The sequence below is a fragment of the Podarcis vaucheri genome (assembly GCF_965113315.1).
Source record: "Podarcis vaucheri genome assembly, chromosome: 5".
Lineage (NCBI taxonomy): Eukaryota > Metazoa > Chordata > Lepidosauria > Squamata > Lacertidae > Podarcis > Podarcis vaucheri.
This window is the reverse complement of record NC_138763.1, coordinates 76658288-76792754: the sequence shown is the minus strand read 5'-3', so window position 1 is coordinate 76792754 and position 134467 is coordinate 76658288. Positions and strand designations below refer to the sequence as shown.

The window sequence follows — 134467 nt, the reverse complement described above, 5'->3', positions numbered from 1 at the left end:
ACTCATGTAAAAACACCAGGCAGGCCCCACAAGCAACCCAGAGATGCATTTTAAATAAAAGGACACATTCTACTCATGTAAACACACGCTGATTCCCGGACCGCCCACAGGCCGGGTTTAGAAGGCAATTGGGCTGCATCCAGCCCATGGGCCTTAGGTTGCCTACCCCTGTCCTAGATGGTACCCCCTGGACATGTGCCTGAAATGTGGCAACGACCTTTCCTAGTGATGCTGTGCCATTCAAGCAACACAGGGGGACAGATGTGGTCCGCTGGAATTGTACATGATGTTGTGCTGATGCCATCAGCTCTCTATCCACTGTCACAGATGAGCATGTTTCCGGGGCAACTTACTCAAAACCTTTGCATCTGAAAACATGGACTGCCTGAACGTTTCCTAGTTTGCTGTGGTGCCTTTTGTTGCGTCCTCACTTGCGCAATGAAGAAACACACCCCAAGGGACTGCGTTGGTTCGGCCTATCCCTGCAAAATCTACATACTGTTCTTATTTGCAGCATGGCATCTCTGTTCTTTGCTTCTGTGTGAGAGAGAGAAAGAGAGAGAGAGAGAGATGTGGGCGGAGATGAAAACAGCCAAGTGTGTGGCCAAACTTCTGAGCTGGATGCTCACTGAACCTAAAAACAGCAACGTGGTGTATAGCTTCAGTCTGTAGCATTTTGAGATGCTGGTCCTTGAAGAGAGACCATTTTATGAACAGTTAAGTGTAGTATCCTGTAGGTTTGGGGAAAATCTTCACCATGTGAGGAAACCTTGCAGTGGGGCTGCCCTAACATAGGAAGCCAGGAAAGCTTCAGTAGTATTTGCGAATGGTAGAAAATCAACTCAGGATCGCAGCTAGGACACAGGCAAGATGAAGGTTCCCACTGAGATATGGGAAGGGAGGGGAAGGGAGCTTTTGTTATAGACTAGGCATGTCCCTTAAAGGGACATGGGTGGCACTGTGGTCTAAACCACTGAGCCTAGGGCTTGGCGATCAGAAGGTCGGCAGTTTGAATCCCTGCAACAGGGTGAGCTCCCGTTGCTTGGTCCCAGTTCCTGCCAACCTAGCAGTTTGAAAGCACGTCAAAGTGCAAGTAGATAAATAGGTACCGCTCTGGCATGAAGGTAAATGGCGTTTCTGTGCACTGCTCTGGTTTCGCCAGAAGCTGCTTAGTCATGCTCACCGCATGACCCGGAAAAACTGTCTGCGGACAAACATCGGCTCCCTCGGCCAGTAAAGCGAGATGAGCTCCGCAACCCCAGAGTCATTTGTGACTGGACTTAACTGTCAGGGGTCCTTCACCATTTTAGGCATGTCCCTTACAAAGACAGGCCACACTAACTACAGGGAGGGAACCTGTGCCCTCAAAGTATGCTCATGGCCATCCACTTGTTTGGCTATAAAATAGTTTCTAGACAAATTAATGGTTAATAAGGCTGTCAATGACTAGAGCCACAATAGATATGTACTTCCTCCGGTGTGGGAGGAAATATGTCTCTGCATATCAGTTGCTGGGAACAAAAAAGTGGGTGGGAGCTGTTGCGCTCAAGGGGGCACTGCTTGTGGGCCTCCTATAGGCGTTTGGTTGGCTCCTGTGAGAACCTGCACTAGATGGGCCAATGGCCTGATCCAGCAGAGCTCCTCTTGCATCCCTGAATTTTGTTTAGTCGTTTAGTCGTGTCCAACTCTTCGTGACCCCATGGACCAGAGCACACCAGGCACTCCTGTCTTCCACTGCCTCCCGCAGTTTGGTCAGACTCATGTTTGTAGCTTCGAGAACACTGTCCAACCATCTCGTCCTCTGTCGTCCCCTTCTCCTTGTGCCCTCCATCTTTCCCAACATCAGGGTCTTTTCCAGGGAGTCTTCTCTTCTCATGAGGTGGCCAAAGTATTGGAGCCTCAGCTTCACGATCTGTCCTTCCAATGAGCACTCAGGGCTGATGTCTCTGCTTTTTAAGATGCTGTCAAGGTTTGCCATCGCCTTTCTCCCAAGGAGCAGGTGTCAGCCAAATACCTCTGTCCATTCCTTCAAGCCCCTCCCCTCAAAGCCCACCTTTTCCAGGTTGCCTCTGGAGCATCTCCCTGGCCCCCCACTACCATACTGTAAGCTAAATTGTGTGTATTGAAATAACTGCATATCCTTCCCATTTAGCCAGCCTCTGTATGTCTAGATTGCAAGCTCCTCAAGGGGCAGGGATCTGCCAGTCTTGTTCTTTGCAAAGTGCCATGCACGTAGGATTGTGTTATATAAATAAAGGGATAGCTGAATAAATAAATGCTTTGAATTTGCATAATTTATACACATCAGAGAACCTGTGTTTTTATTAGCACAGAGCACCCACAGCTCTAACAACGAGCTCGTCATGTACTGCATCCTCCCAGTTAACATCTCCATATGGAGACAGCGCGTGTGCAGGATTAAGCACGGTGTTGCCGTCATCAGGTAATATCGACATACAGTGCAGCGCAGAATAATTGTATCTGTTTAAACAGGTTCAGGTTTCCAGGTTACAGCTACACCAAGCAGGGCTGAGTTACACGCAGATAAGAGAAAATAGAAAATAAAAAAGTAGCAAAGATCATTCAGCTCTGTTTCAAGAATTACTGCTAAATGCCCTATGTAATTATAACAGTCTACAAATGATATCAGTGACTAATTTAGAGTTGCTTCATTTGGCTAGCTTCCATCCTTTTATCTCCTTTTACTTTTCAACCATTAACAATAAATTGTTCCATCTCTCTCTCTCCCCCCACCTCCTTCTCTGTCCCGGTATTACTTGGCTACTTGTCAAAATGCAGCACACAATACACAAAAAGCAGTTATGTGACACCTGGAACTGTTCCACCAGAATCTCTAATTTAGTGACTGGAGTTAAATTAAGAACCATTCTATTTAACTGGCTGTTCAGATGCAGAGGGATTTCCCACCTCCCCCCAGAATAGCTTCCAAGTCTAGGGGCTCCCCTTTTTATGTATAACAGCCGCCACCTCCACTTGCTTGGATTCCAAGGTAAGGTCACTTCAACCTCCTGAAAAACAGAAATAGAGAGATCCACATTGCACATTTAAAGCACACTCAACAAACATTTAAACCACATGACTTCTCACAATAATCCCAGAAACTGTAGTTTGCCCCTCACAGAGCTACAATTCCAAGTACCTTGAACAAACGCAGTTCCCAGGATTCTTTTTTTGGGGGGCGGGGGGTGCTATGCACTTTAAATGTGCATTGAATGTGCTTTAAATGTGTGGTATAGATCGGGTTGGCGAGTGACCCCTTTCTCTCTCTGGTTTGTTCGATTTGCTGAGTGGATACTTGAATGCTAAGCACATCCGCAAATCTCACATTCCAGGTGGTCACCTGGATCTCCTGCCGCTACACCTGGCCCTGGCCAATGGTCTGGACAAAGTTATTGTGCGGAGCCAATTTTTCTGGCCACCCAGCCCTCGCTCAGCTCAAAGGATGGTGGTCCCTGTTAAAAATAAGTAGCCAGTTATACTTAGAACAGGCATGGGCAAACTCGGCCCTCCAGATGTTTTGGGACTACAATTCCCATCATCCCTGACCACTGGGTCCTGTTTTAGGGATGATGGGAGTTGTAGTCCCAAAACATGTGGAGGGCCGAGTTTGCCTATGACTGACTTAGAAGAATGCACTGACTGGGGTGAGTTATATGCAGAGCATGAGGGAAAATGTTAGACTGGAACTATGTTTAAGTAATGTACTATTTCTTTAGTGTATTGTAGTGCTCCTATCAGAGGAGGGGGAAATGGCCTGCCTAGCTATGTAGCAATGGAAATAAGAGTTATGGGTTTCCTCATTTATGCAATTATATATTTCCATTATGACACAGTAACTCCTTCAACTTTTAATTTTCAAGATGCAATTTTTGAAGATCCCAAGCATTAGAGTTGCCAGTTCTTTAAAACCATAAAAAGAAAAGTACCTCTTGAGGAGCGCCCTCTAAGTGCAGAGACCATGAGGATTTTTGCTTTTGGCTGGTTTGGAGGGAGAGCCCACTGGTTTGGGGTGGGTTCAATGGAGAGATTTGGGGCAGAGCAAAGCTATATATTCATATACCGGTAGTTAACTCGGGTGTCTGGCACTTTTTTAAAATAACTAAAGGTGATGTGCAAAAACCAGCACACATTTTTTTCAGGCAGATGTCCAGAAAGCGAACTAAACAAATAAACGTGTAGCCAGGCTACACCCCAATCCATTGGCAATCTTACTAGAAATTGTTTCCGTGTCCTCTGCTGTATGAACTATAATGAACACATAGTTCTGATTTAAATCACCTAATTCATATTCTCAGATGAGTGAGCTTTGGTTTAGCTTCATCATTATGTAAAGGACAGAATATACTTTCTATGTTCTATTACAGAGATGCCATTGCTGCAGGGGAATATAATATGAATTTTAAAGACAAGACTACATTGACTCTTGCAGCTGCCTACTGGTCAGAAAATAAAACACACTTGTTATGGCTACACTGATGGATTCTTATCCATGATACAAGGCCTACACTATAATGGGGCAGGGGGACAGTCCGACTAGAGACAAACATGCATGCTACAGCATTGTAGCCATTCAGAGGAATGCAGTAACAAGGGGACTAGAAAGCAAATCCTACCAGAAAAGGAGGTACCACCAGGATGTGTTTGGCCTAGAGAAAAGACCACCAAGGAGCATGTCTACATGAAATATTTAAACAAGTTTTAAACACATTTGGCTACAACCAAGAAATCCTAAGTATCGTACTTTTGCAAAGCCATTAAAAATTGCCAAGATTCCTCAGCATTCTCTCAAATCTACAATTCCCAGGTTTCTTTGGGTGGGGTGGTAGGAGCCACGACAATCCTGTGTCAATTTACATTATTTATTTAAGTTCAGTAACAAACATGGCACGAAAAGCGGGGGGAATGGGGAGGGAAAAGGAAAACACGCGCCCGCTTTTAGAGTTGCAAAGTTCTTAAAATGACCAGCTTTAACGGAAAGTTGCTCAGGGAAAGAGGAGGAACCACATGGAGCTGGTATCCCAGCAGAACTAATAAAGTATCTGTGTGCTTCCCATCTCTGCTCAATCAGATGGAGCCTGTCTTCACACGCAAAAGAACTCCCTAACTCACCAAGGGTTTGAGACTCATCAGCTACACTCACCTGGTTTATGTGGCACGTAGAAGCTGTTCCCGGGGATGTGGCCGCTGTCACATGCCAACAACTTCTAGAAGCCACAGGTGAGAGCTGAGTGCAGGGAAGAGACCAAAGGTGGACAAACTACCCTCTGCAAGAAGGGCTGAGCCTAGAACTCTATGCATATCAAGTCTGTGCTCTTCCACCTTGCTGCAGGCTGTCCATCTGAAAAACAAAAGTGAAATATACTCAGACTCCTGAAGTGATTTCATGCTCTTTATTGCAGCTTGTAAAACAGTGATTGAATTGCCCCCCAAACCTCAGGCTTTTATATACATTATTTACACAATGAGTCCCGTCTGATTGGCTGATTCTGCTTCCGGTGCCAGTGTGGTGTAGTGGTTAAGAGCGGTAGTCTCGTAATCTGGTGAACTGGGTTCACTTCCCCTCTCCTCCACATGCAGCTGCTGGGTGACCTTGGGCTAGTCACAATTCTCTGAAGTCTCTCAGCCCCACTCACCTCACAGAGTGTTTGTTGTGGGGGAGGAAGAGAAAGGAGAATTTTAGCCGCTTTGAGACTCCTTAGGGTAGTGATAAAGCGGGATATCAAATCCAAACTCTTATTCTGCTGCTGCTTCCCTCCTGGAGCCTGATTGGTCTTTTCCTGCAGGCCAATCAGTTGCTGCATTCTAGGATCCTACTTGCCTATTGCTCTCGATCCATTCCAGTCCGGCTTCCGCGCTGGTCATGGGACCGAGACGGCTCTGGTCGCCCTAACAGATGATCTCCGCAGGCAGCTGGATCGAGGCGGGTCGGGGCTGCTGATTCTTCTAGACCTGTCAGCAGCCTTTGACATGGTCGATCACGAACTCCTGGACCGCCGCCTTGCCGACGTGGGGATCCAGGGCACAGTCTTTCAATGGCTGCGCTCGTTTCTCTCCGGTCGGGGACAGAGGGTGGCGCTTGGGGGGGGGGAATTGTCATCCCGCCACTCCTTGGTGTGTGGAGTGCCTCAGGGTGCGATTCTCTCCCCGATGCTTTTTAACATCTTTATGCGCCCCCTCGCCCAGCTTGTCCGGAGTTTTGGGCTGGGTTGCCATCAGTATGCTGATGACACCCAACTCTATCTGTTGATGGATGGCCATCCTGACTCGGCCCCAGACACACTGACCAGATGTTTGGAAGCTGTGGCTGGATGGTTACGTGGGAGCCGGTTGAAGTTAAATCCTTCGAAGACAGAGGTCCTCTGGCTGGGACGGAGCGATATGGGATCGAGGGGGCAACTCCCGTCTCTTGCGGGGGTGCAATTAGTGCCAGCATCGTCCGTGAAGAGTTTGGGTGTAATCTTCGATACCTCCCTCTCTATGGAGGCGCAGATTACAGCTATAACAAAGGCGGCATTTTTTCATCTCCGCCAAGCTAAGCAGTTGGCTCCTTATCTCTCTCGCCCTGACCTAGCCACTGTGATCCATGCGACGGTCACCTCCAGACTGGACTATTGTAACTCGCTCTACGTGGGGCTGCCCTTGAGACTGACCCAGAAACTCCAGCGGGTGCAGAATGCTGCGGCAAGACTCCTTATGGGGTCTTCGCTGCGAGATCATATCCATCCGGTGCTGTACCAGCTGCACTGGCTCCCGGTGGAGTACAGGATCAGGTTTAAGGTGCTGGTCTTAACCTTTAAAGCCCTATACGGCCTAGGACCCTCGTACCTACGGGACCGCCTCTCCTGGTATGTCCCACAGAGAAACTTACGGTCTGCAAATAAAAACACCCTAAAGATCCTAGGCCTCAGAGAGGTTAGGCTGGCCTCAACTAGAGCCAGGGCCTTCTCGGCCGTGGCTCCAATCTGGTGGAACGCTCTGTCACAAGAGACTAGGGCCCTGCAGGACCTGACATCCTTCCGCAGGGCCTGCAAGACAGAGCTGTTCCACCAGGCCTTTTGTCAGGGCGCAGCCTGACCCCCTCCTCTGGCAATCTGCACAAAATTTTGCTTGATGGTTGCCATTAATTTGATTTTAATTTGATTTAATTAATTTTATAATGAATGTTTTAGAATGTTGAACTATTTTGATTGTTGTTAGCCGCCCTGAGCCCAGCTTCGGCTGGGGAGGGCGGGATATAAATAAAATTTATTATTATTATTATTGTTCTAGGATCCAAGCTTAGTACACAACAAAAACAAAGACTGCCTTTTACTTGGATTGCTAAACTAGAGAGATCTTTGCATCCTCTTACACCCAAAGTAGGACCCATGCCTCTAAGATCAGGGGTGGGGGAACCTGGGGTTCTGCAAGTGTTATTGGAAACTAACTTGCATAGCCAACATAGCCAATGATTAGAAACAATGGGAGCTGTAGCCCAACAACCTCTGAGAGGCCACACATTCTCCATTCTTGCTCTAACCAGTGTTTCCCAAACTTGTGTCTCCAGCTGTTTTTGGACCACAGATCCCATCATCCCTGACCACTGGTCCTGCTAGATCATAAAATCCAAAAGCAGCTGGAAACACAAGTTTGGGAAACACTGTTCTAGAAAAAGACGTTTTTCAGAAGTCTTTCCAGCTGACTGCCTTTCTAAAACAAACTGTATGGAGTTATTGCCTCTGTGTAGTCATGCTTTATTTAAGGAACATAAGCTATATATCTACACATCCATCCATTTGTCAGCTCTGCCCTCTAATGGGCAACTGTCAGAATAGCCACTAATAACATTCCACCCCTGCCAACTTTCCTCAAGTCTATTACAGATGAAATCCAACGAAGCTGTGATTTCGTCAACTGTTCGCTACCTTAAAAGAGCATTTCTGTGATTCCAGCATTATTAAAGTACGTTTAAGTACTTTAGGTTTCAATTTTATCTCCATTTCACTCAAAGTAAGCCCTGCTGTACAAAATGGGATTCTGAACAGGCCTATATAGGATTGCAGGATTAAACTGTTTTAACATGTACAAACTTGTAGGCAGGGCCGGCTCTGTCATTAGGCAAACTAAGGCAACTGCCTCAGGTGGTAGAAGCCCCCCAAATGACAGCTCTACAGGTACCCCACCACTGGTGCAGGTTTGTTGCTGGTATCGGCCAAAATTGCATCCAAAATCACACCCAAATTGGGCAAGATCTCACCAAAAGTTGCAGAAGCAGCAGGGTGGGCAGAGAAGCAGTGCCAGCAGCAATAGGTATGACAGCAGCAGGGGGAATGGCAGCATTTTCTGTTTTGCCTGAAGCCATGAAACGGGATGTGTGGCCCCTGCTTACAGTGCAACTGAAAATAATAAAATGAACAAATTAATTATTAAATTTGCAGAGCTGACAAATGGATGGATGTGCAGATATATAGCCTATGTTCCTTAAATAAAGTGAAACTACACAGAGGCAATAACTCCATGCAGTTCATTTTAGAAAGACAGTCAGCAGGACAGACTTCTGGAAAATGTCTTTTTCTAGAACAGTGTTTCCCAAACTTCTGTCTCCAGCTGCTTTTGGACTTTATGATCTAGCAGGACCAGTGGTCAGGGATGATGGGAACTGTTGTCCAAAAAGGCCTGGGCAGGCCATCAGCTTGTGGATCTGTGCTTTGTAACCACGTTTTTGAGCGATTGAGGCCCCATGAAACAGTGGATGTGGTTTGTGTTTTTTTTGGTGCAGGCTGTAGCTGAGGACATGCTATATGATCTGATGGTGAATTTGGGGTGACCCAATGCAAAAATCCTGAGGATCCATGTGCTTTTACCTCCCCCATCCCAGGCAACCTCCTTTATCTCTAGAGTCCCTTATCTCCCTCCCGATCCCTTGCCGATCAGCTGCTCAGCGGCTTTGTTTCAACACCCCTTCCCTCTTGTTTGCCTTAGTGTCTTGAAGCAGTTTTTTGCTCCTCCTTTTCTTCTAATTTCTCCTCATTACTTTAATCTTCCTGTCTCCTCTCCTTTCAAGTTCGCTGTCTTTACCTCCCTGCTCCCAGGCAGCCTCCTTTATCGCTAGAGTCCCTTATCACAGACATTTCCCCTTACTTTTTAGGAGGAAAAAAGTGCATCTTATGGAGCAAAAAATATGGGATATCATTTATCAGAATGCTTTTAGAACCTTACAGGTCCACCACATATGATAGAAGGTACCTTCCTTTTGCTTACATTTCCAGCAGATATTTGCACTTGTCTTACACATTTTTGCAAGTTTACTAGGAGTCAAATACCATCGGTACATCATTTTCATATAATTTTCTTTCAGAGTACAGCATGCTGAGAATTTCACCACCACCCAAGCCTCCCTGGCCTGCCCAGGCCGGGTCTTCCTGTTCTAAAGGTAAACAACTATTTCCTTAAAAAAAGGCAACAACTTTGGGGTCCCCCCCCAAAAAAGGTTGACAACTCTGGGCAACCTAGCAGCACCGGCTGGATTGTGCAGTGATGCCTGGCAGCAACAATGGCAGATTTTGGTGAGATCTTGTGAGATCTCACTGAGCTCTTGCAAGATCTTACAGAGCTCATGAGATCTTGTGAGATTTCAGGAAGACCTCACAAGAGCTTGCTAGCCTAATACTGCTATTAAACCAATTAGATTTAGTAAGATTATGCATAGGCTTTCCATGTTGGGTTGCAGCTAGCACATGTAAGGTCCTGGCACTTACATGACCTCCCACTACTGACATTGCTGGTGCTGGCAGGGTTGAGTAAGGTTGGCACAGTGCAAACACACTGGTGCAGCCAAACTGGTGCTCATGCCAGTGTGTTCACACTGCATCAACCTCACCTCCTTCCTCCTCTACTTTCTTGTAAGCCACAGTGACATGCTAAGTGACTCCCCCCACCAAATGCTACTGGTTGTGGGTGGCCTATGATTTTAAAAGATTCCACCTTCTGCCCAAGTAGTGTTTTCAAGCGGCCATTGTAGCTGTGCTTTTAACAGCAGCTCGACATGTAGACATAGGGTGGTATTCAATTAAATAATTGCATGAGTGGACCACAATAGGACTTTCCTCCCTCTCTTCCACCTGTGATCCCCCTAAAGCCTTTGTATGGGTTCCCCCAAACCCAGATTCGGGGACGGTGCAGGGTTGGAAGAGAGGAATGAATGTCCCATTGCAAAAGTGGAAGTTGCTCTGCTCATGAACTTATTCTGCCAAATACTGCCTATAATCCTGATCTCAAAGGTTGCCCAGAACAGGCCAAGCAGTCTTGTTGACTTTTTCCAGACCAATTGGCAGCAAGATGCTGCTGCCAAAATAGATCCTCCTTCACAGCCTGGGCAGACCATCCAACCCCCTGCAATGCTTGAACCCATAACCTTGAGATTAGGAGTCTCATGTGCTAGTGTCTGAGGCACTCTGAACAAGTGTGGGGATGGACCCTGAGGAATTAAGAATGCATTTTTCAGAACAGCACTAGTTCTCAGTGTTATGTAGAGCTGACACCTTTCTTTGTTGTTTGTGAAGATATATGGTAGGTGTGAGACTGTGCAGCAAACGACCAAAGAGAGGTTTTGGACAGTAAGAAAAGCCAGTGTGGTGTGGTGATGAAGTTTGCTGGAGAACTTTGGTCCAAGAAGGCAAAATGCGTTAACCCCATTTAGGCTGCCACGAGCTTCTTGGAGGAACCGTACAGTGCCAACGTGATAAATTAGACCACGGGCCCTGAGAAGGAGTGGGGCTCATCTGCAGAACAAGTTGCGACTTACTAGAGTAGTGGACAGGGGAGAATTCATATGACCCAAGATCAAACCTACCTGTGAAGAGAGCCAGATGCCCGTGACACGTGGCCAAGCAGCATGTGACCTGATTGCACCATCGCATAGCCATACTGTTTTTGGCCCCAGAAGGTGGTTAACAGCTTCACCTGCACACTTCCCCAGAGGCTCAAAATCAAAGGCAAAGTCTCATCAGCTTCATGTCGAGCCACTCATCATTTGACCCAAGCGGACTTCACTCTTATAACCACTTGCAAGGTGTGTTACAAAGACATCCATATTCAGCGAAAGGATTTGACTTGAAAGTTTATGAGCCATGGGGCTTGACCTTGATTTCAGAGAACAGAATGTTTTTTTTTAACATGCATCCACTACGCTCCGTATCTCATGTCATCCATAAAGGGGAGTAAAACTGGCAGATGTTAATTTTCAGTCACAGCACGCCTAACCCTGCAACTGCAGACTCAGAAAAAACGTAAAGGAAAAAGAACAGCCTGCCCATCTGCTGAATCAGCTGTAGGTAAGTCTCTGCCACCCTCATCACTGTGTGTTATGCTGCTTAAAGCCAGTTTTGTCCTCAGAGGGGTGAGATAGCGTGCATCCTTCTTGCCTGTCCCTCACAGGGATCCAAAATGTTCAATTTTCTTGTGCAGAATAACCACACTACTGTATTTTCCTTCGCTGGGGATGTTATTTGCAGGCAGGGCTGTTTTGCCTAATGCAATAGCTCTTTTGGATTCTGTGGCAGATCCCATTCGGGAGATTTAGTTGCCTTAGAACCTATAGTGGCTATATGCTGGCTGGCCTGAGATTTAAATTCCTCCCACCTGGAGGTCAATATACCTGGACCGCCATTGTTAATTAATCCTGCAGGTGCACTACTGCTGGCAGGCACTCAGCCTTCAACTGGTCCACAACTGGATCTTCCCACATCCTGCTGATACTTACCCCTGAAGCACAATCAGTAAATCAATATTTATTTATTTTTAAAAATCCTGATGTGTCAAAAAGGAAGAATCGTACAAACCAATTGACCTTGATATACAAAATTATTCTGCAACAGGTTTCCCCTTCAGGGAGGAAGAATATTAATCTGCCCGCCCTGCAGTATTTGCATGAGACAATGGACCAATACGAGACACCCAGCGTATCTGTCTCCCATTGGCTGTTAATTTTGTTGGATAGCACTGGAACCGTCATATTCAGAGGCAGTGTACTTCTGGGTAGGGCAGCTACTTACAAGTTGCCTAAAAGAGGACACAGATTTGCATAGCATTTGCTTATGCTTATATGTAGAAATTCAAATGCAGAAATAGAGAGAGGGCAGACCCTCCAAGTCTCCCTATTTTCCAGGGACATCCCTGATTTAGAGAAATCATGCCGGTTTCTGATTTGATCCCAGAATGTCCCACTTTTCCTTAGGGTGTCCCTATTTTCACTGGATAAATGTTGGAGGGTATGGAGTTATGACTCCTGAGCCATCTGAAGGCAATCCTGTACAGGAAAGTTTTTTTAAAAAAATGTTTATTATATTTTTATATATGTTGGAAGCTGCCCAGAGTGGCTAGGGAACCCAGTAAGGTGTGTAGGCTACAAATAGTAACATAATAGTAACTAGAGCCAGGGCTTTTTCGGCTGTGGCTCCGATCTGGTAGAATGCTCTGTCACAAGAGACTAGGGCCCTGCGGGGCTTGATATCCTTCCGCAGGACCTGCAAGACAGAGCTGTTCCACCAGGCTTTTGGCCAGGGCACAGCCTGACTCCCTCCTTCGGCAATCTTCGCGGAGCTCTGGCCCAATGGTTGCCATTGGTTTGATTTGAATTAATTTTATAATGAATGATTTTAGAGTGTTGTGTTGTACTGTTTTATTGTTGTTAGCCGCCCTGAGCCCGCTTCGGCTGGGGAGGGCGGGATATAAATAAAATTTATTATTATTATGGAATGGGACTTCCCTATTTTCATTGGAGAAATGTTGGGAGGGTATGAGGGGACTGGGATAGCTCCGCTGGTAGAACATTAATCTCAGGATTGTGGGTTCAAGCCCTACACTGAGCAAAAAATACCTACATTGCAGGGGCTTGGACTAGATGATCCTCATGGTCCCTTCCAACTCTACAGTTCTACGATTCTATAACTGAAATAGAGATACAGGCCTAACTGGAATAGCATGCTAAGAACAAGAACTAACCTTGGCTGGAGCTTGTGGCTAGGGATGAGAGCTCAACCAAGGAGTCCCAGTTGGCTTACTTAGCACAGTGTGTAGCAAAGATGACTGGGGAGCAGCAGGGCAGCTGCAAACTTCTCTCCTGGAGCCCACACTTTCATATGGCCTCACTGACCCAAGGCTTGTCTTAAGAGCAGGGTTTCCAAAACTTGGGTCTCCAGCTGTTTTGGGACTACAATTCCCACCATCCCTGACCACTGGTCCAGCAAGCTAGGGATCATGGGAGTTGTAGGCCAAAAACATCTGGAGGGCCGAGGTTGAGGAAGCCTGGACTAGATGACCCTCAGAATCCCTTCCAACTCTACAATTCTATGCATCCATGTGGCTTTAAAGTTGCGCAGGCAGAAATTCAGCAGGTGAAGCTTTCCCAAGCAACAGGAGAACTTCACCGATGAATTTGCGCCTGTCGTGGAGCGCAGTTGAAGGTGCATCGGGGAGACCCGTTTAAGAGGGGAGGAGCAGGCGGACTCCTGAATTGCGGAAGAAGTCCTCTGCAAAAACAAAAACACCGCTTGTTCCAGAAAGGCTCTTCCAGCCGAAAAGCGAGAATGCAAACCTAAAACGCCAAACACCAATTACACCCGCCCACGTTCGAATTCCTTGGCAATAACAGGCGGCGGCGGGTGGAGAAAAGCACGCTCCGCAGAACCCTTCTGCTCTGGTTGCTGCGCCCGCCCGCTGCGTGGCAACGGGGCCGCTCTTCTGCCCGGCTTTGGCGCCTGCCCTCCGATTGGCCCTTTTGAAAGCAGCGGCGCGGCCCCATTGGCGCGTTGGGAGTCGGCTCAGCGCGGTCGATTTGAATCCGACTGCGCTCGGCCTCTCTTAAGCAGGCGCTGCTAAGCCGCCGCCTCCGCTTCCTCCGCCGGTTCTTCGGAAGGTGCGTCCTTGTTTTCGCAGGGAGGCGAGGGGAACGGCTGGAAGCAGTGGGGCTGGCCCGGGCGGAGAGGGTAAGGGGGCTGCAAGGGGGACGTGGGGGCGGGAGATAGAGACCCGTGGCTGGGATAAACCAGGGCAGGAGGCTGCCGGGAGGATAAAGGGCAGGAGTAGGGGGAGCGCATTAAGCCCCACTTTTTAAAATAAATGTGCAACTCTTGTGTTCTTGTGCATTCTCCCTTCACTTTTGCCTGGATGAGTTGGAGAACTTTTTTTAAAAAAGCCACAGAATAAATGTTGCGTTTTCCCCAAACTGCATCCCTTAACTCACTTCCTCTTTTTTTTTAAAAAATAAGTTTTTTATTCTGAAGGCTGCAAACTTACCACCCACTGGGGATTACTTTTGAGCAACCCCTGTAGGGGGGGCGGGTGGGGGGGGAAGGCTAGCCAGAGTATTTCTGAACTCTTCTTTCTCTCTGATCTGGGTATAGCGTGTTAAAAATCTAGTCTATCTGGTGGATTGGAGGGGAGACAGCTAGAGGTTTGTTCTTATCTCTCCCCCATGTGCTTACCTAATCCCCAAGATCTCTTTCTCCTTGGCCTTTGTAAATCTGCACTTGACTCTCCTGGCCTTAGCATGTGGCCTCCTGTATGAGCAAGCAGACATGCAGTGAGTGCAGCACTTGTGAGCTGGACTGTGGCCTTTTCAGACTGCAGCTTCTGTTGCCTTGACTATTCTCAGGATCATAGGCACGGAAAGGAGTTTTCTGGAATGCATTTAAGCAGATGTCACTTTACGGCTTGTGCAATAACTTAAAAAAGCTGCTAGATGGGTCTCTCCCGCTTGGCAAACACCTAGCAAATAAATGCAATATTAAGAAGTGCAAACTACTGTCTTTCATTCTTTCTATATGTATCTGCCAACCTAAAACTATATAAACTCCCAATATGGACATGTAATGATTGCCCTGGTGAATAACTTTTGTCTGGGACTGGAAAGTGGAAGTGCAACACCCCCCCCCAAAAAAAAAAAAAAAAAAATTCCCTTAGGATTTCTCAGTGTCCTTTGATACCATTAATCATGGCATCCTTGACTGGCTTTTGTTTAGGGAGGTGGGGACACAATACTACAATGGTTCTCTTCTTCTGAGATGGTCAGTATCTTTGGTAGCACTAGGTGATTTCTGTTGGCTTATGAGGATTCCCTCTTATCCCCAATGTGTCATTCATAGGCAGATGACATGCAGCTCTATCTCTTTCCCACTCGAGAAAGGGGTCCTGGCTGACTCCAGCTGCAAAAGCTGAGGCTGCCGAATAGGCCACAGACCACTTTGGCTGAGAGTCCTGCCTTGCAGGCCTTTCTCCACTTGGCCTGAGAAGGCGGGGCCCTGGCTGACTCCAGCTACAAAAGCTGAGGCTGCCGATCAGATTCCTGGATCAGGGTGTCACTTGGGTTCTTGTTGCTGTTCATTGATATTTGGTTGTGCTCTTTTAAAAGTTTTATTTTTCTTTCTTGTTTGGGACTACTTTTGTAATTATATAAATCTTCTCATGTTATAAGCTGCTTTGAGAAGTTTTAACTATGGAAAGGTGACATACAGTGGTACCTCGCGTTACATACGCTTCAGGTTACATATGCTTCAGGTTACACACTCCGCTAACCCAGAAATAGTGCTTCAGGTTAAGAACTTTCCTTCAGGATAAGAACAGAAATTGGGCTCTGGTGGCACAGCAGCAGCAGGAGGCCTCTTTAGCTAAAGTGGTGCTTCAGGTTAAAAACAGACCTCTGGAACGAATTAAGTACTTAACCTGAGGTACCACTGTACAAATAAAATGATGATGATGATTTGCAACCAGCCCTGGATGTGGTAGAACTCCACCTGAGGAACCAGATGTGCAGCTTGGAGGGTCTCCTGGATTTGTCACGGTCAGACACAGGTAGCTGTAGTGGCCAGGAGTCTTTTCACAAGCTCCAGCTTGTATCTCACATGCAGCCCCTGTTTAGATCAATGATCAGACCTGGCCTTGGTTATCTGGTGACCTGCAAACTAGACTGCTGTATTTTATGAGGAACTGCATCTGGAAGCTGCAGCTGATACAGAATGTTGGAGCCCAAATGTTGGTAGGAGCCAGAAGATCTGCATAACTCAAGTTTTCCACTGGTTGGAGTAGCTACCTGTTTGCTTCCAGACTCAGTTCAATGTGCTGGTCTTAATCTTTAAAACGCTAAATTGCTTGGGACTTGGTTATCTTCTATCCTACCTGAGTGCTCTTCTTCAGTGCCTGTTTTTAATATGTTAGGCTGGCATGCACAAGAGACGGGGCTTTCTTAATGGTGGCACTAAAACTAGAGCTTGCTTTCAATGACTTCTGCCTTGCCCCTTTGATTCTGACACTTATGCGGGCCCCCTCTATGGCTGCTTGTGTCTCCAGGGCAGCTTTTGGTTAAACCTTTACTTGCCCTTTCTCTGCAAATTCTAAGCCTTTTCAACCCAGACTTGAACTGCTATAGGTCAAATTAACTGGAACAAGAGGGAAGGATGCCTTCTAGTTGACTTCTTTTGCAGGATGGCAGTAATAGGGCAAAATACCTTTGCTTTAGCTTAATTACAGCTGGCTGAATTACTGCAGGAAGGAAAAGATCTACGTGCCCTTGAAAACACACCAAAGCGGCTTTGGAAACCCTTCTCTTTGAAAAAATAAATAATTGTAGGGATGCCCCTGTCACTACAACTGCTTGACTCTCCTTGTTCTGTTTCAGGCCTTTTCATATTGAGGAATAATGGACGACTACACGAAAATAGAAAAGATTGGTGAAGGTAGGTAACATTTGATCTATTACATAATCTTTCTTTGTCTTGCAAAGAAGGCATCTATATACTTGGAAGCAAGTCTCATTGAGTCAGAGTCATTGATGGCACTTACATGGGTCACGAGAGTCCCCCACTCACTAATAAAATGTAGCACCCCAAAGAACTGCATGGTGTGCTAACCCACATACCTGCCTAGGGATGATCACTGAAAAGCTTGCATTGTGATTCCGAAACTGCTTCCTTAATATTGTATTTGCAATTGGCACCTCTTCATTACTACTAGTGAATTTATGAAATGGGAAATTTTGTGTGGAGAAATAAAGCCCTGGAAAATTATCAGCCCCACCTCACTGGGCAACCTGCCACTTTCCCTTGGTTGTTGCACATGCACTTGTAAACTGAATGCCCAAATAGGACATAGATGCTTGCTCAGGGCAACATGCTTCCATCTTTGGGCTGAAAGGTTTTGTATCATGTTAAACCTATGCCCATGCCCTGGTTGTCACAACATGGTGATCTTAGTGGGGCAGTGTGGGCTCCTGGAGAGGAGCTTTGCTCCTTTACTCCCATGGCATGCTGAGCGAAGCCAGGCTTCAGCTAAGGGCATCACCTAAACCTTGTCCTTGACCTCTCCTTGGAAACCACAAGTCATAGCTAGTAATAAAACTTGGCTACAGTGTGGTTGTTGAAGAGAGAGCTCAACCACTAGCCCAGATTCAGAAGACCAGAATCAGCAAGGCACACTTTTTGACTGGTGTGGGTCCAACTGCAATCACGTGGAGACCTGGATGCCAGGTTGGCGGCTGGGGGAAGCAAAACGTCACTTGGAGAAAGATCAGAAATATTTTCCTTGAAGTTTGAATTGATTTTATTCTGGATTGTTTTATTTGATGTTTTAATGTCTTGTAAACCAGTTTGAGATTTGTTCTTTAAAATCTAAAGTGTTATAAAAAAGAAATGAATTAAATAATAATACATTCCTTTGTGGCGACCATAACCCAGGTTTAAGGTGCCATTTGGCAATTAGATTACATACCTGAGTTTCTAACACTGCAGAAGACACTGCTAGCTCGTTGGGAGTTCACACAATTGGGTTGGCTTAATGCAGGGGTCAGCAAGCTTTTTGGGGGGTGGGCCGGTTGACCGCACCACAAACCTCCTGGTGGGCCGTAGTGCATGTGTGTGTGCACGCATGGACACATGGCAGAGGGGGTTTCTCTTTCCCCCAGCCCCTCCTGTCCTCCGTACCTAGGGTGCTGCCAAGAGGCAGAGGCTGGTGACGGCAGCGTCAGAGGAGGAACGAGCAGCCCGAAAGGGCTGCTTTCGGGCTGCTCGTTCCTCCACCGACAGCCTCTGCCGCTTGCAAGGGCAGGCACAGGAACTGCGCTTGGCAGAGTGGCGGCACCAAACAGCTTGCTCTGACGAGGGGCTGCTGGAAATGCGCTTAGTCAGCTCAGCCCAGCCCCCTTCCTCCTCTTGGCCATGCGCAGCAGCCGCTTGCCCATTGGCCAGGGCCTCAAACCTTAGCGGGTGATTGGCTGGTGATTTGCTACACTGAGAGGAGGGAGGAAGTTCCACCACGGTGGAGGGGGGGGGAGATGTCGGTGGGAAAAAATGGCGCCCGCTCCACGAAAAACCCCCCACAGGTTCTCCTCACCTATCCATGGAACCGGCCATGGGCCAGTTCTGGGAGGCCCATGGGCCTTAGGTTGCCAGCCTCTGGTTTAACGTATTGTGCAAACCTGGTGTCTGTGTCCAGAGGATTAAACTGGAGCTTTCCCCCCATTAGGCACTTATGGTGTTGTGTATAAAGGCAAACACAAAGCTACAGGCCAAGTGGTGGCCATGAAGAAAATCCGGTTAGAGAACGACGAAGAAGGTGTTCCCAGCACTGCAATCAGAGAGATTTCCTTATTAAAAGAGCTACGTCATCCCAACATAGTCTGGTATGTCTGCACCTGTATAACCTGGGTTTCAGCTATAAAATGGGGTTTTCGTCCCTTTTTTCGGCACTCAATGAGTCTGCTGAATTACACCTAAAAATGTGAGGGCGTCTTTCATGTGTGATGGTGAGGGAATTGGAGTTGAAAGGTACCCTGAAGGGTCCGGTTGGTGATGAGTTAAGCAGCAGCTGATGGCATGATTGGGCTATGATGCTCACCTGACCTTTCTGGCTGTGTTGCTGCATGTTAGAGTGGGCCAGCCTGGTTGTAAACACACCGGCAGAAGTGTTGGCTATACAGCAGTGACCACTGGAGGGAGGTCAGTTTGAGCAGAGCAGCTTGCTGTCCACTATTGGGCTTTAAGACACATAAGGGCTGGTCCTTTCCAGCATTTCTCATGTCATCATCCCCTGCCCAACAGACAGACACAAAGTAAGCACTGCGTTTAAGGTTGTGTCCTTTGCAAAAGTGGCTGATGGTAAGCCCCACTTGAACAAACCTGGAATTAAGTTCCCCAGCAAAAGTGCTTAGATGGGTCCTGCGCTTGTTCTTTTTCTACATACATATGATTCGTGTTTCTTTAGGTAGGCTGGATACTTAGTTGCCCTCTATAGACACTTAATGTAATTAGAGTTTACAAACAACCTTATGCATGTGGAGAGGAAGAGCACCCCAGTTTGCATATATTCTGCAGCGTTTCTTGTAGCATGCAAGGCGGCATGTGTGGTACCAAAAGGAAACGCTTACTAAACAATCAAACGTGAAGCGTTTCCAAGTCCTTGTCTTTCAGTGGGAGAGTTCAGCATATGCTTAAATGCCTTTAAGATCAGTGGGACTGAAAGATGCTTAACTGTGGCTGGACCATGTTCATTTTTTTACATCCTTGGTTATTTCAGCATACTTTTAATAACAGACTCAGACTTTCTCAAGGAAGGCTCCATGCTGCTTCAGAGGGCCTAGTTATTTTGACTTAACTTGGTAGAGCTTCTCTGTTGAACCACCACCAGGAATTAAGGTAGTTTAATTATGAGAAGGTAACTTGAGTGGGTGTTCCGTCTAAAGCCTAACCTGGAGATCTGCCCAAAATTTTGGTTAAATTTAATGCGTATCTGGCTTGAATATGATTAAATTTGTTGCTCAGAAAATCATACACTTAGTTTAAATCCAAAGCTCTTCTGAATTCAACATTTCTAGACTCATCTACCCATGTAGACGCGGGTGGCGCTGTGGGTTAAACCACAGAGCCTAGGGCTTTCCGACCAGATGGTTGGTGGTTCGAATCCCCGCGACGGGCTGGGCCCCTGCTCCTGCCAACCTAGCAGTTCAAAAGCACATCAAAGTGCAAGTAGATAAATAGGTACTGCTCTGACGGGAAGGTAAACGGTGTTTTCATGCGCTGCTCTGGTTCACCAGAAGTGGCTTAGTCATGCTGGCCACATGACCGGGAAGCTGTCCGCCGGCTCCCTCGGCTAATAAAGTGAGATGAGCGCTGCAACCCCAGAGTCGGCCACGACTGGACCTAATGGTCAGGGGTCCCTTTATCTTTACCTTACTCGTGTACTACCTGAAACCAAAGCAGAACATTGGCTGCCAGATGCGAAATATATTGGCATTTTTCTCAGCTCTCCCACCCCACTACAGAAACAAGTGCTGATAGTACTAAGCAGAACACTATACTGGGTTGAGTGCCTAAATGTTCACCTTTGAAACAACTATATGCACCCTGGTGAACATATGCTTAAATAACTAAGTGTATTAAGCTAGTTTCATTTAGGCCTCTCTGTTTCACATTAATTTATAATTCTCAGTCATCCGTCATCTTCATAAGATTTATAGCTGTAAGCTTAATGGATCAGGCAGCATGTGTAATTACCAGCTTTCACATAGGCATGTATATGCAGTGAACCTGCAGAAACCTTAGCTCGGCATGTTACGATGGCTGATTAGATAGAAGTATAATAAACTATGGGATGTTCGTCCAGTTACATGAAGGGGCCTTAGTGCTCCATATAACAAACCCACATTGTATGCTTGGTGAAAAGATTTGAACTGTTTTGACTTTCTTAAATAAAAGAAAATTCTTTTCAGTCTTCAGGATGTTCTTATGCAAGACTCAAGACTTTACCTGATATTTGAATTTCTTTCTATGGATCTCAAGAAATACTTGGACTCCATCCCATCTGGGCAGTACCTAGATCGTATGCTTGTTAAGGTAAGGAAACGATACTGCAGATGGGTAGCTTTTGCCCTACCTGCCCACGGAACCCCGTCTACGTTGATCTGTCTGCCAGAGACTCTTGGGGTGAATTGGTAAGAGTAGGCAAGTTGTGTTTGGCCAATGCTTCTCCATCATCACAGTCCTTGCCATCCAGGATCCTTTTGTAAGATCCCAATGCGCGGTGAGGATATCTAGAAACAAAGTTTGAAAATGACTGCTGTGAATTGTTCTGCAGCAAACAGCTGCAACAGAATTGGTGGCCCACATGGCAGCCAACAGGCAATTTTGAAGCCTGTGTTGAGGATCACAGGTATTTCAGGGCTTTTGTGTTCTCCTGTGTCACATCTTAAAGGTTATTCCCCTTGTGCTAATTCAGTGTTCTAGATGCAAAACAGGGCAGCACAGTGGTAGCTTGGTTCTCTAATGGCTTGGCTCCCTAACAAATCGGCTCTCAAACGCCGCAAACCCAGAAGTGTTTTGGTTTGCAAACGTTTTTTGAAAGCCAAACGTCCGGCACGACTTTCGACTGAGTGCAGGAAGCTCCTGCAGCCAATCCGTAGCCGTGCCTTGGTTTTCGAACAGTTTTGGGAGTCGAACGGACTCCCGGAACGGATTAAGTTCGAGAACCAAGGTACCACTGGAATGGTTTTTTAGGGGGTTTACTGAAATTTGAAGCTGACTCTTTGTAAGAAGCAGCTTCTCTAGCCATTTTATCTATAAAATCACCCTAGTAAATGACGTGGAGGTGCCACTGCGACATCATATTGAAGTTAAACGCGTGTGGATCTGCTTGTCACCATTCATTTGTCTTTTGTTTTAGTTAGTGCCATCAGTGCATGATGCATGATGTTTCGGTTTCACAGAATTGTAGAGTTGGGAGGGACCCCAAGGGTCATCTAGTCCAACCCCCTGCAATGCAGGAATCTCAACAAAAGCATCTATGACAGATGGCCACCCAGCCTCTGCTTAAAAACCTCCAAGGAGAAGGAGAGTCCAACGCTCCTTGTGGGAGTCTGTTCCACTGTCGAACAGCTCCTGCTGTCAGGAAAGGTCTACCTGTTGTTTTGTTGGAGTCCTCCTTTCTTGTAACATCAGCAAAGATAGGTCCAGAGCCCCGAAAAGCTTGCAAGCTAAAGCTTGATAGTGGACAAGGGGAGCGAGGGATGCATTTCAGCAAATGAGGTGTATGTGATTGGACTCACGTAGCCTGGATTGCAGACCGCTAGGAACCTAGTGTAAGCGGCTCCATTCTTCTAAAGCAGCCTTTCTCAACCTGTGGGTCGCCAGATGTTGTTGAACTACAACTCCCATCACCCCTAGCTAGCAAGGCCAGAGCTCAGGGATGATGGGAATTGTAGTCCAACAACATCTGGGGACCCACAGGGTGGGAACCGCTGTAAGGGATAGAAGGTTTTGTAATACCTATTTTTACCACACCCTTCTCCTTTGGGCACACAAGAGGTGAAGTGCATGCCCTTCTGAACACACCGTCTTCCAATGCCAACTCTGTTTTAATATTCTTTCAGAGTTACTTGTACCAAATCTTGCAAGGCATTGTGTTCTGTCACTCGAGGAGAATTCTGCACAGAGACCTGAAGCCTCAGAACTTGTTGATTGATGACAACGGAGTAATTAAACTGGCCGACTTTGGCCTGGCTCGAGCTTTCGGCATCCCCGTGCGGGTCTACACCCATGAGGTAAGGGACTGTGGATCTCTCTGCGCTAAATCCTACACTAAAAGAGATAAGCTGTGGATTGTTGAAAGAACCAATGATTTGGGGTTTAGGCAATAAAAGCATTTGTGTTAAAAGTAGCTAATAAAAAGCAGTAAAAAAACAACACCAGGAAAGATGGGGTTGGAATGTCAAGAAGAAGAAACTATAAAGGTAACCCCTGACCATTAGGTCCAGTCGTGGCCGACTCTGGGGTTGCGGCGCTCATCTCGCTTTATTGGCCGAGGAAGCTGGCGTACAGCTTCCGGGTCATGTGGTCAGCATGACTAAGCCGCTTCTGGTGAACCAGAGCAGCGCATGGAAACGCCGTTTACCTTTCTTACCTATTTATCTACTTGCACTTTGACATGCTTTCGAACTGCTAGGTTGGCAGGAGCAGGGACTGAGCAATGGGAGCTCACCCCGCCGCGGGGATTTGAACCACTGACCTTCTGATTGGCAAGTCCGAGGCTCTGTGGTCTAACCCACAGCGCCAAACACGTCCCATGAAGAAACTATATACAATGATAAATGCCTTGAAATACCTTTGGATAATTTATTTTAAAAATATATGGAAAAAATAATTCCTACACTGAGGCTAGCAAGTTTTTTTCCCATTTAATGTTGCTTATTAAGGAGGTTGCTGCATGCTATTAAGAAGAGCCCTGTTGAATCAGACCCCGGTCTGTCTAGGGCTGGGTGACGTCTGGTGTTCGATATCACAATATATCACCAACTAAACATGATATCTCGATATATCATGCTATGTATCTGCAGTGGCAGAGGGCCTCCCAGGAATCCCTGTGGTGGTGGCGGGCCTCACTGCACCTATTCACGGTGGCGGTTGACCTTGCCAGGCCTCCCTGCGGCAGCAGAGGACCCCACTGCGCCTCCCTGTGGAAGCGGAGGGCTCTGTGGGTATCCTCGCAGCAGACCTCACCACACCTTCCCACAGTCGTGGGGGGGCCTTGCTGCGCCTCCCCATGGCAGTTGGGGGCTTTTAAGATGTAAGGAAGTAGTGGACTTAATAAAAAAACCAGGGAGCTCATGGAGGAGCTTTGAGCCAGATGCTGTTGCTCTGTGTGATCTCCTTTTACATGATAGCTATGCAGATGAAATGAGGTTGAGCGTGGAAGAAAGGACTGAGACGATCGGGGCAAGAATTCACCTCAAACAATTAATACGCGAACTTCCTTGAGTATATTCGCTTACAAAATAGGAACTAGAAAACTCGGCGGCTTTTTTTCTTTTTCTTTGAAAAACGACTTCAGAAACTGGCATGCTGATTCCAGAAATGTCGTATGCTAGACAGTGTGGTTGAGTGCAGTAATTCATGCATAATTGTTCCAAAGCACGCTAAATCCTTCCCCCCCCCCCCAGCTGGTGGGGTTTTTTAAATTTAAAAAAGCCTTCTAATGCCCACTGTTCTTGTGCTAGGTAGTAACTCTGTGGTACAGAGCTCCAGAAGTGCTGCTAGGTTCTGCACGTTACTCCACACCTGTCGATATATGGAGCATAGCGACGATATTTGCTGAAATGGCAACCAAGCAAGCACTCTTCCGTGGAGATTCAGAAATTGATCAGTTGTTCAGGATCTTCAGGTATCTAACTTAAAATGAGAAAAGTTTGCGGTCTTGTTTTCCTTCTGCGGAAATGTTGTATCCCATTGGTCTGATAATTGTGTGAATTTTTTTTTTTAAAAAAAATTATTATGGTGCAATTGAGGCCTGTGGTTTTCCGGTGTCATAGCGGCAAACTGCTAAACAAATTGTTCTAATTTGAAACAAAATACAGTCCTCCCTATATTTGCTTTGAAGCACGTCCCACTTCAAGGAGACTGGATTATTATTGGTAAATATACTCGGGAGTGCAACCTTGATAGCCTGATCCTATGAACAATGTGTATAGGATATCATAAATAGACTGGGAGGTGTTCAGATGTTGTTGTCAGGTGAGGGCATTGCAGCACTGTCTTGTCAACTATTTCTCTGGCAATTGCTGTTATTTTCTCTTGCATAGCCTTCTTTGTGGTTCAAAAACACAGTGCAGATATCTCTCTTTTGGCAGTACAGTCTTATTGGCGCACATATATTTAAAAGCCGAGAGTTCCAACACAAAGCTGCATAACTTGTGTCTCGGTTATGTTGGAATCTGAAGCATCACTGCAGGAATCTTTCAGTAGGTAACACTCAAAGAAGTGTTTGACTGAATCCATTCGAGCAGATTTGCCAAGGCTGCTTAATCCACCCCCTTTTGACTGTTTTCCTTGTAGAGCTTTGGGGACGCCCAACAATGACGTGTGGCCGGAAGTAGAATCCTTGCAGGATTACAAGAACACATTCCCCAAGTGGAAACCGAGCAGCCTGGCCTCTCTGGTGAAAAACCTGAATGAGGATGGACTAGACCTGCTTTTGGTAAGCGAACCTGTTTCACTCTCATAAAACTTGTGTATCATTTTTTTAAAAAAATCATTCTGATGCAACATAGACAGTGTTGTACCTTACTGAAATCATTTTGTAAGCCTGCACAGGGTTTAATCTGTCCAGATGTATGCAGATAAGCTGTTTAATATTCTTGGGGTTTTGTACAGCTATAAAAAGGCAAGACAGAGAGGCCTGCTGCCTTGGGGCAAAGGCTGACACAGTCCAGCGTTGTACTTGCCACTGGTGCCCACCTGCACACCTTTGGAAGCAGGGCGCAAAGGCAAAAGCCCTCCCCAGCTGTTGCTTCTCCAGCTGCTATTTCTAGGTGTGCTGCCTCTGAACATGGAGGTTCTACTCTACCACCATGGCTGTTCGCTACTGATGATAAAAACAAGCTCATGGAGGAGATGTCTAATCTCCCCCCGAAAAGCCATCTGAAACTGTGACCATGGCTGCAATCGTACAGGATGTGAATGCCGTAAATATAATTGCGTGGAGAAGAAGCACTTGGGGGTCTTTTTGTTCATCTGTCCTGAAACAACTGCCGCATCAGTTTCATAGGGTGACCCAGAATTCTTGCGCAGTGACAGAGGAGTCTTTCGCTCTCTTGTCTACATATCTACACTGGGTTTTATAAAAGTCCCCTCTCCACCCCATCCTCACTCCTGGTTTGTACCAGTTACCAAATTGTCACAGGACGATTCCATTCTCACTGGAGAACCTGCGGAAGTTTACTGGGCAAAGTTAACAGGCTGTGGTGGGTTACATTACACGTTGCATCACTCCGTCGCTTTCATAAGGCGTGGGTGCCCAATTCACGCCATCTCTCCTCCTTCAGAAAAGGAAGAGTGGAGAAGCGTTGGGTGGGTTGGACCTGAGCACATTTGAGTGTCTATTTCATAGGTTAGGTCACCTGTGTAGCAGATAGAAGAGGCTTGTGAAGAGTGTGCCATAGAATAATAATATATGAACTGGGGCTCAAGTCAGCAGCCCCAAGTGTTGACGTTGGGAAGGAAGTGATGGTATTAAGCTAGGGGCAGGTGAGGACACATCCTTTCCCACCCTAAAGGTCTTGGCCTAGTGTCTAATACTTCTAAAAGAATAGAAACTTGAATGCTGTACATCTTGGTCTGAGATACACCATGGAAAGTCCGGTTCTGAGGACTCTGATCTCTCTAGGCTCCCCTGCACAGCAAGAGGCCAGTGTGTAACCTTCCTTTGTTTCCACTTGCAGAAAATGTTGACCTATGATCCAGCAAAAAGGATTTCTGGCCGCGTGGCTCTGAATCATCCTTACTTTGATGACTTGGACAAATCCAAACTACCAGCCAATCGGATCAAGAAATGCTAACTGCCCCTGAAACAACCTGAATGTGGTTGAAGCAGAAATACTGAAACTCATGGTATTCCCCCCCCCCCACTGTCGAAGTTTATTGATATCCCCGTTTTTATATGTGTCTGTCTTGTCCTATTCTAAAACTGTAGCCCTGTCTATAGAGTGCTTTGGTTTGAATCTTCCTTTAATTGTAAATATTAACCTATTCACTTTCAATAAAGCTGTACACTGCTCAGTGAAGCTCACCATTATATATAAATAATAATAATTAATAATAATAATAATAATAAAACTTTAAATCTGGCATGGGAGCAGAGGAGGTCCCAGTTCTTCAGCATCAACCTCCCAACATAACTAAAGGAAACAAATTTGCACGGCAGTTGCCAAAAAAAGGAATTACGTATTTGAGTTTTGATATGGATTTTGTGAAAAGGATTGCGGCTATTTTAACAGATTCATCTCTCTCCCCCTCTCTTCCCACCCCCAGCACTACTCCCCACACCGAAGGCTTCCTCAATACTCTGAAGATCTGGGGAAGGGGCAATAAGGCTGCTGTCACACTGATGGGAGCCTTCACTAGATTAGCAGATGGGGCGGGTACCATTGGATACAATCTGATAGATAAAAGAAACTGCTAACTAGACAGGGACAGGCTTGATCTTCCTCCCCCCCCCCCCCGATGGTTGGAGAGAACTTAAATGGTTGCCCCTACCCCACCTAGCTGTGAAATCCAACAATTTGCTTACATGGGTTGGAAGCAGGTGTTGTGTAATGGGGGGGTGCGCAATCGCCCTGTGGGTGTAGCCTGCTGCTCACTGATAGGCATAGCAAATGCGGTATGCATGGAGCACATAGATGCAGCCCATCACACGTCCTCTCTGTCATAATGGTGAGCATTTTGTTAGTAATTAGTGCTGTTTTTCTATAGAAAGAGGTGCAGGAACTCACCACAAATTCCTCCCTTGTAATGGCAATGATGAACACCTGGGAGGTGCCAGAACTGAGTTCCGGCTGGGGAGGAAAAAAGACCTGCTAGTAGTGTATGCTTTTCATCTCTTGTGTGTGATGAAATTATCTGGAGCTCAAGCGCTGCTGTTAGAGATGTACCGTATTTTTCGCTCTATAACACGCAGATTTTTTCTCCTAAAAAGGAAGGGGAAATGTCTGTGCGTGTTATGCAGCGAATGTGTGGTCCCTGGAGCCGAAAAATGAGGCAAAAATCAAACCGCGCTTCAGGGAGAAGGGAGCTCCGTGAGACAGGAAGTTGCTGCTTTCCTGCATTCTGCCTCAGGGTCTTACTGCCCGCCCTCTCTGTTTCGTTGCTGTGTTTGCTCAAACGGAACAAAGAGCAGGGAAAGCCCCTCCCCTCCAGGCAAGAAGAGAGGAAAGCAGAGGGTCCTTCGTTCTATCCTCTCCCTGCTCCGGAGGGAACAATGTTTGTGAAGGGAAGAGAGATTACAGGTTCAGCTTAAAATTCTGATTTGACTTCCTGCTTTTTGGTTTTGGGGACACACAGCATTCAAATATGCTTTCTTCAATTTAAAAGGATGAAATCCTTAAACAGTGTTTTGCCTGTAAATTCATGCGATCTGGAAAATTACAGTGTCTGTACCTCTTAAGGGATGGCAAAGCTTAGGTTTCGCTGCTAAATAGTTCTTAATGCAGTTAAAATGCTTTCTTCTGTCATGCTGGTGGGAGGGAGAGAGAGAGAGAGAGAGAGAGCACGCTGGCTGGCTTGTGTGGGTGGGTGGGGGGAAACTTTTGCCTTCCTTTCCTCACGTTATAGCCCTCTCCTGCATTCTTAGCCTTCTGTGTTTTTCCTTCCCTCCCCACTTAAAATGTGGTTACAAAGCATGGATCCACATGGATCCTCAGGATCTTTGCATTGGGTCACCCCAAATTCACCATCAGAGCACACAGCATGTCCATGGCTACAGCCTGCCCCCCCAAAATCACACACCCATTGTTGCCTGGGGCTGCAATGGTGCAAAAACGTGGTTACAAAGCATGGATCCACATGGATCCTCAGGATCTTTGCATTGGGTCAGCCAAAATTCACCATCAGAGCACATAGCATGTCCATGGCTACAGCCTGCCCCCCCCCCAAAAAAAAAATCACGCACCCACTGTTGCCTGGAGCTGCAATGGTGCAAAAACGTGGTTACAAAGCATGGATCCACAGGGATTCTCAGGATTTTTGCATTGGGTCACCCCAAATTCACCATCAGATCACATGTCTGTGGCCACAGCATGAAGCACAAAAATGATACGTCCACTGTTTCATTCAGAATATTTTTTCCCTTGTTTTCCTCCTCTAAAAACGATGTGCGTGTTATGGTCAGGTGCATGTTATAGAGCGAAAAATACGGTAAGATGGCAGCCAAACTACTTACCCAGGATTATGAATTGGTAGACCTGGTTTGGTTTAGCCATTGGTCAGTTTGACTCAAGCATAGCAGGGGTTTCTTCTCTTCCCAGTCTCTTCTCTGATCTCCCCCCCCCCCCAGCAACTTCCCATTTATTATGTGGATTAGTTAATTTCTCACATGCTCTACAGAGGAACTCCCAATTTCTTTTTTTAAAACGGTGAACCAACGTCTCTTCCTGCCGCCAGGAGGCAGCTTTACCACGGATGATGGTTACAGGTATGGCTGTTCCTATTTAGATTCTTGCAGAACAAAGAGTGCCAAAACTGAAGGCTTATGGGTCTTGGCAGATGGCCTTCGTGTGTGAGTGGTGTTTGGGGTATTCAAGCGCTGGGACTTGGGGAACTGAGATCACTCTTGGTACATTTGATGCTCCAGTCTCTTGATCAGGCATAGGCAAACTTGGCTCTCCCGATGTTTTGGGACTACAACTCCCATCATCCCTAACCACTACTCCTGTTAGCTAGGGATGGTGGGAGTTGTAGTCCCAAAACATCGGGAGAGCCAAGTTTGCCTATGCCTGCTCTTAATCACTGGAGGAGTAGCATTCTACATTGCTGCAAGGCAAAGCAGCCTCTGGTGAACACCAGCCTGCCGCGTTGCTCTCAACTACGGAAGAGAGAAGGTGGTAACCTTACATGCAACTGGTGCATTTAAACAGTTACAAATGGAGAATTATATGTTGCGGTTCAACAAATGAGTTAGAATTGTAAAGCATAACTATTTTTGGTTGGGGTGTCATATTGTCTTTGACCACAAGATGCCACTGCAGTATCTAAACATTGATTCTGGCAGGGGGTGGGGGAATATCTGTACAACGGCGATCAGTTTTTCCATACAAAACGGGTAGTTTAATAGCATGTACGCCTAAATGGCAAACATGAGCTGGCTTTGTCTCAGATTAGGTGTTGTTTTAATGTCTGAATTTCTGGAACTTGTAATTTGGTAAGGCTGCTGGCTCAGTTTATACGTCTACTTGGAATTGTACCAGGAGAGTTTGGTGCCTAAGGCAGAGTAGACCCAACCTGGTGAATTGTGTAGGGAGCTCACCCCCAAGGAACTGGAAGTAGCAGTTTGCTGTGTGCTCTTGGCTAGCAAGAAGACATAAACTTTCGTTTAGAGTTGCTGCCTCAGTCCTGGTTAAAACTATGCTTGCTGAAGTAACTTTTGGTTGGGAACTAAGTGTTTTTGTGCTACTAATTTCACGCATGACTATATGGCAGTAACAAACCCTGGTAACATTTATGTTTAAGAAGGGCGGGTCACCTCCAACAGGTCTATTTAGGCCTAGCAAAGGTCCTGATTTGACCTGTTTCCCACAAGCCAAGCCCCTTTGCTGTCTTCAGGTGCAGGTAAATGCTTGGTTGCCATGGATTTGAAGTCTGTTTGCATTGGAAACCACTTTCAGTGGGACGTCAAAATGACAACTCGTGGCTCTGAGTGGAATCATATTGCAAAGGCAATGTGTCTCAGCAACCACCAAGTGATCGGCGCTGGTACATTGCCTTTAAAAGTCACTTCGCAAGCGTGTTTTGATGAGACTTGTTCCTTATCTTGTGTGACCCTGAGGGTCAGAGAAAAAGAGTTTGATTCTTTCTTCCTTTTTTAAAAACCAAATCCATAAAACATGGTGTGGTAATTAAAATATATCTGTTTAATTGTAAGGGGGCGGCGGTCTACATTGCTGAAGCAGTCCTGGCAGGGCCTGGCCAAAGCGGTGCACTTTCTCCTTCCTTGACACTTGAATAAGGACAGAGGCACCAGTTTGCCCCCAAGATGGGGCAGTACATGTCTCGCATGTGTGTCATCACACACACAATGTCACACATGTCTCCCCATACCATGCAGGCCAGTGCGGCCTTCCCTGATGGGCCCCCTCAACATTGGTGGGGCTGGGACACCTTCAAGCAAATATTGAGGGGTCCTAAGACATCTCTGCCCCCTAGAGTTGGTGCACCTGGTTAAGGATAGGATAGTGGCCAGCTTTGTGATGTGAACAGAGGTGACCATTTTAAGGCCTGTAAATGTTGGAGCAGACAGTCTTATTTAAGCTCAGAAGGGATCTGTAGCTGGTCGTGACCAAACACTTTTTAAACTTCCTGACATTTTCTTCCTGATAGTGCGTGCATGCATACATACATATATATGTATGTAATTGCTCTTTAACATGGAACATCACCACAAGAGAATAATCATGGAAGCCATCGAGATAGAGAAACACCCTCACAACATGAACAAGCGTGACGACACGTCCCGCCTGCCAGACATCTGGAAATTAGCCCTCCCCACAAAAACCGACACCAGAACCAGAGGCACACAGAACGTCGTCACCAATCAACCACACCAGACCCAAACCCAGACCCTCTCCACAGACATATTACAGACTCCATCCAGTAGCCAAACTATAGTGGCACCTCCGGATGCTGCACCCCCCTGCAATCCCTACACAGATCTGGCTGGCACAAGGCACAAAACCACAGCTCGCCCCTATACACGAAGCCAAGCCAGAGCACAACTAAATGCAGCACAGCCATCTTCTCAGAAAAACTCTTCACAAGCTCAAGAGGTCAAGACACGAAAGCTTTAGCAACTAATCTACACTTAATGACCCACCCAGTGGTATTCAGAATATCACTCATGTAATCACCCAAGATATCCCTCAAGTAATTAAGAAACAAAAGAAGAAAAGGCACACTAATCTAGGAACTTCCTCTCTGCCCAGAACGTTGGAGGCTATACACCACACCCCTCAACAGTATTTATAGGAACTCAAACACCAGACTCTGCTCTGTTCCAGTAACAAGAAGCCGAAAGCACCAGCCTGAAGATGACGAGTGAGACCTCGTCGAAACGTCGCACAGACACCCCGACTCTTACACGGGAAGACACCCGAAGACACCAAAACCTGCATTCCTGTACCCGTGAAAATCTACGAAAGCAAATATATATATATATATATATATATATATATATATATATATATGCATGCACTGAATTTCTCCCAGATCAGCACATTTGAGGCAATAAGCTCCCCCCCCCCCAGCTTGGAGGGGCCTACTTAGGCAGAGGAACAAGAGTAATAAGTGTCGCTCTGTATAATCCTCATTAGCTGTTGCAGCTTAGAGAAGGAAATCCTCAGAGGGAATTCAGGATTTCACTTTAAAAAAGAAAGAGGGGAAAGATTTGCTTATGCAATAAAATCCGGCTTGTGCATAATATGACATACACAGAGTTGTGGTTTTTTTCTTCCTTTAAAAAGGAGAGGAGCTGCAAGAGTTAATCCTCACAAAACAATGCTCAACCTAATAAAACAAAAAGCCTAACCCAAACCATTGGTTGGTGTGTGTGTGTTTTACTTTTGACATGGTGCAAAGGAGGTCAAGGACACCAATATCTCTGCAGCAGGCATAAAACTCAGCAGATGCTGCTCGTCTCACTGCAGGTTTACAGGTGTGCAATCTAGGTCAGTTGCTCTGTTTGCTTTTTTTGTGTACACACACACACACACACACACACTCCTGGCTGGATTAGGACATGGCTAGTGCCTTGGTACTGATATGCCACTTCTACTGTGCATGCAAAGGCTTTAACCCTTCCCTTCTTACAGCTCAAAACCTTACAGCTATTCATTTCAGTCTCAAGTGTGTCTTTTGTTGCTCAGTTTTATAGAGTGTGTTAGTAAAGCTTGGTGCCGCAGAGCATGCAGCAAGTACTCCATGTTTACTTGTGGCAAATAATATGTATGTGCGGCAATGTTTTACAAAGCATGTCTACCGATTAGAAAAAGGGACAAAACCACCCAGTCAGTAAAATGTTGACAGAGAACACGCTAGGTACCCACCCACTGCCAGTGTTCGTAGCTTTGGCTATATACCATAGTGCAAACAATGATACTCCTTAGTATCTGAACCTGGATAAATATGGTTCCGAACAACCAGCTTATCCTGTTGCTTCAACAGCTCCAGTGGAAAGGCTGGAGGGTGTATGGTGACATAGCTCCCTAGAGAGAGAGCAGCTTTGAAGACCTTGGGGGCACGTGACTGAATCCAAGCCAAGGTAAAAGCAGGAAGAGCCATAAGCAAGAGCTGTAGGTCAGTTCCCAAAATGCAGTAGATGTACTGTCTATGCAATGAATATGCCAAATGACACTAGAGTTGGGGCTGCCCCAAGACAAAGGACAACATTCATCTTCCCATCCTTCCATGTACTGAATCCAACCAGGCTGGTGGCTGACTAGATAGCATTCAGCACATATGAGAGCAGTAGTTTAGGGGAAGGCAAAGCAAGCCTCCCAACACCTTTCTGATATCCCCACCCACCCAAATCTTTACTGCTGCTTCATTCTGCTGTAGTCACATGGTGACAACAGCACAACCACACTTTTGCAAAAGCAAAAAAATATATTAATAAATTAGCTAACTGGTTTTATTTTTTGTGTGGGGGTGATATATAAGATAGAAGATATACTTGTTTTGTTTTTAGTAGTATGATGCTATTGCACCCAGAATAAAAGCCTTTATGCACTCACTGCAATATGCTTCCTTCACCTTGTTCCCTATCTGCTTTGGTGAAATTCATCCCTTTGTCTTTTGTGCTTCATGTTGGACCATTTAACTGGAGCATCGCCGACAAGTTTGCCAAGGAATTTGATACTGGTTACCTCACTGTTCAGAAAACAAAATAAATTGTTCTCGTTGCTCAAGGTCCTTAGCAGATCAATGCTTTAATAATCAAAGACATCATGGTGCCCTAGTGCTGGGTGGTGGCAAGAGTGGCTAAGAGCTTGCAGAAACCCATCAGCACTAGGCAGACACCCAGCAGAAGCACATCATCATGATAAAACACCTAACTCGGGCGGCATTTGTATGTTCATTCACTTGTTAAAGTGATTGAGAGCTTGGCAGCACTTCCAAAGAGGAGTGGGAGCTTGCTTGTCCTCCATGGTGAAGGAAATTGCAAACACTTCTGTTGCTGAGACACTTAAAAAGAAACCCATTCAATTAGTATTGGACAAGTTTCTATGTGTTCATAAAATAATGGCTGCTAGAAAGAAGCGAGCGAATTCACCTTTTTCTCCCCAAAAAGGCATTTTTAAACACATCTTTTGGCGACTTCCTTTATGGCTTGAAATGTAAGGAAGGTTAACTTTGGCAATTTAGAAGCCCAGCTATAAAAATAGGAAAATTGCTGCTATATGGCTGCTATTTTTTAATGGGAGTTCCTGCATGATGTTTGAAGAATGTCAGTAAACAAACAAACAAACACTTTAGAGACAAATACATAGTAAGCTATAAAACTGCAACAAACCTGTCTGCTACTAGGAGTGAAATCTGTCCGCTTATCCAAAATGGAGGATGTTTCTTGTTGCTTGTTCCACTTTGTATCTGCCCATGCATGTATACACACAGTCTATAAAAACCACACGCAGCTGTTTTAAAATCAGAGGGAGGATGGAAAGCCATGGGTTTGCATTTTTATACCAAGAAAAGCTGCCAACTCCTTTTCTCCATCAATATGCATAATCTTGCAATGTTCTGCATCATGCTGCGGTGCAATTCTGCCGCATCACAGTCAAGCAGAGTTTGTGTGTGTCAAGTTGTTAACGTGGACAAAATTTTGTACCGCTTTTCTTCATTTTGTGCACAGAGCAAAGAGAAAGAGGATTGCTCTTACCACTCCCCCTGCTTGTTTCCATGCATGTGGTCAAATGTGAAACCAGTAGATAGAACCTCATCTCACCTAAAAGTAGATTTAAAGCAGGCTAGTGTGGTCTTGCTCCTCTGCCTGCTCACCAAATGTAGAATATGTAGGGAACAAGAGGGATCCTACCATTGCCATGTAAAGGTGAAATTGTTAGGTCCTGGAATGATGACAGTGAAGAGGTGGGCATAACCATTCTAGCAAAGTACAGGGGTAAAAAACAACAACCCCACAATGTTGTGAAAGCCAAGCTGGGAGACTGTAGAACTCTACAGTCGGAGCAAAACATCAGGCTGAGTCTGTCTTCTCTCAATAAAGCTTCAAGGACTCACAAGGTTCCCTGAACACAAAGGGACTGGTGTCGGTGGGGAGAAAATTTATATAGGGAACAGCAATGGAACAGTTAATTTCACCGGTTCTGAATGAAAAGAACTATGTGCAAACTCCTAGAACTAGCTTGTTGGTGTTCTTCCCTGACCTGTTGAGAATAAGCCCGCCCTGAAATATTCAACATGCAATACTTTCTGGCTACATATTTTGGAGAAAAGCATCTTAAAGGTAAAAGATTCATTGTAACGATTTGAAACTAGACCCAATAATCAGGAAACATTTATAGCTAAACAAATTTTTTTATTGAGGTTGTTTTTTTGTTTGTTTTTTGCAAAATAAAACAAAAAGAACCCCCCACCAAGATTAAAGGCCAAAGGCAGAATTAAACCAAATGAACCAGCCACTTGGTTACAGTAGCTGATAACTAATACAGCTGGTTATTATTGCATATACCCCTGGTTCATTTATGCACGTCCATGTCAGTTTGGCAAGATTACAATCATAGAGAAGCTTTGGTTTTGTAAAACTTTAGTAATAGTAATACTTATCAAAACATATAACCTGCTAATATAATTCAGGCTCAATCTACATGGAATGGCACAGACCCATTTGTCTAAATCATGATCTGCCCCCAACTCATATAGCAAGTATCAACTGCTTCACAGGTAAAGGGAGCTAAGCGCTCTCACCTTGTACCTCCTGTGTACTTTGTCCCTTCTCTCTTTCCATAGGACCTCCCCCCCCATCACTACCTAATATTGGATACAACTGGTTGCAGTTAGGGTACTCCTTTTGCTTTACAAAGGAGGCCCTCACGGACCCAAGCTTAAAATAACAGGTCTGCTCCTTTCACATGAAATTTGAGCCTCAGCAACAGTGGTTTTGCTAATGATGAACACTCTACTGCTGACCATCAGTTTATACCATCCAGCTTGCAGTTATTTTTTGCTTCATAGCCCTTTATCAGAGTGCAACAATATTCCTTTTGGGTAAATGGAGCTGGTCTTTTAATTTCTACACTGAAACCTATTTCTTACTGTCCTCGCCAGAGGTTCTGGCTTCATCTATCACCCAGAACCTGAATTATTTTGGAAAGTCGGGTGGGCTTTGCCACTTTTCCTGTCCTTAGCAACCTGGTTTGGACTCAAGGTTGGGTTAGTAGGAACAGAAAATGGGATAGCTCTTCCAAAGGGCATGTTGAGGCATCTGCAGGAGAGAACAAAGGAAACCAACAAAATGCAGTTGATAAGCTTGACTGGAGAACTATACATAAAGCAGGAATAGGCGACTCTTTGTTTTTCCTCTAAAGCTTCTGCCACTGCTCCCACCCCACCCCTGGCCTAAGCACAATGCTCATAGCTCTAACCACAACTACCTTCTGTGGCAAAGTTCAGGGCATGCTAAGATGCCACCTCTGTCCACTCTGCCAGCTCATAGTGTTCATTCGCCTCCAGTCTGCAATACTCGCCTCCTAAATATTTATTTCCCTCCCTAATTCTCCATATTAATTGGTGGCCAATGTGGGGGTTAGGAAACTCCCAGCATGCTGCTCTTCCACATGGTTGGAAACGGCTGGGGCACCAAAGTAACGTCTAGGCTAGGTCTCAAACACTTCACACACAAAATGAAATGCCACCACATAATATTGCATAATAGTGCATTTACTACTGAACATTAGCTTCACTGCCAGTGGGGCTATTGCCAAAGATAAGGGAAGGAAAGCGATGGGACGCTTCAAACCAAAACTGGTGTGAGTGGAAAACAATTTGAGGAGTCCACCATTTAGTGCATAAACCTAGGCTGGGGGTGGTGGTGGTGATCAGTTGCTGGCTGTGAATGTTCCCCTGCTTGAAAGGCAGTCTTTAAAAGCTCTCTTATGCTATCCTTCCCCCAAGTAGCTCAGAGGACAGAGATCATAGAATCATGGGATTGTTTAGTTGAAAGGGACCCTGAGGATCATGTAGTCCAACCCCCTGCAACGCAGGAACATGCAGCTGTCCTGTACGGGGATCAAACCTGCAACCTTGGCGTTATCAGCACCACACTCTAACCAACTGAGCTATCCAGTTGCTATGCATCCAAATGGAGCACATGTTGCATTTTATCCCTGCAGCAACTCTGTAAGCTAGGTTAGGCTGAGAGAGAGAGAGCGATGGCTGCAAGGTCATAGAAGTAAGCTTCACAGCTGAACAGGGATTTGACCTCAAGCCTCCTAAGTCCAGCACATCACCCATTATACTACACTGGCTCTTTTGGAAAGGAATTATCTAGTTTACTGATAAAATATTAAGACTCGATGCAGAAAAGCCTCAAAGTGTTGTAAGCTTGGTGTGGGGCTGTGCATGCATTATTAAAACAAAAAACTTTTTTGTCGTTTCTCTTTTCCCTCTCTCTCTTTTTACTTCATTAGTTCTAGATATAATTTTATTGTATTGTGAAAACTTTTAATAAAAAATTCTGGGGGAAAGGGAGCTTTCCCTGGGATATCTTTTGCAGCATATTTAAAAAGGCAAGACATACTTGTACACCTTACTGACATGACAGCAGCCATGGGTAATGGGCTTCTCCATATAAGCCTGACTGGTGGTGCCTGCAAAAACCCTTCTTTTGTTACAGGTGGCACAGTTGTGGTGTATCCACCAAAGACCTCTGGGGTGCGCACTCTACACCAGGATGGACCAGCTCAAAGCACATTGATGCCTGATGATGCACATGGAGCATCTTACAGAGGCAAGCAGTTTGCCCACGTTGCCATCACGTCTGTTTCGGTGCTCGTAGATTATTTGGGCCAGAATACCATTGATCGTGAATAGGTGGGTGGGTCGCTCCTATATGAATATAACGGAAGGGGTCAACTTATCTCCACAGCCCTTACTTAACATGTGGCTATTCAACAAGCAAGCAAACAGTTTTAAATATACAGATATTTCTTTAAAAGGCGTAGACAACTATAAAGAAACAAACCAAGTAATTAACTAAAAGTCTTACTGCCTTTAGGTTTAGGTCCCTAGGAAATCTGCAGTGGATAAAGACATAAGCGTAATGAGGTCTTCTAATTATTTTAAAATGGTCCTTTTGAAAATAAAGACATTGAAAGCCATGGAACACATAAAAGAGGAAGTATTAAATTTCACACGGCTGTTGCATTCTTCCCTTGCATGGCAAATACTGGAAATACATCGGGTGCAGCTGAAAAGGTAAATTACACTTCATATTCTTTAGCTGGGGAAAAAAGATATAAATTCTGTATAACTTTGTTGTCACTGGATCATGTTACATCCCATTACTTCAGAAAGAATAAGGATCTAATTGTTGTGAATACATAGTGTTTGGAAAGAAGTGGGGGGGGGGCAGTTGCCTAGCAAGAGTTGGTTTGTTGCTAGGATGGCAATTTAAGCCAGGGAGGTTTGTCAAAGATGTTCATCATATTTCATTGTACTTGCAAGAGGAGAAACAAAAGAAACATAGTCTAAATCAAAGAGTTCCACAATAACTGTGGTCTGTGAAAGAACAATGCTGAAATAAAGACCTTCACATACATACACAACTGTATAAAAATACTGTCCACTTTGGAGATTGAAATATTAATTGCTGGGATTTGTTGTCGGTTTGTATAAAAAAAAGAAAGAAAAAGAAAACCAATACTGATTTTACACAGTATTTTAGCTTATAAACAAACAAACAAAAATACAAACGTTTGACATTTTAAGGAGCAGTTTCACACCCACTTCAGGGGAGCTTGTGCTTGTTGACCTTAGAGATGATAAATGCACACAGGTGGAATAAAAACAAGTGCCCCAAACATCTTCTGCACAACCCACCAGAAACTTCTGTGGAAGCACCATTGAAATGAACTCCCATTTACTTCAATGGCATCTGGTACAAGAATGGTTCTCAGTGGACTGAGGTGCTCTCTCTTTCACGATAAGACTTCCTAGTCTAAAGAAATGTTCTCCAAGCCACTCTATTGATAGGTTTGCCTCTCCTTTTCTCAGACAACAACTGTGGAGGAATTCCAGAAACACCACTTTCGTTTTGAATGATGTTTATTCAGTGCAATGTCTTCCTTTTCTCTTTCCTTTTTAACACGCTGGAAATGATCTTCCTCCTTAAGGTACCACACAGGAGGCCAGCGGTGCCTCTCGAAATATTCCTGATTATCTGTATTAAAACAAACAAACAAAGAAGTCCCCAAATAACTAATGAATTATGTAACTAGGACAACGTTTTAATTCTGCTAATAGTTAGTTAAGAAAAGTTACTTAGAGCTATGTTGGATACAACCCAGTATATCCAGGACTGTTGCTTCCACATACCAGGATCTTGTGCAAAAATCCAGGAAAATCTCAGGCGTCATTTTTCAAATAAATATGTCATTTTTCTAGTTCTCATGGTACATGACTGGTAATATGTGTAATTCCAAATCTGTGATGGAGAACTAAGCTCTCCTCTCTCTAGTTTTGCATTTTCAGATAATAGGGAAAGTGAAAAAAGGAGGTATTTGCAAACTTTATTTACGATACAACATAAAATGCTAGAATACAATAGCTTAAAAATAGAAATTTGAACTCTGCAACAATAAGAGATGCTGCAGAAATAAAATAAGTACACACACAACAGCAATATATAATAGCCCTGTCTGATGTCAAACAAATTGTGAGACAAGTCTGATTTTTTAAAAAAATAAATGGTGAATTTTAGCAGCGCAGCAAAAAATAAAAATCCTCTTACGAGGTGATACATGGGCTAAGGAACCCATGATACAAGTGACATGTGTGAAGAATCTAATGTCAACCTGTCATCCATAACCCCAGATATTAGCGATAAATATAAGGGATTATTGAGCCTATGCATGCATATACTGCTTTGATGTTATATCCAGTAAGTGGAAGTGAGATGGTTCCAGAGGCAGCCACCCCTCAGGGAATGATGGCCAGGTATGATTCTGCTGCCACACTGAATAAGCTTCTAGGCAGGTTGCCTGATGTTTAAACAGTACTATCAATATTTATAATGCAAAGTATTAACAATCAAATAAAAAAGAGGAAGTTCAAAACAAATCCAGTGCATATCAATATTCCCCCCCCTAGCTAATGGAGCAAAACCAATTCCTTTCAAATCCATAGGCTAGGCTAAGTAGAAAGCAATATTATTCTCATGTAACTACTACTACATGGGGAGGAGAGCAATGCTATCAATGAAATTCACATGCATCTCAATCTCTAGTAAATGGATAGGCAAACTAAGGCCCTGGGGCCAGATACAGCCCAATCACCTTCTAAATCCGGCCCACGGGCGGTCCGAGAATCAGCGTGTTTTTACATGAGTAGAATGTGTGCTTTTATTTAAAATGCATCTCTGGGTTATTTGTGGGGCATAGGAATTCGTTCATTCCCCCCCCCAAAAAAAAAACCCTCACAAGGTCTGAGAGACAGTGGACCGGCTCCCTGCTGAAAAAGTTTGCTGACCCCTGAGAAGTAGGGTTGTCTTCTGAAGCCGTATCCATAATGTCTTTTGTGAAAGCCACAAAGACCATCAAGTAACAAACATTTGGGATTTCAGGCCACAGTTTAACTAATTGTAAACACCCCCCCCCAAATTAATATACCGTATTTTTCGCTCCATAGGATGCACTTTTTCCCTCCTAAAAAGTAAGGGGAAAAGTCTGTGCGTCTTATGGAGCGAATGTGTGTTCCCTGGAGCCAAATCGCTGTTGTCTTGTGCCCCTGGGCTGCTCTTTGGGGGTGGGGGGAGGAGCCACGGTGCTCTGCCGGCAACCTCCGCTTTCCCCTGAAGCCCCGGCAATGTTTACAAGCAGCGGGAAGGCTGTGCGCTCCCGGGCTGCTCTTTGGGGGTGGGGGGAGGAGCCACGCGGCTCTGCCGGCAGCCTTTGCTTTCCCCTGAAGCCCGGACAAGGTTTGCAAGGTTTGCAAGCAGAGGGAAGATTGTGTGCTGCTGGGGTACTTTTTGGGGGTGGGGTGGGGAGCTACACTGCTCTGCCTGCAGACTTTGCTTTCCCCTGAAGTCCCGACAAGGTTTGCAAGCAGACGGAAGATTGTGTGCTGCTGGGGTACTTTTTGGGGGTGGGGTGGGGAGCTACACTGCTCTGCCTGCAGACTTTGCTTTCCCCTGAAGTCCCGACAAGGTTTGCAAGCAGACGGAAGATTGTGTCTGCTGGGGTACTTTTTGGGGGTGGGGTGGGGAGCTACACTGCTCTGCCTGCAGACGTTGCTTTCCCCTGAAGTCCCGACAAGGTTTGCAAGCAGACGGAAGATTGTGTGCTGCTGGGGTACTTTTTGGGGGTGGGGTGGGGAGCTACACTGCTCTGCCTGCAGACTTTGCTTTCCCCTGAAGTCCCGACAAGGTTTGCAAGCAGACGGAAGATTGTGTGCTGCTGGGGTACTTTTTGGGGGTGGGGTGGGGAGCTACACTGCTCTGCCTGCAGACTTTGCTTTCCCCTGAAGTCCCGACAAGGTTTGCAAGCAGACGGAAGATTGTGTGCTGCTGGGGTACTTTTGGGGGGTGGGGGTGGGGAGCTACACTGCTCTGCCTGCAGACGTTGCTTTCCCCTGAAGTCCCGACAAGGTTTGCAAGCAGAGGGAAGGCTGTGTGTTCCTGGGCTGCTCATGGGGGTGGGGAGCAGCAAATTGCTGTCTCTCAGTGCCTCCTAATTCAACTGCAAAGGATTGCCTAACTGGATTCTGAGCTCCATTTGAAGTTTAAAAATAGTAAGTTTGGGGATTTCTTCAAGTAGCAGTTTTGGGGAAATAGTCATAAATACATGCAAAGCATCTCCACAAACCAGTAATAGTAATTTCAGCTAAAACTGAGCAGGTATCTGGCTCAGGAACAGTTTAAACTGCACAGCTATAACTGCAGGGCTGAAGGTCAGGATGACCAATGGAGAGCCAGGCTAAGGACCTCTAAAGCCAGGCTAAGAACCTCTGAAGCCATATTATAGAGCCATCTAAAAAGCTAAAAGCACATTTCTCTTTCTCCTGTTTACCACTTTGCCACCTTTTGTAGAGGCAGCTAGCTTGCAAGGATGCGGTTAGGGTAGCTTGCACCTGAGGTTAAGCCATTTCTGAGAAACGACCCCTGACAAACAGGACATAGCTAACCACTTAGAGAAACTGTCAAAACCACAGGATGCGCTTCCAGTAAACACCTGCTCAAGCCCAGTTCCAGGAACTGGTAAATAGGTTATAAGCCAGTAGCGCCACCTAGTGGAATAGGCAACTTGGAACCGAAAGGACACACCAATTTATTAATTGGTTGAGCTTTAATGAATATGCATCAATGACCATAGGAAATTGTCAATCATTGGCTAAAGGGGTGCCAAGGGGCTGAACTGTGCTTTGCAAGAAGGTATATGAGTTAGCTACCCCCAAGGAGGGGCGGGCATTCTTCATTTTCCTGAATGCACCCTATTTGCTTTTTGTCTGACAAAAATCCAAATAAAAAAAACTTTTTCTTTAAGAAACTTTGCTGCCTGATTTTTCATTCCTGGTCTGTATTTCTGAAGTCCCTTTCATTTCTGGTGCCGTGACTCGGATCGGAAGGACTTTAAGTGTCCTCAGAGACCAGGAGGCAGCTCCCTTGCCCTCTGGGCAGTGACGGCGGAGGGTCAACGGACCTCCTGGCTTCCAGGTGCACACCGAACCTTTTCTTCGGAGGGGGACAGAAGGCAACTTGACCCTCTTGCTGTATCCTGGGACAGAGGACAACGGATTTGAAGAGCAGAGGTTGGGAGGACAGGGCAGAGAACAGCCGGCTGGGGTGAGTACATGGCAACAAGCCCTGAGGGGATAGGAAATCCTCCTTTTAATTAAGGAGAAGGGAGGTTCTGATCAAATCTCCAGCGTGGATAGTGGCATTAAGGAGAAGGGTTGACCCCTGAGAACCACCCACGCTTTAGTATTAGGAAGGAGAGAAAGGGGGGGCACAGGGTGGTTAGTGTATGGTACAACGTCTGGCGAGAGAGGCATTTTGTGCATGTATGTGTGTTACCCCGGGGCATTCCCCTGGGGTCGTAGCAACAAGTACTCCGTTTCCCAGTCGGGCGACCGCACCTGGGCGAGAAAAGTTGCGAAATGAATGTGTGAGTGTTTGGTGTGGGGACGCTGTACAGGGCCATACTGAAAATGAGAGGGGGAGGCTTGAAAGGTCCAGTAATCATCCTTCAATGCATGTTAAACAACTTCAAGAAAGGATTCAGCGGAGACTATGGCATAGACCAGGGGGGGACATCCTGACCAGATCCCCTATATAGACAACTGGCTGAAGGTTGTAGATGACAACCCCCCCCCCCCCGGTTGAAGAAATGCAGGACTGAACATTGCAAAGTCACTCCCTCATGTCAGGTTTTGGAGAGGGAAGATGTCCAGAAGAAGTGCAGTGTTTATGGAGAAGAGTGTACAGAACAGTAAGCAGTTATTACTGCATTAACAGAGGAAAATAAAAGAAAAGAGCATGAAACAGGATGCTGCTATAGAATTAATGTAACAGGATCTTGAGCAGACAAATGAAGGACTTAATAGATTAAACACAAGTCATTTAGAAGAGAGGTCTCAACTAATTCAAGACCTCCAGAGGCATGGAAGAGAATTTGACAACCTCAGAGAGGTTTTAGTGAGAAAGACAAAGAAATTTCTGTTATTATTTCAAATACAAATGTGTATTCTGAGCAGATTAATATTCTGAAATGTCAGATCAAATGCAAAGAGTATGAAATGCAAGACAGGGAAATTACTGAAAGATTTACAAACCAAAGGTGTGAACAGTGGAGGCAGAAAGCTTTCAGAACTTTCTGAACAGTTAAGTGCAATAAAATCAGAACTGGCTGAGGGAAAAATTGAAAACGCTAGTAAAACAAAAGAGAATGAAGAATTTGTTAGGCAAAACAAAGAGACTAGCCAAACAGTTAAAGATCTTCATTCTGCAATCAATACTTGTGATGTTACTTGTTTTCCTGCTCTAAAAACTTGGTGCGTCTTTTGGTCAGGAGCGTCCTATGGAGCGAAAAATACGGTATGCTTGTCTGCCCTTTCTTAAACCTCTATACCATCTCTGACAAACTTCACCTCCGATTCACTTCCTGCTGCCATTCACTTTTTGCAACCTTCCAACTTGAATTCAAACCTTGGTCAATTCAGCCAGGCCGAGATTATCTTAAAACCAAAGGATCACACACGGCAGCAGCATACCTAATAAAGGTTAACAGAACTCTGGGCATGGCTCCTGATGCAGGGAGAGATATGGTAGATGCAGCTTCTTCTACCTGTTGCCTTTATGCTTGGTCCCTATCTCACCTATTGTGGTGAGAAGGATTTCATGTTAAAGGTGTGGGGGGAGAGGATGAAAATGAATGGGCATGAGGTGCTGAAGTTGCTCCTGCTGCTTCCCACTGCACTGGAAGATTTCAAGGTGTCCTGTGTCTGGATAGTTAGATAGCAACACCATAGAGACTCCCTTCCCTTACCATTGTTCTCTGCCAACTCAAACCTTGCCAAAAGCTCAATGAAAACCTGGGTCTTGGGAGCCAAATCAAATAATGCAAAAATGCATGTATGAGTATGTAAATTTACTTGATTTGTAGCCCCCCCTCCCCAGCTTTAGAATAGAGAGAAGGCAGATGTACAAAGGTTGGAAGAAAAGGCGGAGAAAGCTTGCTAAACAGCCTTACCAGGAGATTTAGTTTTGATTTCCTTTCGGAATTTGGAACAAACACTGTTGTAGTTGGTGCAGATATAGTGCAAGCACCAAGCCGCCAGCTGGTTAGCGTTGTGGAACTGGAAAAGAAGAGAACCGAATTTATATTCTGTAGAGTTAACAGTCAGTATGTGGAACAATTCTGAAGTTAAAGGCAAGGGAGAATTACTCAGGGATTGAGACATCACAGTGGCACGTGACAAAAACTGACAAAGCCACAGATACAGTACTATGGAACCAGCAGGGCTGAAAACCAAAAGTGCAACAGCACCCCCCAAAAAATCTGGGACCCAGAGCAGAGCTAACTACTTTGAGTCAGGGTTGCAGATGGATTCACAATCAGAAATTAATTGAAAAAGCTGCTGGGGAAGGGCTGAAGCTGAGGGACAGAACATCTGCCTTGAATGCAAAATGTCTCAGGCCTCTTCAGGTAAGACTGGGAGAGACCCTGGTCTGAAATCCTGGTCACTGCCAGTCAGAGTAGGCCTTACTGAGCTAGATGTACCAATGACCTGATTGTAGACTGTAAGGTTCTACACTTAGGTGGGAACAATCAGATGCACAAATATAGAACGTGGGACATCAGGCTTGACAGCAGCACCTGTGAAAAGGATCCTGGGGTCTTAAGATTAGACCATAATCTTAACATGAATAAATGGTGTGATGCAGCGCCTTCCAACTCCACAATTCTATGATACTATGACTCAGTGTTAAGGCAGATTCTTATGATCCCAGCTTGTCAATGTAAATAAAGTATTGAGGCAGCAGACCGCCAGGAACCCCATGGTATTTATCCAGTGTTTGCTGGTCTCCCAAGATCAGAATTAAGACCAACTTTTGGGAGGGAGGGAAATGCATGAGTGTGCATTTGTAGGGGTGAATCAGTGGGCAGGGAAAGAGTTAAGCACCACTCTCATTCTCTCCTATGGATGCCCCACCCCTGCATTATCTCAGCAAACACAGGTTTGGGAACATGTGTCTCCTAAGATGATGTACTGACTTTTCTAAAGAAATAGCAGGCTGGTGGGAAGGTATCAATTCCCAGTAACCATGGTTATCATCACAGAGGCTTTCTAAAAATTGAAATATTCTTTTGATCCTTGGGAAACAGCAACCTTCCAAGCATTATACATTCACCATCAGGGAGTTCCTCCCTTCCCCCCATGTGACCACAGATAATATATTATACGAACCTGGGCTATTTCCAAATCGTACAGCACATCTCCATCTATGCTAACACCACTCACTGATGTTTTGGTAAGCTCCTGCACAGCATGCTGCTCTGTTGGGGTTGAAGAGAAACACAAACCAGTTTACTGTGCAGAATAAATCTAGCTCCCTCCAGCCCCTGTTTCAACTGCCTTTCATCCATTGCAAGACTGCCCAAGGAAAAACAACACTACTATTTGGGCTGACATAGATTTCTTTTTTTAAAGTCATGGAACAATCTTGCTTCCAGCCACTTCTCTTTGAAACAATTGGAGGGCGGGGGGGGGGGAGGAAATAAGCAATTATTGGAATTAACTATCATCATATCACTAACAAAATAATTAACCATCAGATTAGAGCAGTAAAAGTAACTTGGACTGCTCTTTTATGCAATACTTGCTTGAACTGGATTAATTTAAAATTGCCCAAGCTCCATTATTAGACCCTTAAAACAGGAATTTGCAATGGAAACTTTAGTGTTCATGCTCTTTCAATTAAGAGTAATCAAGTTGGCTAATGGGCATTATGAATTGCAGACACTTATTTGTGTTTTGTTGCTTAAGCATACACAAGAATGTGGGCTAAATTAACTCAGCACAGAAAAAGAGTGGAGGAAGCAATTCTGTTTTTCTAACTGAAAATATGTACTGCAGTTTGATTTTAGGAAGAAACACTGTGTGTCTGTTTTTGCCCAAAGATCGTGGAAAAAAACAACAGCTGACAATTTCAACATCATTGGCAGGAAGCTGAAGGCGACACCTGTAAAGAGAGAGAAACCTTACCTGCAAGCGCAACCAAGTGTGGGAGGCAAAATCTGTTTGCCAGTGCAATTAATTCAAGCATATCCAACTCCTGACTGGATGATAGCTGCTTGGTGTACAGATAATCCAGAACTGCTTGCATGGAAGTCTTGTTTATATTGGGAAGAACAACCTGAGGGAGGGGTGGGGGGGGAAGGTATTTTTAAAACGCTCAGAGCTGGGAGAAGATCTACTCAAGGATAAAACACTTGGTCCATATGGCTGTTGCTATTTCCCCCCAAATGCAACTCTGAAATGCTTTTATAAAACCAGAGAAAGAGGTTGAAAATAAGAACATCTCGTTGCAAAATAATTTTATTATTTATACCCCACTCATCTGACTGGGCTGCCCAACCACTCTGGGCAGCTTCCAACTTATATAAAAACATAAAAAACATTAAACATAACAAAATCCCTATGCAGGGCTGCCTTCAGAGGTCTTCTAGAGGTTGTATGGTTACTTATCTCCTTAGCTCAAGGGGGTCACATAACTCCATACCCTTCGACATTTCTCCAATGAAAATAAGGATGTCCTAAGGAAAAATGTGACTTCCCAGGGTCAAATCTGAAACCAAGATGGCTTCTATATCTGGGACTGTCTCTGGAAAGTAGGGACACTTGGAGATCTGTAAGAGGCCCTCATAGTAAAACAAATGAACCCCCTCATAGCTAACCAAATAAAAGCACTGCTCAGCTTCTGTGTTGTTAAACTAAAAAAGAACAGCGGACATTTTATTTTCAGCAGGTCATCACCATCTGTTTTGCACAGCAATGTATCAAGTGGGAATGTCCTTGCAGATGGGGTAGTTCAAATTAGATACTGAACTATTTGTGCACCGGTTTCCATTCCGGGCGGTTGTTTTGCTAATGTTTTGTAAAGGACCAAGTTGGCATAGATTGACCCCTTAGGATGAAGGCTCTCCACAGAGAGCTGCAGGTTAAGCCATGGACAACAAAATCTTCCCCAACAAAATCAAAGAACTTAAAAGTGCTTAACTTCAGCTTGATCATGCACATGTGTTTGTGCATGTACACATGCACGCACATGCAAGGATGAATGTACATCCATCATGAGCCAAACGCCTGAAGGGGGAGAAAACCTACATATATCAGGTGAAGAAAAATAATAGGCACAATATACACAATGTCAAGGGCACTTCACATTGTCATTTTTGGACTTTGCCTCTGCATTAGCTCATTCTTGTTCTTAATATAAACACCGAGCAGCTAAAAATAATTCAGAGATGCTCTCTGGGCTGCTGATTATTTTTCAGCACCTAGCAGTATTACCTTTCCTAGGACAATTGCTTTCAGTAACTCCGTGTTTGCTGCTACAAACACTCCCTTAGCGCTTCCAACAACTTTCTTTCCCAAATAAAAAGTGATTATGGCTATGGGATGAGAGCCCTTTGGCAGTAATGCAGAAAGAGACCAACCTACTCCCCCAATGGTATAAATATAACAGTGTTTTCCAAACTTCTGATACTTGAGACACATCAATTTTTCTGAATTAAACTTGGAGACACACTTCGCTCCCGGTCTGGAAGAAAGAATGGCCAGAACACCAGCCGTGCATAAGTGCATCTGGAGATCTCTTTTAAAAAGCAGAGTGTTGTCATGCCCCTCTCCACCAGGACAAACTGAGTCATCCTACTATAGCACAACATTGAAGCACACTGGGATGACCTGCCCCTACAGAAAGAAAGGAAGCCTCAGAGCACTCTCTAATTCATTCATTAAATTCCTCACAGAACTCCAACAGGTCTCATTAAAATAAAAAAAATTCCTTCCAGTAGCACCTTAAAGACCAACTAAGTTAGTTCTTGGTATGAGCTTTCGTGTGCATGCACACTTCTTCAGATACCTTTTCGTGTGCATGCACACAAAAGCTCATACCAAGAACTAACTTAGTTGGTCTTTAAGGTGCTACTGGAAGGAATTTTTTTTATTTTGACTATGGCAGACCAACACGGCTACCTATCTGTAACAGGTCTCATTAAATTACAGAAAGGTGGTGCAGCACATGCTCTGAAATATATGTTTGGGGCTTTAAAAAGAGTGCTTTGTTGTTGTTGTTGTTTAAAGATAATATGTGGGTCTGTCCCAACTGATCAAGCCTATCCAGCTGCTCCTCGTGGCTGAACTTGACAAATAGGCAACATGGTACCCCTGAATATCTGCCATCCTCCTTGACCACCCAAAGGCACCATTCACGAGATACCTGGGTATCCCTTACAGCTCACAGGGACCTCCTACCCATTAATGAGAAGTGCTTGCACTGGTTAATCAGCACTGTTGTTGTTGTTTTCTTTGACACACCTTCCCAGTCTTCCTTTCTCCCTTATATCCTGCCATTACTGATTTTTTTAAAAAAACGTTTGTTCCATTTGGAATTGTATTTTGGAATGACTTAGTGACATTCTTAAGGGACTGTTGCTCCATCTCCTACCCCTTCCTGCCAACTAAGCCACTTGGGGTTCAGATGCACACATTTTTGTGAAACTGTGAGGTAAGCAAGTTGCCCTTGCCCACGGTGATGAGAAAGCTCTCCCAGCTGGATAATTGGCTTGGAGCTCTCTAGCCAGAATTAAAAGCAGACGTGGTGGCACAAATATACCAGAAAGATGGACTCCTGTACAACTGGCATATCTCATAAGGCAGGTGCAAGCATAGCTTCTCTATATTTTTTTTTTTAATGTGGCCCATCAGGGAAGACGTAGGTAGGGGTTTAAAAAGATCAGAGAGATGCAGGTGTCATAGGTCAGGCCTACATGCAAGTATCTGCTACAAACTTTGGTTGGGTTCACATTGTTGACTGGTGAGGGGAAGTCATAGAATCATGGAATTATAGAGTTGGAAGGGACCCTGGGGGTCATCCAGTCCAACTGCGGGTAATGCAGGAATCTCAACTAGATCATCCATGACAGATGGCCATCCAACCTCTGCTTAAAAACAACCAAGGAAGGAGAGTCCATCACCTTATGAGGGACTGCGTTCCACTGTTGAACAGCTCTGAGCATTAGAAAGTTCTTCCTGATGTCAGAATCTGCTTCCTTGTAATTTGAATCCTTTGGTTTGGATCCTAGCCTCTGGAGCAGGAGAAAACAAGCTTGTTCCATCCTCCATGTGACAGCCCTTTAGATATTTGAAGATGGCTATCATATCTCTCAGTCTCCTCTTTACCAGGCTAAACCTACCCCATTCCCTCAATTGTTCCTCACAGCGGACAGAGGTACTTTTCTTTATTACAGTTTTCCTCAAAAAAAGAGGGCATGATCAAATGTGAGAGGGAGTGGTCCTACTGATGTGTGGTTAAAGGACTCAGCTACAAAGACCAAGACCAACAACTTCCTTCAAAAGATTTTGCACTGCTGAGGGACAGTTACTATGTACTTTCTGACAGGAAAATAGGCTTTACACATCATCATCAAGATGTGGTCAATCCCAGCCTCCACCTTTTCTATAACATGTTAAATGGCCCTGAATGTCAAAGAGCACAAATTTCTGAAGAGTCAGAATAAACCCTATGTTCGTCACAGGATTAATTTCAAATTGTATCCTCAGGAAGTAGATAAAACTTTCATTGCAACCCAAAAGGCCTAGCAAAACCTGATTAACTCTGGTTATTTTGTCTTACCTTTGCAGCTAAATGTAATTAAAAATGTAATTCCTAAGGCTATATTTTTTAAAAAATATTCAAATACTTTCCCTATACTTCAGCCTTTTTTGTGCATGCAAACAGTTTTCAGGGAAGAGTCATCCAGTCTCTTCCCCACCCGCCATGTAAACTCTGTGAGACTCAGAAAGAAACAGTGAGGAATAGGAAGCAACCTTGTTCAAATTTCAGTGTGAGAGTTGTGCCAACTACTTCTCGTTAGCATCCTCCCATTTCATCAGTATGTATTGCTGCTCTCTATTCCAGTGTTGTACAAGAAGAGAGGCATATCCAGAATTACATGGCCAAAACAAATACTGCCAAAGAAGGAAGTCTTGACTCGCAAGTAGGGAATCTGTCAGTTTCAGTTTCTTCCAGTTTCCAAGCTTAAGTTCAGTTCTTCACATCAGATTGTGGGTTTTTTTTTTAAAAAAGCTCCGCCCGATCATTCACCAGCATTTTAGTGCAAATTTCTCCTGATGTACACAATTTTTTATATCCAATTTTGTACAATGGACACATTTTTGGAAGACAATGCTGCCTTATATAATGCATTTTTGTATGTTATTTTTTTCACACATGTATGCATTTTTATGCACATTTTACCTCAGTAAGTGCATTTTTTTGTAAACATTAGTTGGCTGCACAATTGCGCTGTAACATTCAGAGAAGTGCAAATTTCAAAAGATGGCTGTTTCCTGGTTTGTGTATTGTTTCCAAAAGTGTGAATTTGGTAGATTTGCCTTTAAATGTGAACTCGGTTAAATTTCTTCCACATCTATACTTGCAAGCTTTGACTGTTTTTTGTTGTTGTTGTTTTTTCAATTGAAAAGAAAAGGGAGGAGTTGAGTACATGCATGCACACAGCTTCCTTTATAGGTAAGCGGCTATAAAGAAGCAACAGCCCTCCCAAGAAATAATATAATACAGCTCCACTGTCAAATAAACAAGGTAAAGGCTACAGAGACTTCAGCATGATTCTGACTGTAAGGGGATGGGTTGCCATTTTGCCTCATGTCCTTGACAGGCACATGCAAATCTAGTGTCAGCATGAAGCAACCTTGGGTTCCTGTCACGGCACCAACAGAGTACAGCTCACGGAAACTTGCCTCTTCAAAGGTTTCACCCTGGAAGATTTCGCTTTAGTGGCCACCATTGTGCTTTCCCCACAGTGAACTGACACTACATCAGAGCGGGGATTGTGGGGGCGGGATGATGGGTGCCAGGGAAAAAACAACATGGCTCTCATAAGCTTTGCCATCACCTACAGCTAAAAACAAGACAAGAGAAGCCCACAACTGTGCCACAGTGTGAAATAAGTTCTCCATGAATCTCAAGTGGGCCAACCCACATGGATGGAAGGAGGTCCAAACAGGGTACTTTGCCAAGAGCACCTTCAAACCTGGGTGGAATCTACACACATCGAAAAACCATTGTGAAAATTCTTTTTTTAAAAATACATTGAATTTTCCATAAGGCTCACCGTTGCACTTAAAGCACAGTTAAACGTTTCATTTGAAGTTGTATAGCCGAGACCCCAGAGCCAGTCCTAGGAACATTAAAAGTTAGGGTGGAGCTCCCCTTCCCGCTTTGGACATCCTCAGTTAAGTGCAACTATACTCAGCGTGCCTCAGGGAAACCCAGAGCCACCTTAAAGTAAACGCTGGAGGAATTGCTGCCAAGTGGAAGCTTGTGGATTTCTTGACAGGGAGTGGAGCTAACAGCTAGGCACTGAACAGGAGGCAAACTAATATTAGCAAATCTCCAAAGCCACACAATATACCTATGACAGCAACCCACAGGTGTTCCAGAGGCATTTTGAGCAGGAGCTGTTCTTGGGGTTTGGCTAGCGAAAGTAACTATTGCAAAAAGTGCAGCAACCGTCACCTTGTTTTCCTCCAGGAAAATTTAGCTAATATGATGTTAAATAAATGCAGAATCCATTCAAGCTCAGTTGCAAAATAATAATAGTAACGTTTGGAATCCACTGTTCTAAAAAGACAAGCGCGGTTTCTAGCTGCCACTAGGGGAGGGCAAAGACCCACCATCTCTCACAGTGGCTTAGATTTCGGTGGATTAAATTTGAAAACTGGAGATATTTTCGTCGGTGTCTGTTGCAAGGACTAAGTGTGAATGCATGAGTTATTGCTGCAAATAACCTGTTCTCCCTGCAGAATTTCAAAACAATAAATAAATTAGAAGCAGCTCATTATATTTATGTCAAATTGCCTCAGTCTCTACGTGCAATACACATCTTGGAACCAACTACTTCCCCGTACATTTCCATGGCTGCGCTTGTACTTTTGAACTTAAAGATCTCAGTTGCGGTGCTTTATGTGCTTCAGAAATCCAAGTCTTTGCAATTAATATTTTAAGGTTACCAAGAAGAACACGAGCTATTAGGGTTTATAATTAGGAAGCAGATTGTAGAAAATGAATATATGTTCTTGTTGCAGGAGAGCTGCTTACTAAAAAATCAAGGTATGTATTTTTAATGAGCCACCTGCTGAGCGTGCCTCTGGGGAGGGAATTATGCTTACTGCTGTTTTAAAAGTAATGAGAAAAAATTTAAAGTAGAACACAGACTTCCAGAATATTAAATACAAAAAAGAAAAAAAAAGAAGAGGAAGAGAAAGAAAGCTAAGTCACGGCATTGCTAAGGGGTATCATTTTCCCTTGATGTGGATGCCTCCCTCAATACTCAAGCAGAAAGCAAAGCTGCTATAGTTAAAATGTGATAAATAATTAGGAAGCTGTCCCAAGCATCTGAGTTTCAACAAAAACTAATCAGCCTGGGATGAGCTGATCTGCCCTTCTTATTTAAAAGCATAAATACGACACAAAACCGATAGTCTCTTTCCATGTTGCCACTAGCACTTTAGCATTCCAGATGATACTTCATAGCAGTGTAGATAATGAGTATTCTTCACTTTAAGAATGGAGGTGTCTTGAGGATCTGCTTTAAAAAATTATAATTTAAGACTGTAGTAGGTTTTTATTTAGAATTCTCGTTAAGGTCTGGCCAGTGCCATACCAAAGGCAATTTTAACACAAAACTGCTCTGCGGCATTTGCTCTGTAGCACAGGAGCATAGAATCTGTAGAGCTGGAAGGGACCACAAGGGTCATCTAATCCAACCAACTGCAATGCAGGGATTTTTTTTTTGCCAAGGGTGGGTCTTGAACCTGGGACCCTGAGATTAAGAGTCTTATGCTCCACTGACCAAGTTATTCCAGCTTGCAGTTGCGATGACAGAGAAGCAAGGGGCAGATGGGGCTTATCACTCTGGGAAGGCAGCCCATCACTGCTGGTTTTTTGACTGAATTGTTACTTACACTGTTGAATTTGTATTTTATTATTTTAATTTCTTTTATGATGCAAACCACACTGAAAGGCGATATAAAGGTAAAGGGACCCCTGACCATTAGGTCCAGTTGCGGACGACACTGGGGTTGCGGACAAATACCAAAAATAACCCAGAAGGGATGGGATTAACATATGGATGGAAAGAAATCCTCCTCTAAATGAGGCAGTTTGCTTGATATTTAATTATGTTTCCAATAAGATCAGGCCCCTGCGGGTGTGTACTTGGCAGAGAAAAAGCTATTGCTTAGGTGTGATTTTCATGAATGATACAACATGCATTTATTTTGTAGCCTAGATTTAGAACCCGTCCAAGATGTCACAATGATTCCATTTGAAGATATAATGTGCTGCCTAGCAATTGAGACTTTCAGAATGTCTGCTTTGATAACAGAGTCAGGGAAGAAGGGGCGAAACTGCTATTTTCCAGAGAAGGCCTGCTGGAAAATCCTATTGCGAGAAATGCCGATCACACTCTTTGGGTTAAAAATCAGGAAGCCAGACAATACTGCTCAGGAGACCAAAATTCATCCAGGGCACTTCTATCTTTGACCGCCAGAAAAGTGGCTTGAAGAGTTTCCCTGTTCTTCTAGTTCCTCCCACCAAAGTTCATCTATAACGATCCTCTTATACACAACAACAGTACAGGGACACCAACATTTAATTTACTTTAAAATTCAAATTTAGGAAATGAGAGAGAGAGAAATTACCATAACAACTGAAATTTCTTGAGAAAGGAGTCACTTAGAACCTAAAACATTTTGAAAATGCTCTCTGGGCTAGTGATGACAAACTCCAGCAAAATGTCCCCTTTGTTTAAACCACTGCAATTTATCCACCCAAAGGGTAAAGCTTATGGCACATTATTGAGGCTACACACCAAAGAGAACAAGTACCTCAGTGTTTGAGCTTTCAATGAACGATCCTCCAAACATTGCAGACATCCATTCACAGCTACAGATCAGTAGCGGCTTGTGAGCATTAATGTTTCCATCTTCCAGCTTAAACGTCACATCTGCCAATGGGATCAGAGAAACAGAACCATAAACTATGGTGGAATGTGCTTGGAGACAAATACAACAACTGGAGGAGGGTGTTACAGAAACTGGAGGAGGGCGTTACACAGCTGTCTCTCTCGCGAATATTACTGCAAATGCATCCAAAAGGGCACATAATAATTATTTCTAAGGGAGACACAGATGACCATTAAAACCTGGGCAGAGGAGGAACAGCTTTGCACTCTTCACCTTTTGGAAGTCTGGCCACTGAAGGCTTCATATACACAAATGGAAACAGTTTAAACTTGTCCACTCAGACACGATTCGTTTGCTTATGTAAATACAGGCAGCACCCAGCATCTGACAATATTCCATTGTACACTTCATGCAATTCACCCAAGAGGATGCATGTCTCAGAATTAAGGAGCATAGCTCAGTGGTTGGTGGTGTACATTCTTCCCAAGATACTAAACATTCCCACTTAGGGCTGACCAAAGATCTCTGTCTGAAACCCTGGAGAGCTCCTGCCAGTCAGTGCACAAAGTTTCTGATATAAATAGAGTAATGCTTTGACTCAGCGTAAGGTAGCTTCTTAGGTTCTTGATTCCTGGTTATGTTAGTTCTAGGGAATGGGCTATAGAGAAAAATATTAATGAATCAGTCTGCCTGCATAAGGATGAAACAGGATGTACATATGCAACTTTAATTCTTAGACACAGGTTCATATTGATTTGAACTAGCCAGCCAAATCTTTGCTGTGGACCTCTAGTTATTTCTACCTTTTCTTGTGCACACTAATGGTTTTGTCTACATTAAATTAATCTGGTTTAAGAGCCACACCCTGAGATTGGGGGGGGGAGCCCTGTTGCTCTAGTGCAGGCATGGGCAAACTTGGCCCTCCTGATGCTTTGGGACTACAACTCCCATCATCCCTGACCACTGGTCCTGTTACCTAGGGATATTGGGAATTGTAGTCCCAAAACATCAGGAGGGCCGAGTTTGCCTATGCCTGAACTAGTGGGAGTCCTTGCACTGCCTTCTGCTAGTGGAATGGGCTAGCTGAATCCGGTGCCTACAACCCTTATTTCACTCCCTTATCTGAGAGGTCATTAATATTATCATTTAACAGGCACAAAACTGCAGCTGACAGACATTTGCACAAGGCCATCTATCATGTGTATGGACATCCAAGATTCACTTCTAATTACTTCCTTTTGTACCACAATGGCCTCTGGTTCAGACACTCTGTAATCCTCCACATAGCATGGACCTGTAGCCCCAACCACATGGAGGAAGGTAATATATCAGCCAGCATACTTCCTGGCAATTATTTCCATCAATGCAGTAGAAGCATTTTTTAAAAAAAGCTGGCATGCTCACACAAATCCCTACCAGGAGACAGCTAATATGTTGAATCCTACATGGGCCTGTACCATAGAGCTAGGGATAGAATGATTTTTCCCACATATTAGCGCAATTTGATGTTTTACTTTATTTTTAAATCCTCATGAAAATTCACCAGCATTTTACCACAAATCTCTCCTAATGTAATTTTATATGCAGTTTTGACCAATGTGCAATTTTTTGCAAGCAATTATCCCCAATATAATGCATTTTTGCACCTTAGTTTCACTAATAACTTCATTTCCCCCAGTATATGCATTTTTGTAAACACTAATTGGAGAACTGCATCACAAAACTTGGAGAAGTTTGAATTTTGAAGGATAGCTTTGTTTTGGTTTGCATATAGTTTCAGAAAGTCCAGATTTGATAGATTTGGCTTTAACTGCATTTTGGATCAAATTTCTCTTCCATCTTTACATTGAGCTGCTGTCCCTGGTAGGGTTTATGATGTTGGAACTGGACCAATGACTCCTACTTGAGTGTTATAGATTGCTTTATATATGGAACTATTGATTGGATGGCTTTTGTGGATTAATTCAAAGGGATAATGAGGATGTATTCATGTATTCTCACCAGAAAATGTTTCTTTAGAGAGGCATTCTTTTATCCTGTTAGCTTTTCTGACATGGAAAGCCTTTGTAATTTCCTGGTTCATGAAGGCTTCCTTATTCGTAATGTTTTCCACCATCATCCGCAGGTCAAACACTTCCAATATCTCAGCAATCTGAGCTACTCTGGTAAGATCCTTCTCGTTTTCATCCAGCTGCCCTGTGTACAAAAACTGCAGAACAGTTTTAAAAGGCCCAGGCTGAATAGAAGCATCTATCTTGACCACTGTTACAGCACAAGTCCTCTTTGAAACAGGGTTGACTTGCATTTCTCTATGCATGCTAACAAAGCCTTTGCCCCAAAATGTTGGCGCTTGCTTCAGGCAACTGACTTCCCCTGCTTCAAGCTCTAACCTTGTTAAAGGGTTACCACTACCTGCTAATGATGTGAGTTTGGCATTAGAAGATTTTAGGGTTGCCATCTCACTACTCTCATCTGTTTCAAGGCTGCATTTTCTGGCCATAAAGCTTCTACTGGCCCTTTCTTTATTGCAAGGAGTTTCAGATAAGTCTGGGGTTTCTTCACATTCCATTAAAAAAAGGTCATAAAACTTCGAAGAGGAGGTAGCTAGGTAGATCTTGTGAGCAAAAATGTGAGTATCTTCCTGGAGGATAAACATGACATCTGCACACAATGGATTGTCCAATAAGTATCCGGCTTCATTGATACTGATGATGGGACACTCTGGGATTTTGATAACCGGAGGAGGTGCCTTTGGAGGTAGAAATGGAGCTTGAAGCAAAGGCTTCTGAACTTTCTTCAAATGCGATTTCCAGAACTGTAGATGTCTCCTGGAGATCAGGGCAGCTCTAATGGCATTATCAAACACATCCTTGACACCAAACTGGTCAAATACACTGGTTTCGTAATACGGTATCCCAAGCTCCTTGGCAACTTCTCTGCCTCTTTCTGGTGGCAAGATGTCTCCCCGTTTGATAGGCCTGTGAAGTAAACAAACAGACAAGTAGCTCATGGGAGCTGGATATGGCTTCCATATCTCATTGAAATACACCTATGCATGGGTAGTAGTAGTAGTAATAATAATAATAATAATAATAATAATAATATATCACTTAATTCCCTGATGGTTTTAAAGCACTTTATGAAACATAAAAACCAATTGCACAACACTGCTAAAGTACATATTTAAAAAAAATATACAATAAAACAATCCCATAGCAAATAAAAGAGGAGACTTTGGTCAATGGAATGGTTGGTGGAATTCCAGTACAGATGGGGCCTCTTGCATTTCAGCAGGAAATGCATTCCACAACGCTGCTCCTACAAGTGGAAAAGACCATCTTCATGTCACCCTAAGCTGATAATCATCAGGCTGTGTGGTAAAGACTATCCACTTGGTGATCTTAATACCCTTACTGGGCAATGAAAGGGAAGTCGGCCTGTCAGGTGATCTGGTCTAGAGTTGTTTAGGGCTTTATATGTGAGTAACAAGACACTAAAACTGCCTCAGTGGCTAATACGCTGCAGGTCCCCTCACCAACAACATGATGTGCGCCAATTACCACCCAGGGCACAGCATTCAGCACCAGATGCAGTCATAAGGGAAGCCCCACATAGAGGGCATTACAGTAGTCTAAATGTGAGGTGAAACCTGGACCTCGGCAGCAGCAGCAGAGAATATGCTTTAGAGCCATTTGGTTCAATCCAAGCAGTTATAGGGTACTAGGTTGCAGGACTGGTTAAGACTTCTCCTTAAGATCTTGGAGATTCACTGTCAGGTGGAACAGAGAGTATAGTGTTATATGAACCAACAACCTGACACAGTATAAAGCAAGGTGTCATATATGGGGACGGGGAACCAGTGGCCCTTCAGATGTTGCTGGACTACAACTTCCATGACTTCTCACCAGTGGCCATGCTGGCTGGGACTGATGGGTGTTGGAGTCCCTGAACACCTGGAGAGGCAAGGATTCCCCATCTCTGATATATACTGTTAGGACAGGGGCAGAGAATCTGTAGGCCTAAGCTTGCATAGCCCTCAGCATCATCCAGCTCTTATTGTCCAGACCACTGTTCTGAGAATTGCTTCCTCTTTGTGCCTGCACATGTAAGAGAAAAGATGTGGTGCCACCGACAGATAAAAGAGTTTTAGCAGCAGTGGGCAACCTGATGTTGTTAGACTACAACTCCCATCATCCTTGACTACTGGACCCTGCTGGCTGGGCCGAAGAGAGTTGTAGTCCAACAATATCTGGGGGCCCCCAGGCTGCCCACCTGGAGCTATGCAATCCTGGAAGCACTGCCCCCTTTTGGTTGTGGCTCCACCCACCACTAACTCCGGCTCCTGACTGGCTTTTGCCATTAGCCAATGGACCTTTATAAGAAAAAGATGACCCACTCCTGATTTAGGAGGCAGAAGACTACATACTCCCCAGAAGCTGAGGTGCATACTAATATTGTCAATTGGAAACATGGATTTCTCCTACTGAATATTGAAGCCAACTTTACCTTGCTAATGGCCTTCTGGCTCGGTTTACAGCTTCCAGATCAGCATATCGAAGATCCAGTTGGCAACCAACCAGAATAACAGGTGTGCGAGGACAGAAATGCTTGATTTCTTGATACCACATGGTTTTCACATGATTCAGGGAGTTAGGGTTAGCAATGGAAAAACACAGGACAACAACATCGGACCTGGAATAAACATGCATTGTCTTAAATGAAAATTAAATCTCATCCTCTGTGTGTAAAAAGTAAAAGGAAAACAAAAAACCACCCTATATTCCATGCACAGCATTTCCCTTAGGTGTCTCAAAACCAGGTTCCTAGAGTACACTTCATACTCATGCAAATTATTTGTTAAAATCCTACTTTCTTCCGCAACCCCCAAGACACCAGAGAACCCTCCTTATCCTCTGACAGGTGTCATCTTCAGTGAGTAAGAGCCATTGCCAAATTCTACAACAGCAACTACAGATGGGAATGGGCTGCCATTTTGCTTCCATCACAACATGCCAAACTCTAATTTGTAGAGGAAAGTTACGTGGCTGTCCAGCCATTTCTTAATAGGAACATGTAAAGTAACATGACACAGAGATTAGTCAAGAGTGCCTCTCAGATTGGACCATTTGACACAGATTATAGTAAAAATACCAGGTTTGCCACCAAGTGTAAATGCAACAGGGAGGTATCTGGCTCTCTGTTGAGGATACCTGTAGGATGCCTGCATTTCCAACATTTTTTGTCTCATTCATACATATTTAGGTGTGCACTTTAAAAACAACAACACTTGCATACGTGCATATTTACAAGATGTGCCCTTAGCTTCCTCAAGCTGGGAAAAGAACGAAGTTTCATTAAGCTGGCAACAGTCAGCGCCAGTGCACTGAATGTTATAGACTATGATTTTTTTTAAAGATTTATTTATTTTTAATCTTGTTTCTACCCAGTGCTAAGTTCACCAAGGCCAATCACTTCTTCAACGTGTGGAAATAAACACTGACAAAAAGGAGGAATTATGCAGATGCCCTGTTAACATTTTTGCACACTGAAGCTTTTAAATAAAAATAGCTATTGCAAAAAAGAGCTGTGCTACATGACAGAGAAGGACTAGATCTTTAGAAGCAAGTGATATTGTCAGGGGTTCAGGAGCAGAGGCAAGGGCAAGGGAGGAAACAGAGAGCGAGGGGGAGGAGGCAGAGGAAAAGATGAGTGATGACGACGACCCGAGATCTCCGAGTCTTTCCAGTGAATCAGAAGATTCACAGAAAGGAGCACCAGTGGCCAGGGCAAGGGGGGAGCCTAGGGGGACACCCCAGGGAGATAGAGCCAGAGGGGACTCAGAGGAGAGCAGTTGGAAATCGGGACCAGCGTCACCGCCAGAGAGCAGGGAAGAGGAAGAGAGCCAGGGATCAAGCGCTGGCAGCTCACAACAGGGGGGAGGGCATGAGTCAGGAGTGGCCACACCTCCATCAGGGAGCGAAGAAACGGTCAGACGGAAAGTGGAAGGTTGGGCGCGCGCGCCAAGTTCAAATGCACAGGGAAGTGACGCAGTAGGCAGCCCTGAAAGAGAGCCAGGTCCTAAAGCCCGGCGCAAGGAGACAGGAGAGTCCGGGGGGTCGGCGTCAGAAGAATCCAGGAAGGAAGAGACCCCGGGGGGCAGAGGGACCCAGAGGAGAACAGTCAGGCGGAAAAGGTGGAGCAGGGCTAGGATATTAAGTTGGTGCGCAAGGGGCGGAGACTCAGACGGGACTTCGCCGATCTAGCCATTAGACGTAGAGTTGCACGCAGCAGCTTGAGAATGGAAACTGTAACTCAATAAAGACTTTTACTTAATGATCGCTGGCTAGCGTGATCCTCTGTGAGCTAGGATCTGGAAGCAGCTCTGACAGTAAGTCCCGTCTCATTAATTGTGGGCATCTACAGCCTCGAGGAGAGGAGAGAAGCAGGTGCCTACTAGCGAGCTCACGAACGGCAGACGACATGACGGCTGAGCAGCAGATAGCGGAACTCAGAGAAGCAGTGTCACAACTGAATGCAGAGGCTCTCGCATCCAGGAAGAGAGAGGAGGAGGCAGCTGCCGCCTGCAGGGATCTCCAGATCAGGTTGGACATGCTTACTAAGCAAGGGCAACTGACACCCAAACAGGAGGGAATTGGGTTGGCGAGACGAACAGGCGGTCTGGTCTCTCACTTCGATGGGAATCTGCAACAGTACCCCAACTTTAGAGCAGATGTAATGTGTGCACTGCAACTGCTGAAAAGAGACTTTAGAGATGAGCAAGAGAAAGTGGGATTCATCATGTCTCATTTGCATGGAGATGCTAAAGCATGGCTGCGCAATTTGTGGAGGGATGGGGATCCGGCGCTCCAAAATGCGGATGCCTTTATTAAAGCAATGGATGGATGTTTCTTATCAAGTATTGACGTGGATCTTGCTCGACAGCAGATACATGGATTGAAACAAGGGAGGGCCAGCGTAAGGCAGTATCATGCACGCTTTTTCGCCTTGGTCAGTGCCCTGGAATGGGACAGAGATTCGGCTCCTGTAAGAGACCTGTTTTGGGAGGGATTGCACAGCTCGGTTAAAGATGAAATTGCGAGGGGGGAGAGACCCCGGACCACGCAGGAGATCGTTCAGAGGGCGCTGGCGGTGGGGGTGCGGCTGGAAGAACGTCCGTGGAGCAGGGACGAAGGGCGTAGCGGGCGCGAACCAGCCAGGGGCTCCTCCTTCCTTCCCAGAGAAGCAGCGCGTGCGCAATCCACGCCTCCAACAGGGGGAGGGGTGGAACCGATGGAGGTTGGAAGTGCAAGGGCTCAGTCAGCAGCCAGAGCCCTAGCACCGGCAGCAGTGAAAGCGAAGCCTCCTAGAGGGAACAGGAAGTGTTATATCTGCGAGGATCCAGGGCATATGGCGAAAGAGTGTCCCCGGAGGCTCCACAAGCACACTGCAGCCTCAGCAATGGTGACTGCAGCAACGCAGCAAGGAGAACCACAGCAGGGAAACGACGATGTCTGGCTGGAGGAAGAGGCACTGGGGCCCAGCCAGACGTGTCAGTGAAGCAGTCCCCAGGGATTTTACCGCCCATGGACCCCCTCCCGCCCAAGCCAGTAGTGAGGCTCACCGCATCGCTCCAGCTACCCAATGGAATCACCATGGATGTGCCAATCACCGTCGACTCGGGAAGCAATGCAGACTTCATAGGGCAGGACTTTGTCGACCGGCACGCTATACAGTTGCTGCCTGCCACGCTGCCCCTGCAGGTTGTCACGGTGGATGGCAGGGAGCTGCTAGGGGGGCAAGTGGTGAAGCAGACGCCACCTATGGTGCTGCGGCTTGGAAATCACAGGGCAATCATCAGCTTCAACGTCACTCAACTGTCGGACATGCCCATTGTATTGGGCATGAGTTGGCTGGACAAGCACAGCCCGACGCTGGCTTGGTACCAGAGGCAGCTGACCTTCGGCTCTTCCTTTTGTGCTGAACACTGCATCGTGCCCCGGCAGGAAGGAGAGGAAGAGGAGTCACAGCTGCTGCTAGGCACGCTGCAAGCAATTCCCCACAAGTACGCAGAATTTTTGGAGGTTTTCTGCGAGAAGGAGGCAGACAGGCTACCCCCCCACAGACCATATGACTGCAAAATTGACCTGCTGCCGGGGGCGGCGCTGCCTAAAGGGAAGCTGTATTCCATGTCTGAGGACGAACTGCAGGAACTCAAAGAGTTCATAGATCATAATTTGGAGCGCGGTTTCATCCGGGAGTCCAAGGCAGCGGGGGGCAGTCCTGTATTCTTTGTTAAGAAGCGGGACACGCCCCAAAAAAGGCTGGTCGTGGACTATCGCATCTTAAACAGTGTGACCAAGCCATCGGACTTCCCCATGCCCCGAATCGACGACCTCCTCGCAAAGGTACGGAAGGGCAGCGTGTTCACCAAGTTAGACCTGCGGGGGGGCGTACAACCTCATTCGCATGCGGGAGGGAGATGAGTGGAAGACAGCCATGTTCACGCCACTGGGCACCTACGAGTATAGAGTTATGCCTTTTGGATTGCAAAATGGCTCCCACGTTTTTCAAGCGTTCATGCATCACGTGTTGGCGGGGCTCCTCTACAAGACGTGCGTCTGTTTCTTAGATGACATCCTGATCTTTTCGGAATCGCAGCAGGAGCATGACAGACACGTCAAGGAAGTGCTGAGCAGGCTGCAGCAGCATAGGCTCTACGCCAAGCTGGAGAAGTGCCAATTCGACGTGATGGAGGTGGATTTTCTGGGCTACAAGTTGTCTGACAAGGGGCTCGCCATGGACAGCGCCAAGGTTCGAGCGGTGTTGGAATGGAAAAGCCCGCGCAACCGGAAGGAGGTCCAATGATTTGTCGGCTTCGCGAATTTCTATCGCAAGTTCATCAAAGGCTTCGCTATGCAGACAGCGGCCATCACGGACACGCTTAGCTCCAAGAAAAAGAAGTTCATCTGGACGGAGCAGGCGGAGCGGTCCTTTCAGGCACTCAAACGTCTCTTCGCGTCGGAAGAGCAGCTGCTGCATGTCGACCCCAGCAGGCCGATGAGGGTCGAGACAGACGCCTCGGACAGAGCCGTGGGAGCAGTCCTGCTGCAGAGAGACCCGCAGGGGGTTTGGCGGCCGGGGGCGTTTTACTCCAGGAAGCTCAGCAAGTCCGAACAGAACTACACCATCTGGGACAGGGAGTTGCTGGCCATTCATGCAGCATTCAAAGCGTAGAGGCACTTCCTGATCGGCGCCAAGCACACGGTGCAGGTCTGCACGGACCACAAGAATCTGGAGCACTGGCGCACGGCACAGTTCCTGAATCAGAGGCAGATACGTTGGGCTGAGTTCTTTGCGAACTTCGACTTCCGAATAGAGTATGTCCCGGGGGACACCAACATCATGGCGGACGCGCTCTCCCGTAAGCCACAGTATCTGGAGGACGCCACGCCAGCGGCCGCCATGCACATCTTCGCACCAACAGTGTGGGCGTGCGCTGCGGCGACAGTGGACCTGGAGGCGGTGCGACGAGCGTTGCAGAATGACTCCTTCGCGCAAGCAAAGATGGCAGAGGTGCAAAGGGGCACGGCAGCGACCGACGGGTTCCAGCTGAGAGATGGATTGCTCATCCGTAAAGGGGCCATCTACGTGCCGGGAGACGAACTTCGCGCCAAGGTACTGCAGCAGCTGCACGACGCGCCCACTGCCGGGCACTTTGGCAAGGAGAAGACGGTGGAATTAGTCGCCAGGGATTTCTGGTGGCCCGGAATGAGAGGGGAGGTCACGGACTACGTGGCGAGGTGCGACACCTGCCAGAGGGCCAAACCAGTGCACAGACCGCCGGCCGGACTGTTGGAACTGCTGCAAACTCCGGTCGAACCATGGGAGAGAGTGGCCCTGGACTTTGTCACGGATCTGCCCAGCTCGAGGGGCAAGACGGCCGTGCTGGTGGTGGTGGACTTGTTCTCCAAGATGGCACATTTCATCCCGTGTGCGAAGGTGGCCACGGCGGAACAAACCGCCAAACTGTTCATAGACCACGTGTTCAAGGTTCACGGTCTGCCACGGTCTATTCTGTCCGACCGCGGGCGGCAGTTCATCTCGAATTTCTGGCAGAAGCTGATGGGCTTCCTAAACGTCAAGATCAACCTGGCGTTGGCGAGACACCCGCAGACCAACGGGCAAGCGGAGCGGGTCAATGCCATCATGCAGCAGTACCTGAGATGCTATGCGAATCAACAGCCTGCGACGTGGGTGGATTACCTGCCGCTCGCCGAGTTCGCCTACAACAACACGAAGCACGTGTCCACAGGGGTCACGCCGTTCTTCGCCAACAACGGGAGGCACCCCAGAACCTTCCCGGGACTGGAAAGAATGGTGGAGGGGGAGCCGCAGACAGCAGATGCGTTCGCGTCGGAGTTGCAGGAGGTCCACGATCAGCTGCGGCGGCACCTGGAGCTGGCCAAACACGCATACAAGGTGCAGGCGGACAAACACAGGAGGGTTGGCGAAGAGATCCATGTGGGAGACTGGGTCTGGTTAGCAGCCCACGCAGTGCCGGCCAGGTCGTTGGCCAAGAAGAAACTAGGGCATAAGCAACTGGGGCCCTACCAAGTCGAAGAGCAGGTCAACCCGGTGGCTTTCAGGCTGGCGCTTCCGGAGGGTTCCAGAATGCATCCGGTGTTCCACAGATCGGTGCTCACTCCCTACAAGGCACCGCACAGGTTTCAGGAACCCGGAACGGCGCCGAGTCCGCTCAGGGAAAGACCCGGGCACGCGGGAGTGGCACAGGAGGAGCGCATCAACGAAGTCACGGAAATTTTGGTCTCCAGGTGGGGGGAAGAGGGAGTAGAATACCTTCTCGCCAAGGAGGGCACCCCGGCCAGTGCGAACAGCTGGGTGCCGGGCTACGCCTTGGACGAACCTCTGCTCAAGGACGAGTTTCATGCCCTCTTCCCACATAGACCAATGCCAGCAGACCTTTTCGACGACTGGCTTTTCACTCCCACACTTTCTGCAAGCACGTTCCGGGGGTTCGACTCGGACGAGGACCCGATACGAGATGCCCGTTCCCCGGAGGGGTCACCCTCGGGATCTGCCTCAGAACCCTCGTATTGGTGGGACGATAGACCAGAGGAGCAGTGGCGCAAGAGGTGGCTGGAAGGTCCCGGATGAGCAACGCCGCCAGGAGGCAGTGAGGGAGAGACGGACATGGACGTTTTCGGGGACGACCTTGGTTTCGAGCACGGCGGCACAGAGATGGACGCGGAGGTGACCGTCGTCGACGAGAGCAGGGAGGAAGAACCGGGAGACTTCAAGTGGAGGCCCACCACGGGAAGCGAACGGTATCCGACGTTCGTCCCTCTGCCGCAGCAGCACCCAGCTCCCGCACCGGAAGGAGGGGAGGGGGGAACGGGGGGCTTCAAGGGGGGGATGGATGTCAGGGGTTCAGGAGCAGAGGCAAGGGCAAGGGAGGAAACAGAGAGCGAGGGGGAGGAGGCAGAGGAAAAGATGAGTGATGACGACGACCCGAGATCTCCGAGTCTTTCCAGTGAATCAGAAGATTCACAGAAAGGAGCACCAGTGGCCAGGGCAAGGGGGGAGCCTAGGGGGACACCCCAGGGAGATAGAGCCAGAGGGGACTCAGAGGAGAGCAGTTGGAAATCGGGACCAGCGTCACCGCCAGAGAGCAGGGAAGAGGAAGAGAGCCAGGGATCAAGCGCTGGCAGCTCACAACAGGGGGGAGGGCATGAGTCAGGAGTGGCCACACCTCCATCAGGGAGCGAAGAAACGGTCAGACGGAAAGTGGAAGGTTGGGCGCGCGCGCCAAGTTCAAATGCACAGGGAAGTGACGCAGTAGGCAGCCCTGAAAGAGAGCCAGGTCCTAAAGCCCGGCGCAAGGAGACAGGAGAGTCCGGGGGGTCGGCGTCAGAAGAATCCAGGAAGGAAGAGACCCCGGGGGGCAGAGGGACCCAGAGGAGAACAGTCAGGCGGAAAAGGTGGAGCAGGGCTAGGATATTAAGTTGGTGCGCAAGGGGCGGAGACTCAGACGGGACTTCGCCGATCTAGCCATTAGACGTAGAGTTGCACGAAGCAGCTTGAGAATGGAAACTGTAACTCAATAAAGACTTTTACTTAATGATCGCTGGCTAGCGTGATCCTCTGTGAGCTAGGATCTGGAAGCAGCTCTGACAGATATGATAATTATAGTGTGTGTGTGTGTGTGTGTGTGTGTGTAGGTATATCATAATTAGGGTTGTATTCCACGCAATATAAGCATGTTTTTTAAAAACACACACACACATAAAAAACATGTGATTGAACACTTTTCCTGAAACAGGTACCAAAATAATTAAGGAAATTAAGGGATCAGTTCATAATTCTCAGTCATGGATAGTAACTGCAAAACCTTAATAGGTAAAGTATCTAGTATAACAGTGCTAGAAAGCAGAAATGCTCTTACAAGATTCCTGCAAACATGAGTAACAGCAGCAATGGTGAACCAATAAAAAAAACTAAAAAATGCAAACCCTTCCATTCCAATTAATTTCTATTAAACTTTAATTTAGCACCAATTTGTTGTGCCTCCACATTTGGGCAATTAACAGAGCGAGACCTGTATGAATACCAACATTTGCCTTCTAAATCATTAATGATCTACCTGTTCCATACTGCTGCTCTCCTCATTTCACAGAGGACACAGCAGCTCTATCTAGAACTTCTTAGCAATACCTAAAAATAATCTGCAATACAATGCAATGCAGATAGTGCTGTACGCCTACGTTTAATAGTAGACAGGTGCGTGTGTGTGTGTTATATAAATGACTGCAAACCCATAGAGCAGAGGGCTTTAATATAAGAGTTTGTGGCAAACACATTCACTTCCCTTATGCTTTTGGGAGGCTACTTCAGAGTCAGATCTTCTTCTCTGGGCACCTCACTAAAACTATCCCACAGTTTGTAGAAACACAGTTGGAAGAAACTGCACCACTTACTTGGGGCTTAACCTATGCTAACATTTGCTATCAGTTGCTTGCATTTCAAGCATTTTATATTCGCCATGACTATATGACAGCTTAATTCATATGCATGTAACTCAAACCTTTTAAAACATTTTTTTAAAAAAATGTCCAGTAGCACCTTAGAGACCAACTAAGTTTGTTCTTGGTATAAGCTTTCGTGTGCATGCACACTTCTTCAGGTATCTGAATTTTCTTATATGTTTCAACTGCGTCAGACCAACACGGCTACCTAACTGAATCTCAGACCTTTTAAGTTTCGAGTTCTCACCTGCTTGGTGTCTTCACTCCACCAAGACCCTTACAGGACGTAGAAATTCACCAGACATTTGCAATGCGCTGCCTACTTAGGCCTGAAATCTTAAGTTATCCCTGCAATACAGATATGTTTCCATCCTCATAATTATAAATAAAATAGTGCTGCTGTAGAAGGGTTTAGGAGACACAAACCACATCCACAAAATATACAGAGGTACCTCAGGTTACATACGCTTCAGGTTACATACTCTGCTAACCCAGAAATAGTGCTTCAGGTTAAGAACTTTGCTTCAGGATGAGAACAGAAATCAGGCTCCCGCGGCACGGCAGCAGCGGGAGGCCCTATTAGCTAAAGTGGTGCTTCAGGTTAAGAACAGTTTCAGGTGAAGTACGGACCTCCGGAACAAATTAAGTACTTAACCTGAGGTACAACTGTATTTAAAACACATTGTTTTCCCCAAAGAATCCTGGGAACTGTAGCCTGCTAAGGTTGCTGGGAATTGTAGTTCTTTGAGTGGTCAACTACAGTCCCCACAATTCTTTGAGGGAAGCTATATGATATAAATGTCATATAAATGTAGTATAAATGTCATTTAAATGGTGTTGGTATCAGCTAACTTCTCATTCCCCGCCCCCCTGCATGAACCACTCTCCTCAAAGGGCCAAGCATTTCAGTTGAGGAAATCTGGACTATAAATTTATCAGGTCAAAACCACAGAAGACTGAAATTTCTGGGGTTGTTTTGTGCTGTCAAAATGGTACTAAAGCCCCAGTCCTTTGCACATTCACTTGAAGTCTCATGGAACTCAATGGCATTTCCAGTAAACACACATAGAATCAGGTTGTTTAACACAGCAAAAACTATTCCATACATAACCTTAAGATTGCAGGGACACTTGACTCAGCTGACTACAGCACTCTAATGTTATTTTATGCTGCGTATAGTATCACCTGACCTTCAGTATTTGTATTTCTAGTAAGGCAAGGTACACTGCACTTTCAGTACTGATAGAGATTAATTATTGCCAACCCCAACGGATTTCAAATCCAAATTTTGTAACAAGGACAACCAAATCCATAACCAGAAGCCTCAGATATGCAACCAAGTTGTACTGTGCAATGGTGCATCAGACTGCTTGCTTTTAAACAATTTTGAAGCACAACTTGTCTCGTTACATCATGGAATGCATTTTTTCCCTTTGGTAGGAAAGAGAGTACTAGAGAAAGAAGGGGAGGGGTCATAGAGCCTGTATCACCTACTCTGGAACCCGTCCTATTACCGTATTTTTCGCACCATAGGGCGCACCGGACCATAGGGCGCACCCAGTTTTTAGGGGGGGAAATCCAGAAAAAAATCTTTTTCCCCCCCCAGCCCCAAAGAGCAGCGTACAGGGTGCGCACAACCTCTCCCTGCCGGAGGGGTTGCGCGCAGCTATGGAGCAAGCCAAGTTTTGGCTTCCCCTTTAGCCCCATGCAGCCTCTCCTTGCCGGGAGACGCTGCGCAGGGCTAAAGAAGCCATAGCCCCGTGCAGCCTCTCCTTGCGGAGGGGCTGCGCGCAGCTATGGAAGAAGGCAAGGCAGCGAGCGGGATGGATCCCGCTCGCTGTTTTGCCTTCCCCTTTAGCCCCGCGCAGCGTCTCCGCAAGGAGAGGCTGCACGGGGCTATGGGAGAAGGCAAGGCAGCGAGCGGGATGGATCCCGCTCGCTGTTTTGCCTTCCCCTTTAGCCCCGCGCAGTGTCTCCGCAAGGAGAGGCTGCGCGCAGCTATGGAAGAAGGCAAGGCAGCGAGCGGGATGGATCCCGCTCGCTGTTCTGCCTTCCCCTTTAGCCCCGCGCAGCGTCTCCTTGCGGAGAGGCTGCACGGGGCTATGGGAGAAGGCAAGGCAGCGAGCGGGATGGATCCTGCTCGCTGTTCTGCCTTCCCCTTTAGCCCCGCGCAGCGTCTCCTTGCCGGGAGACGCTGCGCAGGGCTTTCCTGGCTTTTCTGGGAGGTGGGGGAATTCCCCCACCTCCCGCAAAACCGGCAGAAGCCGCGCGCACTTTAAAAGGGCTGCACGGCTTCTCCTGGCTTTCCTGGGAGGGGGGAGAAGGGACTGATGCGGCCAGTCAGTCCCTTCTCCCTCCTGTGGAAAAGCCCGCAAGAGCGCACGGAGCTTGTGTGCGGCTCTTGGGGGCTTTTCCCGTCTGCGTCCCCCCCCTGCATTCGCTCCATAGGACGCACACACATTTTCCCTTGCTTTTTAGGAGGGAAAAAGTGCGTCCTATGGTGCGAAAAATACGGTACCTATTCTGGAGCAAACACTCTCTTCACTGTTAATATTTATTTCATTGTGCAACTGCTAAAGAGAAAGGCTTAGTGCAACTCTGCACATTACTGCTGCATCTCTCCTTTTCCCATGTATAGCCTATTATTATGACCAAATACTTGGGGTGGGGAGGTCAGGGGAGGTGGAAATCCCAGCTGCAGCTTCTCTGACCCAGAGGCATAACAAACAACACAGGGGGTGCAGTAGCTTCTGGTTGTTGTCCGCTGCAGTAAAACATGCAATATGTGGAGATATGCCACCCCTAAAAACTTGTCTAAAAATTAGATTAGCTCCAGCCCCCTGCATTTCTGGAGGTGCACATCTCTCCCTCACACTTTGGCTGCCTGCTGCAGTAAACATGTAAATTCCTCAGTGGCCCAGGGATAAAGTTAATGTTGGTCAGTCATGTCCAGCGCTGCCTGCTCTACCATACAGAAGTAAGGATTTGTCCCAGGGAACATCCATAGGTCAGTGGCAGAGCACATGCTTCATACTCAAAAGGTCCCCGGATAATCCCTGGTGTCACCAGGTAGGGCTGGAAAGGACTCCTACCTGAAACCTTGGGAAGCTGCAAACAGTCAGTGATGATAGCACAGAGCTACATCAACAAATGACCTGGCCTGGTATGTGGCAGCTTCCTATGTTTCTAGATTCATAAAAGTATTTATATACTGCAATATGTTAGGGTGGTAGACAGCAATGTATGTATACAATAAAACATATAACACCATTATAAACAGTACAAATGTTACAGACCGCAAGGGATGGTTGCCTGGGTTCCCTTTAGTGGGAATGCCAGGTCTTGACTTTCGACATGCAAATCATGTTTTATACCACTGATCTATGGCCGCTCTCCTGCATAATTTAGCCTAGGCCAAAACCACCATTACAATATCTAATATTTAACAGTCGTTCTCTCTCACCAGGGAAATATAGTTCTTTGGGGCGAGGAAATGACTTAAGGATCTCCAGCAGAGAATTCTTAGCACCCTTGCCAAGATACCATTCCCAGCATGCTTTGGGGGAAGCTGTAGTATGGATATGCCTAATGAAGCTTAAGTATTTGATCAGCATAGCTCTGGGAAAAAGCCAGACCAACTATCTGTCAACTCCATTATATTGTTTATGATGGAGAAAATCTGCTTTTACAAATGAGTTAACCGAGGCACAATTTTCCCCATTAATAAATGCAAACAGCATTCATGCACACATTTCAGTGCTGGGGAAGACAGAACCAAAAAGGCTTGCACAGATAGCTTGTAAGCAAGGCAGTGTCTTCACAATATTAAAAGTTTCAGTAAAATGTAGCAGCAGCCACCATATGAAGATGAAGTTCATAAGTGACTGGGAGGCATAACCAAATGATCTGAAAATGAATGACTATGGCTGCGTTCAGACATCACAATAAACCATTGTTTACTGTGACAGGAATGAGCCACAGCTAGCCTTGGGGTTATGTGATCCCTGTCACTCTCTGGTGTGTTCATAAGAAGTAGCTTGGAAGCTGTCATTTCCATTTTTTAAAAAAATTAACCATAGCTTGTTATCTCACCAGAATCTGACAAACTGTGATTAATCTTAACTGTGGTTTCTGTGAAAGAAGTAAATGTCAAATAACAGGTTATGAAGCTTGTTTCAAACCACAGTTTAGGGGGTAAATGTAATGCTAAAACTGTGGTTAATCAAAAACAGAAGTGAAAGCTTCCAAACTCCTCCTCGTGGCTGCACTCCAAGAAGGAGTGGAAAAGGGGAAACATTTGACCCCAAGGTTTGCTGCAGGTTTTCCCCCATCACGATAAACAATGGTTTATCATGGTGCCCACAGTTACAGCCTATGAGTGCACTCTCACAACAAATGGGACTGCAATGCAAGGAGTAGACTACAATATGAGGGGCCAAGAAGACATCCAACAAAGGCATGGCAAGACCATGCACCAGCCTGGATGGGAGCAGGAAAGAAGAATCAATTCTATACTTTACCGAGAGCAGTGAGGCTTCTTAAGTAGAGGTGTTATGTGCGAAACTGTCAAAACACCCTGAAATATATATTCAGATTTTGATAGTGAGGAGCATGCAAAGGTGTTTGGTTTTCCCCCCAAAGAACTTGCGTAACATGAGATTTCAGTTGAAGTCAGTACGAAAAACAGCAGCAGCTCTTGAGGGAAACAGGTTATTTTCAACTTACCACATTTTTTGCTCTATAAGACTCACTTTTTCCCTCCTAAAAAGTAAGGGGAAATGTGTGTGCGTCTTATGGAGCGAATGCAGGCTGCGCAGCTATCCCCGAAGCCAGAACAGCAAGAGGGATTGCTGCTTTCACTGTGCAGTGATCCCTCTTGCTGTTCTGGCTTCTGAGATTCAGATTTTTTCCCCCTTGTTTTCCTCCTCCAAAAACTAGGTGCGTCTTGTGGTCCGGTGCGTCTTATAGAGCGAAAAATATGGTATATTGTTCAATGACAGCTCTAGAAGATGAGAATACTTAATTTCTGTACTAACCATGGGCTGCTTCACAACTAACATTTTTTTCTGAGATAGCCCTGTATACTGAAGAGCATATTAACTAGTGTTGAACTGCGGAGTACTGTTATTTTCACCAAAACCACACCAATTGTCTTACTCCATCAGCGTATTTGCTACAAGAACTCTCAAATGGTATGATCTGCTCTTTTCTTTATGGTTATCTCCATATAGGAAAAAAGTGATGTGTGAAGCAGCCCTAACTAGAAATTTTCATCAGAAAATATGCTCTTCCCATTTGTCTTTAAATGCAGCCAAGGAAAAGCACACATCACCAAGTTGCATCCCCAGAAAACATTAGTAATCATCACGTAAGTAAAACTTACCATTTCCCTCCCCTATCCCTGATTTTGAATAAAAACTCAAAGCTGACCGTTGCTCCAGTTCATTCTCACATGCTGCTGTTGCCTGCAATGTGCTTCCATCTTCCTTCTGTAGGTCACACGTTGTGGTTGCTTGTCATTCTACTGTTCAAGAGGTACCCACTGAAAACTGGACAACTAACTCAGAGGCACAGAGTGCAGCTCAATACATTTTATTTTTTTTAAGTTCATCTGCACAAGGTTTTGCACGCGTGGGTTCGAATCCCATCCCCGTCGCCAGTGAAATATACTCAGAGTCAAGAGTGGATTTCATGCTCTTCATTCAGCTCATAGTGGTGAGGAGGAATGGAAGCTCCCCCAGAATGTCTGCTTTATATACATTATTTACACAATGGGCCCCATGTGATTGGCTAATTCCGGGATTCTCCTGTAGACCAATCAGGTTGCGGATTCACTTCCACCTGGAGCTGGATTGGGTGGCTCCTGTGGACCAATCAGACTGCTGCATTCTGAATCCTATTGTTCTAGGACCAATCAGACTGCTGCATTTTGCTCCTATTCAGCTCAGTACAAAACACTATAATACTTCCTTGGAGATTGAAAAGAGCTTTCCTGATATAAAAAAAATTAGCACTGCACATTTCAGAATAATATTAGCAAGAATACTAGGTAAAGAATAAAAAAAGATGCATGTATTAAGCCTAGCATAATGACACCTAAGCAGCCTTCTCCAAATCCGAACTTTCCATAAAAACAAAATATGATACTTAGAAGCAATAATGCTTTAATCTGACTATACTTTCCTAGAAAGGCATGATTTAAAATTGAGTCAACGGTGGTCCTTCTTTGAGTTCTGCTCAACAACCCTTCCTTGCAGTGCCAAGAGAGGAAGCTTTGAAGCAGGCAATGCACCAGGAAAAGGAGGGATTTTTCTTATGCCAATGATGGTGGTAGGCTCTTGAAGCTGAAGTCTAAAAAGCTAAGAACCCATTAAGCCACATTCATGTATCACTTTAACACTTATGGCCTCCCCCAAAAAATCTTACGATTCTTAAGGGTGTTGAGAATTATAGCTCGGAGGGCAGCACCCTTAACAAACTACAGTTCCCATGATTATTATTTTTTGGGGGGTGGGGGAGCCATGCCTGTTAAAAGTACTTTCAGTGGATAGTGTGGTAGATGTGACCTAGGTACATGACTTCACTACACAGAGATGACACCTATCTTCTATATCCCTGATTCCTATTTCAGAACAGGCAAGATGCCAGACGAGAGCACACCCAGCTTCTCTGCATTTCAAGAGCTTCATATCACTACAAAGAGCACGTCACATTCTAAAGACTACTCTTTATGCTCCATTAACAAAATGGAACAGATATGCAGCAAAGCATTGAAACAGTCCTTTAAAATAGAATGAAATTTAATCCACTAATCAAGTAAAAGTAGTTTAACAAAACTAAACTCCCTCTAAGTAGGCGTTTATTTATAATCACGATTATTAGTATATAAACTAATGTTACTGGTATATAACATATTATTATATTATATTATATTATATTATATTATATTATATTATATTATATTATATTATATTATATTATATTATATTATTATTATATGTTATATAAACATGTGCAGTGGTACCTCAGGTTACATACACTTCAGGTTACATACGCTTCAGGTCACAGACTCTGCTAACCCAGAAATAGTGCTTCAGGTTAAGAACTTTGCTTCAGGATGAGAACAGAAATTGTGCAGCGCCAGTGCAGCGGCAGCAGGAGGCCCCATTAGCTAAAGTGGTGCTTCAGGTTAAGAACAGTTTCAGGTTAAGAACAGACCTCTGGAACAAATTAAGTTCTTAAACCGAGGTACCACTGTACACATCTAAAATACTAAAAACTAAAACAAACAAGCAAATATTAAAACAATACCAAGCACAGAGACAATTCTGTGGCACCTGCCAATAAATCTTACTAGTCTAATTATTTTTGACAATTTGATGTAATTCTTTATTGTTGTGAGCCAAAAGCCTTAAAGAAATGAAAAAGGGAAGGGGGAGGTCAAAGCCTTATGTCCAGCTTGTTCACACAAATAATGCATATTATTTAGAAGGGAAGTTACACGCAAAACACGTGCCCCAACCCTTACAGATTAAGATACAAGAATATCCCTCTACTTTCATACTCAAGTGACAGCCTACACTTGTCCTTCCCCTCCCCATACTATTAAGTATTATGATGATATATAAATTAATATACACTGAAATTCACTAATTTATTCCTCTCTATTTTGTTGTGATGAATAAATGCACATAATATACCACGTTTTACCAGCATGCCTCTGCTAAATGTCATGTGATATCGAACTTGGAGGTTGCAGTAGCAGATTAGCATCTTTTATTTTTATTTTTAATTAATTAAATTTGTACACTGCCCTTCATCTGTAGATCTCAGGGTGGTTCACTACACAAAAATGTAAGATAAAAAACGCATAATACTTAATAACCACCCCCCCTTCTCCCACAATGCATTTAAGGGCACATTGGATATTAATTAGCCAAAGGCCTGGTTGGAGAGGAATGTTTTTGCCTGGCACCTAAAGGTGTAGATAGAATGAAGGGTGCCATTGCAGAAAAGGCCCGTTCTCATGTTGCCACCTTCCTGACCTCTCATGGAGGAGGCACAAGAAGAACGGCTCATAGTCAGTATGATCTCAGGGTCTGGGTAGGTTCTTATGGAGAGAGGCAGTCCAAAAAAGATGAGCATGACTTCTTCTATTTGTGTTATGATCTATCATTTGAACAATTTTTATAACCTTCTTATATTATGTCTGACAATTAGTGAGGCCAGGAACCTTTCCCATACCTCATGCATATCTACTGTAACAAAGCCCCAGTCAAGCAGAATGGAAATAAATTGAACGTGAATTCATGATGATGAGCATGCTAAAACATGGTTTGATCAGAAACCGAATGGAAAATATAACCCTCAAATAGCACCAAGACACTGCAGAAGAGGAGAAAACATGAAGTAATAGGTTGAAGGGAGAGAATAATATGTATGTATGTGCATATAAGTGTATCAGAGAGAGGTGTGTGTTTTGCACAGATGGAAGAGGAAGTACCACAAGCTCAAAAACTTGGTCCTCCATGCTATTTAACTCAGCAGCCAGTGGGGGTTGGGAAGAGTCAACATTACAAACTCATAACCACAGATGCAGACCAAAAAACCCATTTCACACATAAACACAATTATAAAGTGTGGGAAAATCCACCATTTTACTATTTCTCTGGTAGTTTAACGTCATTGTTAGGGAGTGCTTTGAACTAGCCATTCCACATTAAGTGATCTCAAGGATGAAAGCACACATTATGTGCTGTTATGCAATTCTTTTTCCAGACCATTTTTCCTCTTACATACACTGAGGCTACATGATGAAGCAGAAGACCAGCAAAACAAGAAAAAAAGGGGGGGGGGCTTCTTAACCCTTTATCCTTGTGATGTTTTATTGCTGAAAATATCTGCCCAACTACTTTTATCCCCACTGGAAAAAAGATGCAGGCATGTTTGATTTTGAATGTCACAGCTTGGCAGCTATGAAAAACCCTTGATTAAGATTTAGAAAAGTTCATTATTGCTTTTCAACATTGAGATAAGTTAATTTTACCAACATTTTCCATAAGGAAATAACTTTTACAGCACAATTCTAAGCCTCAGTCAGTGTTGCTAGGGATGGTGGTGGGAAGATTAGGCGGGCATTTCTGCATCCAAATCATGGGCAGTGGACAAGTACAGCTGTGAGCAGCCACAGACATTGCACCCCAAAATAGTTGGGAGGTGGGTAGCTGAGTCAGCCATGAATCTAACAGATCCAAACTGTTCTAACCCTCTGTTGTAGCAGCCAGGAGCTGGTTCAGAAAAAACATGAAAACCCCCTGCTCACCCACCTTCTGGCCAGGCCAGCAGATTTTTGGATTCAGCAGTGTTTTGGATGCAGCTGTCATGGGTTAGCCAGCAGTAAATCACACTGTGCAAGCTGGAGTTAACTATTAGCAAAAAAACGATCAACACAGTGGTGTCAGACCTAATGAGCACAGCAACTCATCTCAGGTAGGTCTTGCCCTCATGAAGCAGTTGCAGAGACTGAAGGTCCCCTCCTCTCCAGGGTTTTCCCCCAGTAGACTGCACTTCTGCGTCACTGATCTCTACTCCACTCTTTTCAAGCCTTTTCTGGTTCTGGGAGACAGAGGGGAGCAGAGCTTGTTCACAGCAGGAACCAGAAACACCTGTCACACTTCACCAACCTGACTCATCTCTGCCTCTTGGCCTCTCTCACCCCACTCTTTTGCTTCAGCTCCTGCATCTGATCCTGGCCTTGTCTCTGCCACAGACTCTCTCAGCTCACTAAGCCCTGTTAAATCTTCAGCTCCCAACACCTTCCCCTCCCAGTCTTCTCCCTCTCCATTGTCCTACCACCAGTCCCTGGTCTCTGAGCCTTCTTCCCTTTTGGGTTCCCCAGCTGGTTCCAGTCCCTTGTTTGGATTGCTCTGACCCTCACATAACTATTCCTGAATAAAATATGCATAACCTTTGTCTGAGTGGGCATAAAATATGTCATCCTACACCTTCTCTCCCCCAAAACTGGAACATGCCTGATTTTGCCCTCTTAATCTATAGTAATCTGCTCAGTGACAGAGTGTATGTTGATATAAGGACACAGCAAGCAGGGAGACGAAGAGTAAACACAGGAACCACTTAATTTTAAACTTGCTAGCACCTAAGTAAATTAGTATTTTGTGACTTTGAAAAATGCATTATATATTTTGCAATCTTTGAACAGTGCATTCAAGTGTAATACTTAAATATAGAAAGAATTTAAACTGTATGCTTTAATTAGGGCTTTGATTGCCTTTCAAAAACGAGCAGTTAAGGCACTAGTCACCTCTCACAAAGCTCTCTGCATCAGGAGAGTGAATTCAAAGAAGAATTATATAAAGCAGCAAGGATGGCCAAAGCGTCCAAATCAAGGAATGGCACAGCAAGCCTCTTCTGTGTTTGCATAAGCTTCCCTCCCAGCCTGATGAAACACATCTCCTTATCCCTCCCATTGCTTTTGCTACTTGCTCCTGTTGCTTTTCATTGTCCTACAGCCCTGCTTTCTGTGATAACTTCTGAGGGTCACCCATACATTACAGCCCCCATTTAGGGGCTCTAATGTTTGTGAACTTTTGACCACATGCTTCAACCTGATGGTGTGATAGGTTTTGATACCAGCTTCTATCAGAAACATGCAGTTTTGTGCATGGGGATTCGCCATACAACCAGAGATGTGCTCACAGTTAAGAGGCTTGCAAATATTATGACTGTCTCATAAAAGCCATTTCTGCAGCTTCCACGTGGGAGAGCCATAATATACGAGGCTGCCTTCATTGCTGGTTCTTTTTCTCTCCTACCCAGTATACAATTGCTGGGCGAGACACACTGAAGCTATTACATTTTAAGTGTGATGGAAGTAGTCTGAAATAACTGCCCATGCCTTGAAAATGCATGTGCATTTTTGTGACATGGTTTATTCTTAGTTCTATAAGCCTGCTGAGAGAAAGCCAGATGTCTATTGGCTAATGTTTATGGTGTTGCTAACATATCTTCCCTTCTCTCAATCCTTCACAGTGTTTATAAACTGCTGACAGAATATGTAAATTGAAGGATGAACATATATGAGTATACATGCATGAGATGTCCTATATATTTCATATCTAAGGGGGATACCTTGCCTTAGCCATAAGGGAAAGTGAAAGTCTAAAAACCTGTATCAAGGAAACTGTGAAGTCAGATTCCTACTGTGGATGAAAAACTGTTAAAAATGTTACATCTGTCTCTTGCCATATGACTGGACTAACAGAATAAAATACTACCACCACTATAGACTGTATTAAACTACTAAATTACTGCCCATGCAGACATCACCCAAGCTGCAATGTACTAAGCCACCAGTACTAAACAAAGAACGCAATGCAAACTTATTATCAGCAAATGAAAGGTGAGCTTAGATGCAAATGCCAGAATTGCAAGAACCACACAACTGGTTCTGCATAGCCAATGGGATTTGGGCTTGTAGCTCTTCATCAGCACACACACACACACACACACACACACACACACACACCCAGTGCTACAGGCAGGCATACAAAACTACTTCTGATACCCAAAACCTTAGGGTTATGCTTAAAGTAGCTTTCTGGATCCCGGCCAGTGGTCTGTAATGCTGATGAAAGGATATTTTATATTCAGGTAACACAACCTGTTTCCTCTGGTTACATTTAAATCAACAAAATAGGAAGTAAGTCTTTAATGGACTTCAATCAGGTTACAATTCTACATGCATTTTAAGCAATTATTACTCTAACCCTGGTCAAACTGTGCTTAGGCCAATAAATTTAGGACTCGAGGACAAAAAGCATTTCCTTCATCCGCACCGACATGCCTATCAGAACTGGACACCCATGAATAGCCTGGAGAAAACGGAGTCACGCTACACTCAAATATGAAGGAGAATCTGTGTTAGTCAAATTTCACATCATATGCTTGTACAGCAGTTGTAGTTGTGAAAGATTTCTCCCTGTGCAGAATCACAAGCATTTGTATTGTATTCTTTAACACACCTGGCAGCTATTTTAGCAGTAAGTGAATTGATTACCTTTCATCATGGCCAGTCAAGCAATTGACAACACTTCAGGGTTTGTTTTTTTACATTTTTGCAAATGGTCTTTGAAATGCAAAATGTTTCAAGACTTTTGCTCAAAACCTGTCTGGCACTGATAAACTACATAGATAAGCTATATTCCCTTCAAAGATGTATATATTCATAACCCTTGTGATAGATGCTGTTCTTCGAAAGAAAGAGGAATGTGAACACTCTTGATAAATTTAATACCTCACATTTCACACTTCAAAGCTGCAGTTCTTTTCCCACTAGGTTTTACTTGACTTGCAAATGAAAATTTGGGCTAACTCCCACTTACCTTCCATAAGCAAAGCGCCTATCTTTGTGATGATCACCAAATGTGTCCCAGAGCCTGAGAGAAACACTCACTTCATCAACAACATCCCGGGAACGTTCAAGAACCTGAAATAGGTACATTTCTATCAGTTAAAAGCTTGCTGCAGATACAATTCCCTGAAGAAAGTCCTAATATATCTGTATCCTCTGGGACATGGTCAAAGGCTTACTTGAGAAATTGTGCCAAATCATGGTTACAGAGGCTTGATTATGTTCTGGCATGATTTCTGATTGCTGAACCAGAACCAGAAGTTAGGTTTTGAAGGCCCAGAGTGAATTTATGAAGGTGAGTATTGAGAGGATGGAAAGACAGGCAGTGCTAAACCACAGTGTTGCACATTCATAAAATTCAAATGTGGCCTGGATTATAAACTATGGTTCATACAATACATTGTTTGGCATAATGTCTAAATATAGCCATTTATGTTCTCTCTTAATTAATTAATTTTTTATTTTATTTTATCTGTCATAAGGTCCCAGGACAGGATACAACAATATAATATAAGGTAATGATTGTTGTAACCTACCTTGGAACCTTTAGGTGAAGGGCAGTTTAGAAAACTTTTAAATAGATATATCACTCAGACTTAGCTGCAATTAATTTGGATTCTTACGCACCGGCGTGGTTCATCTCTCTCTCTCTCTCTCTCTCTCTTTTCTTCTCCTAACAAACTGTGATTATTTGTAATGAAAGAAACAAACCACAAGTACTGATTTGCATGAAATGGCAAGCCAGATTCTAGTTCTGTTTCCTCCCTGGCACACCGAAGAAAGGAGCAGAGGAGGAGCAATGCATGATATTTTAAGCAACATGCACCAGCCCACATCAAACTACAGTTTGTGATATGAGAAACAATTCACTGTGAAGCTCTGCAGCACTGAAACCTGATTTGGAGGTCACTTGTGAATGCACATGGTGAGCTGTAAGGTGAGCAGCTTTCAACTTTGGCACAGGTTTTATTAAGAACACTGTCAGCTAGAGCCACCAGATGCAGCAAAGTTCCTGAACTTTTTTTATTAAAGTTGCACTGAAAATGAAATCCAACAAGCATAGTCTTTCTCATTCTCAAAGGTCTATTACAGGACCTGCTGCACCTGCTGAAATTTCTTCTGTCACACTGCTACGTGGAGGGTATATCAGCCTTGCTCAGTCACCAAGACCAGAAGCCAGAAAAGAGAGGGGTGTGGGTGTCTGTGAATCAAAACAGGGTGCTGAGATATTCCCAACATAACAGAGTCCTGAAACTGAATGGACATCAACCCTTTTAAAAATGAACTACAGGAAAGATTCCATGTATTATCCACAATGTGTGTAAGACATAGGTTTTCCTCTGTTTAAACATCACAGGAAAGCTTAGTTGTTTGTTCAGGAGAGGCTAAGATATTTACAAAATATTATACTTTTAAAACAAAGGAGACTGGATAAATAAACTGTAAAAGGATGTATGTATTCAAACACAACACAGATATTTCAAACAACAACCATATAGAGCTGTCACTTTTGAACAGAATGGTCCAAGGATTTCAAAATATGTTCTATCAGCACTGACGGAGAGGCTTTCCCCGTGGTTTTCCACAGATCTGAGGGCAATGAAACAATCGTTGAGACGGCTAGAGCGCCGGTGGCGGATAACTCATTCCAAATCTGACCGGACACAGGTTAGAGCTCAACGTCGAGCCTACCAAGTGGCGATAGCGACGGCGAAGAAGAATTTCTTCACCGCCTCTATTGCATCTGCAGAAAACAGCAGCAGGAGACTTTTTCAGGTGGTTCACAATTTAGCGGAACCACCTGCAACATCAGGGCCCAGTACGGGCCACATGTTCTCCTGCAATGATTTTGCAAAGTTTTTTGCAGATAAAATCGCTCAGATTCGGGAAGAAGTAGACTCCACCGTGGGAGCAGGGCCGGGGCGGGAGAGTGCTAGAGTTCTGTCTAGTCAAGTTGAGTGGGATCAATTCCAATCTGTTACCTCCGAGGATGTGGACAGGCTGCTTGGACGAGTGTAACCAACCACCTGTCTCCTGGATCCTTGCCCATCCTGGCTTATAAAAGCTAGCCGGGAAGGACTGGGCGATGGGCTTCGTGGGGTGGTGAATGCTTCCCTCCGTGAGGGAGCCTTCCCAGACCCGCTGAAAGAGGCGGTTATTAAACCGCTTCTTAAAAAACCATCTTTAGATGCGGCCACGATGGCCAACTATCGCCCAGTCTCAAATCTTCCATTCCTGGGCAAGGTGATTGAGCGAGCGGTTGCCGAACAACTCCAGGCACGCCTGGAAGAAGCGGACCATTTGGATCCCTTCCAGTCGGGATTCAGGCCTCATCATGGGACTGAAACTGCCTTGGTCGCACTGGTTGATGATCTCCGGCGGGCTAGGGACAAAGGTGAGAGCTGTTTCCTAGTTCTGCTGGATCTCTCAGCGGCGTTCGATACCATCGACCATAGCATCCTTTTGGACCGTCTTGAGGGGCTGGGAGCTGGGGGCACTGTTATACAGTGGTTCCGCTCCTTCCTCCTGGGCCGTGTTCAGAAAGTGGTGGTGGCGGATGAGTGTTCAGACCCCTAGGCTCTCACTTGTGGGGTGCCTCAGGGTTCTGTCCTCTCCCCCATGCTTTTCAACATCTACATGCGGCCGCTGGGAGAGATCATCAGGAGGTTTGGGCTGGGTGTTCATCAGTATGCGGATGATACCCAGCTCTACCTCTCTTTTAAATCAGAACCAGTGAAGGCAGTGAAGGTCCTGTGTGAGTGTCTGGAGGCGGCTGGAGGATGGATGGCGGCTAACAGATTGAGGTTGAATCCTGACAAGACAGAAGTACTGTTTTTGGGGGACAGGAGGCGGGCAGGTGTGGAGGATTCCCTGGTCCTGAATGGGGTAACGGTGCCCCTGAAGGACCAGGTGCGCAGCCTGGGAGTCATTTTGGACTCACAGCTGTCCATGGAGGCACAGGTCAAATCTGTGTCCAGGGCGGCTGTTTACCAGCTCCATCTGGTACGTAGGCTGAGACCCTATCTGCCTGCGGACTGTCTCGCCAGAGTGGTGCATGCTCTGGTTATCTCCCGCTTGGACTACTGCAATGCACTCTACGTGGGGCTACCTTTGAAGGTGACTCGGAAACTACAACTAATCCAGAATGCGGCAGCTAGACTGGTGACTGGCAGCGGCCGCCGAGACCATATAACACTGGTCTTGAAAGACCTGCATTGGCTCCCAGTACGTTTCCGAGCACAATTCAAAGTGTTGGTGCTGACCTTTAAAGCCCTAAACGGCCTCGGTCCAGTATACCTGAAGGAGCGTCTCCACCCCCATCATTCTGCCCGGACGCTGAGGTCCAGCGCCGAGGGCCTTCTGGCGGTTCCCTCATTGCGAGAAGCAAAGCTACAGGGAACCAGGCAGAGGGCCTTCTCGGTAGTGGCGCCCGCCCTGTGGAACGCCCTTCCAGCAGATGTCAAAGCGATAAACAACTACCTGACATTCAGGAGACATCTTAAGGCAGCCCTGTTCAGGGAAGTTTTTAACGTGTGATATTTTATTGTATTTTTGGTTTTTATGGAAGCCGCCCAGAGTGGCTGGGGAGGCCAAGCCAGATGGGCGGGGTATAAATAATAAATTATTATTATTATTATTATTATTATTATTATTATTATTATTATTGGTCCATTTTGAATTACTTCTGTCTCCTGAACACCATGCATTCAAAACACACAACTCCACGGACTGTTACAAAGCAGCAACACTTAAAGCCAATAACTGGCTGATGCCAAGGCAAACTTCCTTATACATTATTGCACAACTTGATAAAGTGGACAGTACATACCTCTTGGCAGACTCGATACTGATCAATTGCCCAGACTGTGGGAACGTGAGTTGCTAGCAGCTGATACTGCGTCAGGGTGGTGTTACATGCTCTTGCACAAATTAAGCGAGTCTTCCCCACTGCATTGTCACCAACAACCACACACTTGATGGTTTCAACGTTAGGTCTTTCGTAGTCCATGTCAGCATCCATGTACCGGAGACTGTAAAAAGACAATAATGCCAGTTTCTAACAGTAGGAAACCCTATTATTTAAAGAGAGTTCTACTTTTTCCCCTTTACTTGCTCAAAGGCAAGGATTGAAGTTCAGACTAAACCATACTGCTGCCAAGGCTGATTTATAAACTCCACACAGTTCATAAAATCCAGGCAGTTCTTTTGACCTTGAATGCCTGCCTTCCTTATTTTCTGCTTGGTTTTCTATAAACATAAACTTGCTTAAAGGAGATAAAGCATGGTGTAGCTAGGGTTGCCAACAGGACCAGACAGCAGTTGATTTAGCCTTTGCCACACAAAGTGTGACACAGCTCCATCACATTAACATGAGTGCTCACTGCTATTCCCTCACAGCAAACATGAAAGGGAAATACATTTAAAACAACAACAACCAGCTTGTATTACTTTCTGAAAAACCAGTAGCCTCGAACCTGCCATTGCCTTGGAATTCTAATAAACAAAAGCATCAATGCAGTTTAAAAAACCAGTGGTTAAAATCACTGGCATTTTGAAAGGTTCAGTCTGCCATCTTGATTCATAATGGCAGCCAACTGTATCCAAACAGACAAAAACCTGCCCCTTGATCTCAGGAATCATCATACAATTAATTTTTTACGGTATCTTAAAAGGTGCCCAAACACATAAAGAAGAGACCAAAAAAAATCCTTTCCAAAATAAACAGTTTACAGAAGCGAAACTTACAAATCATAAGGTAAAGGTAAAGGACCCCTGGACAGTTAAGAAACAATACTTTACATTCTGGAGTCATACCCAGGTTAATTCTAAGGAAATTAGCCGAACAGATTTCTTGAGTGCCCTACAAACTGACACTAGTAATGAACAAACTTGGCTCATTATAATATGAGCACCACTTTTGATCTTAAATGCTCACCCTTGAACATACATTGGCCATTCACAGGGCAGGCCGTTCACCTGCATCTAATCATTGGTCACCAGTGTGCATATTCATGTGCTTAAGAAAAAGTTCCTCAATGTTATGCAGCGAAGACTACCAGCATTAAAAATGGCACAAATTACTGCTGCATAAAGCATTTTGTCAGCATTTTGACCCATCAAAATTTGGATACAAATTGTAAGCTTGTTCTTAAAAGATCCACTTGTGCTTTTGGGAGCATAAAACCTGGCTGAAAAAAATAACACCTGTTAACAACTAAAATAGGAATGCGCTGCTTTACAAGCAAAACTAGAGGAACCCATATTTTATTCTGACTTGTGTCAACTTTATTATCCTATTATACTGTGCACAGAGGATTCCATAAATCTTTGCCCTGCTCTATCTTTTTAATTCTGAATGAAAACCAACTTCAACAACAATGCGAACAATTTAGAGGCAAAAGTTTCAAGATCAACCAGATTAATGTCTAAATTAAGAGTGTACTCTCACAAGGATATGTAAAACTTGTTATCTCATTTCCAAGCCGTGCTGATAAAATTTTGGGGTTGTTTTGTTTTAACAATTTGCTACAGAAAGCACAAGTTCATGTTTTGTATTTCCTTCCCACCGCCCCAAGTTTGGAGGAGAAAACTGGTGATGAAGTTCCACACAAAAGTGAAGAACTGTGTTTTGCAGATCATCACATGGGTGCTGGGTCCAAAGGTTCCCTTCTGATTGCAAACAGCACCAGACCTTGCACAGAACAGCACAAGAAAACTGGAACTAAGTCCGCAAACATTACCCTGCTTCTGCATTCTCTTGGGCAAAGCATTACTGAGTTTCCCATAAGAAAAATGGATAATCATTCAATTAAAGATATCAGTGAACCTGCAAGCCCACATTGTCTAGCATACGAATACATTGCAGTGTGAATGGCTTGTAAGGGAATTAATTCACTTTTGTTTTCCAGTCACCCTACATTTTCTTTTGTATTCATTTGGGTGGGAGGGTAGCACTGAATAATCTGACAGTCAAATCTTGAAACGGCCCTTGTTTTCTCCACCAAATCTCTTCATCTATTTTTCTTTGGTGAGGGGAGGGGTAATTCAGCAATACTCCTCCTCCCGCCCCCCAGCCACATATGTTGGCATAAAAATGTGCCAAGGTCCAAGACATGAGATTCCTGGGCCTATATGAACATGTTTGTTCACCAGCCTGCAAATGTCATGCTGAAGGGATCCAACTCTAGTGTCCAGAAGTGGCAGGGAGAATAAAGACTCATCAGAAACAAACGAGGACCCCCTAACCGGACAATTTCGCCTTGTATATATGAAGGACAGAGCCAAACAACCACCACAGTTTGCAGGTGAGGGAACCCTAAGATTTTTCTGTTTAAACAGAAGCCTTCCTGGAAATGTTCAATAGCTGTCAAAACTTAATTAAATCTTTTATCGTTGCACTGTATTTTTCTACACAGAAAAGCAATTTCAGAATTAAGGAACAAGTATAATTACAGCGGCGAGCAATTTCGCCTTTATGCTTGCTGCATAACGACAGTCTCCCCCCCCTTTCACAGCTATAGAATGAGCATTAAAAGCATTCTTCCAGTAGTTTTAAGTGCTGTTCTGCTGTTCAATATTTGTTCTGTCCAATCAATTATACTTTGTAAAGTGCAATAAGAGATGTTTTAATAATGGATGGACTGTAACTAGTGTTAATTTTACTTTTGTTTCAGTTGACACAGCTCTTGAGACATAGGTAATGTAAAAACTAAATATTACCTAAGCAAAAGTTCACGCATTGAAAAGTGAAGGCTAATTACAGGGGGGATCTGACTTATAGTATAGTTATTACCAGTCTAGAGTGGAGCAACAACATTACATTAACTAGTCATGCTGCTCTATGCATGTAGGAAGCTAGAGCATTAGGAAAACCACAACAGGGGCAATTCATAGACAGCTTTATGGCCACAGGGAGCATAAAAGCATAGTCAACAGAATGACTAGAAGTAGACTAGAGGAGGGAAGCTGGGGGAAGTCTAAACAAGTTAAGGGACTTTGACTTGTAGTGTCACAGACAGCTACAATACATCAACAACCATGACCGTTTCTAATTTAAGCCTCAGATAAAACTATTTTGTAATCAGATAAAATTAAAATGTATGTACTAAATAGAAAAAGCCAAGTGTTTGGTATCTGAAGAACAAACATATGCTGAAGACAGTAAATACAAAGGTAAGGTAAAGGACCCCTGGACAGTTAAGTCCAGTCAAAGGCGACTATGGGGTTGCGGCGCTCATCTCGCTTCAGGCCGAGGGAGCCGGCATTTGTCTGCAGACAGCTTTCAAGGTCATATGGCCAGCATAAACCGCTTCTGGGGCAACAGGACACGGAAGCCAGAGCACACGGAAACACAGTTTACCTTCCTGCTGCAGCTATACCTATTTATCTACTTGCACTGGTATGCTTTTGAACTGCTAGGTTGGCAGAAGCTGGGACAGAGCAACGGGAGCTCACCCCATCACACGGATTTGAACTGCCAGCCTTCCGATCTGCAAGCCCAAGAGGCTCGGTGGTTTAGACCACATGCTCTGTGACATACTCTGACAAACTGAGATGTAGAAGCTAGGCGCCAAATGGCTCCTTAAACCAGGATTATGGTCACCAAAAAGGAATGACTAGTTGCCATTTTGGGGCCAGACAGCTCTAAAGTCATATTTTTCAATACAACCTTTTGGTTCCTGAAATGTGTTCTGATTATGCAGATAAAATATCATGAATACTGAAAACAGGCAAGATCCAAGGATCCCCAGGCATGTAACCTCCAGATGGTGGAGATGTCATGAGCTATCCTGGAGCCCAAGCATGTTCTCTTGGTAGCAAGTGGCTGATAGCCAAGTTGTGCTTGGCAAATTTCAAACTCTGGTGGCACCCCATAGCTCAAGAGCTAGGGGGTCAAGAAACACTCATCCAATGCTACCTTCTAGAACTGCCCCCAGAGATAAGATTGGGACCAATGGAGAACAGTGTCCCTGGTGGCCACATCCTGTAGACTGCAGAAGAGGATGCCATGGTTGATAGTATCAAACGCTAATGAAAGATCTAAGAAGAGCAACAGGGTTGTGCTCCCTCCAGTCCTGGGGCAAAATAATGGATGAGCTGTTATAGGGAACAGTGGCATATGAATAACAACGCAAGTTCTTTTCCTTTTATTTTTTACAAGTTGTTGAAAGCAAAGGAGGAGGGGTGAGATAATTGCTAACATTTCTTCTTGGACTGGAGAGGGTTGAATGGGTAGAAGAGTGGCAACTCAGGTGAATAAAAGTAGGTGTAAAAACCCCCCACCCATCTAGATGCATCCCAAGTATGAAAAATAACTTCTGGACACCCCCACCCTTACACACCTGCCCCTGACCTCTGTACCCATCACAGAAGCATACAATACTATGCAGCTTGTAGGAGCAAGAGAATGACAAGAAACGAAAATAAATCATTGAAATTGGGATTCGTAACTATAGCCGAAGACTATGCTGAAAAAGCAGTGCAGATGTGGTCAAACAACTGAGCTTTTAAAAAATTTACCAGGAAGAAAGATACGGTGTCATAGAACCTATAAGGTTACTCTGGTGAAGAAAGGCAATACAAAGTACAACTGGTTAGTTTCCGAGAAGAAGGCGGCATGAGAAAGCTGGGGCAGATAAAAGGAGAATGGTAGAAAGAATGCAGATGGTCAAGGACATAGGGATAAAATTTCTAGAAGTCAAAAGCACTGGCTGTCCATGAGCTGCAACAGAATAACTTGCTGTTATTCACTTCCTTCGACGCATAGCACTTTGTTTTCTAAAACAGACTATATCACACTAGGCTCTATTATTGCCTTTCCTCTCCCCCTTTTTCTTTTCTTCAGGTATGCTAGAGTTCCATTTCAAGATAACTACTAAAAATTGAAGTCAAAAAAGAAAACAACCACACTCATGTTAGAATTATTTGTTTGACAGAGAAACTTTGCTGCTGCTGCTGTTACATCAAACAAATTGGATTTCAGGAGGCAAAGGACAAGTTCAGCTACTTGACCAAAGGTCCTATTCTGTTGCTGGGACAAAAAATGCTACTTATTTGAGAGCAGCTAAATAAGATTGGCAGAATAGGTTGTTCTTGGTAATTCTGGACTTCATCCCCTTCCAAAGACTAGATTTACATGCTCCTTCCATCTTGTGATAGCAGAGATGTTTCTTTTTGATCTGTAGCATATGCTGGTGCCTTTGTCGTTAAGGCCCAAGAGGTAGAGGGCATGAGCTCTAACATTCAAAAGCAATATACTGACACATTCTGGATCCCCGAATGTCTACTCTTGTTACCCTGATATGGTGCTGGCCTTGAAACTTTGGGCTTCTCCAAACTCTTGAAAAACTCAAACCTTGGAAGAATAGGACAGGGAGTGCAATCATCTGTTCTGTTCTTTTCCCTTCTTCTAAGCTACAGTCATGTACAAACTTTGGTGTATTTTAACTCCGAAATTGTACTTTGCTAATCAAGAAGAACACACCACAGTTCCTTGATCTTATATGTAAGAGGAAGGCATAGTTTAATCAAAAGGCAGAGGAGGATAGCAGGAATGAGCAAGCCTGCAGTTCACCAGGCCTTATTCACAGTTGTCTAAACCAGGGCAGTATCTGAGCTGATGCACATTTTGTTTAAGAATCCTATGAGATCATTACCCCTTTACATTCAACTTTAGAAGCAGAAGTTAATATACAAACACATGCTGCTTCACTGGTAGAGCTGCTCTAGCTGAAATATTACCTCTTGTGTTACATGGGCTAGCAGCCTGTATCATCTACAAAATCATACTATTTAGTGTTGGAAAAAATGTTTAGGGTATCACCTCAACAAAAAGGTGCATAAAGATGGTCCACAACAATATTATCCATACCAGACAACCTTTCAGAGGCAATAGCTGCAATCAAAACCCAACTGATTCAAATTATACAATAGGAGATTCCATGTAAACAGTAGGAAGAACTTTCTGACAGTAAGAGCTGTTTGACAGTGGAATGAACTACCCTGGAAGGAGGTGGACTCTCCTTTGTTAGAGGTTTTTAAACAGAGGTTGAGTGTCCCTTTTCATGGATTCTTTAACTGTGATCCCTGCATGGCAGGGGCTGAACTATATGACCCTTGGTGTCCCATCCAACTCTACAATTCTATAATCTTCATGTCCTACTTTTGAACTTCCAAAAATACCTGGCTGCCTTCTGCTATAAACAGAATGCTGGACTACACAGACTTTGATCTGATCTAAACAATACAATTATTAGGTTCACATTGTATCATAAAGCAATGTGAAAATAAAAGGGGAATTCCTTCCCTAGTACAAATCCTGGATTTTGCCTTGAAATTACCAGTTTCTGCAGCGCGAGTAAGATTAGAACCAAAGCATGTTGACACAACAATCAACAGTCAATGCTGAGTTGGTTTATTTAGCATGCAGCTGATGTGCAGTGTTTACACTGAAAACATCTGAAAATCGTTGTAGGAAATCACATTTCACACTGCAATGCTTCTAGTTTTCCAAATCAAAACATTTCACAATACAAAAATGTGTGCAGAAAACCCACATTATGCCGTGTCTGAGAGAGCCTGTCTTTCTGCCTGTGCTCCTCCTGGGCTTGGCAGTTGGCACAAGAGACACTGGCAAGCTCACTTTCCACCACCTGTTTTGTGAGACTTCTGCGCTACCATTTCCTAATGCAGATGTAACACTGGAATATTTGCAGCATTCTGTGCTCAGCATAGAATCAGGTTTCCAGCACCATCATCGACGGACATTTATTTTCTTGTTGGGAAATGGTACTTTCTGCTGTGCCGAAGCAATTAATGTTGTTCCTTGGTACTGGTGCATGAAGCCCGTAAGCCCTGCAAGTGTATGGCAAAAGGGAAAGTGTTTAATTGAGGCTTCCAATGGCCTCTTGCACCTCATCCTAAGGCCCTGATGCTAGTTGGCTGGCAGCTCTGGCAGCATGGTTTTCTCCTAGCTTTTGGAGGCCAGCGGAGTGCCCAGCTCTAGTTGCCTTGCACTGGATGCTGCAGCAGCTCTCTCAAGACATTGCCTCTAGTTGCACTGCAATGGATGTAGGATAGGATAAAGCTCGGTGGTCCATTTGTGTGGCCAAATGCCACACCAGCAGATTAGAAAAGAAACAAAAGCACCTTTTTGTGATGCCTTGGACCAAACCCCAATCAAAATGAAGCATAATTAAATGAAATTTCATTTGCTCACAGTTATCCTCTCCTCCCTTGACTCTGATGTTGACAAAATATATAATATAAACTCCTTGGGGTGGGGTGGGGTGGGGTGGGGTGGGGGAGAGAGAGAAGGATCGTACATAGTAAAATACAGTGGTACCTCAGGTTAAGAACTTAATTCGTTCTGGAGGTCCATTCTTAACCTGAAACTGTTCTTTACCTGAAGCACCACTTTAGCTAATGGAGCCTCCTGCTGCTGCCGCCACACAATTTCTGTTCTCATCCTGAAGTTCTTAACCCGAGGTATTATTTCTGGGTTAGCGGAGTCTGTAACCTGAAGTGTCTGTAAACTGAAGTGTCTGTAACCTGAAGTACCACTGTATGTTACTCTGCAATGTGCCATGTATGAATGGTAACTTTAACAAAGCTTGAAGCAACAGCACCATAAAGCACAACAAAAAAGAAAAAGTCATACTGAAATTGTGTTTTTTGTGCTTGTCTCTTCACTATGAATCCCACCCCAATCTGTTTCTTAGTCCCCCTGCAGGATGGCCCCTGTTGTAAAGAATTCTTTTCCCATATGAATCAACTCAACTGTCCAATGTAAACATTCTTAAACAGCCCTCACTGCCATTGAGGTCACTGACAGCTTGCTTGTACAAATACTCTGGCATACAGTATAAATTAAAGATATGAAAGCATACACCAATATTCTTCTTCTTAGGCTCATACAGCTGATGCATTTTCCGAGCTGTGGAAATGCTTTTGTCCTCTTCTTGTTGTGTGCACAATATACACATTTATGGCTTTTATTCCTGTTGCACTTTCATCACTGTAAAACCAGTTTTCTGGTGGCATTTTCATATTTTGAAATATACCTACTAAGATTCTAACATCCCCCGGCCCAGGTTTATGCCTGCAACAGCCATCAATTGGATAGTGCCTGTGACATCAATGCCAGTTTCGTGTCATCACTGATGACAAAACATGATCTCTCAGTGTCTATACAGACTAAGAGCTTGTTTTCATGGTTTTTACATTAGTATATGGCAGGAAATTTGTTTTAAGCATTCAGCTCAAGAATGCTTCAGTAGCTTCTTAAAGAAAAAGCAGGGCAAGGTTATTCCTTTCCACACTGCAGCTCACAATTTCTAGGCCCGTTGCTTTTTCTTTGAAGCTGTGAGCTCCCTAGTGCCCCCTAGCACTGGAGTACACTTTTCTCATCCTCTTCTTTATTATTAAAAAAAAAGTGCTTACCACCATGGGACCACTTCTGCTGAAAGCACCATAAGCTATAATAAATGCAAATGACAGCAACAATGCCAGTGTACCATTGCACCTCTTCCACCATTACAACAAGAGGAAGGCTTTAGCTCAATGCTGGTTTATCTGCATTGCATGAAGAAGATGCTAGATTCAATCCCTGACAACTGCAGGCAGGGCTAGAAACGGTTTTCTGCCTGAAACCTTGGAGAGCCACATTTCTTCGGTACAGACCAGTCTTCCCCACCCCAGACACCCTCCAGATGTTGGCCTCCATCAGCCCCAGCCAGCATGGCCAGGGATGATGGAAGTTGCAGACCAACATCTGGAGGGTACCAGGTTAGAGGAGGCTAGTGAATACTGAGGTAAGTGAAACTATGTTCCTAAGCCCTCCTCTCCTTTACATTTGTACATCACTTACATTACTGTTGCTGGACTGCAGCAAGTGCCACTGTATCATTAGGAGGGAAGTTGTTCCCATTACTCTGAGAAAATGATATCAGATACAAGTATTTATAGATGCATTATCTCTCTTCTTCACAACAAGACAATATTACTTACTGGTATTTGAATCAACTCCTATGGCTGCCATATTTTAACGCAAAAGGACTTTACCAAATAATTAAATAAACAGCCTTGTTGGATGTTTCCAAACCCCACATTCCTTCCATTTGTATATTAATATGTTGCTTTATTCTATATATTAATAGATGTAGGGATGATGGGACTTAATTATTGCCTTAATAACCCTTCTTCTTGTTAGAATGATGCCAAACTATTCATTGTCAAATAAAGCTTTTATGTGATAAAGGCCTAAGAGCAGACAGTGGAATATTAGTGCAAACACTGTAAACTTAAGCCAAATTCATATATGGATTTTGTTCAAACTGTAGCAATAGCGCGTTCAAAGTTTCCTGAGAGATGATGAAAACTATTCTCCTGAGTGTGGATTTCAGTATCTAGCTTTTATTAATGATTGATTTTCTTCCCAATCCACTGAAAAAAGTGTCTCCTAGATAAGAAGGTACTTCAACTGATCCCAGCTATCAACCATCGAAAAGTAGTCCAGAAGCACAAATTCCTTAGGCCTTTGGACAACTGTATAGATCACTGTATAGTCACTGTATAGATACCACTAATGCATGCAAAACAACACTAAAAAGGAAATAATGTTTTAAAGAAGTCTTATTTGTTTGCTTTATTGCTCACAAAACATTTAGAAGAGCTTTGCTCATTAAAAAATGAGAATTCAAAAGGTAATTTCAGGTATAAGCAAAGCATATTTTCTTGAAGAGGGCAAAAGAAGCATGACAGGTATGCAGAACCGTCTTCTGCAAACTTCTGACTTAGCAATGATTAATTAAGCGAACCATTGTAATGGCCGTTGGCCGGGTTCCAAAAATACATATGACAGGTTGAATGAGCCACATACATGTTTTCTATCTTCTCCTATTTTTAAAAAATAGCTCCAGCACTACTTAGCATTTATTTAATGCCGCCGGTTTGCTAGGCGCTACATGCTTGGCTGCTGTTCAAGAGAACGTCCAGGAACAGAAAACAAACGGCGGGTGAGCTACTGTCAGTTGCTGAGAATATTCTGGCATCGCCTGCCAGCTCTCGCTGTGACCATATGCAGAACTTCACGGTTCCGTGCGAACAGATGTGCAAAGCCAGCTTTTCAGCCGCATGGTTTGCGTTATGGCCAGCAGCAGCCAAGTCGGTCAAAAGGACTGGCTCGAACTGCTTGCCTTGCCTTTTCTGCTTTGACAGGGATGCTGGGGCTGCTGGAAACCACAAGCTCCAAGCAAAAAGGAAAAGGAGGAAGAGGAACCCAATCGTTCTATTAAAATGTTTATTACAGTATAAATATCATAAGCATGATGCAGCCAAAGTTCAGGACTTCTTAAGATTATTCCTATTAGTGGCACACCTGCTGTCCTGCAACTGAAATAAATGGCTTGGTTGGGTTGCAAACTGTGCTTCTCCCACTCATTCAAACATTCAGCAGACTTGCTTTCCCCATGACACACACACACACACACACACACACACACACAGGACATATAATAATATATATGGTGGGCTTCTTCTTCAGACACCAAGAAGCAACCATTGGTTGCTGGCTTGAACTTGTACGCCCCCTAATGCAAGCCCTCTCGTGGTAGCCCCCTGGCTGTTGTCACAGCAACCCACAACAGACGCGGCAGACACAGCAAAGGCTAAGGCAGGCCAGTGTGCATTTGCACGGACAAAGGGGGACAAGTTATGATGCCTTTAGGTTCTGCCTCCAGTACTTCCGAGGTGAGCATCCCCTCCCTCCCGTCGGTCAACCGTGCCAACCTGGGAATAGTGCCCGGTCAGCAAATCTGGCATCACGGGAGACCACCGGTGTGGGAGCGACCCGCCTGTTGTGGACTGTCACCAGCTCCCTGGGTCAAAGGCCTGAGATCCCTTGGGGCAACTCCGCTGTTACTGCCCCCGTCAGGCTTAATGTCCTACCGCGTTAACTTTCTGCCATATAACACTTTGGGAGGGGGTACCTTGCAGGTGTGGCCGGCAAAGACGCGAGCGAGCGGACGGGCGCGGGAGGAAGGGGGTGTGATGCTGGGATGCAGCGCGCGCAAAACTTGGGCACGATCACGCGCGGCGGCGGCGGAACACGGCGCCTTACCCGGCAGGGACTGGTGCCTTGCAGCCTCCGCGGCTGAGCAACGGCGGCGGCCCCCGGCAGCAGCAGCAGCAGCAGCAGCCGCTCCTTACACGGGGCGCGCAATGCCAGAGAGCCGCCCGCCAACTTTGCACAAAGGCAGCATGGCGCTGGAGCTGCCCTTCGCCCCGTTCCTGCAGCTGCAGCCGATGCGCTCTCTCCGGCTAGACCCGCTCCTCCCTCCCCCCCTCGGGATTCAGGGTGAATCTGGAGTGCAATGCAAAAGAGCCGAGCTCCGGAGCAGCGGTAGGAGCCGCTCTCATGGTGACGTCGGCAGCCTTCGGGTCTATTTATACTCAGCCGATTGGATTTCATTCATGAAAACGGGGCCGGGTGGCTCTGCGTAAGGAGGCGGGGACTAAGGCGCCTGCCAGCGCCCAACACAGACACGGCGAGCGAGCGCCAACACTGTGTATGCACAGTCCGGGTCGCTCTGTTTACTCACCGCCCCCATCGGCAGAAATTGCAAGAGAGCCTTAGATCTGCACCGCGCGAGCTGATCTCACGGAGTCGCCATCTCAAAGGCATTCGGCTCCTTTGTAGCATCCCAGCCCCGAACCAAGAAGAAACTCGCCTCAGTCACCGCCGTGTGGAGAGGCAGGGCCATTCCACACAGCACACAGAAAAACCTGCATTTATCACCATCTGTACACTCAGGGAGGAGCTGCAGTCACACCTGGCTCCCTGGGGGGCATGCCTGCATTATGCCCATGCTTGTAAACACATTTGTCACATGCTGCCTTTGCATCTGCTCAGAGGCAAGTGTAGCTAAGCGGCATATACATGGTTTAAGTACATAAATATGCACAATGTTCTAAGATAAAATGTAGTGAATCAAGACCACCAATGAGAAGCCTTTGTAAAATTAAAGAACCTCCACGAAAGGGAACTAGAAAGCTACTCACAGCTAGATTGCCCAACACTATATTATTGAGAGAAAAAAAGCAGCTTATAGGGCGATTTTGAGCAGGAAAGTAGCTAGAGGAGTAAGGGGGTAAGCACCCCATGCCATTCCTTAAAACAAAACAGGAGACTTGTGTCTTTATCTGTTGCATGTGCCTTAAAAAGTGTACTGTAGTTTGGCTGAGAGGTAGTAATTTGCCCTTGCAGAATCAGCTCTTTCATTCCACATCAGATGGTGGATTTCACAAACTAGGCTTGTGGTGTTAGCTCACAGTTGATCTATGCAACAGACATGCATGGTAAAGGAAGAAGTTCCTTTATACTTATAAACAAAGCGTGGGCAACAGAGATTGAACATATTAATAACACAACTATAATTTATGACGGACGCGGGTGGCACTGTGGGTTAAACCACAGAGCCTAGGACTTGCCTATCAGAAGGTCGGCGGTTTGAATCCCCACAACAGGGTGAGCTTCCGTTGTTCGGTCCCTACTCCTGCCAACCTAGCAGTTCAAAAACATGCCAGTGCAAGTAGATAAATAGGTACCGCGGCGTCGGGAAGGTAAACGGCGTTTCCGTGTGCTGCGCTGGTTCGCCAGAAGCGGCTTAGTCATGCTGGCCACATGACCTGGAAGCTGTACGCCAGCTCCCTCAGCCAATAAAGCGAGATGAGCGCCGCAACCCCAGAGTCGGTCACGACTGGACCTAATGGTCAGGGGTCCCTTTACCTTTACCGTTATAATTTATGACATATATGCAGTTTCCCCAAATGGTAGCTGCAATTATAAGTGTACATCGCTTTTTTTCTATCTAGACTCCTGTGCTGTTAACACATGAATGATGAATCACTGCCCACCTCTTGTTATTGACTCCAACTTCCATCACCCCCCCCCCCAACCATGGAACTTCTACTCAAACAACACCTGGAGGTCCACATATCATGCCTGCTTTCGCACAAACCAAGCAGGAAGAAATGCAGCAGGGGAAACTTCACCCCATCGCTCCATCTCTATGCCAAGATAAATCTTGGTATATATCAGGTAAACACATGTGCACGAGTAGTCGCTTCAAAATCAGTAGGGTTAATAATGAGTAAGGCAATAAAGTTCAGGGCACTGAACTTACACCTGGCCAAGAAAGAGAGGACTGAACGAATGAGATGCAGGATGTGGGCACAGTCAAATCTCCTAATCCTTGCAACTGTATATTCATACCTGCTTGTTAATACAAGTGAAAGAAATAAGGGGGTTGGTATCTCTCCAGCCCTTCATGTTTGGTAATAATAATAATAATAATAATAATAATAATAATAATAATAATAATAATAATAATAAATTTTATTTATATCCCGCCCTCCCCAGCCGAAGCCGGGCTCAGGGCGGCTAACAACACTAAAATAGTGCAACATTATAAAAACATCATAAGAATTAATTAAAATCAAAATTGATGGCAACCATAAACTAAAGTATTGTAAAGATTGCCAAAGGAAGGAGTCAGGCTGTGCCCTAACCAAAGGCCTGGTGGAACAGCTCTGTCTTGCAGGCCCTGCGGAAAGATGTCAAGTCCTGCAGGGCCCTTGTCTCTTGTGACAGAGCGTTCCACCAGGTTGGAGCCGCAGCCGAAAAAGCCCTGGCTCTAGTTGAGGCCAGCCTAACCTGTCTGTGGCCTGGGACCTTCAAGATGTTTTTATTTGAGGACCGTAAGTTCCTCTGTGGGGCATACCAGGAGAGGCGGTCCCGTAGATACGAGGGTCCTAGGCCGTATAGGGCTTTGAAGGTTAAAACCAGCACCTTAAACCTGATCCTGTACTCCACCGGGAGCCAGTGCAGCTGGTATAGCACCGGATGAATGTGATCCCGCAGCGAAGACCCCGTAAGGAGTCTCGCTGCCGCATTCTGCACCCGCTGGAGTTTCTGGGTCAGTCTCAAGGGCAGCCCCACGTAGAGCGAGTTACAATAATCCAGTCTGGAGGTGACTAACCCATTTAGTACAGACTATACAGTGGTACCTCAGGTTAAGTACTTAATTCGTTCCGGAGGTCCGTTCTTAACCTGAAACTGTTCTTAACCTGAAACACCACTTTAGCTAATGGGGCCTCCTGCTGCTGCTGCACCACCGCTACACGATTTCTGTCCTCATCCTGAAACAAAGTTCTTGACCCAAGGTAATATTTCTGGGTTAGCAGAGTCTGGAACCTGAAGCGTATATAACCCGAGGTACCACTGTACTCTTAAATTTCATTTGAAATTTGTTGATTTGCTATAAAGAGGCTGAACATTTAAGTATTAGACAAGCTGCAAAGCGAGTGCAACTAATGCAACTAATCTGAGCAATACATAGAAATCCTGGATGTCAAGGAAAGGGGACCCTGAAATTCCTAAAAGGATTAAATAAGAGGTTGGAGTACTGAGAAGTGTTTATGTTGCTTGGAGCATTTTCCAGATTATATCCAATGCTTCCATTTCTGTTAAACTTGTATAAGCTTCATAACACTGCTAAGGACAGGAGAATGCTGCCTGGAGCTACTGCTTCTCCTTTGTCACTTTGATAGACAACTTCATGGGCAGCCTTGTGGATATGTCACATATTTTGAGCCCTTGCAGCTATAAACACACCCTTGAAAGTAAACCATGCCTTGTGAAATTCTCATAAAACCCAGAGGAGCAGCTGAATAGTTGGGGTGCACCCATCCTAACTCCTTGTCCTTCCTTATGACTAGCAAAAGCCAAGTATGTCACACAAAACAGTCACTGTAGAACTACTATGTGCGTTTACACAACTTGCCTAATTTACACAGGTTGCAGAATTCAACTCATCCTGGGCAAAGAATTGTAGGCTTTTGGTAGGACATATGAACAGCTCTGCTCTTGGGCATGGATCAGTGTCCAGAATGCATCACTGGAGTGCCACTTTTATCCAAAAGCCTTAAGTGATGGAGTCTCACGGCAGGATCCTGAGTAGCTGATATGGTCTTAGGACTGCTAATGTAGTTCAAAGAACAGGAAAAGAGCTGTCCCTTGTCTTGTTCTCTTCACTATACCAAAACAACAGTGCCGGATTAAATGGCAAAATCAAGGACAGCTTAATCTAACCACTGCTAATCTTTGAGAAACAGCCTTGTCAAATGCAATTTACTTGGAGAGCAATGACAGAGGCAGTGAAGTAAAAGTCCCCCAGTTGTACTTTCAGTGCCTCACTCAAAGGCCATTTGCATTTTAGTCAGTTCAGCACCTCAGACAATGGCTGCCATAACATTTAGATCCACAATTTTTAAACTTGAAACGGTGACTTGAACATTACCAAAAAGAAAAGAAAACATTTATCTAGTCTTCACTGACACTGAATGATGTAGCTAGAGTGTATTTAATAATCAGCAATCCTGATCCACTGGGTCCCCCCCCAGCTCATTATTTAATATTTATAATTCTGTTTATTGCTTTGATAATTAAACTATATTTCTGGGGATCTGTAATTGCTTTTTTAAGCAACACACACACACACACACACACACACACACAGTTGTAGCTGAACAACAGGTTACAAAGAATAGTAAAGCAGTTTTGAAACATGTATTGAATCCCTGACATTCATTAGGGGTCTGTCCAGGGACATTATTCCTGAGTAGCCCAGGGATTTTATGATGGGCAGGATATCTTGCCCCTCCCCATTTTTTAAACTTAAAAAGCATGGTTTTAACTTTGACCCCCTAGCCAGCTGGGTATACGACAAAGGTCAGTGTTAGTGAAACCTTAGCCATCCGCTATGCTTTCCCCAATAGACCATTTATGCATAGAAATTCACACATGTCAGTTTATCTCATAGACATAGACCTGTGCCCTAAGTTCTTTAAGCAGCTAGCAACACCCCTAGGCTCAGGGTTTCCCCCATCATGTTTAGTTAAAGGCATACACACAAGCATATTTTCATGACTCCTCTTGTGAATACTGGAAACTATGGCTAACTTCAGACAAAACCATTCCAGTGCTTTGGTGAGCTTACTTGAGAAAAGCAGAAAAATAGAGGCTGGTGATTCATTCATTCATTTGCCAGCTACCCATCTGGTTGGGTTGCCCCACTCACTCTGGGACACTTACAACAAATTATAACATCACAATAAAACATCAAACATTAAAAACTTTTAATCCACAATCAACAGCTCTCTCAAGAGGGTGCCTTCTATGTGAATGGTACACATCTTTGAAAAGCAAAGGATGGTTTTGCAAGAGAGTTGTGATGTTAGCCCCCAAATTAGGAGAACAAATATCATGAAGAAAGGTTTGCTGGTTACATTTGTATCACTTAGATGACAGACAGAAGATGACTGCGGAGAGTTAAAGGTGGATGAAATAAGCATCATTGCTAGAAATTAGTACTCTGCTTCACTCTACCCTCTCTGGAAATAACCAGCTTAATTTTCTAGATGTCCTCTGGATATCTGTAAAATTAATTCAGATTTTGGTCTGCATTTGGATCAGGACAATTAGCTGAGGCATGTGACTATCCCCTGGTTTGCACATGACACCAAGCCAAACCAAGGCTTGGCATGAATGCATGAATTTGCAGACTCTGAGAGAGGATATTGTGGCTGATTTGCTCTTCCTGGCTGTTTTGGTGCTGCGCTACACTGAGCTAAGCTATAGTTTAGCAGTCCTCCTCTTCCCCAGCCCCTGCCTTACACTAGAATCAAAGAGTTGGGAGTAAGGAATCCTTGAGTGATCATTCAATTCAGTCCCACAGCACTACATTCCCCTTTCCCCAACTGGCATCCTCCTCCTTTCTTGCTGCAAAAGAAGAAACCAATTTTGATAAGACATGCAAGCCTACATAACTTCAGTAACTATAGTTCAGCAAACAACATGTATGAGCTACACCTTGATACAGAGCGAAGATTTTGCACAAAATACATTCAGTACCTGCATTTTAGCTGGTGACCAACATTGCTATATGTGCATATACACATACAATTTCCCTTTCAGGAAAATGCATAGAAGAGGTAATTTAAAATATTCTCCAGGATGAATAGAACCAACTTTATTCATAAAATTCAATGTGTCTGCCTTTATGACTCTCTCTGTGTGTGGTTTTCCATAAGAGGGAAACAAGTGCTGTCTAGTCCCACAACGTGGTCCACGTGTGAATGAGCCTTTTTCAAGAAAAATGTTATTTTATATTGCAGACGGCATGTTCTAGAAATAGTTAGATGAAGGATGGCTTTAGTGAAGCACTTTCATCTATCACCGCTTCTGTGACAAACATTTTCCAGGAATAAATTTCTACTCACCACCGAGAGAAAAAGGGTGTTCATAGCCATTGTAAGAGCTCAGTCAGAAAGGAATCCTTTCTTAGAGACAACTGTTCACACGTTTCCTTATCTTCCCTGTGGGGTGAAAAAACATGGTGTTTTATACAATGTGAGCGGATTTGTTTTTATTTAGGACTATGCTACATTGCCCCAAACCACCATTTAGGAATCAGCTATTTGGGATAGAAAGAACTCTGAAAGTTCTTACCACCTGCTGTCTACAATTATCTAGCATCACTCACCAATCATTTACTAACCTCCTACCTGCCACCATCACATGCTCTTTGGTAGGAGTCAGTATCTGCTCTGTCTCAACCTCGTGCTTTCTTAACTGGTCAAGTTTGTAACTCTGGGGTTTATTTCCTTTGAAGTCTGGCTATTCCCGTTAGAAGTAAGTGTATATCAAAATGTGTGGCAAGTTAACCCAACAGATGGATGGACTTCACACACTTAATCCATTGCTTCCTTGCACTTCTCATACACTTCGGCAAATCTATCTCCCTATTATGTCTGTATAGTATCACTGAAAACAACACAAACGTAATGATTGGGCGTAATTGCAAAGCTGACCGACATCAATATTTCTTGCTGTTGAGCAAAACAATCAGGAGGACACATGGTGGAGGTAGCACTGAGAGGCAAATACCTCAACCTGGGAATGCTACTTGGGAATACATTTGGGTTTTCCAGAAAATTAGTTTGAAGCTGGACCATCAACTTATGTTTTCAATGACCATCTCCTCATCAATATTTGTAGGTTGTTCTGGAAGCTTTTTACAGCTGAAGAGTGGGATATGCATTCCAACAGACAAGAACAAAAATAACATTTCCCATTTATATACTTTGTGGGTCCCCCCCCCAAAGTGTTTCAAATGCATATGCCGACTAACCTTTACATGTGCATTGTAAAGTTGATTAGCCCTGCTGCCCCATATTAATAGGGCATTCCATATTATATAATACAATATACAGTGGTACCTCAGGATGCGAACAGGATCTGTTCCGGAGCCCTGTTAGCATCCTGAAGTGAACGCAACCCACGACTGCCCGTCTGCGCATGTCACTATTTGCCGCTTCCGTGCATGCGTGTGACGTCATTTTGAGCGTCTGCACATGCACGAGCGGCGAACCCCCAAAGTAACGTGCTCCGTTACTGCCGGGTCGCCACGGAGCATAACCTGAAAACGCTCAACCTGAAGCACATTTAACCCAAGGTATGACTGTATTTCAAATTTTGCTTCTTTGGCAATTGGAAAATCTGGGGTCTGATCCATCCTCAGCTACAATTCTTACTGGGTGACCTTCCCACCCACCACTCTCTCAGCCTTATCCATGCAACAGAACTTTTGTGATGATAGAAAGGGGAAGGGAACTGTGTAAGCTGCCCTGAGCTGCTTGGGAAGACGATAGTATAAATATGCAAAAATAATAGACATACTAGGAAGGAAACTGACAGTAACATCACTGATATAGTGTACGAAGTTCTCTAAACACTCTAAAGCCACTATATAAATGTCAAGTATTATTGACTGTGCAGCTCCCTTATCTCTGCACTATCCATAGAACACACAGTGTGGGAATCTCACCCTGCGAATTGTTCCCTTTGCTTCCCTTTTTCAAAGTTGTCGGGAATGTAGTTGCAGACCTTTAATAAGCATACCTCCATTATGCAAAGGATTTCCCCACAAATTGCTATCGCTTATCCTGATCTGACCCCTAATACCAAGTCAATGCCCATGTGGCCACCATGCCTCATAAACTATGCTTTGCCTTGCTCTTAATCTATATATTAGCAGCTCTGCTCTCAGCTTCTTTCCATTTGCTTTCAAGAGATCAAATCACATGTTTTAAGATACCTTCTTCTCAGGAAGCCTAACACAAACCCACCCACCCCCACAACCACTCAGCTGCTCTCCAGTAATCAGTCATTAACTAAATGACTTGTTTTCCTAAGGCTGTGTCCAGACCATTTCCCTTTATTTAACCCCATTAGTCCCTGTTCCTTTATGTTTCGTTTCCCTTTCATCTGCACAGTTGTGCCTCCCTTCATAAGTGCACCACACTGTGGAGGGGACTCTGCACAGTGGAAACAGTGACTGGGCACACTCAGGAACTGAATACTAGCATAAGTTTGACTGGTGCGCTACTGTAGGCTATGCACTTTAAACTGACCCACTCCAGTGATGTGGAGCAGAACTTTTCCCAAGGCTTTATTCCCTGCACCCCCGTGGAAAATTATCCATTTCCTAAGTTCTTCAGTAACCATGAATGACAGCCAATTGTGAATACAATACTAAGCTTGGCAATTTCAAAGCTTTTAGCTCTGTTTACTGAATTCAAGTGAAATAAACATGCAAATTACTACCTTTATTTGCATATGAATAAAACCCTTTGCAGAATTTTACAGAAAGCCCACATCATTGGCCCTCTCTGACTCATGCTCTGGACTAGAGTGCTGATATAAGGCCTTGAACAGTCCTTATCCAGAGGTCATAGAACCACAGAACTGCAGAGCTGGAAGAGACCCCAAGAGTTATCTAGTTCAATCCTCTGCAATGCAGGAATATCAACATGCTGTCCCCCCATCCAGTCTGAAACCATGCAGGACCCTGCCTAGCTTTGCAAATGTGCTAGCAGTTTCACTGCTGCATCAATGGGCGGCGGGTGGGATATATTCTGCCAGACCACCAAGCCTCATCCACTCAAGATAGCTCTCAGTAGCTTCTCATTCTCTTCATCATCTTGGCTGCTTATACTCAGGACAGCTATCCTTCGTAACCTTTTGGTTCCATTACACGTAGGCTCCTCAACTACTCCAGCTATAGGGTCCTATCTCAGGGGTACTCCAGCTATAGGGACCAGATCCTACCTAGTAAGGCCTTAATATTTGTGGCATATTGTAAGGCATCTAATAAATAGGTTTCAACTAGTCTTATTCCGGCCCACTCACTTCCAGTGCATGCTGCCACTGTTGCATTTCCTGCTGCACTCTCTCCTTTGCAGTTTTCCAGCACTGAAGCGATTCCTTTAGCCTTTTATTCCCATCTCTGCTGGCAAGCTCCAGGACACATAAAGCAGATTAGCAGCTGCTGACTAGAATAACCTGCAGTCCAAGCTTGTTAGATGCTCATTCACCTGGTGGACCTCCACGGCCAGCCTCAACTAGAGTCTCTGCAGTTGAGCTTCCAAACCTCTGACTAAAATAATGTTCTCACTTCTGGAGGATTTTGGACAACAGAGTTCCTCTTCTCTGACCTGCTCCTTCTGGGGTAGTTTGCCCACCTTTGGTCCCCCACCCTGCACCTCCACTGCCTTGCAGGATATCTTTGGGAGAAGAAAAGGCTAAGGAGTATACCCCACACAAATCCAGAGTGGAGTTCCTAAGATGGTTGGATGGCACCTTTTAGACTTCCTTCCAGCAACTCCTGCAGCCAAGCTGGTACCAAACGTATTGCTCAGCTTTCCATTGGATCACATCAGTGAGGCTGAGAGGGTGGCCCTGTTGTCTCGACAGCCCAACATCTCCATATACACTGCTCAGGCTTCTGCCCCATGGAGGTCACTTTGGTGCTGTTAACACAGCAGTTTGTCTTCACCACCAAGGGCGCACTCCATTGTCTCGAGACAGACGGATGACAATCCTATTAGAAGTGAACAAACTATTGAAAGCAAGCAATATAATTGCCAACCCTGCTTCAGTTTTCACAAAGCAACAGAAAAGGCACCCTGCAGGCTGCTCCCAGTCCAACATACTCCCATCTCAAATCTCTCAGCTATCTCCAAACTCAAACGCCAAACTGCTATCTTTTCTTATATCCTGAGCATTGGGTTTGAAGCCACATCTCAACTCCTAAGCTTGGCTTCTACTGAAGTAATTGCAGCCAATCATTCCTGTTGGAAAGAAAACAATCTTAACAAGTAATGGTCGCAGAGAAGCGCTATAACTTCCACACACGGAGACTGTAGCACCCACTGCCCCATGGAGAAGCTCTGTCTGAGAAGCTGAAAGAGGTCAGTGCAGAATTACATGGAGGAGACTGATAGAAGAGCACATGGGGGAAGGAAAGTCCAAAGAAACAATGGAGGATATGCTGCCTCTGCTCCTCCATCCTAGCTTCTCAATCAATAACTATGCTTATTACAGCAGAGTGGCTTGGGAAATGGTCTAGCAGGGAGAGCTGCTACTTTCTATTCTTGCTGCTTTCCAATGGCACAACATGCATGGTCATCAACCAGAATGGCATGAACTGCAGCCACTCTAAAAAACTGCAAAGGTACATATATGCTAGTTCACAGCAGGAGTCAAAGCTCATTTAATGAGAGAGGAAAGCACAATCAATAACTTGATGAAAATGACATTTTGAAAATCCCCAAATTTATTCAGAATTACAATGTTTCCAAAGATATCTCACTAATATACTTTTTTTAAAAAAGAAATGTAAAATCAGCCTACCCAAAACAAATTCAAAATTCACCCTTACTATTACCCAAGTATTCAAAACGTGGTCAAGGCAATAAGTTTGTAGCAGGAAACATTTAGAAAATATGTTATGAAACATGCTTAATGGATCCCAAAGTCATTAAGCTTCTGCTTAAACAAGGAAAGCAACTGCCTGAGTAAAGCTGTGAAAATTGCTTTCTCTGAGCATTATTCAAAGAGAGGCCAGCTCTCCCAAGAAGACTCTGGCAGGTTGAAAAAATGTAAGGCCTTTCCAGTGTCTATGGATTCATTCTCTCCTATAATATAAGCATATAAATCCCTGGTGTTCCATGGAAGTGGTGTATCAAATTTCCATTATGAGAGCTCTAAATGATTAATGAAAGTGGGAAAAAGTGCAAGGTTGTATCTTGCTTCTTCCATTTCAATTTTTATCAGATAAAAATGGCCATGTTGCAAGCATGCCATCTTTTCGTTGCAGCTACGTCATAAAATGGACATAAAGAACTTTTATCTAAATTATTAAAAATGCATAAATGATTCACAATCAGTAACAAAACTTGGATTCAATGTGCAATGTTCTAGAAAGCAGCGGTGCTGAGTGTAATAGACAACTTGATAGTAACCAATCATCTCATAGCAAAGGCAATTCTATACATTATGTATCATGCCATTTCTATAGTTCATTTTAAAAGAAGAAAAGCTTCTTTATAGAAGTTTGCTGTCTTTGTCAAAGGTCAGCCTAACGAAGAAACCTACAATTCGCTGAACCTGTTTTTTCTTCACTTTCCAGTAAGCACACCAGTTTAAAACTGCAACCCTGACCATACTTCAAACATTTCATCAGAAATGCCTGCAAATACAATGCAAGAATGTAATATCAAAACAAAACAAAACAAAACCCTTAGGGCACATTCCAGCCAAAATTAAGCATATTCCAACGGGAATAAATAGGATTTTTTTAAAAAAAAAATGCTCAACTGCCCTTATATAGGAGAACATTTCACTGGGTTGTATTCAACTTTTATTTAGAACAGACTTATTGATATGAATGGATCCAACTTAGTCATGGTGATGAATTGCAATGGGTCTACTGTGAATATAGTTTGTTAAATGCAACCCCTTGATTCAATGAACCTAGATAGGTATGCTTAGATTATTACATTTACTGGTAGGCTCAGTATGCCATTCTTTTATTTTTTTCTTTTTAAACATCATTGCAATTAAGTAATTCATAAGGACTCCTGGATCATGGTCTGCTTAAGGAATGAGGTTTGGGGAAGTTTTTAGTCTTAGTTTTCAGATCAACTTCACTTCTTACACTTATCAATTTACTCATACCTTTGTTCTTTCCAGTTTGTTTGTTGTTTACTTCTCTGTATCCAGTTTTAGACCATCAAGCTGCAATCCTATACATGCTTGCACAGCTAGTAGTAGCAAGCCTCACTGAACTCTGCTGGATTTACTTCTGAGTGGAAATGTATAGGATTGGATTGCAAGGTGTGTGGGTGTGTTGTTGTTGTTAAAAAAGGTTGCCTCTGCACACTTGCAACATTATCTTCTTATGTACACTTACTGAGAAGAAATGCCCACTAAATTCAATGGGATTTAATTTCATGTATGATTTAAGGTTGCAATCTTACATGGGAGGAAAACCCCAGTGTGTTGTAGGGTTCATCCGCACTTCTGTTTGTGTTGCAATTTCTAGGCACATGTTCGTGATTTCCAGTCATTGGTTTGAGCAGAAAACCTGATTGGTGTTTCTTTTCCCAGGGGAAAGCAGTGGGACAAAAGAACACTTGGACCTGTGCCTAGAAACTGCAGTGCAAACAGACGTGTGGATGAGCCCTTACTTGCAAATAAATACGGATTGAGTCAGGACATAAATGTCCTATCAGTATGTATTCACTTGCAGCTGTGGTTTTATTCTGTATTGTAAGCATCCCATGAGTTAGCTATTGGAGAGGTCACATAATACATAATTCACATAATGCGTAACACATAATTCATTATACTTGTTTTCCCTTAGCAGCTTCCAAGACACTTTGGAAATACTGGGCACCATCCAGCCAGAGTTAATACAATGGAAGAGAATTGAGCCTAAGCAAATCAATGGAGCTTAAGTGAGTTTTACTTTGGCTAGATTTGTGCCCACTTTACAAGATACTACATAAAGGAAAGCAAAATCCCACTGGTGTGGGAGTGCTGAAGCTGGTCTTGCAGAATACGAGTTACCAGACTTGAAAAGAAAAACAAAAGAGCAGAACAATGTGTGATTTGTGTGGTGCTCCCAAGGCCTCAGTTCTGGAATCACTATACAACATCAGGGATGGCTCCTGGAATAGACACAGAAGTCATTTAAAATATGTCTCAGGACATGTGCAGAGTGCTTGTTCATCACAGCTGACATCACTCATGGAGGACTTTCAGGGGCAAATATGCCTTCCAGGCAGATGTAGTTCTTTAGAAATTAATCTGTTAAGTGGGAAGCAGCTTTAACATCTTCTCTAACTGGCCATATAAGCATTGCCGTGGGAAAGACCAAAAATTAAGGAGTAATGTTACTGTACTTTGTTGCTATCCAAGAACATTGTTACAGCTACTTGGTGACCATTCTTCCTTCCTTCCTTCCTTCTGCTGACTGCTTATTTATAGTCACAGATGAGAGGCTATTTTCCTCAGTGGGAGCTGGCATTTAGGACACTAGATGTTTGTTTGGTTTTCTGAATGGCCAATATACCTGCAGCATCAAGCCTAAGTCCATTGCTCTGCAAACAGGTGTAAGAAAAGGTAGCAGTTGGCAGTTCTGAATTTTGAGAGGGGCAAAAGGACTTCCAAGTTTAACTGGATTAGAATCTGGAACAGGGTGCAGGGGTCCACACTGTTACTCTCTGGGATGCAGGCTTTGTGATTTTGTTGCCCGTTGTTGGAATGTAAATGTGCTAAATAAAATAGAAGTGATGCAAGGTCTGCAGAGTGCTCCTGCTCCCAAAGGGAACCAAAGCGGTGTCCACATTATACCATTAAAGCACAAGTGAATCACATTCTTTACCTCAGTCCCTAGGCACTGTACAGTGGTACCTCCGGTTACATATGCTTCAGGTTACATACGCTTCAGGTTACAGACTCCACTAACCCAGAAATAGTGTTTCAGGTTAAGAATTTTGCTTCAGGATGAGAACACAAATCGTGCTCTGGCGGCGTGGCAGCAGCAGGAAGCCCCATTAGCTAAAGTGGTGCTTCAGGTTAAGAACAGTTTCAGGTTAAGAACGGACCTCTGGAACGAATTAAGTACTTAACCCGAGGTACCACTGTAGTTTGTTAAGGCTTGATCGGAAAGTGCAACTGTGAGGGATAAACTACAGGTAAACTACTGTAACCAGCGCTATTCTTCTAGAAAAAAAAGATGCCAGAACTCACCCTGATCGCTTCCCTTGTTCTCTTCTAATGGCAATGGTGCCCACCTGAGAGGTGCAGAAACTGAGCTCAGACTGATAAAAAGCCCTGCCTGTAACCATGCACACTTACCTCAGAGCAGACACGTGCTGTGCTGCCCACAGATTTCTCACCAATGGGAGAAGTGGGTATAAAACTAATACAAGTTAATGGCGAAAACTTTCTTCTGGCAAGTTGCAGAGTCTCCTTTAGTTGCTGTATATCTGCCGAGGCAGTGCATGCTAACTGCACAGCTTATATACACTGTGTATAAACATAAATGCGGTTCTGTGCTTAATACCACGCAAGTGCTTCAGCGTACTTAGACTGTACTGTATGATATTTCTCCAAGTCAAGAAGGGGGAACGGACTGGCTTGAAGAAGCTTGCCACAGTTCCGAATTAAATCTCTTTTTTCCTCCAGAGACCCGCCAGCCTCCCTGGCCCCTCCCTCGCAGCTCCCCGCTTCCCCCTTCGCTCCTCGCCGCCTTCTCCGGGTCACCCGCGCGCGCCTCACCTGACAGGAGGAGAGACTTCTCCCAGAGGGGCGCAAGCCGCGCGCTCCAGGGAGGGGGGGGGCGTCGCGTCGCGCCTGGCCCCCCGCGGCGCCTTCGGAACCTGCGCGCGGGCAGCGCTGGCTCAACCTAGTCCGCCTCTCGCGAGCGCCGAGCTTCTTGCCTCCTTCTTCTCCCTCGCCTCCTCTCCGGCTCGCGCCCTCCCGGCTCGCTGCTCCAGAGCGCCACACCCCGCCCAGCCTGTCCTTCCCCGGGCTGGGACAAGCCGCACAGGAGCCGCCACAGGTCACGTGACCGAGGCCGTGAGGCGGGCGGGGGAAGGAGAGAGGATGCTCTTCTTGAGGAGGAGGAGGAGGAGGAGGATTATGGGCTGTATCCTGCGCAGGGCCCGAAGTGAATGAATTTCCTCCTCTCTTCTTCTTCTTCTTCTTCTTCTTCTTCTTCTTCTTCTTCTTGGGTTTTAATAATGTCATAAGGCCACTTTTTGTCTATCTCTCCCCCGCCCCCAACTATACCTATATTTGTTGTTGCTTAGTCGTTTAGTCGTGTCCGACTCCTTGTGACCCCATGGACCAGAGCACGCCAGGCACTCCTGTCTTCCACTGCCTCCCGCAGTTTGGTCAGACTCATGTTGGTAGCTTTGAGAACACTGCCCAACCATCTCGTCCTCTGTCGTCCCCTTCTCCTTGTGCCCTCCATCTTTCCCGACATCAGGGTCTTTTCCAGGGAGTCTTCTCTTCTCATGAGGTGGCCAAAGTATTGGAGCCACAGCTTCATGATCTGTCCTTCCAGTGAGCACTCAGGGCTGATTTCCTTAAGAATGGATAGGTTTGATCTTCTTGCAGTCCATGGGACTCTCAAGAGTCTCCTCCAACACCAGAATTCAAAAGCATCAATTCTTCGGCGATCAGCCTTCTTTATGGTCCAGCTCCCACTTCCGTACATCACCACTGGGAAAACCATGGCTTTAACTATACGGACCTTTATATCAATACCTATATATCAACATGCATAAGGACAGGCCGGAGTTATTCGCAGGCGTGAAGAGCAATCAATTGTCCAAATTAAGGCCCCGCCCATCCTAGACAGAGTTACTTGCAGGTAAGCCCAGGTGAATTCAGACAGACTTTCTTCCTTGTAAATGAGCACAAGGTTGGATTGCAGAGAGCTATGAGCTTTCCTCCTGACTTTCCTTTCTCCATCCCAGACAAGGTGCCAGCCTTTGCTTTCACATCAGTGTGAGAGTTTAGCAGGTGACAGTGTCCTTTTAGTTTGGAGATCAAGGTGAGGAGGAAAGCGCTGCCTCCCAAATGTCTGCAAAGCCAGCCAGTATTTAAAAGTAACGGAGCAGGGCCAAAACAGCCACAACAAAGCTGGCAACTTTACCATTCATAAATTGAGGAGGATTTCCCCTGTTTGGTGGCAGCTATAGTTCTACGAGCCATAAATGCATGGAGAAGGGCCAGTAACCCTATATTTCTTTTACTATAAAAGGAACACGCTGAGTTAGCTGTGGCAGGGGATATGTAACTCATTCCTGTGTCTTTCTATTAGATATGTGAAAACCCTACTGCAGAGGTTTTCAACCTTTTTGTGTCCACGGCTTCCTTGACCTTCTTTCTGCGGCACCCCTGTAGGGCTCAGGAGCCCAGTTATGTCACCCCTTGCCTGCAGAGCTGGCAGCTTCTCACTCTTTCTCAAACACCCTCCCTTGTGGAGTGTTCCCTCAGCCTCCTCTCCTCTCCCCTCACCTTGGGAGTTCTCCGGGCCTGGTCTCTAAGCTGTCCTCCCCTAAAAAAAGAGAGGCGTCTCCTCACACTGCCCCACAGGGGCCTGGGACTTGTCTGTCCATTCCCAACAGTAAGGGCTGGCTGACTGGCTGACTGGGCTCCTTTGCCTGCCTGCCTGCCTGCCTGCTTGCTTGCTAACTCTGAGGCCATTTCAGCTCCTGGCAACCATCACCCCCTGGTCAGCCCCAGAAGACCATTTGCTTGAGGAGCTTGTAGCCAGGGCTGCTGCAACAAACAGCTGTGCAAGCCTTTGGGAGGCAGAGATGCAAGAGGGCATCAGAGGAGGGAAGGAAACAGGGACAGAGGCCAGTGTTGCCCATGGCACCCCTGACCACCATTCAAGGCACCCCAGGGTGCCATGACACACTGGTTGAAAACCACTACCCTACTGAGTTCAATGATGCTTACTCGGAGAGTTGAAAGGGGTCTTGTAGGCCAAATAATCCATCAGCTCAGAGAGTATGTGTGCCAAGCAATTGCAGCATCATGCATCGCTATCGTCTTTTTCTTGGCAAGTTGCCTTTCCTTTAGCAACCACTTAACAGAGGTTCAACAGAGGCTGCTCTCTCCAGAACAGTCTTCAGGCATGGGATAAGGAGACAGGGGCAGCCCTATCGTTAGACAGAATGAAGTAAATGGCAAATTCTTTGGGATGTTAGGGGGAGGGGTAGTACCTCTGGTGGGGGACACATTGGGCCACCCTAAACTGGATTAACTGGAAGTATCTCCAACTTACTTCCAAGTAAGGATGGGCAAATCTATCAGTTTTGGTTTCACATTGTACCAATCATTTCCACAACAGTTTGTTATTGTTATTATTTTTAAGGGCTTGCAAAAAATTGTCAGCATTTTAGTGTGAATTTCTTCTAATATACATGTTTTTGCATGTAAATTTGTCCAATATACACATTTTTGCAAGGCACTTTTTAATAGTATAACACATTTTTGTATGCTATTTTTACTAATAGGTGCATTTTTGTGAATGTTTTGTCCTTAGTATGTGCATTTTTGTACACATTACTTGTCCGGGTAACTGCATTGGTAAATTCAGAAAAATGCTAATTTCAAAGGATGGCTGTGTTTCATTTCTCATATTGTTTTGGAAGGTATAAATTTGATAAGTTTGTCTTTAATTGATTTGAACCTCTCCCATCCCTACTTCCAAGTGGGACTCAGATACACATTATTTAGGTGTCTGGTGCCCTTGCAAAGACTAGGACATGCTTCATTGCTGTGACTAATACCCATTAAAACCAACAGGAATGCAAGGTTATTGAACGTGCAATGTGCCACCTTTACGGAACTTCCTAGACCTCTGACATCACAAGGCTGTCACGAGAAAGGCCATCTTGCCCATTTAAAAGCAGCTTAAAGGTAAGCCTAGAACAAACAAAGAAGGCCAGTAATTCATTTTTATGGAGGGGAATGCAACAAGGTTATTTGCTCAGAGAGTCATCATGAGAGTAATTGTTTTGGGGCAGTCTAAGCACAATATATGCCAAAACTTGTGATGAAATCGGAAGAATCTAATATTTCAAATGTAAAAACATGATTTCTGAGATAAATTGGGCTGCAGTGGGGACTTCCAGGAAAAGCCAATTTATAGTCTAATCCTAAGAGTCAATGTGATATAGTACTTAGTGTGCTGGGATAGGACCTGGAGGAGCAGGGTTCAAATCCCCATTCAGCCATGAAACTCACCATGTGACTTTGGACCAGTCACTGACTCTCAGTCTGACATACTTCACATTGCTGAGAACAGACTCCACCCTTATTTGCAAAGCACTATAGTTAAGACCCTGGATTCTTTATCACAGACATGGTAGTGTAGGACAAAGAAACAAACCCTGGCACTCACTAGTTACATTTATGTTACATCCTTTCTCAAAAGTGTTTAGAATTGTGCTTTTAGCCTCATAAGTACCCTGCGAACTAGGTCAGGCTAATATAGAGTGACTGGCTCAAGATAATCCACAAGCTTCATAAAGTGAATATGGGTTGTAACTTGGTCTTCTTACACCTCCAGACACCATACTACATTACTTGTGGCCTGTTACAATTTATGGTCTGTCAGCAAGCAAATAATCATGCCCCCAAACCAATAAAAATCAATAAAAATAGTAACTGTGGTTCTGCCCCCCCCCCAACAAAAATCTACATCCATAGTAAATAAAGATACCATGAATGGCAGGTCAACAGTGCAATCATACATATTAAGGCTACCAGATTTTTTTCAATGAATCCGGGGACACTTTTCAACTTTAGATGGATTTGTACGGGGACTGATTTGTAAATCCAGAGACTGTCTGCAGGAAATGGGGATGTCTGGTCACCTTAATATATATGTCTACCCAGAGGTAAGTCCCATTGAGTTTAGTCAGTCATATTCCCAGGTAACTTGTTAATTGCTGTCTGAGTTTCAGTTTGGCAAAGTCTGTATGGAAAGGCATGCTTGAGACCTTTGCAAACATTTACTTAAGTAGTCCTATTACCTTGATTGTGATCCCAGTAATATATTTGCCCAACTGATGACACTAAGTTGAAAGTCTCATGTGTTTGCTAAAAACATGTCCCTAATTATCATAATTCATTGGGCAATTCCAGGCAGACAGGTAACAATGCAGGGTTATCTTTGTGTCAACTTAGATGGCAAAAACAAGACCTTGTCTTGGTCCTAGATTTTTTAAGATTGCTGGATTTCATTGTAAACAGCAAGAGATAACAACCAGCTAATTAGCTTGCACTCTGCACTTTAAACCACAGGCCTATATTAATGTTTAATGAGCCTCCACATCTACCATTGGTTTAAAAAATCCCCAACAACAGTGTACTTTATGTGACATACATGACTGACATAATTAAGAGCTGTATTCTCATTTCCTTTTATCCCAGTGAACGCAGGGCAGCAGGGTCTTAGGAATAGCATTCCATTATGTTCACAATATTGTGTGTTAGATTGAGAAGCACTGATTGTTATAAGGCCTCCCAAATTGCTTCATGGGATTTGAACCCAGATTTCTGTTCAGCACTGTATCTGCAACACCACAATTATTGTTTCCTCCAAGAGGGAGGAAGCTGTCCTAGGGTAACTATCTCTTATCTCCTGAAGTTGTTTGATTACCATGTCCTCTGAGTTTTGGCCACACAGACTGGGGCTGATGGGAATGGAGCCCAGCAACATCTGAAGGAACACTGATTCTACATGCCTGTCCTACCTACTGCACCTGGATAGGCCATAACAGGAAGATAAGCAGCTGTCTGAAGGAATAAGTCATGGAAGGGATTAGTTTTACTTCGTACCAGGCACTAAAGCAGGGTTTCCCAAATCTGGGTCTCTAGCTGTTTTTGGACTACAGTTCCCTTCATCCCTGACCAGTGGTCCTGCTGGATAGGTATGATGGGAGATGTAGTCCAAAAACAGCTGGACCCAAGTTTGGGAAACCCTTCACTAGAGGCACCGAGAAGCAGCAGGAATCCCTCACACTTCTTTCATATGTCTCCAGAGCCCAGCACAAAGTGACACAGTTCCACCCCTAAATTCTCTACATATGCCGGAGGACTTGTAGCTGGGGAGGGATTGGTGGTGACCAGATATAATTGCTAACTCCAAAGGCCAGACAATATTTATTGGTCTTGGAGCACAGTGCAAAGTCAGCATGACGTAGTGGTTGGAGTGTCAGATTATGGCTCTCCTCCCACCATCCACCTCCAGCAAGTGGTGTTGCTTCCTCTGATTGTATACAGCCATTGTGACTAGTAGCCATTGCTAGCTCTACCTTCTGTAAAAATGAGTAATCCCCCTTTAAAGCTGAAGCAGTTTCATTTTCTAGAAATGTTGCATTAAGGTTCCTTTTTTATAAACATGCCACCAAATATTCCAACCGACCGAGTAGAGAAAAGAAGATTAAACAGTGAGCAGCAAATGCTGACAATAAAGTAGGACTGCCACTGAAAATGATTTATTTACTTGACCGGCCAAGGGCTGAAGCTCTCCCCCTTAATTTGATGCCTGCTTCTATATTAGTTCATACTTTCTATCTCCCCAGAGAACCAGAGGTACACTTTGTTTCAGCCACAATAATGTATTGTTGTTTTAAAACACTAGCTGTAGATGGCCCTTCAGCATAACAAGCACCAAATATTTGAGCCAGAACCCCTCCAAGATGGTAGCCCAGATGCAATGAACTATGCAGAAAGAAGCTTTCAGATGTTCAGGATACCTATTCTACATGAGCTTGTTTGCCAAGGAACACCTGCCATTCTGCTAAGGGCTCTTGTGTGTTGCAGAGGATTCAGGATAGTGTTTAAGCCTGCGCACTCAGTTCACATAGACTGCTGTGGCCAGGCCTGTTCAATCAGCAAATTGTTCAGCTGTGACCTTGACAAGAACTCAACAGAAAACAATGTGGCAAAGCAGCACCACGGAGAGCTCCGAGTGCTTCAACAGAGTCTCTAAGGTCACATCCACACAACACATTTAAAGCACACACAAATCCTAGGCATGGTAGTGTGTTAAGGGTGCTGGAAATTCTAGCTCTGTAAGGGGTAGACTCAGGATTCTTTGGGAGAAACCAAGTTCTTTAAATATGTGTAGTGAATGTGACAGGCTCTGCCCCACCCTATGGATACTCAGCTTTCTGGGTATCATCTACAGTGGTGCCTCTACTTACGAACGCGATCTGTTTCGGGCTGCTGTTCACACCCTGAAAAGCCCGTAAGTAGAGCGCCGCTACTGCGCATGTACAATAAAGCGCTTCTGCGCATGCGCAAAGTGCGCAGATCGCTTCTGCGCGAACCCGGAAGTAAACCTGAAAACCGTGTTCGTAACCTGAAAAGCCGCAACTTGAAGCAAATGTAACATAAGATATGACTGTATTTAAAAAGCAAGTATCTAGCCTAGGACTGGAAAAAGTTCTGCATCAGCTAACTGCATCAGCTCCAATACTAGTATTGGACATAGATGGGAGCCTGTGGCAGTCCAGATGTTGTAGGACTCCAACTTATATCAGCCCCAGCCAGCATAGCCAACTGTCAAGGCATCGGCAGGGTTGCAAGTTCCCCATCCCCCCATCCCATGTCTGTTTCCCCTCTCCAGCTGTTTGTAATCATTCCATTCCCACTGAGCATGCTCAGTTGTTATTGGCTGTTTAGGGGTCTTCAAGGCTTAGGGGCTGGTGTCTGCCTTTTGTGCATGAGTGGTACCATTATAGATGTGGAAGGATCAGAGAACTGAGTTTGCTATCTGCGGAAGAGAAGTGTGGGAGGAAACGAGTGAGAAGTGGCTTTAGTATCACTCTGCTAATATATTGTAATAAGACTGCTACTTTGCAGTGTCAACTGAGAAAGTAACCTGTTCAGTAGTCTTTTGTTTAGCTCACAGCTTGAGCATGTTTCTCAATAGGCCCTGATGTTTTGGCAGGTACTGTCAGCCAAGTCCCACCTATCTGCAGTGTGGGAGCATAAATGAGTGGTGTATCAGTGTTTATGTGTGTCTTTGAGTGTGGGAGAAAAAGAAAGCAGTATAGCAACTTGGAATGTATCTAGAGAGACAGGTCTGATTTTTGCAGTTGACATGCAGGCAGCCATGAAATTTGGGGCATGTTGCTAGCTGTGGGAAAACTGACACTGCTTCACAGATTAATGTTGTCTGCATGAGTGCTGTCTCCTGCAACAGGATTGTGAATTGTGTTTTCGTAAATAAATGGATATTGGAAAAGGTACTGTTAAATCTCCAGTGAAGACCAAAAAGGAAAATTCACAGTGCAATCCTATGCATGTTTATTCAGAAGTAAATCCCACTATGCTCTGTGTGAGTTACTCTTGGGGAGGTATCGAGCCATAACACTATAACAATGTCCCTGAAGTAGGGAGCATTTTATATTATATATATATATATACACACCAGGCTATACACCACACCCCTCAACAGTATTTATAGGAACTCAAACACCAGATTCTGCTCTGTTCCAGTAACAAAAAGCCAAAAGCACCAGCCTGAAGATGACGAGTGAGACCTCGTCGAAACGTCGCACAGACACCCCGACTCTTACACGGGAAGACACCCGAAGACACCAAAACCTGCATTCCTGTACCCGTGAAAATCTACGAAAGCAAAAATCTACGAAAGCATATATATATATATATATATATATATATATATATATATATATATATATATATATATGCAGGTTTTGGTGTCTTCGGGTGTCTTCCCGTGTAAGAGTCGGGGTGTCTGTGCGACGTTTCGACGAGGTCTCACTCGTCATCTTCAGGCTGGTGCTTTCGGCTTCTTGTTACTGGAACAGAGCAGAGTCTGGTGTTTGAGTTCCTATAAATACTGTTGAGGGGTGTGGTGTATAGCCTCCAACGTTCTGGGCAGAGAGGAAGTTCCTAGATTAGTGTGCCTTTTCTTCTTTTGTTCCTTAATTACTTGAGGGATATCTTGGGTGATTTCATGAGTGATATTCTGAATACCACTGGGTGGGTCATTAAGTGTAGATAAGTTGCTAAAGCTTTCGTGTCTTGACCTCTTGAGCTTGTGAAGAGTTTTTCTGAGAAGATGGCTGTGCTGCATTTAGTTGTGCTCTGGCTTGGCTTCGTGTATAGGGGCGAGCTGTGGTTTTGTGCCTTGTGCCAGCCAGATCTGTGTAGGGATTGCAGGGGGGTGCAGCATCCGGAGGTGCCACTATAGTTTGGCTACTGGATGGAGTCTGTAATATGTCTGTGGAGAGGGTCTGGGTTTGGGTCTGGTGTGGTTGATTGGTGACGGCGTTCTGTGTGCCTCTGGTTCTGGTGTCGGTTTTTGTGGGGAGGGCTAATTTCCAGATGTCTGGCAGGCGGGACGTGTCGTCACGCTTGTTCATGTTGTGAGGGTGTTTCTCTATCTCGATGGCTTCCATGATTATTCTCTTGTGGTGATGTTCCATGTTAAAGAGCAATTTGGAATCTGCAAAATTAATTTCGTGTCCTGTTTCTTTCATGTGTTGGAAAAGAGAGGAAGTTTTTTCTTCTTTTTTGACGGCATTCTTGTGTTCTGCGATACGTGCATTTATTCGTCTGTTTGTTTGTCCAATGTACGTGGCTGGGCAGACTTTGCAGGGTATTTCATAGACCCCTTGGTTTTCCAGCTGGATTTTGTCTTTTGGGTTTCTGAGGATATTGGCTATTTTTTGGTTGGTGCAGAAGGCTGTTTTGATATTGTGTTTATGGAGGATTTTGCTGATTTTGTCTGTAGTGCCCTTGATATAAGGAAGGAGGGCCATGCCATTGTTTTCTTCTGTGTCTTGGTTTTTGGGGGGTGTTTCTTTTTGGATTAGCTTCGTAACCCTGTTTTTCTGGTATCCATTGGCGATTAACACATTTGAGAGATTCTGTAACTCAGTTGTCAAGTGGTCTTTGTCAGCCAGGCGTTTGGTTCTGGAGATGAGAGTCTTGGCTACGGAGTTTATTTGTGCAGGGTGGTGGTGTGATTGTGCATGTAAGTAGCGGTTGGTGTGTGTTTTTTTCCGGTAGATAGTGTGTCCTAGGGAGCCATCAGGTTTTTTGTAGATTAGGACGTCAAGAAAGGGGAGTTGGTTGTTGTCTTCTATTTCCATAGTGAATTGTATTTTGGGGTGTAGGCTGTTGAGATGTGTGAGGAACCACACCAGACCCAAACCCAGACCCTCTCCACAGACATATTACAGACTCCATCCAGTAGCCAAACTATAGTGGCACCTCCGGATGCTGCACCCCCCTGCAATCCCTACACAGATCTGGCTGGCACAAGGCACAAAACCACAGCTCGCCCCTATACACGAAGCCAAGCCAGAGCACAACTAAATGCAGCACAGCCATCTTCTCAGAAAAACTCTTCACAAGCTCAAGAGGTCAAGACACGAAAGCTTTAGCAACTTATCTACACTTAATGACCCACCCAGTGGTATTCAGAATATCACTCATGAAATCACCCAAGATATCCCTCAAGTAATTAAGGAACAAAAGAAGAAAAGGCACACTAATCTAGGAACTTCCTCTCTGCCCAGAACGTTGGAGGCTATACACCACACCCCTCAACAGTATTTATAGGAACTCAAACACCAGACTCTGCTCTGTTCCAGTAACAAGAAGCCGAAAGCACCAGCCTGAAGATGACGAGTGAGACCTCGTCGAAACGTCGCACAGACACCCCGACTCTTACACGGGAAGACACCCGAAGACACCAAAACCTGCATTCCTGTACCCGTGAAAATCTACGAAAGCATATATATATATATATATATATATATATATATATATATATATATATGAGATTTAAAATGAGTGTGTCTCCTTTACAAAGAAATGAAAATGCTCAAACCCTTTTACGTTCTCTTCTTTCAAGCACGCACTATATGCTGCTGCAAACTTCTTTAAATTGCTTCAGCCCTGTTGTATATCCAGGCACTCAGCCCATTCATGACTTAGAACAAATAGTAAAGGATATTGAATGTGACACTGTTCTTAGCCTGGCAAGCTGAGCTCACCATGCCTAAGGCAGCTGGCCAGAACAAGCCAGTCTGTGTAATTATGGATGAAACAAGTCTTTTGCCATCTCTTCTTTCTTCTCACACAGCATGCTTAACCACTATTAAGGCATCTGTCTTTCTTACCACCCTCGCTCAGAAATAGGGAAATGTTATTCACTTGGTAGAGTCTGCTTTCTTGTCTTCTGCCATGTCTTGTGAACATACGTTCCCAGATTTGATAATAGGTAAGTCTCCTTGAAGGAAACTGACTATAAATAGGATTCCTTGATGCTGTCTAATCTTCTTACAGGCGGTTTTCACTTGTTCATTCATTCTGTCTTTGTTCACTGGGTGGAGTAAAATTAGATTTTCAAGGAAACTAGCTAAGAAGGAAATAAACATTTGTTGGCGGATTGGTGCTGTCTGGGAATCACGATCATAAAGTATGCAGATACCCCCGAATTGGATACTGCTTGAGTAGTTGTAGTAGCTGACTGGACGAGCTATGAGCCCGTAAGACCCAAGTTCAAATGCAATTTCATCCTTGACCTCAGAAGTCTGCCTTAGCGGGAAGACAGATGCTAACTTATTTAGAAAAGTGTCACACGCAGAGAGCCACTTGTGACGGGTTAAGCTCATATATATATTTGGAGCAGAAGCTGGGTAACTTAATGATGGCCCTACCATTAGGCAGAGTGGGCAGCTGCTTCAAGCAGCAAATGTTGGGGGATGGGCAGAGTAAAGAGTGACAGTGAAGGGTTAGAAGGGTGACGTTTGACCTCCATCCCTTAAGCTAGCCTTCTGCATTCAGGTCGAGTGGAGGACATTGTGAATTGCTAGTGTTAGCTTCTGCACATGGAATTGGGAGTGGGGGTGGGGAGCATCCTGTCCTTCAACTTAGGCATCTTGCCTTGGTTAGGGATGGATGCATCAGCCGCCAATTTCACTTTCAGTTTCTCATTGATCCAGTCTTAAGTACAGTTCACCAGCGCTCCACATCAGTTTTTGGATCCCCCACCACCACCTGGCTGTTAAAAAGGACTTGCAACTATTTGTCAACCTTATCAACTTGCATTTCACCGAATATATATAATTTTGCAGGCTATTTTCCCCAATATAATGCACTACTGGGTGTTAAATTTCATCAGTAAATGCATTTTTATGCAAACTACCACCTAATACGCACACTTCTTTAAATATTTTTTTTTTGTTAGGAGAACCATATCACAAAATTGGGATAAGTGTGACTATCAAGGATAGCTGTGTTTTACTTTGAGTCTTGTTTCAGGTGGTGTGAATTTCTTCCCCAGTTTTGAGTCATCTGGTATTGACTGGCATTGGAAATGTTACCAAGAAGTCTCTCTCCACCCTCAGAGTACTTCTGCAATTTTTTTTAAAAAAAAACTTTCCTTTTTTTTCTTAGTAAGGTGAAGGGTGAAGCAGTTCTTTTAAAAAATGTATGGAAACACAGAGGGCAAGACTGATTGCTGAACTAGAAATCAATTCACTGACGTATGTATATCTGGCATTCAAATTGTGAGCCTGGGAAGAAACTGGGTTCACATCATGACTGTGGGGCCTATTCCGAGTTCTCTTTTGCCTTCCACTACTTAGGCATGCCACAGTTTCCCACTGTTCTGTTCTAATAATGGTCAAAACACTGAGAGGGTTATGAGCAGGGAGGATTTCATGGCCAGATTTCAGGGTCCAGCAGAGCAGAAGAAGAGAAAGGGCTATTCCACTCCAGTCACGGGAGGGGAATATGTACTGGCCCAACTGGTGTGCGGTCTTTGGAAAGCGGGGTGCGGGAAGGAAGCCTAGGCTCGGGGTCCACTGACCTCGGCGGAGAAAGGCAACAACCGAAGCCTCCCGACGGTTTCGGGGGAGACGTTCAGAGCTTCCCTGGGAGTTTCTCAGCCTGCCTTTCGGAGGAAGAGGCGGAGGGGGCCTGGGGATGGCGGTGGCCTCGGCCTCGCCCTCCCTCCGTCCCTCTACCTTTGTAGTGGACACGCAGGTTGTTTTGCGAGAGGCCGATGTAGCTGAATTTGTCCTTCGGGCTCCAGGAGCACGGCAGCAGCATCTCCTGCTCGTCCACGGCCGGGTAGAGCCGCTTGAGGCGCCGCTTGAGCTCCTTCTCCTGCTCGTTCAGGGCCGGGTCGCCGCCGTGAGGGAAGGGCGCCGGGGCACTGCTGCTGCCGCTGCCGCTCCCGGCAGGCATGGGCCCAGCTGAGGCGGCGGCGGCGGCTGTTGTGGTGGTGGCGGCGATAGCGGGCGGAGGAGGGGGCGGCGGCGGGGCTGAGGTGGCCGGCGGCGGCGGGGGAGGCGGCGGCGGGTGGAGGAGGAGGGTGGCCGAGGCCGGTGAGGGAGTAGGGTTGCCCGGGGCTTGAGGAGCCATCGCCGGGAGTTGCTGCTGCTGTTGTTGCTGCTGCTGCCCGGACATGCCGGCCTCCTCCTCGTCTGCTGTCTCGCGCTCCTCCCTTTTGCGCGCGCTGCCCCGCCGCCGCACCATTGGCCGGGTCCTGTCAGCTGATCCTGTGTTATTTCCTGTGTGTGTGTGTGTGAGGGGAGAATGGAGAGAGAAACCTCGGCACCACCACCGCGGAGCCGCCCCCGGCTCGACGCGGATCCTCGCCACCGCCGCCCCGCCTCTCGCCGCCCGACTCACCCGCCTCCCTCCCACGGCACACCAGGCAATGTCTCGCGACACACTAGTGTGCCGCGGAACACCGGTTGGGAAACACTGGTCTAGGGTCAACACTGAGGGTAGTTTCCTCTCCCAGTCTCATGCTGCTTCTGTATCGAAATCGGGTCATTTTAAGAGAGATTTTCTGAAAGTTGTTTATGGGTAGAGAATATAATAATGTTGCTGACACCCATTCCAAGAGTTCTGCTTGCGGACATTTTCTTTTTGAAGTTATGTGCCTGCACTATCAAGCGCTCCGCTGAAAGTTATTCTGTTAATTGATTCAGCTGGGAATTAGGTGGGGGTGGGAATAGTATGTAATAGCATTTCATATTGGCATCTTCTTCTTCTTTCAATGCTCAAAAATGAAGAAATGAAGGAAGAAATAACCACACGGAGTGACACATCATATGTGCAACTCTGGAACTTATTTGGCATGGTCTGACTGCCAGGGCACATTCACATAAGAGTTTCAATGTAGAAATATAGGAAGCTGCCTTATTCTGAGTCAGACCACTGGTCCAACTACTTCAGTGCAGCCATACCTCGTTTTATTGCGCTTCGCAGATATTGCTCCTTATGAGGACGTGGGTGCAGCTGCAAACAGCTCAGCCTCTTCCAGGGGGAAGGAAACCCTCTGCCACTGCCGTCCCTCTACTTCCCAGGAGTGGAGCTGGCTAGGGTCGGAGCTGAGTATTTCCTCTCCTGCGCCTTCAGCGAGGTGGGTGGGGGGGTTGTCTTAATAGACCGCAGCAGTGGTTTCCAATCAGCAAAGTACACCAGACACCCTGTTTTTCAAAAGCCAAGCTATGGACTGGCATGCACAATGTTAGAAGATGAGCAATTAAATAGGCCTGAGATGGTATGTTTGATGTTGTTGAGTCCAGTGATGGTGTTGTCTGGGTGTATGTGGCAGCAAAGTTAGCATCTGGGTTTATTGCAGGACCAGTGTCCATGTTAAGTCTGCTTGCTGTATTATTGTGGGCGAGGAGTTGTTTAAGGTTAGGTGGCTGTCTGTAGGCAATGAAAGGTCTTCCTCCCAGAGTTTGGGAAAGAGAACTGTCGTTGCTATAGTGTCCCGATTAAGGGAAGTAACACTCTGTTCTGGCTTGGTCAGACCACATCTGGAATACTGTGTCCTGTTCTGGGTGCCACAGTTAAAGAAGGCTTGAATGTATGCAGAAGAGGGCAACCAAAATGAACAAGGGTCTGGAAACCAAGCCTTATGAGGAACAGTTGTGGGAGTTAGGTATGTTTATCCAGGATAAGAGGAGACTGAGAGGAGATATGATAGCCATCTCCAAATACCTAAAGGGCTGTCACAGGGAAGCTGGAGCAGGCTTGTTTTCTCCTACTCCAGAGGGTAGGACTTGAACCAATGGTTTCAAGTTACAAAAAAGGAGATTCCAACTAAACATTCGGGGAAAACTTTCTGACAGTAAGAGCTGTTTAACAGTGGAATAGACTCCCTCGGAAGGTGGTAGACTCTCCTTCCTTGGAGGTTTTTAAGCAGAGGTTGGATGGTCAATCTGTCATGGATGCTTTAGTTGAGATTCCTGCATTGCAGGGGGTTGGACTAGATGTCTCTTGGTGTCCCTTCCAACTCTACCATTTTATGACTTCTGGGTCCAGGAAGTTCTTTTTATGAGTACCACAAGCACCTTTTGTTATTACCTAATATACACGGGTGGCGCTTTGTGTTAAACCACAGAGCCTAGGGCTTGCTGATCAGAAGGTTAGTGGTTCAAATCCCCACGATGAGGTGAGCTCCCCTTGCTCGGTCCCAGCTCATGCCAACCTAGCAGTTTAAAAGCATGAAGTGCAAGTAGATAAATAGGTACCGCTCTGGCAGGAAGGTAAACGGTATTTTCAGTGCGCTGCTTTGGTTCACCAGAAGTGGCTTAGTCATGCTGGCCACATGACCTGGACGCTCCCTCAGCCAGTAAAATGAGATGAGCGCCGCAACCCCAGAGTCGTCCGCGACTGGACCTAACGGTCAGGGGTCCCTTACCTTTAATACGTTATTAGTGATGAGTGATGTAGCTCCCATTCCCGTATCATTTTGTAAACTACAATTTTTAATAATAAAAAAGAGAGAGGGGGATCACAGTCACTTCTCCAGCCACAAGCATAGCACTGAGGTTCTTGTGCAATGCTAGGTTGTTTTCTAAGTTGGAAGAGTGGGGCAAAGCTACTTGCCTTGGCTCTTGTGCCTTTAAAAGCTACTTGATCTACAGCTATTAGCAGGGGATAATGCTTATCTCCATGCTGTGAAAAGCTTCACCTGCTGATCAAACTGCTATTAAAGGAATAATAGCAGGGTCAAGCCAGGCACCCCCCTGCCCTGCCCCGCCCAGTCCTTTGGCAATCTTACTATTCGCTTCACCATATTGTTTTCATATCACAAACAAACCATACTACATTCAGTTTTTGTCTTCGCCTAGCGAAGAAAAGGAAGAAGCATGAGAAAGTAAATTGATGATAATCAATTTTTTAATTTTTATTTTACTTCTGTGCTCTCTTACTGGAGTTACCGCCTTTCACTGCTTTCTTTCCTGTGCCTTTTAACGGAGCAAACATTAAGCTGGTGAAGTTCTTTCTGGCCTGGAGATGCAGTATCTCTTATTAACTTCTAAGGGTATAAGAATTGGTCCAAGGTGATGGGGAAATGGCAATCTTATCCCCGTGTACATTTCCCAATAGCTGGGAATAGACTTCTTATGACATTTGAGGGGGAAAGGGGCGTCAGCTCAGCTCAAATAGCATAGCACTATTGTTCAAGGTGATAAATCACTGCAGCTAAAAGCCAACAATCAATCTGTGCTTGTGACTTTTGCAAACCTGAGACAGCAAAGGCTTACTAGCAGAACAGACTGGTGCCAAGGAGATAACACTTGACACACCTGACCCATGTAAACAAAACTTATCGTAAAAACACATTAACAAGGCTTCTCACTCACTAGCCAGCCTCCCTTTCCCTGCCCTTCATTCATTGTCACAGGCCTGATGTAGAAATAAGGGTGTGTCCTTAAATGCCATGTTATCAGCTGGGAGTCAGATTCTTGGAAAAGAGAAGAAGAAGAAGAAGAAGAAGAAGAAGAAGACGAGGAGGAGGGGGAGTTTGGATTTGATATCCCGTCTTTCACTCCCCTTCAGGAGTCTCAAAGCGGCTAACATTCTCCTTTCCCTTCCTCCCCCACAACAAACACTCTGTGAGGTGAGTGGGGCTGAGAGACTTCAAAGAAGTGTGACTGGCCCAAGGTCACCCAGCAGCTGCATGTGGAGGAGCGAACCCGGTTCCCCAGATTACAAGACTACCACTGTTAACCACTACACCACACTGGCTCTCAAGAACTGGGATTGTGTGGCGGAGTCTAAAACCAGTTGCTGCATCATGGGAGATGAAGTAGATAAGTGGCAGATAGTATCATGTAGGACAATTCAGGTATGGCTGAAGAAGAAAAGGACCTCCTTGGTAACAATGCTCATGATCTTTTTGTTTCGTGGTTATGAATCAGTGATATCACTAGGACTTTCAATTTTAGACAAAAGTTGTGCATGTGATGTGCCTGAGACAAATACTCAGTAAGCCACCAACTATTCACTTGGCCGTTGTTTTTGCGAGTATCTTCTCCAAGTAACATTTTCCTCTTTGTCCTTCCTGTCCCCAGCCACATTTCCCCACACTGCTACTCAGCGTTACTTTTCTAGAAAAAGAGGTGCCAGAACTCACCAGGAACAGCTCCCTTGTTCTCTTAGAATTGCAATGGTGCCCACCTGAGAGGTGCCAAAACCCAAGTGAGAGGTGCCAGAACTGAGTTCCAGCTGAAAAAAAGCCCTGCTGCTTCTTAAGCTTATTGGCCATGGCAAATTGTGACTTAATTATGAGCATCTGTGATGGCACCACATTACATAGTAGCATCAATAACCCTGAGAACAGTGAGGGCTACCCAGCATAGAGAACATGCTGTTTTCGCAGAATGAAAGAGAAGAGTAGGCATGTATTGAGGAGACTGTTCCCATGCCATGTACTTACACCTAAGGCATGGTGGGATAGCTTTTATAGCCTTCTCAGTGGTGGTGCCTCAACCTAAGGAGATTCATCTGGCATCTGCTTTGGGGTTATTTCAGCACCAGGTCCTTTTGCCTTCCCAGGCTTTTAAATTTGTTCTGCTTTATCTCTGCTCATTGATTTTCTGTTGCTTTCTTTCGGTTTTATTTCTGATAACTTTTCCTTGTTTAGATTTAATTTGCTTTTATTATTGCAATTTTGATTATTTTTTTAATCCACTTTGGGAATGCATTGAACAACAGAATATACCTCTCTAAAATGAATGAATAAAATGACATTCATTTAGGCTGCAGATACCTCAGAGTTAAAGCCTTTGCAAACTGATCACTGCTTTAAGAGCTAAACCCACGATACCACTGCTTGTGGTTTGGCCAGTTCTATGTCCTTTCCCATTCATAAGTAGCTGGTGGTGACTCTCAGAGGCACAATTGCCATGTGTAGTAAATTATGTATGAAGATTGCCCAATGCACCTCTCCTGTGATATAGTTTACATTAAATTGTTAATCACGAACACAGTCCTTCTCAGCATGTAATTGAATACTGAGCCAAGAGAGAAGCATTTAAATGAAACCTCCCACAAAGCTTCAGATATCTTGGGGAGTTCAAAAGAAAAGAAGTTGTGCTATTAAAACAGAAGTTTAAAATAAATAAAAACAAACCCCTGTTCCAAGTTACAGCTGACATTAATTTGTTCTCTAAAATTATTATCTGCAAACCTGGACATCAAATGTTGTGATGGTGTTCTTAAATATTTGCCAAATAGTCATTGAATAACACACACACACGTCAATGTTATTTGATTCTAACATTTCCAGTTTTGACAATTTATAGTTGACATGCAATGGCATTCTTTGTGTGACTGTAATAGCAGACATGCAGTAGAATGTAGCATTTGAATGCTTTTGAGATTTAACATTTGATGCCTCCTAGACATTCAACACTTAACTCTAGTTTGTTTGTTTGTTTTTTAAAAAACCTTGTTAGTTAAAGAATCTGTAACAATCCATTACCTACCTTTAATTGATGGGTAGCCCTAAATAAAAAGTTCTAGAAATGCACACACACACCCTCAAAAGAGGGGAGATGTAACTATCAGGATTTTTTTCCTTTTCTTTCAATTAATGTGCCTGTTGTGGAGGGGATTGCAAAGACACGGTTAATTGTTTGTTCTCATGATTTTTCCAATCCTCCCTTTCCCTTTTATTAATTCTGTCTAAATTTTACATGGCTCTCCAGAGACTGGCAGTCGGGCTTTACCCTGCCTTCTCAATCAGCATCTTCTTTTTGCACAGGGAGTGCTGCCTGATACTCATCTCTGCAGGATCAGTGAGCTGAGTTTTAAAACCATGAAGCCAGTCCTTTGGTTCATTGCACAGCACATGTTTCCCAGCACCACTGCCCTGCTTCTACTTTTGCTTTTTAATTATTTAAGGCCGTTGAACAACTTTGCTTGTTTCCTTTGGAGAGGCCTGTTTAGTATGCCATTCTTAATCTGCTTTGTTTCAGTCACATGGATTTCTTGTTTTACTGCATTGAAGGCACCGGCTGCATTCATAACCATGCTGAATACTCTATGTTCTTATTGGGTGGGGGGTCACAATATGCCAAGAATTCAAGACACCTCTCTAAACTGAATTTAATATCCTAGCTTCCTTTGGTCCACTAGTTCAGCTCCTCCCCTTTTTGGTTTAGCTTCATGACCTCCATCTCTACATTACCTAGAATGCATTGCAGTAGTCTAGCCTTACATTGCTTACATCCTAAACTCTTTTAATATCAAGCTGCTGCCCTTAGGCTTAATGTGTGATCCAGGTTCTGTGAGCAATTGTCAAGAGCGAGCCAGCAGTAAATCACACTGTGCAAGTTGGAGTCAACTCTTTATTAGCAAAAACAAAATCAACACAGGAGTGTCAGACCTAATGAACACAGCAGCTCATCTCCGATAGGTCTTGCCCCCATGAAGCAGTTGCTGATACTGAATGTCCCCACCTCCCCACAGCTGTCTGAATTCCCACTTCTCCAGGGGTTCCCCACCCCTCCAGGCAATTGGGGACTGTGTCTGTGTATCACCAATCTCTCCACCCTTTTCATGCCTCTTATGGTTCTGGGAAACAAGTGGGGAGAGGAGCTTGTGACAGTAGGAGGGGGAGACCCCTGTGACTCTTCACCAGCCAGACTCATCTTGGTCTCTCTTCTCCCACCCTCCTGCCTCAGCTTCTGCCTCTGATTCTGGACTTCCCTCTGACACAGGCTCCCCCAGCTCACTAAGCCCTTACCTCTTCAGCTTCTGACACCTCTTCATTCCAGTCTTTCCCCTCTGACCACTCGTCATTGTCCCACCACCACTCCCCGGGCTCTGAGCCTTCTTCTCTTGGTGGTTCCCCAGTTGGTTCTTCCCACTATTCCTCTGCATCCATGACAGCGATGTGTGCTACATAGCCCATCTATTTTGTGGTCTGAGTCAAAAAGGAGTGGGCGGGCTTTAGATGTAAACACAACACTATTCCGATGCTTCTCTCCCCTTCTCTCTCTCTCTCTCTCTCTCTCTCTCTCTCTCTCTGTCTCTCCTCCCCCCACCCCCCAGTCATGTGTAGAATCACTTACCTACGTTATCAACCTAAGAAATGTTTCTGTTTGAAGTATAGCCAACTGGTACCTCACACTCTCTTGGTACCAACACTTTCAAAAAGTCTTGCTGCATCTTTCAGATGCCAGTTCCTGCATCCAGATATTCCACCCTTGTTCCATGATGCCACCTGGATCAGGTAACTTCTATCTTCCTTGCTCCTGCTGCTGGGCAGTGACAGTGTTATTTTCCATCAACAGTTTCTCAGCCAACTAGAGTTAATGCATGGGGTGGGTGGTATCTTTTTATGTCATCATACCATCCAAGCTGCAAGGTGCTGAACATTATGATGCTATACACCACCCATTTTCAGCTTCACAGAAACGCCAACGCTATGATAATTGTTTCAGGTCAGTTGCAGGTAGGAGGAGGAAGGCAAAATATCTGTATCAGACTTGCGCAGGACTTTTTAAAGCAGCACCCAAAATAGAAATGCAGACATTGTCAGCAGCCTGAAAGAGCACGCTGTCCTCATTCACTGAAGTTGTGGGTGTTCCATTCTGTTGTCGCAGATGCTACTGCTACACACAATACAAATGAGATGTGGAAGAATAACAAAGCCTCATAATGAAAGAAGAAAAGAGCCCCATCCTCTCACAGCCATGGCAAACAAAAACACAAAATGGCTAGGAGAGCCTGCGAGTCATCAGTACCCACCCATCTGCTACCTTTTTTCTTTTTTAGCTAATCCATGAATATGTAGCTTTAGAGAATAGTAAAGGTGCAACAAAACTGAACATTTAAGCTACAGTCCTAATCCCACATACCTAGGAAGAAGCCCCCTTGTATTCAATACCAATTGCTAGGAGAGAGAGTGTGGAGGAGGAGAGTGCTGTTACACTCAGGTTCCATTTTGAGCTTCCCATAGGCATCTGCTTGGCCACTGTGAAAACAGGATGCTGAACTGGATAAGATATTGGCCTGGTCCAAAGGACTCTTCTTATGCTCTTAATAGGACTTTTTTCTGAATAGATGTGGTTAGCAAGGCCGGCACTTCCATGAGGTGACGTGAAGCAATTTGCCTCAGGCAGCAGATCCCTTCCCTACCATGGCAGTCCCACCCTGGCTTTGCCTGTGCACCACACTGCAGACCCCTTGCCTTCACTGCTCACACTGCGCCCTTGCCGTTGCATTGTGGGGATAGTGTGAGCGCAGCCACAGACAAGGTGGCAGCATGGCAGAATAGCAGGGGAAGGGAAGGGCTTATAACTAGGGGGTGGAGTCCAGGGGCATTTTGCCTACCTTGGTGGTTGGGCTGCACTGTTAGGCTGCAATCCTGTACTCACTTCCTTGGGGGTAAGCCCCACTGAATGTCATGTATAGGACTAACCACACCTGGCCCTGCTTAAATTCTGCTTTCACATAATGCCTGAATCATAGTTCCATCTCTGTGGTATATGCAGTGACTCATTTGAATAAATGCATTCTGGCAGCAGTGATTAGAATTCTGAAAAGCCAGCATAAATATTTTGCAAACATGTTGCTTTAAAATATTTATTTATAGGCCATCTTACCCTCTGGCAGAAAAAAAAACTAAACAGGTTTATTTTTAAATCTGCCAGACCAAGAATCAAAAAGTATTTGATATATACAAGTTCATTGGGTGGTGGCTGGGGGGGGGGTGTCCCCCACCCCCAAATCTTACTATTACAATGCTTGCCAGCTATATCATATTACAGTGGGACCTCTGGTTATGAACTTAATTTGTTCCAGAGGTCCATTCTTAATCTGAAACCGTTCTTAACCTGAGGTACCACTTTAGCTAATGGGGCCTCCTGCTGCCTCCACGCCGCCACTGCGTGATTTCTGTTCTTATCCTGAAGGAAAGTTCTTAACCCGAGGCACTACTTCCAGGTTAGCGGAGCCTGTAACCTGAAGTGTTTGTAACCCGAGGTTTTTGTAACCCGAGGTACCACTGTATATCTTTGATAAAAATGGAATAAGTGTGAACAATGGGTACAAATGGAGAATGTAGACATAGAGGGCACCCCATTAAGTGTTCTTCCTTTTTGGAAGCACAAATTCCATTCCTTGCATTGGTTGGAGAACACATTTTCCCTAAGAACATTTAGAATTTAGATAAAGTGGGTGGTGCACTTAGCATCAGAGATGTCCTTTATACCACTGCAGTACAACCTGCTATTCAGAAATAAGTCCTACAAAATAGCCACGTGGAGATCTTGCCAATAATATTCTTTGATGGACTGTTTGAAAGTTGGTAAACCCTTGTGTATAGATGACATTGAGATATGTTTAGATACTGAACAACTTCCATGGTTTTTAGGATGCTAGTTGAGATCCTTTCTATTTGGAACACAGTAAAAAAAAGGGGGGGCTGCTACTACAACATCTGACTTTGTTGGAGGAAATAATCAAGGGACAATAACACATACAATGGGCTCAGATTCTCTGCTACACAAAGTTTTAATCAATATCTCATTTGGCTCCATCCAGAGAGACACTGGTGGGAATTCAATCGCAACACTCCCCTCGCAGAAGAGGAATGGAAGGGGATATGGCCCCAGACACATTATAGATCACAGTCAGCCCAGAGAAAATAGCTCTCATTGAAAGTGGTCTATGGCTGAACACGATGACAGCTTTCACTTATACAGCCATGCAGTTCACCCATGTGCTGGAGGGGCTGCCAGTGGTAGGCACCTAAAGGGACATGTGGTGGAACAGTGCTAAAGTCTCGGAATTCTGGCTATGGAGAGTAGGAATCTCTCTCCCAAACCTTTCTCTCTGACAAAATAGGCACACAATTTAGGAATTTCTGGTTTAATTAACTGGCAGTTGAAGAACACTAAAAGAAGATAAGGTTTCCCTTAAATTATAGCCAAGTTACCTCTAATTGACTGAGTTTATGGTTATACAAATCCTGTGGCAGTCCGTCAAGGGGGAGCATTAATCTTGGAGCCCCTGAGGGAGATCTCCTCCTGCATTAACAATATTTCCATGGCTTCCCACTCTGAATGGTAGCTGAGCAAGGTAGCTTAATTTTATTGGTTTATGGAAATGCAGGATTTCTTAAGAACATTGCTGAGCACACTTGAGAGAGTTATTCCCTCTGTGGGATTCAGCCTTATATTAACCCACAGTTTGAAATTGACTTTCAGGAATTGTAACATTAATTTTGTCCTGCTTCATTATTCTTAGAGTGAGTGGCTGGGAAAACTGTTTTTTTTCCTTTAGTGCCTTCATAAATGTCTTTCCACAATGTTAGCAAAGAATCATGCCGGTCTCTTAATATGCATACCACACTGTCACTGCTTACTGAGGTATTCCTTCTTGTGATATCCAGCTCCATAAATTCATAGTTAATTCCTGAAAGCCTGGACTTCCTTGCAGCAGTAATGCCATTAAGTATATGTTCTTTGTTAATCATCCAGAAATCCCCCTTGTATTTTGTATGCATAAATGGAGCATTACGATATAAACCCCAGCAGCATTTGAAATGCTAAAGTAGCCTTAACTCCAGTAAAGCATTTCAAATATTATACATGCTGTAAATAAAGAGCTTGGTGCTCTGTTATGGGTGGGGAAAACAATAATTAGAACCTGCTCCATTGGTATAGGAATGGCACCAGATCCAGAGGTGAAAAATGAGCAATTTAAACAGTAGCAAAAATAAATGTGTTATTGTTGCCAGCATTGCATGGTGCTGGGACCCAAACATTTAGTTTGACCTTTTCATCTTCAGTACAGTGGTACCTCGGGTTACAGACACTTCAGGTTACAGACACTTCAGGTTACAGACTCCGCTAACCCAGAAATAGTACCTCGGGTTAAGAACTTTGCTTCAGGATGAGAAATCGTGCGGTGGCAGCAGGAGGCCCCATTAGCTAAAGTGGTACCTCAGGTTAAGAACAGTTTCAGGTTAAGAACGGACCTCCAGAACGAATTAAGTTCTTAACTCGAGGTACCTCTGTATATTTAATCATGTTTTACTAGAGAATGCTCCTCAGGGAAGTTTGGGAAGATTTAATACACAAGCTGCTTTCCAGCTAATAATAAGCAATCTTCTATATGTCTGTGGTGGCTCCCCTTTCGTGGAATGCTCTCCCCAGGGAGGCTCGCCAGCCACCTTAGTTACATATCTTTAGGTATCAGGCAAAAGCGTTTGTCTATAACCAGGCCTTGGACTGATCAATTAATCTATGGCCTTTCAAATGTGTTTGTGGGAAGGGTGTTATTTGTTCCTGTTACGCATTTTGTGTTCTTTTTTGTATGAGCTGCCCTGTAGTCTTTCAATGAAGGGCAGTATACAAATTTTAATAATAATAATAATAATAATAATAATAATAATAATAATAATAATAATAATAATACAGTAATAATAATAATAATAGCGGCTAAGGCTCAGCGGAAGAGCACATTTGGCATGTAGGAAGTCCCAAGGTTATCTCCTGGCATTGCCAGATAGGGCTTAGAAACCTTGGGGAGCTGCAACTGAGCTGCGTCTCTTTAAGTCTAATCTTTTTACACACGAGTTGGCAGTTTATAAATACCCAAATAAATAAATAAATAAATAAATAAATAAGCGAAGGAAGTCTGGGTCTGGTCTGTGCCAGCACAGGTGACCTGGGAACCACAACTGTGGGAAATATATGTAACAATGTAAATAGATTTCTGTATTGATTTCATCCTCTGTTACTGATTTTAATCTATTTTAGATTACATGTTTGTTTTATTTGCATGCCTTCATTTTATGGTTCTAGATCTTAATTTTGTAAACTGTCCAGAGAATTTCCAGAGGGTAGAAATATGGCATGCAAACAAAACAAAACAAAACAAAACAAAACAAAACAAAAAGCTATTAGAGATTTTAGCTGAGTTATTGACCAGACCCGGAGAAGGGCTTCTTTCATATGATGGTAGACACTCTGCATAAATATATTTATTTATTTACTCAGTTACTGACTAAAACTAAAGAACCCTTCATCAGAGCTCATCTCGGGGCAGGGTAAAATACTATTACAAATCCCCACAAAACCATGATTAATGTTATAACAATCGCACAGCAGATATCCATTACCCACGAGAGCCAGTAAAAAATAACCGT

General features: G+C 44.8%; 2 protein-coding genes across 8 annotated transcripts; one reads left to right on the top strand and one right to left on the bottom strand.

The window, feature by feature from the left end:
• Positions 1-13783: 13783 nt before the first annotated feature.
• Positions 13784-26591, top strand: CDK1 (cyclin dependent kinase 1). Of its 2 annotated transcripts, none has more exons than XM_082222495.1 (8): positions 13784-13915; positions 16673-16730; positions 18514-18670; positions 20756-20879; positions 22412-22582; positions 24035-24198; positions 24870-25011; positions 26255-26591. In XM_082222495.1, exons 2-8 carry the CDS (start codon positions 16694-16696, stop codon positions 26369-26371), a joined length of 912 nt encoding a protein of 303 aa, XP_082078621.1. In that variant the 5' UTR covers positions 13784-13915; positions 16673-16693; the 3' UTR covers positions 26372-26591. The 2 variants fall into 2 exon arrangements, with proteins under 2 accessions (XP_082078621.1, XP_082078620.1); XM_082222494.1 differs by having other exon boundaries at positions 13829-13985.
• Positions 26592-35091: 8500 nt separating this feature from the next.
• RHOBTB1 (Rho related BTB domain containing 1) lies at positions 35092-109929 on the bottom strand. 6 transcript variants are annotated; one of them, XM_082222400.1, is made up of 12 exons: positions 109747-109929; positions 101337-101432; positions 90763-90851; positions 83827-84028; positions 79969-80072; positions 59031-59216; positions 56526-57502; positions 54447-54565; positions 46515-46665; positions 45717-45805; positions 44498-44603; positions 35092-38973 (listed from the first exon to the last, which is right to left on the bottom strand). In XM_082222400.1, the coding sequence occupies exons 4-12, from the start codon at positions 84016-84018 to the stop codon at positions 38804-38806; spliced, it is 2094 nt and encodes a 697-aa protein (XP_082078526.1). In that variant the 5' UTR covers positions 84019-84028; positions 90763-90851; positions 101337-101432; positions 109747-109929; the 3' UTR covers positions 35092-38803. The 6 variants fall into 6 exon arrangements, with proteins under 6 accessions (XP_082078526.1, XP_082078528.1, XP_082078527.1 ...); XM_082222402.1 differs by lacking the exon at positions 90763-90851; XM_082222401.1 differs by lacking the exons at positions 101337-101432; positions 109747-109929 and adding an exon at positions 95116-95329.
• Between the last annotated feature and the right edge of the window lie 24538 nt (positions 109930-134467).

Coding starts and splice junctions, on each gene's coding strand:
- RHOBTB1 (XM_082222400.1), bottom strand. CDS start 84,018: ATGGATGCTGACATGGACTACGAAAGACCTAACGTTGAAACCATCAAG. Junction 80,073..83,826: donor AGTATCGAGTCTGCCAAGAG/GTATGTACTGTC, acceptor TACCTATTTCAG/GTTCTTGAACGTTCCCGGGA. Junction 44,604..45,716: donor ACGATTTGGAAATAGCCCAG/GTTCGTATAATA, acceptor CTTCTTTTCCAG/TTCCACAACGCTAACCAGCT.
- CDK1 (XM_082222495.1), top strand. CDS start 16,694: ATGGACGACTACACGAAAATAGAAAAGATTGGTGAAG. Junction 22,583..24,034: donor TGCGGGTCTACACCCATGAG/GTAAGGGACTGT, acceptor TTCTTGTGCTAG/GTAGTAACTCTGTGGTACAG. Junction 25,012..26,254: donor ATGGACTAGACCTGCTTTTG/GTAAGCGAACCT, acceptor TTCCACTTGCAG/AAAATGTTGACCTATGATCC.